Genomic DNA, 121,896 nt, shown 5'->3' with positions numbered 1-121,896 from the left:
TCACATTCCTAATGTGTGACTCAAAATGTAGTCCAGAATCGAAAATAACACCAAGATTATTTTACCTGGTGTTTTTTTCTTTATTGCCTGTGAATTCAAATGTGTGGCTAGATTCTCTCTCTGTGCTTTGGCTCCAACAATAAGTATCTTGGTCTTTAACTGGAGGAAGTTATGAGCCAACCAAATATTTAAATCACTAATACAGTCTAATCATTTATCCATGGAGCTAAAATCCTCTGGTGACACAGAAATGTATCTGTGTGTAAGTTGTGTATCGTCTGCGTAGCAGTGAAAATCAATGCTGTGCTTTCTGATAACGCTGCCAAGGGGTAACATATATAAACTGAACAGTATTGGGCCCAAAATCTAAACTTGTGGAACGCCACGTGATATGTATTTTCTCTGAGTTATGTTCACCAAGGGTCACAAAAAACTCTCGACCGGTTAAATAGGTCTAAAACCAATTTAGAACCGGAGAGGCCAACCCACCTCTCCAGTCTGTCATGGTCAACAGCGTCGAATGCAGCACTTAAATCTAAGAGTACAAGGACAGAGAGCTGTTTGGCATCTGTGTTGGCTCTATAATTATTTACTACCTTAACTAAGGCTGTCTCTGTGCTGGGCACAATAACCACATTGGATTTTTTTTTTTTTTAAATACAGTTGACACTTAAAAAAATAATTTAGCTGTTTGAATACCAATTTATCCAGAATTTTGCTTAAGAATGGAAGGTTGGAGATTGGCCAAAAATGGCTAAAAGTTGAAGAATCTAGATTATATTTCTTCAGAAGGGCTTTCACCATAGCAGTTTTTAGTGCACACCAATATCCCGTTATTATTCTGGATACTTAAGTATTCTGTTTTTGAGTTGAGGCATATAAACATCATATCCCATTTACAATAACCCGAAAAGCTTGTATCCCCGTTATGAGAAACCTGGATAAAATGCCTGGGATATGATCATCTTAGACGGAATACTGTGGCATGTAAACATCTTATCCCGTTTACTGTTATTTTTCACAGTCTGTGCAGGCTCACTTTCACATATCATGGGTGTTGTGTGATGTTTTCATCTGATTGCCAAACAAATCACTTCAAAAAGTAGGTTTGATCCACCATAATCATTTCATAATAATTTATTTTGCTGATAATCATACTGCACCGTATTGCCTACTGGCTATTTTCACCCCTAATTTAGACAAGGTTCAATGACAGTTACATGCAAGAAATAGGAACTCATGTCAAAGAAAGCATTTAGAAATTTGAATCGAAGATGAGAAAATATGCATTCAAAAAGGAGTTTACGATTGATCTTTCACTTCATGTGTGTGAGCTTGCAGGAAGTAAGTTAGCAGATTCCCATAGCAAATTCAGAAGCAACAATGATGCCCTTACTTACCTGGAGCAGAAGAGGCCACACTACAACAAGATTTAAGGGACACTGCAAAGGTTCCTCATCTGCAGCTGTGCTTATTGAGTGAATTTGCAACACACTGAAAGAGTCGATTGTACAGGCGGTTTATGACCAGACGGCCATTGACTTGGCTGGAGAAATGCAATTAAGTCACCCACCATTCATTGGAAACAGGTATAACATGGAGAAACATCCTGACATCACTGACGGAGAAGGAGAACTTTGACAAGTTCATGACCTACATTCACAACCCAAGGAAATTTATGAGAGAGAATGTAGAGAAATATATGCTCACAGAAAGGTCCAAAGTCCTTGCCTTGATTGAAGGGAACATAAAAGTTAAAGAGCAGCGTGTGAGCCATGCAGTGCATACAGCAACAAAGACGGTCAAAAACAGGAATGGAGACACCAACATGTGGCTTATTCCAGTGCTCTAAAAGATGAGCTGAAATTTGCCGAAAATCATTTCAGTGATTTCTGTGACATAACTGACTTTGACTTTCTCGAAGAAGAGGTAAGGGAAGGTCTTGCCAACAGAATCATGAGATCAACAGAAGCCTCAGCAATGTGTCACTCCTGGGCATGAAGCAGTTCAGGGAGAGTCCAGATGAGATTCTGATCAAACATTTTTGTGATTGCTGCTGGGTACCGTGTCCCTTCTGTAAAGCCATCTGCACAAACACCATGGAGGGGCACAAACCGAAGGATCACAATGTCCCTTTTCATCGCCCTAAAGGAATCAATGGATGCCACTTCAAAGACACAGTAGAATTTTGGATAGATTTTTGTACAACTTCAGTAACAAGTAATGGCCGGTTTTACCCATCCCATCAATCAGAGGATAAATATATTTTGAAAGAATACTGAAAAGCTGGCTCAGGATTTGCTGATTGGAGCAACACACCAGACCTCTCTGAACTTCCATACTGGAAGTGGTTTGTTTGCCGATTTCAAGAAGATCTGGAAAGGTATTATGACCTAAAATTCCAGGGCAAATAGTTCCATAACCTCATATTACCCTTGTGTTTAGTGTACGTGCGATTGTGAATATTATTGCAACAAATATACCATACTATGGGAAAAAAAAGATAGACTGTGGTCAACCCAGATACATATTTATTATGTCCAACAGTTCACTAATACATATATTAGAACAATGATTTGATGAATGTCATTGCTCCTGTCCTAACCCATTGCTCTAACTAAATCACCCCTCATATATTGGGGTCTAGTAGATTTTGAACGAAGTAAGCTTGAGGTCTCCTTTGATACGAATGTAGGTAATGATGTCTAGGCCTTCACGATTGGGGAACTGGATCTCCTGTCCATCAGGCATCTCCACTTCAAACATGTCGCCCGTCAGCTTCAGCACAATCTTGAGAGGGAGAAACCCCATTTGTTTACATCATTAGTGTTGTAGCACATTCACCCTTATACCCACATGGCCAATTGCAACGAACAAGCTAGACTAAGCACTGTGCAGTGCATTAGCGCTAGTTTCCTTAAAACGATACAAGCAGGAGATTACATGGACATAGGCCTTATTTGTTTCTGTTATATTGAACACCTGAAACATTATGCCCAAGATTCTCAATTTTTATAGTCAGGACCAAACCCCCCTCCCTCCATATTTTCAACCTCAATTTTCACACCTTGAATGTAGAACCCCTTTGGAGTGGATTGTGGATCTCTCTCTTCTCATCACCCCAGCAGCCGGCAATCTTTGAGTTGCACACGAGCACAGTACCGTCAGTGTCATCATTGAAGCGTGGGTTAAAGTGCAGTGCCAGGTCATCTTCATCACAGCCCAGGTCGATCTGGAACCTGGATATGGGAAAAAGGAAATCACATCCTTCCAGAAACCCTAATACATGTCTGTCTAAGATTAATTGATTTCACACATACAGTATACCAAAACAAAACCATTCTCTGGTCCGTCCTCTCCTCTTTTGAGCAATAATTTGTAAAACTGGCAGTTTATTTATTTTTTTATGCATAAATTAATCTTATGGGTCCCTCTGTGTGATATAAACACAAAAAAACAGTTAAATGCAGCTCCCGAGTGGTGCAGACACTGCATCTCAGAACCCGGTTCGAATCTAGGCTGCATCACATCCGGCTGTGATTGGGAGTCCCATAGGGCGGCGCACAATTGGCCCAGTGTCGTCCAGGTTTGGCCGTCATTGTAAATAAGAATTTGTTCTTAACTGACTTGCCTAGTTAAATTAAAAAATAAAAACATATTTTTTTTTAAATGTACCTCTCAGCCTCATCCATAATCCTCCCCTGTACTTTGAACTGGTCTCCAGCTCTCAGCTCCACATGCTTCAGCTCAAGTTCCTATGAAGAACCATATAATTAAATTGAGTGCTTTTGAACATAAGGTAAAAGGGATTTTGTATTTTAGTATGCCATGTTGGGTTATAAAATATTTAATGACTGACTTTTAATAATCATTGGAATCACAATGTACAGTGCATGCATAGATTACTTTTTCAACAATGACCAAGTTGTCAAAACATAAGAGTCAAGGGCCTGACCGTTTAAATTAATTCACTCAGCAACACATATGAGTGCAGTAAGCATGTAGGCCACTATGGCTGAGTTTACACAGGCAGCCCAATTCTGATCTTTTTCCACAAAAGATAAGATTTGGCTGCCTGTATAAACACAGCCTCTTCAGTAAGTAACTGTGTGGGATAAAAGTATCAGCACATGCATGAAAGTTAATGAGACTTACCATTGGCATTGCCATGTTGTCACTGGTGGTGAAAGCGGCCCTGAATCTGGTTTGAGTTGCAAGACGGACTGGGATCGGACAAGATAACCTTATTTCCTGAGATACAGAGAGTAAAATGTTCGTTGCAAGTTTGAACTATCCTTTTATGTGCACAACCCTCCTCACACAGGTCTCTCACTGATTAGCATGATAATGAGGCGTGCTTAATGATGATTCAATAAATAAATACAAATTACTCTCTCACTCACACCCTGATACTAAGTTATGAGAAGAAGCTTGGTGGCAGACTGGCAGTGAAGATAGTTGCCTACTAAACTGATGCTTTTACTCACATTGAAAAGCCTGATATTTGATCAAAGTCACTCTGATCAGTAATCAACTGTGTAGTGCTGCACTGTATATTATAAACTGGGTGGTTTGAGCCCTGAATGCTGATTGGCTGACAGCTGCTAGTGGTACTGTAATGACAGTGTTTAAAGTAAATGACTGCCCAGTGAAAAATCTCACTTTAAAAGCTCATGTTGTGTTAACTCATACCCAAATAATGTTATCAACTCATCTTTTACTCATATTTTGTGGCAAAAGCATACATTTCAGAAAAAAACTCACTTCAAACACCACCTTAAAGTTGTACCTCAAACAGACCGTTTCAAAAATGCTTGATATTTCCACATATAACGTGATGTCACGTTTTTGGCCGAGACATCTCATTGGTTCATTGGCTGAGCTGGCCATTAAGTCGTTTACTTGTCATTAATATTTTTAACGACTGGTATACGCCCACAGCATTCTGTTGTTTCAAACACAGAAAAGCGGCTTTTTAACATAATATTTTTTTTTGAAGGAAATAACAATTTAAATAATATTGTAATTAATTATAGGTCATATTTAATAGAAATCTGGAAACATTGGACAGTTAAAGTGCATGATCTACCCTTAACAAATACAACAATGAATAGATTTTATGAATCAACAGTATATTCAGATATATGTGCTGGGAAAGTGTGACTACGTCCCTAGCCTATCAACATTTTAGTCTTTGAATGGTCTTCCAAGTGCAAAACACACAAAAACGCAATTGAAAATCTTTTAGAAGGGCATCAGGTAGAATAAGTAGATGAATCCACAAGTACAATTTTATACATATCTTAAATGACAGCGTGTTCATGAATTTGAGGATATAATATTGAAATCCAGTCCAAAACAGTATGGTCCTTGCTATCTGGAATTCTTGGGACCTCCCTACCCCATTGAAGTAGAAACGTTAAATGGTTAAGGTAAGGGTTAAGGATTATGGTTAGGGTAGGGGTTAAGGTACGGGTGGGACGTCCCAAGGGTTCAGGATAGCGCTGTTTTGCATTTTACTTTTTAATTAAAAAAAAATATCTATGGGGAAAGAGGAAAAAGAAATCAGTGACAGTTTCCGCCAAATTCCCGGAAGTTACGAGGACAAGTAAACAGAATCTTCTTTTTGACAGAGGAATAAACTGTGAAGTGGTCCGAAGAAATACATAATAATCTAAAATAAAATGTACATTTAAATAAACATTCCCCAGGGGCATGAGATAAACGTTTGTGTTAAGATAACAACGCGGGTGTCATCAACTGTGTCGGAGGTAAATGGCTGGCCAGTGGCCACCTTTCTTTTTTTATCATGCTCATTTGCAATATACATACTGCTGACAGCTGCCAACATTAGGTAGCTTAGCTAGCAAGTAAGGTAACAATTATTTAGGGAGGTGGCTAGAAACGGTGCAGCGGTCCAAGGCACTGCATCGCTGTGCTAGAGGCGTCACTACAGACCCTGGTTCGACTCCAGGCAGTATCACAACCGGCCGTGATTGGGAGTCCCATAGGGCGTCGCACAATTGGCCCAGCGTCGTTAGGGTTTGTCCGGGGTAGGCCGTCATTGTAAATAAGAACTTGTTCTTAACTGACTTGCCTGGTTAAATAAAAGCCTAACTCGGCTTGAACCAGGACCGACTAGCTGTGCTTGTGGAGACGACGATCTCGTCATATTCATCGTCTACTAAAGCCCAGGTACTGGTTCAAGCTAGGCTCAGCTATCTACCGTTGGCTTCATCATTAACTGACTAACTAATTCCAAAAAATTTTGCCAGCAAATAAAGGAAAGCTTTCTAGTTATATTTGTTGCCCACATATTCTGTTACACTTACTGTGGCAACCTTAACCTGTGATGGAATTTTGTGTGACGTAACTAGTTAATATTTTTTTGAATGTCTTTATAGACTAAGAATAATCAATGTCATTCTTGTTTTCCTCTTAGCCAGATTATACAGTATAAACAGTCCTGGAATGTTCACAGACATGGACTATGAGTTGGAGGAGGACAAACTGTAAGTAAATATGATTTGCATCCTTTTCATGTTCTACATGTAAAAAAAGTGAAATCAGGTTTTTAGAAATGTTTGCATATATATATTCAGACCCTTTGCCATGAGACTCAAAATTGAGCTCAGGTGCATCCTGTTTCCAGTGATCATTCTTGAGATGTTTCTACAACTTGGAGTCCACCTGTGGTAAATTCAATTGATTGGACATCATTTGGAAAGGCACACACTTGTCTATACAAGGTCCCACAGTTGACAGTGCATGGCTGAGCAAAAACCAAGCCATGAGGTTGAAGGAATTGTCTGTAGAGCTTCGAGACAGGATTGTGTCAAGACAGAGATCTGGAGAAGGGTACCAAAAAATGTCTGCAGCATTGAAGGTCCCCAACAACAGTTGCATCCATCATTCTTATATGGAAGAAGTTTGGAACCACCAAGACTCTTCCTAGAGCTGGCCGCCTGGCCAAACTGACCAAGAACCCGACGGTCACGCTGACAGAGCTCCAGAGTTCCTCTGTGAACATGGGAGAACCTTCCAGAAGGACAACCATCTCTGCAGCACTCCACCAATCAGGCTTTTATGCTAGAGTGGCTTGACTGAAGCCATTCCTCCAGTAAAAGGCACATGACAGTCTGCTTGGAGTTTGCCAAAAGGCACCTAAAGAAATCTGACCATGAGAAACAAGATTCTCTAGTCTGATGAAACCAAGATTGAACTCTTTGGCCTGAATGCCAAGCATCACATCTGGGGGGAACCAGGCACTGCTCATCACCTGGCCAATACTATCCCTACGGTGAAGCATGGTGGTGGCAGCATCATGCTTTGGGGATGTTTTTCAGTAGCAGGGACTCGGAGACTAGTCAGGATCAAGGGTAAGATGAACGGAGCAAAGTACAGAGAGATCCTTGATGAAAACCTGCTCCAGAGCACTCAGGACCTCAGACTCGTGCGACGGTTCACCTTGAGAACAATGACCCAAAGCACACAGCCAAGACAACGCAGGAGTGGCTTCGGGACAAGTCTCAATGTCCTTGAGTGGCCCAGCCAGAGCCCAGACTTGAACCTGATCAAACATCTCTTGAGAGACCTGAAAATAATGGGAGAAACTCCCCAAATACAGGTGTGCCAAGCTTGTAGCGTCATACTCAAGAAGACTTGAGGCTGTAATCGCTGCCGAAGGTGCTTCATCAAAGTACTGAGTAAAGGGTCTGAATACTTATGTAAATGTAATATTTCCGGGGGGGGGGGGGTTATTATGCATTTGCCAAAATTTCTAATAACCTGTTTTTGCTTTGCCATTATGGGGGTTTTGTGTGTAGATTGATGAAGGAAACAAATTATTTAATACATAAGGCTGTAATGTGGAAAAAGTGAAGGGGTCTGAATACTTTCCAAATGCACTGTACATCTCATCTAATTGGCTTTGACAGCGCTTGCTTTCCAAAATCATATTGTAGATACTAGACAATGTATTTAAAAGATCTCCAATTATTCTTCAACAGGGGGATCCCTACAGTCCCTGGGACTATATCCCTGAAAAAGGATGCTCAGAACCTGATAGGGATCAGCATCGGGGGTGGGGCGCAGTACTGTCCCTGTCTCTACATTGTACAGGTATTATGTACCTCTATACTGTACCTCAGTCCAATAGAGCGGTTTTTTGGTTCAGTAGCTATGTATCCAGAGTGTTAACTAAATCAGAAACATTAGATTATAGATGCATTGTATAAACCATTTTCTTGAACTTTCTTAAAGCAGTTTGTTTTAAAGCTCTGAGCTCTTATGGCTTGGTTTTTGTAATTATTGGATATATTCTTTACCTGTAACTGGGATCTCTGTCAGGTCTTTGACAACACCCCTGCTGCTCTGGAGGGGACTCTGGCGGCTGGCGATGAGATCACAGGAGTGAACGGCAAACCTGTGAAGGGCAAGACAAAGGTGGAGGTGGCAAAGATGATTCAGGCTGTCCAGGTACAATAAGAGGGCTTGGAATCAGCTTTTCAATCAATTTTGGTTTGATACAGCAAAAGACTACAAACCAGTTAGTGTATTTCCTCTAGTTATTTTTTTGTTAGCCAACACAACCCAAACCATGTACCAACACTGACAAGACTAACACTTACCAGTAGATACAAATAAAGTCCAAAGCCACAGTATTTGATTCTGTGTTTTTTAGCGGTAAGTTACCAGTCAGTCTGAAAAGGGCTGCGGTCACTATTAGACGTTAAATAATAGGGACACCTCAGATCGCTCAGCGGAGTTAGTGAGAACAGGACGATAACCAGGAGTTTGGGCCCTCACGTCACCAGTGTGGAGTGGCAATGTTGTTTTTAAATCCATTGTGATGACACAGGAAGCTATGCGAGTTCAATGACTACCCCACCATGGTCTGTGCTCAGGATTAGAGAGATGAGGAGAGATGCTCCACTGTCTCTATAAAGGATTAGTATGTGCCATTGTTGCCCTTAAGCTTCGCTGACTCTTTCATTTTTTTTGCATGCTATGCCCACTGAGTTGAAATTGTCACAGTGGTATTTATTGATATTACTTGCAAACTTTGTGCAGTTTTATCAGAGGATCTGTAATTCATATGTTTCTACACTTGCAGAATCACCTTTGTTTGGCTTAAATACTGCTATATTGTGCAGTCTTGTCCTTATTTGCAGACACACTTTGTACACATGGATTGTTTTGCAGCACCTGGTTGACTATGACCTGCCTGTAAGCGAGTCCCCAGACTAACCAGGGGAGAAAGCCAATGTTGGGTAGATCTAGCAATACTGTATTGCCTGGGGGAACTCCATAGGCTATATATTTTAGTTTGAGTAATATGACCCCTGGGAGAAGTGTCGATGTGGATTTGATTAATGGTTTTTATTATACTGAGATGGTGTTTTGAGTGACTGTCTTATCTCTTCCATGCATTCCTCTTGTCTTTGCAGGGAGAAGCAACGATCCACTACAACAAGCTGCAGGCTGACCCCAAACAGGGGAAGTCACTGGACATAGGTAACAGACGCAGAATACATCTCTAACATATACAGGTAATTGACAAAATAAAGGAAACACCAACATAGTGTCTTAATAGGACGTTGAGCCATCACAAGCCGCTAGAACAGATTCAATTCCTCCTTGGCATAGATTCTACAAGTGTCTGGAACTCTACTGGAGGGATGCGACACCATTCTTCCACAAGAAATTTGGTGATTTGTTGATGGTGGTAGAAAACGCTGTCTCAGGCGCCACTCCAGAATCTTCCATAAGTGTTCAATGGGGTTGAGATCGGGTGACTGGCACGGCCGTGGCATATCGTGAAACATCAGCAAATTGAGCAGTCTTCGTCACTGAAGCTCTTGTCAAACTTGCCCCAACAATCATCCCTCTTGCAAAGTCACTAAGATCTCTTCTAGCCATGGTAGCCAAAATATTGGGCAACTGGGCCTGCCCAGCATTTTTATACATGACCCTAAGCATGACGGGATATTAATTCCACAACTGTGTGGAAGCACCTGCGTTCAATATGCAGTACAATGTATCGCTCATTTACTCAAGTGTTTCCTTTGTTGGCAGTTTCCCATATATGGATAGAGTACCATTCTTACTCACCAGACCGGCAGATGCTACCATCATAGTATGTTTTTACATTGTGGTGTGTGTTATCTGGTGTGTTTTAGTGCTGAAGAAGGTGAAGCACCGCCTGGTGGAGAACATGAGCTCTGGTACAGCTGACGCTCTGGGGCTCAGCAGAGCCATACTCTGCAATGGTGAGACTGGGACAAAACACACTGTCCATCCATCTGGCCATGTTATAGATTTCTATTATTTCTGACTTTATTTTCCTCATTGCATACACTTGAAGCCAATTACAGTCAATTGAAGCCAATTTAGTTGACATCACCCTTAAGATACTGGCCCTGTCCGAATAACTATACCAGCATACTACATACTTAAACTGCATACTCATTTCGGCATTTGATCTCGTAGAATTCACTTGTCTTTTCTGACTCACGAAGTTTGACAAAAGCTGATAATCAGATAAATTGACGCTCAGTTCCAAAATGAACGAATGGTGGGAGTTAACGCAATCACGCAGTAGATGTCTCGTTTGAGGTACTATTTAAAATATGTCACAACTTTTTTTCAGATACTATCTAGTATGCTAGTATGGGTATTCGGACACGGCCACTGCATAAGCTCTGTGCAATCTCATGATGACTGATATCATCTGAGAGGACCGGAGAGGGGCACTATGCTACTACTGTAAGTGTCCTCATACTAGGCCCATTTCTTTTTCAGATGGTCTGGTGAAGAGACTGGAGGAGTTGGAGAAAACAGCAGAGCTGTACAAAGGTGTTTTTTAAATGATTGTAATGTTATTATGTCTGACATTCTCCAAACGTTCTCCCTTCTTCATGCACTACTGTCCTTGTTTGTCTCTACAGGCCTGATGGAGCACACGAAAAGACTGCTCAGAGCCTTCTTTGAACTCTCTCAGACACACAGAGGTGAGTTACCACACCTTGAAACTACACAAACGTTATGTTAAACTACAGATCTAGACACAAGATAACCATGTACTATGATCATACTCCAGCTCCCTCACACTGAAAGTGAACAGGTTTGTATTTACAGTAATTTGTTGCATGCCATGAGACTGGATGATGTTTGATTGTTCCACTCTCTGCCTGGACGACCCTCAGCGTTTGGAGATGTGTTCTCTGTGATCGGGGTACGGGAGCCTCAGGCTGCAGCCAGTGAGGCCTTTGTGAAGTTTGCTGAGGCCCATCGCAACATGGAGAAGTACGGTATCCAGCTGCTAAAGACCATCAAGCCAGTGAGTAGTAGAAGAAATTAACAAACAGTCATATCAATACACAAACCATTAATAGGATTCATATGCCAACACCCCAACAGCTTGCATTCAATCCTGCATATACCTAGATTAGATAATGTACATCCCACACATCCATATATATATTGGGAATCAATTAATCATGTTCCTCTCTCTGTCTCCTGTTTTGTAGATGCTCCATGACCTGAACACCTACCTTCATAAGGCTATACCAGACACCAAGCTCACCATCCGCAAATACCTGGATGTCAAATTTGAGTACTTGGTAAGAGCAGACCCCTTATTCAAAATGTCAACATTGATCAACTAAAAACAGGGTCTGAACTGTACCGACGCGTTTATTTCTAATGTGTTAGTCATTGGCGTAAAGGTTCACCCATTTTGTGTTCCAGTCTTACTGTCTGAAAGTGAAGGAGATGGACGATGAAGAGTACAGCTGCATTGTGAGTACCTTACTTCCTATGCCTGTAGTCCATACAGAAACACTGATATATCATTGAGTAACAAACTGGATCTCTGTAGCGTGTTTGTAATTTAGTTTTTCTTATATACCTGTGTGTTTCCTTAGGCGATGGGAGAGCCCATGTATCGCGTCGGTACCGGGAACTACGAGTACCGGCTTGTGCTGCGGTGTCGACAGGAGGCCCGTACTCGGTTCGCCAAGATGAGAAAGGATGTGCTGGAGAAGATTGAGCTACTGGACCAGAAACATGGTTTGTTCTCTCTCTGTGTCTGTCTACCTAGGAGAATCATCCTCTCCATTAACGCTCTGTCCTGTAATAAGTGGACAGAGTATCTCTCCAAACAGTCGCTCTTTGTTTGCCCATTACTAATGGATATAAAAGCCTTCCCACTGGGCAAAAACTGGGTATATCAATGTTGTTTCCACATGGAAAACTGATTGGATTTGCAAAATCATCAACGCAATGGAATTTTGTATTTTTTTCACCCAACTTTATAATAATTATTTTAATTTGTTGAATTCAAGTTAGTTGAAACCTCAATCAAATGTAAATGAAAACTAGACGTTGAACTGACATCTGTGCCCAGTGTGGGTCAATTTTATCCAATGAATGATCAGTCCCTCTCTCCCTGCTTCACGATATACTAATGTATCAGGCTGAGCGTTTCTCGGCACAGATGGCCTACTAATTGTAAACAACTCTTTCTTTGACCTCTACACTGCTAGGAAATACCAGATCTGTCTAAAGTATGGTATAAAGGTAGGGTGCGTGTTAACATCCTTTTCCCTTCAGTCCAGGACATCGTGTTCCAGCTGCAGCGTTTTGTGTCAGGCATGTCGCGCTACTACGACGAGTGCTATGCCGTGCTGAAGGATGCTGACGTTTTCCCCATCGAGGTGGACCTCTCCCGCACAATGATCAACTACGGCAGCCAGTCATGCTCCTTCACAGAAGAAGAGGAGGAGGAGGGAGGTGGAAGTGAAGAACAGGATGGGGGTGCTGGCAAGCAGGCTGAGAACGGCGCTGAAAAACTGATTGATGATTTTTGAGAGTTAATATGATTGTTTTCTGAAGCAAAGTTCCGCCTACGTCTACCAACTGCCACTCTGCATTTATTTAGCAATGATTAGTTAAATATGTGGAAATGGTCAGCAAAGTCATCACAATGGAAAATACTACTGTGAATTGCTGCTATTCAACTGTACTGGAACTAACTATTGCAACCTACTGTAACCAATACCATTTCCACAACTGACAGCCATCACTGTAACTAACTTTGTGGCGCTTGAATCGATTCAATGGGTTTTTTCTGGGTCAGTTTATTCTGCAAGTTTATTTCTAGTTCTTACCAAACACGCATATCAGATTGGTGGATGATATTTCCCTAAAAAATGTTATATCGTTGCTAAATGAGTGCAGCATAGTATGTTACAGAATGATTGGGCAAAGTGTATTTATATCTACAGGTTGTAGGAGGTGCTGATGCTTCAGTTTAGGCGTGTATATATGTTTGGGGTGCCTTCAGTCTCATTTGAATCATATGTGAACAGATGAGTCTATTCTCAACAAGTGGCCAGTCCTGTGTCTTGATGAGATGACAGCGGTTAAATGCTGTTCCCAATAAAATGATGTAGTCATTTGGGGCGAGCACATGATTAAGAGAGATCAATAACCAGGGCTGGCCACAGACCAAAATGGGACTCATTTTCCATTGACACAAGCCCTGATGTTACAAGTTTAACAGTCCCACTCAATATTTTGCATTCTATCTGCACTGAACCACATGACATTTTAATGGGGTAGCTGAACATAGTAGTGAGGTACAAATCACTTGTAAAGGATGAGTGTGCAAGGGCAAGGTTCAGCCCGAACAGCATTTTAAACTGTATGAAGGAACCTCGGTCAAATTAAATGTTATAATTCCACTGTGTTTTTTGTTACTTGTCTTTTTCTGTCATTGTAAAGGATTTCTCTGTCTCGCTGCTGCACCCGATGCTAGATTCTCAGCCCCACTACAGTTTAATAATCATAAAACAAGTGCAGTAGAGGGCTGTGTTGTTTCAAATTGGAATGTATTTAATCAAAGGGACCTTTGTTGTCTTATGTTTTGATTTGTCAACTACTGAACTGTATTGATTTTGTGCTGAAGCTTTAATCTGGTTACATTGCTACTCTTGCTCAGTTCCACAAACAAAGTGAACCTTGAACATTATACCAATTTGATATTTTTGTGTAAATTCTTTTTATTTTGCTCTATGCTTCATGTATTATTCAAATACAGTATGTGTCCATTGTGAAAACCATGGGCTCATAAAGGATTTACAATATAAAAATATACCGGAATTTACATTGCTGGAGCTTCCAGAATGTCTTATTTTATGAAGATATTGAATGTTTTTATTTCTTATGGGTGTTTTACTCTTGTGTTGAGCTCTTCTGTCTTTGTTTATGTTACATGTTGTGTGGCAGAAGGATACATGAATTATTCAGATTTAATTAAAGTTTCTGCAAAAAAACATTTGGTAACCATTCTGTGTGTTATTAAGATACAAAATATAACTGGATTGTTTGGATCACATGTGACATTCTTTGCACGCTTTGAGGATAACACAGTGCCCCCGACGCAGCCCGCTACCAAGGACTGTGGGCTCTCCTTCTCCGTGGCCGACGTGAGTAAAACATTTACAGTGGCTTGCGAAAGTATTCACCCTTGGCATTTATCCTATTTTGTTGCCTTACAACCTGGAATTTAAAAAAAAGTGGGAGTTTGTATCATTTGATTTACACAACATGCCTACCACTTTGAAGATGCTAAATATTTTTTCTTGTGAAACAAATAAGAAATAAGACAAAATAAAATAATTAAAAACTTGAGCATGCATAACTATTCACCCTCCCCAAAGTCAATACTTTGTAGAGCCACCTTTTGCAGCAATTACAGCTGCAAGTCTCTTGAGGTATGTCTCTATAAGCTTGGCACATCTAGCCACTGGGATTTTTGCCCATTCTTAAAGACAAAACTGCTCCAGTTCCTTCAAGGTGGATGGGTTCCGCTGGTGTACAGCAATCTAAGTCATACCACAAATTCTCAATTGGATTGAGGTCTGGGCTTTGACTAGGCCATTCCAAGACATTTAAATGTTTCCCCTTAAACCACTCGAGTGTTGCTTTAACAGTAAGCTTAGGGTCATTGTCCTGCTGGAAGGTGAACCTCTGTCCCAGTCTCAAATCTCTGGAAGACTGAAACATGTTTCCCCTCAAGAATTCCCCTGTTTTTAGCGCCATCCATCATTCCTTCAATTCTGACCAGTTTGCCAGTCCCTGCTGATGAAAATCATCAGATGGTGTTCTCAGGGTGATGAGAGGTGTTGGATTTGCACCAGACATATCACCTCAACCTTACCTGCCACCCTAAACCCACTTCAATTTGCTTACCGCCCCAATAGATCCACAGTTGATGCAATCGCCATCACTCTGCACACTGCCCTATCCCATCTGGACAAGAGGAATACCTATGTAAGAATGTTGTTTATTGATTATAGCTCAGCATTCAACACCATAGTACCCTCCAAGCTCATCATTAAGCTCGAGGCCCTGGGTCTGGACTTCCTGAGGGGCCGCCCCAGGTGGTGAAGGTAGGAAACATCACCTCCGCTCCGCTGATCCTCAACACCGGAGCCCCACAATGGTGCGTGCTTAGCCCCTCCTGTACTCCCTGTTCACCCATGACTGTGTGGCCAAGCACCCCTCGAGAACTCAATCATCAAGTCTGCAGACGACACAACATTTGTAGGCTTGAATACCAACGATGACGAGATAGCATACAGGGAGGAGGTGAGGGCTCTGGTAGTGTGATGCCTGGAAAACAACCTCTCACTCAATGTCAACAAAACAAAGGAGATGATCGTGGACTTCAGGAAACAGCAGAGGGTGCACCCCCTATCTACATCGACGGGACCGCAGTGGTGAAGGAGGCACAACAGAGCCTCTTCAACCTCAGGAGGCTAAAGAAATTTGGCTTGTCACCTAAAACCCTCACAAACGTTTACAGATACACAATTGAAAGCATCCTGTCGGGCTGTATCACCGCCTGGTACGGAAACTGCACCGCCTGCAACAGCAAGGGTGGGGCTGTGCTTTGGCAAAGTGGGTGGGGTTATATCCTGCCTGTTTGGCCCTGTCCAGGGGTATTGTCGGATGGGGCCACAGTGTCTCCCAACCCCTCCTGTATCAGCCTCCAGTGTTTATGCTGCAGTAGTTTATGTGTCGGGGGGCTAGGGTCAGTCTGTTATATCTGGAGTATTTCACCTGTCTTATCCGGTGTCCTGTGTGAATTTAAGTATGCTCTCTCTAATTCTCTTCTTCTTTCTTTCTTTCTTTCTTTCTTTCTTTCTTTCTTTCTTTCTTTCTTTCTTTCTTTCTTTCTTTCTTTCTTTCTTTCTTTCTTTCTTTCTTTCTTTCTTTCTTTCTTTCTTTCTTTCTCAGAGGACCTGAGCCCTAGGGCCATGCCTCAGGACTACCTGGCCTGATGACTCCTTGCTGTCCCCAGTCCACCTGGCCGTGCTGCTGCTCCAGTTTCAACTGTTCTGCCTGCGGCTATGGAACCCTGACCTGTTCACCGGATGAGCTACCTGTCCCAGACCTGCTGTTTCAACTCTAGAGACAGCAGGAGCGGTAGAGATGCTCTGAATGATCGACTATGAAAAGCCAACTGACATTTACTCCTGAGGTGCTGACCTGTTGCACCCTCGACAACCACTGTGATTATTATTATTTGACCCTGCTGGTCATCTATGAACATTTGAACATCTTGGCCATGTTCTGTTATAATCTTCACCCGGCACAGCCAGAAGAGGACTGGGTGGAGTTTTTCCTAGCCACCGTGCTTCTACACCTGCATTGCTTGCTGTTTGGGGTTTTAGACTGGGTTTCTATACAGCACTTTTAGATATCAGCTGATGTAAGAAGGGCTTTATAAATAAATTTGATTTGGTGCGGTCTGCCCAACCCATCACCGGGGGCAAACTACCCGCCCTCCAGGACACCTACAGCGCCTGGTGTCACAGGAAGGCTAAAAAGATCATCAAGGACATCAACCACCCGAGCCACTGCCTGTTCACCCCGCTATCATCCAGAAGGCGAGGTCAGTACAGGTGCATCAAAGCTGGGACCGAGAGACTGAAAAACAGCTGTCTCAAGGCCATCCGACTGTTAAACAGCCATCACTAGCACAATAGAGGCTGCTGCCTATAGGCATAGACTAGAAAACACTGGCCACTTTAAGGAATGGAACACTAGTCACTTTAATAATATTTACATGTCTTGCATTACTCATATATGTACTGTATTCTATCCTTCTACGGTATCTTAGTCACTTAATAATGTTTACATATCTTGAATTACTCATCTCATATGTATATTCTGTGTTCTATACTATTCTACTGTATTTTAGTCCGTTCTGCTCTGACATTGCTCGGCCATATATGTATATAGTTTTAATTAATTCCTACTTAGATTTGTGTGTATTGGGTATATGTTGTGTAGTTTGTTAGATATCACTTGTTAGATATTACTGCACTGTTGGAGCTAGAAGCGCAAGCATTTCGTTACACCCGCAATAACATCTACTAATCACGTGTATGTGACCAATACATTTTGATTTGATGCTATGCTGTACGTAAACGAATAAACGACGTAAACGAATTACTCCAAATTTAAAAGGACACGCCCCCGCCTGTTTGCTCGCACGCGCCCCAGTGGCCTAATGGATAAGGCACTGGCCTCCTAAGCCAGGGATTGTGGGTTCGAGTCCCATCTGGGGTGGATTGTTCTTTTGCGTCAATTTCAACTAACTTTTTTAATCAAATTAACGAATAATTGTCTTTTGTTGAATTCATATAACAACATTCCAACCTTGTTTAGCACTATCTAATCCAATTGTGGTATAATTCCACTATTTTTTTCCGTTTGCGTAGTTTCAATAGGGAACTTTTATTTTGAATGCAAATAACTGATTCCACTATTGTTTCTTATGCTAATATTGTTCAAAACACGTTTGTGATAAATTCCCCACCGGCTCCACCAATAATGAAACTATAAATTTGAACCAGACTTTCAGTTCCCCACTGTTTTTATTTTGTGAATAGTGTGATTTATTCAGATAACATTCATATCTGTAAATCACGCATTTAAAATCTGTATTTTCTTCGAACAGAAATGAAGAGGCTGTGTCTTTAGTTTTTTTCTATGTTGCTGCGACTTTCGCCAGTAAGTGGAACATTGTTGCCGAAGTTATTTTGTGAGCTGTATTTGATTACACACAGCGAATGCGTGTATACATGTAGACTAGACGAAATAGGCTGACATCTCAGATAGTGAAACTTACAGTGAAATGTACAGGGTTGTACTGTGGTCGAGACAATTTGTTCCATTAAATGCAGAAATGAATCCATTTAAATCAATGATAAACCCAGGAATTTACAAAGCTCACATCGTGTTTTTATAATGATTAATTTCATGTTTTTTTAAATGTAATTTTACTTTTTGTCTATCCTGCACAAATGGAGCTAGAAACATAAGCATTTCGCTGCACCTGCGATAACATCTGTAAATATGTGTACACGGCCAATACATTTTTATTTGATAATGTCAATAGAAAGAAATACTCTGTAATGTTTCTCTTGAAAGTTGACATGTGTATATTGCCTGCTTTACAGAGTTCAAAGCAGCCACAGTGTACTGGGATGCTACACATAAGGCTGTCCAACTGAAAGAAGGAGTGATAGAAAAAGAGGGGGATGCATATGGATACCTCAATGACAGCCTCTCTCAAACGGGATGGAGTGTACTGGAGATCCGTGCAGGGTATGGGGAGACCCTTGAGCATGACGAGGTAACCTACTTCCTTGCGGGATACCTAGAGGGCTTACTCACTGCACCGTAAGTGGCTTGGGCATTGTTGCATGTCAATTCAATTTCTGATCGACGTTGTCATGTTTAATCTTATTTTGTTTTTCATCAGGCAAATGATTAGTCACTACGCCAACATGTATCCCCAGCTGATCAAGGACCCTGAAGTTTTAGGTCAAGTGGAGCGCTTCATGGTGTGAGTGTTTTTTCTCCTCAGGGATGATGGCCAATAACCATAGTGAAAAGCCAGATCAGATCCGCATCCTGTCCTTTGAGGGTTTTGAAATGTGCTCTGCTCTATCAGGAAGCAGGACTCGTGGACCAGGGAGCAGGTGAAACTGAACAGGAGCACTGATCCTCTGTGGCACCACACCGGCTTCATAGTGGCCCAGATGGACGGACTTCGGGCGGGGGTCGCACACTGGGCCAAGAAACAAGGGAAAGAGGTGCGCTGATATCTAGGAATGGATCAATAGATTCATGGATCATCATTCAGTGGCACAATGTGATCTCTAACCTCTTTCTGACTGGTGTCTCCCCCACTTTAGCCTCTGTCCCTGTTTGCTGTCCAGTTCCTGAATGCGGTGGGAGATCTGCTGGACCTGATTCCAGCCCTCGTCCCTGGCACTGAGCCACCTCTCGGACATTTCAAATTACCCGGAATGGGCCGCTGCTCTGCCCTCATTAAGGTTAGAGGTCATTCTGCTCTTGCTGTTGAGAGATTTATTCTAGACAGATCATTAGTGATATCAAATAGTGTGGATCTGTTCTTGACTTACATCAGTCTTGTGTAGAACTCAATATGGTTTTCCCTCTATCCATTACAATCAATGAAGAGTTGCCTATGGGGTTAGGGTAATGGAGGAGGGAGGTTAATGCAGATATACTATCATCTTTATTTACAGTCCAATATAGTAAATCAGCCTCGGGGGGGAAATGCTGCAATAATGATCAAGCTTCAAGGAATTCTTATTTTATCTGTGTTTTGTCAATAGCCTACCTACTTTTTTCTTCATGCACTCCGTTGACCTATGTCTTGGACATTGACTAAGAGTTGCTGCTGTACCGCTGTCATTTAGACATATTTTGAAACACGCTGAATCAATGTAGAAAATGACTGAAGCCTGGTTTGTTCGGTGCCAAGTACTATCTTTTTAAATTCAGGTCAATGATTCAGTACCCTTTGTATTATAATCAAATCCTGACCTTGAAACTAATTACAATCATGTTGTCATATGTTGAATTCACTATATGATAATATCAATGCAATTCTCAGGGCTCTTAATCTCATGTTTGTTGCATGGCCTGCTGCTACGGTGGGTGTTTCTATTTTTATAGATGGAAGAATATCTTTGAACTTTGTACTTGTTTGATGTCTTGGAAAGCTGCACTTCAGAAATGTATTTTCTATGATCGTTGTTAATACATTTGAACAGTGCCCATAACTTTCATATCTTTATTCACTTTTATGTGCACCCTCAGCTGAACACATCTTATCCAGTCAAATATGACTTTTTCTGGTTTAAGTTTGATCTCTCTCTCTCTCTCTCTCTCTCTCTCTCTCTCTCTCTCTCTCTCTCTCTCTCTCTCTCTCTCTCTCTCTCTCTCGGGACACATTGGTGATTCATCCTTTCCTACAAAAGGAAGAACTGAAACGTCTGTTGAGGGACTCTTCCCCTCCGTTGCCCTTTCTTTCCCCTCATGTCTTTCTCTCTGTCTGGTCCAAATGGTTTCACTGTATGTTATTCTCTGGCTCTCTCTCTCACACACACACACACACACACAGCTCCATGAGGACAGAGTGAGGCAGCAGGTTTCTCTAGTATGGGCATTAATTACATGACCAGGCATCAACATGGCAAAGAAGACCTGTAATCCGGGCACAACGTGGGACAAACTGCTCATCACCTGTGTCAGCTTGACAAGGCCTCAGCCAAAGGCAACCACAGGTGAGTTTCACTGCTCTGGTTTGTCTACGGGCTCTATTCAATCCGTATCGTGGAAATTCAACATTACAGCGTGATTGGAATTTAAAGACAATGTGCTCACTTTAGCAGAGACTGCATTCAATGTAAACGCTGCAGATGTCGGCGCAATAGGAAGTGACCTTTACATTTCTACAGCGATACAGATTGAATAGAGCCCTAATCTTGGTTGTCCTCACTTATTGTCTGCAAGTGCTTCTTTTAGGAAAAATGTTTATTTAACTGGCTTCTCTATAGTATGGCATTGATATGGAGCTATATATCCTCCCCATTGTCTTAGCGATGGATGCAGCATAGTCACTGATAAGCAGCATTGATACAGTATTATGGGGACTTTGTCATACTTTTCCACCAGAATCCCCACCTGTAAAATGGAGTAGCGATGTTCCTCCCCAGTACGACCCGGCAGTGAGTCCAGCTGTCTGGATATCAGTGGTAGTCGTAGTGAACGTCTCCATCCTGGCAATGTTTCTATGGTTCATCATATACAAAATGCAGACAAGGCGCAATCACACTGCAGGTAAGGAATGCCATTGAGGCTAATGGAGAATGTGTATTTTTCAGTGCTTTCATTTGAGTGAAGTGGGCTTGAAGACAAATGAAGCATGAAGCTCCTCTAGTTTCTGTTCCCCTGTGATAGGCTCTCTGGGGACTGCCCTACTGTCTATTTTACTCTTAACATGCATCCGTTGGTTTTTGAGGACCAAAAAAGTATTCTTCACACCCAATGACCTCACACACTCATACTTACACACACACAAATAAACACCCAAATGGCAGCAGTTTCAACTACATGCGAGTACACCACTGAATGGTAATGAGATTACTAGGTTATCTCCATTACATTCAGGGATAAATGCCCTGAATACCAGCCCTCATTTACATCCCTCCTGCTCACAGTTCGCTCTGTGTTGAGCTAGATAGAAGACATAGAACAACCATTTAACTTAACAATGTTTGGAATTGGGTGACAGGTAGAGGGCCGGCATTTAAAAAAAAGTATTATTTAACCTTTATTTAACTAGGCAAGTCAGTTAAGAAGACATTCTTATTTACAATGACGGCCTAGGAACAGTGGGTTAACTGCCTTGTTCAGGGGCAGAACGACATATTTTTACATTGTCAGCTCGGGGATTCGATTTTGCAACTTTTCGGTTACTAGTCCAACGCTCTTACCACTTGGCTACCTGCTGCCCCATTGTTGTATATACATTACCATTCCATTGATTGTGGTCACTTAGAAATGTCCTTGTTTTTGAAAGAAAAGCAACATTTTTGTCCATATAAAATTGATCAGAAATATAGTGTAGACATTGTTAATGTTGTAAATGACTATTGTAGCTGGAAATGGCAGATTTATTTTTATGGAATATCTACATAGGCGTACAGCAGCGCATCATCAGCAACCATCACTCCTGTGTTCAAACGGCACGTTGTGTTAGCTAATCCAAGTTTATAATTTTAAAAGGCTAACTGATCATTTTAAAACCCTTTTGCAATTATTCTAGCACAGCTGGAAACTTAAAGAAGCAATAAAACTGTCCTTCTTTTGACTAGAGCATCAGCATTTGTGGGTTTTATTACAGGCTCAAAATGGCCAGAAACAAAGACCTTTCTTCTGAAACTCGTCAGTCTATTCTTGTTCTGAGAAATGCGAGAAACTGTAGATCTCTTACAACGCTGTGTACTACTCCCTTCACAGAACAGCGCAAACTGGCACTAACCAGAATAGAAAGAGGAGTGCCAGATTGCGCTGTTCTGTGAAGGGAGTAGTGCACAGCGTTGTACGTTTCTTGGCAATTTCTCACATGGAATAGCCTTCATTTCTCAGAACAAGAATAGACTGACGAGTTTCATAAGAAAATTCTTTGTTTCTGGCCATTTTGAGCCTGTAATTGAACCCACAAATGCTGATGCTCCAGATACTCAACTAGTCTAAAGAAGTCCAGTTTTATTGCTGCTTTAGCTGTGCTAACATAATTGCAAAAGGGTTTTCTAATGATCAATTAGCCTTTTAAAATGATAAACTTGGATTAGCTAACACAACGTGCCATTGGAACACGAGTGATGGTTGCTGATAATGGGCCTCTGTTCGCCTATGTTGATATTCCAGAAAACAATATGCCGTTTTCAGCTACAATAGTCATTTACAACATTAACAATATCTACACTGTATATCTGATCAATTTGATGTTATTGTTATGGACAAAAGATTTGCTTTTCTTTCAAAAACAAGGACATTTCTAAGCGACCCCGAACTTTTGAAAGGTAGTGTATATATTAATTTAGCTTTTCCGAGAGAACATTCTTCTTAACTCTATCCAATTGCTGCCAATTATTCTATGATTCAGATTAGAAGTATAGGCCTTCTTTATCATGTTGATGTAGATTTCTCTTTAGGAAGAATAATGCTGGGTGATGCTTGTTTCTACTCCAGGTGAACCAGAGGCAGGACTTAACCCTCCAGCTAAAGCCCTGCCACCTGTGGAGGGAGACTGTACAGCAGCCGTGGTACAGAGAGAGGAGGAGGCCCCTCCAGCCTGTCCTCAGCTGAACGCTGGGCCCCAAACATGCTTCAGGCAGGAGGTGTCCACCTACAGCGGTGCTTCAGGGTGTGGCTCTCTTGGGGAGGTCGGTGGCATGTTCATGTGCAATGGTCTGAGGGAGCATTGGATCCCACTTCCTGCCACTGAGCTGGGGGATGCTGCTTTGGTGACCACCAAGACTGTGCAATGCTCCGACTGAGAGGACATCATTTTGACATATAAAAAACCACATGGCCATTGTCAAGCAAAAGGACTTGTTCTTTACAGTATTGTTGGTACAGTATAATCATTTACATGTAAAAACATACATTTTGAGATGGTGTTGGCATAAAGACAAGCCTGTAAGCCTATACTGTGGGAGACAACTATGTACTTGTGTTTCTATACTTAAATATTGTCAAGACAATAAGACAAATCTGAGTAGATTGGGTTAATTCCAATAATAACACGGCTGTTATAGGATATTTCTATTTTAACTCTTATTATGTGTAGATTTTTCTGGTAGTTTAAGAATGAAGGTATTATCTGGACAATTATATGGCTATATATCGTGCTGTACATTTGTGTATGATGTGGAAAAACAATAACATGGAATTCATAAAATGCAGCGAAATGATTTGATGCAATTTGGCAATATATGTCAATGTAAAACCAGTTGTAAATATTACTTTAAAATGAGGAATAACATTTAGGAATAACATTTACATGAACTTAAATTCACTTTTAGATAATGTAGAAGTAAAGGTGACAACTGCTATTAACTTGGGGATAAATTTGACAAAACAGTCAACAAAACACAAACTTATTATGTAGAAATTTTACCCCGGCTCATTTACAGTACATTTGAATAAGAAAGAGGCAAGGTTTTTGGTTAAACAAAAGTATACTCATCTTTTTACAGAAAGTTATTTTGTTCCAATTCAGTGGACATGCTTTACTAATAAAGGTTGGAAAACCTATAAAAAAAATTGTGGGCCTTTAAAATTATGACATGTATTAGCGTTTCAGATTACTCTATCAAATTTGAGGATAAAAACACATTTCGTACTATGACCCAATAAAATGCGCTGAGATTACGATGATAAACTATGACCCAATAAAATGCGCTGAGATTACGATGATAAACTATGACCCAATAAAATGCGCTGAGATTACGATGATAAACTATGACCCAATAAAATGCGCTGAGATTACGATGATAAACTATGACCCAATAAAATGCACTGAGAAACTATGAACCAATAAAATGTACTGAGATTACAATGAGAAACTATGAACCAACACTGTGTGTATACATCATTTATAAGATGTAATCATCATGTTATTGATGGCAATATTAAGCTTTAGTATTATTATTATGCTTCGGTGATAATCAGTGATATTGTTTTGAACAATTGTTCATTGTTGATCGCTGAGAAAATGCAACAATACTCATATTTGTCTTTTCTTCAGGGGCTTCTTAAAATAGACAGTACCATCCTGTTCCTTGGTTTACTGGTTCAGGTTTTTCCTACAGCATCTCCATTACAGACTATTTATGGAACGTCCCCACACATTTTGCTCATGTGACCCAAAATAACCTTTAGGTCAAACCAGAAAGCCATGTCTTTTACCCAGAAATTCATTGGAAAATAGTCAGGTTTCCTATGTGTAAGGCATTACTGTAGCTATTGTATCAGGTGAATATAAGGCTACTTGACTCCACTGTCACCATTTGACAGCATGTAGTAGCCCTGTATCTCCACAGGAGGCAGTCTGGTCCTGGGTGGCTACAGGTAGGTGCTGGAAATGTCTGTGATGGCCAGGTGCAGGTACTCTGGCAGGCCGTCCTCCTGGCTCCCATTGGTCTCCCTCCTCCTGACTCTGGTGGAGAGGGTCTTCCTCTTCTCCATGCCGTTGGTCCCCGGCCCTCTGTTCTCCAGGCTGGACACGATCATCTCAGACAGATCCTGCTGTAGCCTCTGGAAGTTCTCCCTGAGGAGACAACCAGGGACAAGATGTTTGGATTATTTGACATACATAATGCTCCATATAGATATGGTTGATGGATACAGTATAAGTTCAGGATGGGTGGTTTCTACTCACGCTGTCGGGGGCGTTGGCAGGTTGTATTCTGTCCCTGTCACCCCTGTTAACCAGTATGTCATCTCATTGCCTTTACCCTATAATACATACACAAACATACAAATCGTTGGCATAATCTGAGCTCTATACTCACAAAACCATCTCATAGCTTAATGAACCCAGCTTACCTTCAGAAAGGTCTCTCCTCTCTGCTCATACTCAAACTTGCAGTCTGTCCGTTGGAGGATGTTTATGGTGGGCTGGCTGACATGGATTCTTAGTGCTGGAGAGGAAGCATGAGAGGTGTCATCCTATGGTGAACTATGGTGAATATACGCTGCTAGAATGGAGCTGTGCTTGTGATAGCTGAGGAGAATGTATGTAAGTGTTCATCCCAGTGGTTATGTTTGATGTGTCGGTATCTGTGTGTGCTGTCTCTTACGCAGGCCTGTGGACTCCATGCGTGAAGCAGTGTTGACTGTGTCTCCAAACAGACAGTAACGTGGCATCTTGTTCCCCACCACACCTGCCGCACACGGCCCTGGAAATACACCAGACACAGTGAAAGCTAAACACACAGCAGGCAGTGAAAGTGTTGCTAACAGGACTGTATTGGCCCAATATTATGAACTTAAAATAAAACTAAATTGTGGGAAAATTAAAGCTCCATACAAACTACTGTATGGGCCAGTTATATTGTGCTCAGATGGGGTACCTGAGTGCACCCCGATGCGGATCCACAGGGGTATGCCCGGTAGGTGTTGGAGCTGGAAGGTCCCTACGAAAGCTAGGATGTCCAGGGCCATGTGGGCGATGTCCACTGCGTGCCGGTTGCCATTGCGCCGTGGCAACCCCGATGCCACCATGTATGCATCACCAATCGTCTCCACCTGGCATAGAGAGAGGAAGAGACAATAACCCTCTGAAATGTCATCTGAATACAATAATAACATTCATATGAAAACTGTTTTCCCCACTCAACAATTCCATCTCAAACTGTATGAATGCTTTCAATTCCATAATACTACAGTAAAAACAGTACTGTAGATTCTTGGCATTGTTCCTACTTTGTTGCCTTACAACCTGGAATTAAAATAGATTTTTGGAGGGTTTGTATCATTTGATTTACACAACATGCCTACCACTTTGAAGATGCTAAATATTTTTTACTGTGAAACAAACAGCAAATAAGACAAAAAAAAACGGAAAATTTGAGCATGCATAACTATTCACCCCCCCCCCAAAGTCAATACTCTGTAGAGCCACCTTGTTCAGCAATTACAGCTGCAAGTCTCTTGGGGTATGTGTCTATAAGCTTGACACATCTAGCCACTGAGATTTTTGCCCATTCTTCAAGGCAAAACTGCTCCAGCTCCTTCAAGTTGGATGGGTTCCGCTGGTGTACAGCAATCTTTAAGTCATACCACAGATTCTCAATTGGATTGAGGTCTGGGCTTTGACTAGGCCATTCAAGACATTTAAATGTTTCCCCTTAAACCACTCGAGTGTTGCTTTAACAGTATGCTTAGGGTCATTGTCCTGCTGGAAGGTGAACCTCCATCCCAGTCTCAAATCTCTGGAAGACTGAAACAGGTTTCCCTCAAGAAATTCCCTGTTTTTAGCTCCATCCATCATTCCTTCAATTCTGACCAGTATGCCAGTCCCTGCCGATGAAAAACATCCCCACAGCATAATGCTGCCACCACCATGCTTTACTGTGGGGATGGTGTTCTCGGGGTGATGAGAGGTGTTGGGTTTGCACCAGACATAGCGTTTTGCTTGATGGATAAAAATCTCAATTTTAGTCTCATCTGACCAGAGTACCTTCTTCCATATGTTTGGAGAGTCTCCCACATGCCTTTTGGCAAACACCAAATGGGGTTGATATTTTTTACTTTAAGCAATGGCTTTTTTCTGGCCACTCTTCCATAAAGCCCAGCTCTTTGGAGTGTGTGGCTTAAAGTGGTCCTATGGACAGATACTCCAATCTCCGCTGTGGAGCTTTGCAGCTCCTTCAGGCCTCTCTGATTAATACCCTCCTTGCCTGGTCCATGAGTTTTGGTGGGCGGCCCTCTCTTGGCAGGTTTGTTGTGATGCCATATTCTTTCCATTTTTTAATAACGGATTTAATGGTGCTCCGTGGAATGTTCAAAGTTCCGGATATTTTTTTATAATCCAACCCTGATCTGTAATTCTCTAAAAAAAAATCCCTGACCTGTTTGGAGAGCTCCTTGGTCTTCATGGTGCCGCTTGCTTGGTGGTGTTGCAGACTCTGGGGCCTTTCGGAACTGGTGTATATATACTGAGATCATGTGACACTTAGATTGCACACAGGTGGACTTTATTCAACTAATTCTGTGACTTCTGAAGGTAATTGGTTGTACCAGATCTTATTTAGGGGCTTCATAGCAAAGGCGGTGAATACATCTGCACGCACCACTTATCCGTATTTTCATTCACTTCACCAATTTGGACTATTTTGTGTATGTCCATTACATGAAATCCAAATAAAAATCAATTTAAATTACAGGTTGTAATGCAACAAAACAGGAAAAACGCCAAGGGGGTGAATACTTTTGCAAGGCACTGTATGTGAACATGTCAAGCCTCAGTCCCAACTACCTTGTATACATCGTGGTGGTCCAGGATCCTGTCAAAGTTCTTGTAGATGTCATTGAGCATGTCCACCACCTCCATGGGTGTGCTGTACTGGCACAGAGTGGTGAAGCCCACGATGTCGCTGAAGTAGACCGTCACCTCGTCAAACAGCTCTGGCTCCACACTGCCTGTCTCCTTCAGGGAACGCACCACTGGGCTGAGGAGGGAAGCAGGGGGACGGGAGGTTAGGCTGAGCGACTCCTTATCATTCTGTTGGCTTCCAAAAGCTAAATAGGCTGGCAGGTGTGTTAGGGTTAAGAGTTAAAGTTGAGCTGGGATGAATGACATACGCTGGCAGGAGCAGGAAGTTGAGTCTGTCAGCCCTGTCCCTCTCAGCCTTGTACAGAGAGGTTCTCTCCTCCACCAGGTGCTCCAGGTTCCTGGAGTACATCTGCAGCCGACGGATCAGGTTGTCCATGTAGCTCTCATTAGCCTGGTTGTGCAGGTTGCTGAATGATTGTGGAACATGGAAGAAAATGACAATCTCTGTAATGATAAAAGCGCAATAGCTCAGAAAATCTTTAACAAGAGAAAAATCCAAATTGGAGATTGTCTATCACTCCAACTTTTGCATGAATAACGCATTGATAGAACTCTAAATTTCTAAGACGTCTGTATGTTAAACACTAATCAGCTGTTGACATGCCATGGCCTTTGGTATGTAAAAAGGGTTTTGATTGACTGAATGTACTGAGTGTACAAAACATTAATAACACCTGCCTTTTCCATGACATAGCCTGACCAGGTGATTCCAGGTGAAAGCTATGATCCCTTTTTGATGTCACTTGTTAAATCGACTTCAGTCGGTGTAGATGAAGGGGAAGAGACATGTTAAAAAAGTATTTTAAAGCCTTGAGACAACTGAGACATGGATTGTGTATGTGTTCCATTCAGAGGGTGAAAAGTGCTTTGAATGGGGTATGGTAATAGGTGCATGGCGCACTGGTTTGTGTCAAGAACTGCAACGCTGCTTGGTTTTTCACAGTCAACAGTTTCCTGTGTGTATCAAGAATGGTCCACCACCCAAAGGACATCCAGACAACTTGACACAACTGTGTTAAGCATTGGAGTCAACATGGGCCAGCATCCCTGTGGAACGCTTTCAACACCTTGTAGAGTCCATGTGGGGTGCAACTCAATATTAGGAAGGTGTTTTGTACACTCAGTGTAGATATGGAATATCAGGCATTTTGTACACACACACACAAACTCACACATCATGCACACACACTCACACTCTCACTCTCACTCTCATAAAGCACTGGGCTTACCTGAATATCTTACCCAGAGATCCCTCTATCTTCTTGAAGTCTGGCCTCCTCTCCGGGTCCTCTTCCCAGCAGTTCTTTATCAGCATGTAAAGCTGCAGGAGACAAGTACAATGACAACCATACATACAAACTAACACAGATATGCATGCATACGTGAGGAATGCTATGAGGGGCCTTGTACCTCCGCCTCGTTTTCTGCTGCTGTCTCAAAGTTCAGATCTGGCCTGAAGAAGCCAGTTTGACTTGGGTACTGCACCATGTACAGCTTCTCTGAGGGAGGAAGGAAAGGGGAATTCAGTTGACAGCCATGCCCTCATTTACAGTAAAATAATATCAATTTCACTCTCCTTTTGCAAAATCCCTAGAATAGTAATTGATAACAGTGATCCCTAGTGAGCAGAAGTTGTATTTACATGTAATGGTCAACAGGAGTCGCTGTTAAATTACCAGTGTGAGATGCATAGACATAAAAAAAAACTTGATAACTTTTACTATTGCTGAAAACTGTTCTGCATGACTCTCTGACTCTAGCTGCCAGACCGTTGTTACCTGCGATGTCGGAGCAGGCCTGGGTGAAGAAGGGGTTCTTCCTCAGTATGATCTCCTGAGCGATGATGGCAAAGCTGTAGACGTCCCCCTTCTGGGAGATCCCCTGCTTCCGGAGGTGTTCTGGAGCTGTCCACAAGTCTGACAGAAAGGAGAGGGACCAGAATGGATATCAAATCACTCTCCTGCTTGAGTGTTTTACTAACTTAATTGCATAATACTTTCAGGTTGAATCATTTACTTGTAAGGGAAAAAGTGGGCAGAGGGATTCACCTTTGCAGGGGTTGAGGATGGTGTTGCAGCCAAAGTCTGTGATTTTGACCACCATGCGGTTGTCCACCACACAGTTTGAGGACTTCAGTCGGCCATGGACCTCAATGTTGCTGGAGTGGAGGTAGGACATGCCCTGAAACCGTCACCAGGGTGAGCCCCACACAGCTACAGCATGCAACACCAGTGGTTCCCAACCAGGGGTACTAGGACAACTGGGGGTACTTGGCCTATCCATAGGGGGTACTTGAGAAGACTCATGAGACCATAGGGTTACTGGTAAAATGCACATGAGGGGGTACTGCGGCCAGAGCAAAATTCAGTTGGTGGTACAGTAAGCAAAAAAGGTTGGGAGGCACTGGATTACACGATATTACAATGTCAGTGCATTTACCCACAGTAAACACATAGTACAACCAAACTACATAAGCATACCTTAGCTATGTCATACATGACTGATATCTTGAATTCCAAGTCCATGAAGGTCTTTTCAGGATAGGAGATTGTGTCATTAAGGACATACTGTAAAGACAGTGAATTACAGAGTTTACTGCAGTTCAGTTTATGCTTGAGTGTTTTTGTTTCTTCCTGGTAGGGTATTTGAAAACTGAGTGAATGTAACTGTGATTGTGACCCAGGCGCTGTCAGTAAAGGAGTCCTGTAATCAACATGTGTGTAAATGTCATTTGCTTATCATTGCGCAATGAAGATATATGGGTGGAAAGTAGGCCACTGATTCCCACCATAAAGTCATGTTCTCTGCCAATCCTCTTACCCTCAGGGATCCCCTCTCACAGAATTCAAACACTCCAAACAGGCCATACTCAAACTTCACCGTGCCATAGAACTTGGTCAGGTTGTAGTAGTCAATATGCAGGAGCTGAGAGAGGCAGAAAGAGAGAGAGGAAGCAGGAGAGAGAGAGAGAGTCTGTGTGAAAGACATCCTCTCATGGGTGATCTTGACTTCCTCACACTTATTTACACACTCTACTTTTATCACCTAGTTGCTCACATAAGGTTACATAGTCTATCTCCTCTGATTGACAAGGAGATGAAAGATTCCTCCATAGGGCCACAAAGCCACAAAACATACATACACAAATCCGCAAACCTCTGTTGTTCACATCACATCAAGATAAGCAAATATATGGTTGACCTTGAGCTTGGGCCATATAGACACTCAAAATGGACACTAGATCAGTGGATAGCTGACTGGACTACGATATATCGTAGGAGGAACTAGGATATATCGGGGGAGAGGAAGTGACATCACTAGCAAGAACCTTACAGTGTTGAGCTCAATCCTCTGGATCTCACTGAAGTTGCCGTCTGTGTGTTGCAGCTCCTTCAGGATCACGGGCTGAAAATAATAGATCCATAATAATAGACTAGAATTATGCCCATTTCAGCCTTTGAGAGTAGTTACTGGTGGGTCGTTCCTCCAATTCAGTGCCTTTCAAGAAGTGTAACTGTCACAAAGAGCACATATTCAACTTCATGAAAAACACTTTTTCCCCATCTCAAGGGGTTAAATAAAAATATGACTATAGTAAGTGCCTATTAAGTGTCAAATAAAGTAAAAGGGTTGACGATTTCATCTTAAATAAGCCATAATCCCCTTTTGACAGGGGAAATGGAAGCTTGTTGTGTGCAACAGGGGGTTGCAATTGAATGCAAGCTTCACAATATTTTTTAAATTGTTCAATCATTTCTAGCCTATCTATCTACGGGTAACCTGGTTGACTTGTTATGCTCGACCCGCTCAGTTTTCCACCACAAAACACCAGAAAATTGCCACAGAACCAGCTAACTTGCTTTTTACACTATGATTTCACTATTAAGGGAAAGGGGATATCTAGTCAGTTGCACAACTGAATGCATTCAACTGAAATTTTTATTCCGCATTTAACCCAACCCCTCTGAATGAAAGATGTTTATTCTGAAAAACATATTTAAAAAGGAATAGTTATACCATCTTAACGAGAGTTCAGTTCAAGTAACAGGGTTGACCTTAAAATGAGGAACAAACGTAAATGAATCACTAATCACATGAAATAAATAATAACCTTCAGAAATGACTTTGTCAAAGCAACAAAATAACTAGGGCTTTACAATGATGGTGAAATGTGGGGGTTAAGTCGGTTAAAATCTTCCTAGAAGTCAGAGTGGGTGCACAGAGGGACATGTCAAAATGCTGAATTTTTGCACTTTAGCAAGTCTTTATTCATTTATTGAATTCTCCATGTGGTCTACATTAAAGGGCACTTCATTTAATATAACAGGCTTTTAAAATGTTATATTGGTGCACATATCAAAGGGACGCAAAAAGGCAATCTTTTCGCGGAACAACAACTCACACCACATCTTTAAGTCAGTTTATGGACCAAAGAGTGTAATGGCACCTTTTTGTCATAGCGAGCTCTGTGAATCTGGTAACAGCTGTCCTTCCTGTTGTCTTCATCGATCTGATATATAGAAAGAAAAAGGGATAAATAATGTGGAATAAACCATCAACATTAATAAAATATCACAAGACTATAGGCATCCAATTAGATCCCTGGGTATTAGAGAACACAGGGAGTATCAGCATGTAAATGAAAGAATTTAAACCAACATCAGTGTAACACCAGCTTGTATTGACCATGCATTATGGGAGTTTGAGAGATGATATACTATAAATACAAATAGACAGGCAAAAACATCATGACAAGGAAGAGGTGATGGAGCTCACCTTCAGTGAGACCAGACTTAACTCTTTCCCATCCAGCGGACTAATCAGGTCTTGGCTGATGTGGGACCACCTCTTTTGGTTTTGACGTTCCTTCATGTTCTGCCTATTGGCCATAAATCAAATCAAATCAGAGTTTATTTGTCACGTGCACAGGTTACAGCAAGTGTAAACAGTACAGGGAAATGCTTGCTTGCAAGCTCTTCCTCAACAATGCAGTAATGCTAAGTAATATAAAAGAAAAATACACACGAGAATATATACAAGGTCAATATCAGTACCAATCAATGAATTGGATTCTGATGACAGTTGTGTAATCAGGTTTAAAGTGACTGAACAGAAGGGTAAATATACTGCTCAAAAAAATAAAGGGAACACTTAAACAACACATCCTAGATCTGAATGAAATAAATAATCTTATTAAATACTTTTTTCTTTACATAGTTCAATGTGCTGACAACAAAATCACACAAAAATAATCAATGGAAACCCAATTTATCAACCCATGGAGGTCTGGATTTGGAGTCACACTCAAAATGAAAGTGGAAAACCACACTACAGGCTGATCCAACTTTGATGTAATGTCCTTAAAACAAGTCAAAATGAGGCTCAGTAGTGTGTGTGGCCTCCACGTGCCTGTATGACCTCCCTACAACACCTGGGCATGCTCTTTATGAGGTGGCGGATGGTCTCCTGAGGGATCTCCTCCCAGACCTGGACTAAAGCATCCGCCAACTCCTGGACAGTCTGTGGTGTAACGTGGCGTTGGTGGATGGAGCGAGACATGATGTCCCAGATGTGCTCAATTGGATTCAGGTCTGGGGAACGGGCGGGCCAGTCCATAGCATCAATGCCTTCCTCTTGCAGGAACTGCTGACACACTCCAGCCACATAAGGTCTAGCATTGTCTTGCATTAGGAGGAACCCAGGGCCAACCGCACCAGCATATGGTCTCACAAGGGGTCTGAGGATCTCATCTCGGTACCTAATGGCAGTCAGGCTACCTCTGGCGAGCACATGGAGGGCTGTGCGGCCCCTCAAAGAAATGCCACCCCACACCATGACTGACCCACCGCCAAACCAGTCATGCTGGAGGATGTTGCAGGCAGCAGAACATTCTCCACGCCGTCTCCAGACTCTGTCACGTCTGTCACGTGCTCAGTGTGAACCTGCTTTCATCGGTGAAGAGCACAGGGTGCCAGTGGCGAATTTACCAATCTGGGTGTTCTCTGGCAAATGCCAAACGTCTTGCACGGTGTTGGGCTGTAAGCACAACCCCAACCTGTGGACGTCGGGCCCTCATACCACCCTCATGGAGTCTGTTTCTGACCGTTTGAGCAGACACATGCACATTTGTGGCCTGCTGGAGGTCATTTTGCAGGGCTCTGGCAGTGCTCCTCCTGCTCCTCCTTGCACAAAGGCGGAGGTAGCGGTCCTGCTGCTGGGTTGTTGCCCTCCTACGACCTCCTCCACGTCTCCTGATGTACTGGCCTGTCTCCTGGTAGCGCCTCCATGCTCTGGACACTACGCTGACAGACACAGCAAACCTTCTTGCCACAGCTCGCATTGATGTGCCATCCTGGATGAGCTGCACTACCTGAGCCACTTGTGTGGGTTGTAGACTCCGTCTCATGCTACCACTAGAGTGAAAGCACCGCCAGCATTCAAAAGTGACCAAAACATCAGCCAGGAAGCATAGGAACTGAGAAGTGGTCTGTGGTCCCCACCTGCAGAACCACTCCTTTATTGGGGGTGTCTTGCTAATTGCCTATAATTTCCACCTGTTGTCTATTCCATTTGCACAACAGCATGTGAAATTTATTGTCAATCAGTGTTGCTTCCTAAGTGGACAGTTTGATTTCACAGAAGTGTGATTGACTTGGAGTTACATTGTGTTGTTTAAGTGTTCCCTTTATTTTTTTGAGCAGTGTATAATAATAATAATAAGGTTAATAATAATAATAAATAGACAAACACAGAGGTGAGTGAGACATGTCATCAAGTAACAATGTGATTGGACAGAAGTGAGAACACAGAGGTTGGTGTGGTGCATATTTGACCTGTAGAAGATCAGAGCGATGGCAGTCACCACCACAACACTGACACTCAGGACGATCACAATGATATCCTCTGTCTTCAGATCTGGAATCACAAACATAGAATAAGTATTCCCCCCACCAATACTGTATTTTCGTACCAAGACGTAACAGAAACTTCAAAAGAGCTTGTGTACTAGAATAAACTTTGTACTGTTACTAGAAGCACTAGTGTTTATAAATCAAATCAAATAAAATTGTATTTGTCACATGTGCCGAATACAGCAGATGTAGACCTTGCCATGAAATGCTTACTTACAGCCCTTAACCAACAATGAAGAGTTTTTAAAAAGTAAGACAAATGTGCTAAATAAACTAATGGGAAAATAGTAACACAATAAAAAAAACTATAATGAGGTAATGTACAAGGGGTAAAGGTACCGAATAAATGTGAAGGGGTTCGGCTTAGTCGAGGTAATTGAGATAATATGTAGGTAGGGTTAAAGTGACTATGCATAGATAATTAACAGAGAGTAGCAGCAGCGTATGTGAAGAGTGTGAACAAATGTGCATGTGTGTGTGTGTGTGTGTGTGTGTGTGTGTGTGTCCAGTGAGTGTACATTGAAATGTATGCACTCACTTTGGATAAGAGTGTCTGCTAAATGACAAAAATGAAAATAAAATAAGAGGGTCAATGCTAATAGTCCGGGTAGCCACTGTTCAGCAGTCTTATCGCTTGGGGGTAGAAACTGCTACTGGCCTGTTACAAGAGCTTATACAGTGCATTCGGGAAAGTATTCAGATCCCTTGACTTTTTCCACATTTTGTTACGTTACAGCCCTATTCTAAAATGGAAAAAAATATATATATTTTCCTCATCGATCTACACACAATACCCCATAATGACAAAGCAAAAACAGGTTTTTAGAAATGTTTGGAAATGTATATTTACATAAGTATTCAGACCCTTTACTCAGTACTTGGTTGAAGCACCTTTGGCAAAGATTACAACCTCAAGTCTTCTTGGGTATGAAGCTACAAGCTTCGCACACCTGTATTTGGGGAGTTTCTCCCATTCTTCTCTGCAGATCCTCTCAAGCTCTGTCAGGTTGGATGGGGAGCGTTGCTGCAAAAGCTATTTTCAAGTCTCTCCAGAGATGTTTGATCAGGCTCAAGTCCGGGCTCTGGCTGGGCCACTCAAGGACATTCAGAGACTTCTCCCGAAGCCACTCCTGCATTGTCTTGGCTGTGTTTTTTAGGGTCGTTGTCCTGCTGTAAGGTGAACCTTCGCCCCAGTCTGAGGTCCTGAGCGCTCTGGAGCAGGTTTTCATCAAGGATCTCTCTGTACTTTGCGCCGTTCATCTTTCCCTTGATCCTGACTCGTCTCCCAGTCCCTGACGCTGAAAAACATCCCCACAGCATGATGCTGCTACCACCATGCATCACCGTAGGGATGGTGCCAGGTTTCCTCCAGATGTGACACTTGGCATTCAGGCCAAAGAGTTCAATCTTGATTTCATCAGACTAGAGAATATTTTTCTCATTGTCTGAGAGTCTTTAGGTGCCTTTTGGCAAACTCCAAGCGGGCTGTCATGTGCCTTTTACTGAGGAGTGGCTTCCGTCTGGCCACTCTACCATAAAGGCCTGATTGGTGGAGTTCTGCAGAGATGGTTGTCCTTCTGGAAGGTTCTCCCATCTCCACAAAGGAACTCTGTAGCTCTGTCAGAGTGACCATCAGGTTCCTGGTCACCTCCCTGACCAAGGCCCTTCTCCCCCGATTGCTCTCAGTTTGGCCAGGCGGCCAGCTCTAGGAAGAGTCTTGGTCGTTCCAAACTTCTTCCATTTAAGAATGATGGAGACCACTGTGTTCTTGGGGACCTTCAATGCTGCAGAAATGTTTTGGTACCCTTCCCCCGATCTGTGCATCGACACAATCCTGTCTCTGAGCTTTAAGGACAATTCCTTCGACCTCATGGCTTGGTTTTTTCTCTGACATGCACTGTCAACTGTGGGACCTTATATAGACAGGTGTGTGCCTTTCCAAATCATGTCCAATCAATTGAATTTACCACAGGTGGAAATTCAAGTTGTAGAAACATCTCAAGGATGATCATGGGAAATAGGAAGCACCTGAGCTCAATTTCAAGTGTCATAGCAAAGGGTCTGAATACTTAAGTAAATAAGGTATTTATGTTTTATAAATTTGCAAAAATGTATAAGAACTTGCTTTCGCTTTGTCACTATGGAGTATTGTGTGTAGATTTAATACATTTTAGAATAAGGCTGTAATGTAACAAAATCTGAAAAAATTCAAGTGGTCTGAATACTTTCCAAATGCACTGTATGTCATTACCATTAGGGTTGATTGGCTTGTCATCTGGCAGTTGGGACCCGGGCCAGGGCAGTGAGGGGGTGTTGTCCTCCACTCTGGTCTCATTTATGGACGTATCAAACACAAACAGGGTTTTGTACTTGAGGGGAGGTGCAATGACAGTGTTATTAAGTGATCATTAAATGATGTCCTGCTGCTGTTTAACAGGGGACGGAGATGGTGACCATTCCAACAGTTACATTGGATGAAGCCTACCTGTTTATCGATGGTGGATGTGTAAATCACAGAGAAGTTCACGTCCCTGTCCCCATTCTCATCCAGCACGTAGTGTCCCCCCATACCTGCACACAGATACTATTATGTCTAACCCTTTAAGAGTATCACCATTTATCCTCCTGAGCAGAAAACGGTTGACTGAAACACCTGCCCTTAACAACCATTTTCTCCCTCATTATAGCACCAATAATCACACCACTGTGAGCAACAATTCCAAAGAAATTGAGGCTATGACCTAGTGCTATACTCAAGGTCCAGGTTGGGAAATGTTATCTAATACAAGAGGTTGCAGAAGACATATAACCAGCTGAATTACTATGGTCCTCAGCTATAAATGGACAAAATGTGAAACATTGCTCATAAAAGTCAGCCAAGAGAGAACACTCTAATTAGCCATGTACTGCACTGTAAAATACATCTAAGTGAATGGGTTCCTGGATAACGTGTGGCTTTTCATTCCTTTGTGGAGAATGACGGTGGTGTGACAAAAATGAAACATTTACTGTTCTGGTTTGCGCAAGTTCCCGTTGGACGAGAGTCAAAGATCAGATGCTAAAGATTGCCGCCGAGCAGCTTTGCCAAGTCCAACAAGTATAGGTTCTCACCACTGCCTGACTTAAAATGTTATGGTGTTTAAATGGAGGACTGAAGACAGGATGGACAATGGCTCTGGCCATTAGGCCCTCCTATACCTTGAAAAGAGACATTCCTGAAGGGGTTTACATCAGAGAGCTCCGTGGCAGGGGGTTGTGTTGCTCTGCCTCTCAGCTCACTGGTCAACCTCTGCCTCAGCACATGGCCAAAGAGCAACACACCGTCATGGTACCCCGCCACATAGTCATTTAACTTCTGCAACAGGAGAGGAGAAGCAGTCAGGAAGACAGATAGAGAGATCGAGAGAGAGCGAGAGAGAGAGATGTTATCTCTGTTTAGACATTAGGAAGTCAGAAGAATTGAGGAATGAAGACAGATGAGTGGATCAGGGACTAACCGTGCTGTTGTAAACTACTGTGTTGTTGTATTGTCTCTCAGGCAAGGTGAGCACCAGAACATTGTCCATGCTTGGGTTGGCAGTCATGTTAGTGTGATACCCATGGCTAGGAGATAGAAAGGTTGCATGGTTTCAACTTTCAATCTGGGTCCTCAAAAAACGATGTAATGCAGTGTAACAAACTACCAAAACCAGTCTCACTTATAGATATCGATGAGGATGAAGATAATTTCTGGGGGAATCGTTGTTTCGTTCTTTATAGTGGTGACGTCATCTGGGGTTCCACAGAGAATGAATACTGAAAAACATTGTGCAGGGTTTATAAATCTGTGTGATGAAATAACATCTAAAAGATTGTAGGTGGTTCCAAAAGTTTTGTTTTAAGTATCCATTGATTTATTTCCTATTCGGGGTGGAACAAGTGGCTGGTGTGTAAGGCATGGATAAGACTTGAGAAGGTATTGAAGAAGACAGAGGGAGATACACACCGTTGCTGTGTCTGTTTTCAGAGTGAATAGCTTTCTTTAGCTCTTTCTTGCTGCGTAGCATCTCTCTTGAGATTGACATAGCAAACTGGACCGAGGGTGCCTCCAGAGCATTCATGTACCTATATGACGATGGCAAAAGGGAAGTGATGTAACGGTGCACCATGGAGCACCCAACAATAAACTCTTCTCTCCCTGGCATCAAACTTACTCTAGATATATATGTTACAGTGTTACAGTCTACCATACACATGCAATGAGCATCTCTGTACTGTCTGTACGTGTGTATGTGGCAGAATCCCCCTTTTAAATCCCCAGGTGTTCCATCTCACCAAAAACAGTCTTCAGTTTGGTCTGCCTTCTTGTAGACATAAGCCCTCCCCCAGTGCATCTTCAGACCATGTCTGGTGAAGTTCCAGAAGTGGACAAAGAAGTTGGAGATCTTGCGTGCCGGGGGCAGCAGGCGGGTCAGGTTGGCCTTGTAGTCACAGGACAGACCGAAGCTCCCGGCGGAGATGATGGGGATAGTCAGGGTCAGACCTATCTCCACGCTGAGACACACAGACTGGGGGTCACACAGTTCTCCAAATAGAGGGATCATGACCAGCAGGTCAATCTATCCTTATCTTACAGGACAGCATATTATAAACCAGCATAACAATAAACGCTATTATCATAATCATCTAGTGGGTCATTTACCACATCATCATCAACTACTAATAATCAGGCAAAACAAATACTTGTTCAATGGGGATGACAGAGACAGGGATCATTAACATGCGTGTGTGCGTGCAAGACAGAGAGAGTACTTACTCCACCATAAAGAAAGTGGCAAATGTACAGGAGGGTCCCAGCATGGCACATCCCACCTCACCTTTAGTCTGGAGCACAAACAAATGCGTACATAAACATAGGCACTCATGTTGTTGAGTAATGGGGAAGGGCTTGTTCCTGTCTCAATTCTCTCACTGAAATAATGTCATCTTTATTAATCTTATAGGCCCTCTTCATCACCCCAATTTTAATCTGACTGAAATTACTGTCTAGTTTCAGTATAGTCATTGCAGTATACGTCCGTAAAAATGGGAACTTCTCCACCTGATGTCTTTGAACAGTTTTACAAGCCAAGCGAATCCGCCTACAGGGAATGGTTAAAATGACACTTTAATGGCAATTCATCTTCTCATCTGCACATCTAAATCAGTCTGTCAGTCAACATATACAGTTGAAGTTGGAAGTTTACATACACCTTAGACAAATACATTTAAACTCAGTTTTTCACAATTCCTGACATTTAATCCTAGTAAAAATTCCCTGTCTATGGTCAGTTAGGATCACCACTTTATTTTAAGAATGTGAAATGGCAGAATAATAGCAGAGAGAATGATTTACTTCAGCTTTTATTTCTTTCATCACATTCCCAGTGGGTCAGAAATGTACATACACTCAATTAGTATTTGGTAGCATTGCCTTTAAATTGTTTAACTTGGGTCAAATGTTTAGGGTAGCCTTCCACAACCTTCCCACAATAAGTTGGGTGATTTTTGTCCCATTCCTCCTGAGAGAGCTGGTGTAACTGAGTCAGGTTTGTAGGCCTCCTTGCTCGCGCACACTTTTTCAGTTCTGCCCACACATTTTCTATAGGATTGAGGTCAGGGCTTTGTGATGGCCACTCCAATACCTTGACTTTGTTGTCCTTAAGCCATTTTGCCACAACTTTGGAAGTATGCTTGGGGTCATTGTCCATTTGGAAGACCCATTTAGGACCAAGCTTTAACTATTGTTTGTACAGATGAATGTGATACCTTCAGGCGTTTGGAAATTGCTCCCAAGGATGAACCAGACTTGTGGAGGTCTACAATTTATTTTCTGAGGTCTTGGCTGATTTCTTTTGATTTCCCATGATGTCAAGCAAAGAGGCACTGAGTTTGAAGGTAGGCCTTAAAATACATCCACAGGTACACCTCCAATTGACTCAAATGATGTCAATTAGCCTATCAGAAGCTTCTAATGCCATGACATAATTGTATGGAATTTTCCAAGCTGTTTAAAGACACAGTCAACTTAGTGTATGTAAACTTCTGACCCATTGGAATTGTGATACAGTGATTTATAAGTGAAATAATCTGTCTGTAAACAATTGTTGGGAAAATTACTTGTGTCATGCACAAAGTAGATGTCCTAACTGACTTGCCAAAACTATAGTTTGTTAACAAGAAATTTGTGGAGTGGGTGAAAAACGAGTTTTAATGACTCCAACCTAAGTGTATGTAAACTTCCGACTTCAATTGTAATATATTCAAGTAGCAATGGTCTCCTGGAAGAGATGGTATCAAGATGAGAATGGACATTACAGTCTAAAAAAGACTGGCTCACGTGCAGGGACTTGAGTATCTCCACTCCCTCACAGGTGCTGCTCCCACAGCCCCTTCGTTTGTACAGCGTGGTGTTGAACCCATTGAAATTAGCCGTTAAATTGGTGTTCAAACCTTGGCAAGGGAGAGAGTGTTTTAGGAGGATGAGATAATAACTGTTATCAAGCATAATGAAATGTCCAATAGGTTTGTGTGGTAGGTTACAGCTGAATTTTGTTTATCACTGACACGTTTGTTTTATGTTGAAATTAAAATATGTTGAAATTAAAAATAAATTCATGTTTCTGTACCTGCTGCAATGTTCAGTTGCCTGTCCGCTTCAATTGCTTGCAACACTGCACCCTTTACAAACCCTAGGCTCCAGTCTGAGGTTTTATCCTCCAAAAGTACAACGTTCATGGTGTATTTGGGTTTTGATTTCATGCATTTGTCCAGCATTCGGCTCTCAACAAGTGCCCCAAATAAGACTCCAACGCACAGAAAACAATGTGAATTCAGCATTTTGATGCTGTATAGAACAGGATTTTTTTTAAATACTGTAAAAAAGACTCCACTATCTAAATCCAGATGTAGAAATTCTTAACATCTTTAAAGACACCCCCTTAAGGGCTACAGGCCACTCCAAACCAAAAAGGTAGAAAAGTTAGAAATAGGAAAAATAAAAAATATTGTTTTAAAAAGTGGGACTGTAAAAAAAAAATCTATTTGAGTAAACTACTTCAATTCTTAGATAGGCTAAATATAAAATGGAAAACAATGGTTAGACCTTCAAAAACAAAAAACAAATGAACACTAAGTTAATTGCAATCACAGGAGACACACCTATCAGAGCTAAGGTAGAACAAGAAAAAATGGGATAGAAAGAAGTTATGTCAGCTCAACCAACTCTCTGGATAAAGTAATGGTAAATTAACAAAAAGTAGACAGCCCTTTGATATTAAAAGAAGAAAGGTTTGAAGGAGTAGCGAAGGCAATAGATCCACCAGTGAGCGCTTCAGTGAGATAGTACCTGTCAGCCACTCTGTCCCACACGTTAATGAACAACCACCAGTTGACAAATTGTGCACACAGAAGAGGGAGGGCAGCTATGCCTGACACCTACAGTTCATTTATTTATATATCTCAATATGAAACTGAATGATTTAATCATGTTTATAAACATGCTATTTGTTGACCCTGTTAACTTATGGGAATAATCCTGTAGTATGCAGAACACCCTATAGAAACATTGTAATTGCCCTTATTAAGTTATTGTAGGCCCTACAATAATCTACTTGCCTCTGATAATTTATCTCTTTAAGCATGGCCTTTATTGAGTCTCTATTGTTTCCTTGTATAGGATACAGGTGAGTAGGCCTAAATCCAATGTTCAACTGACTAGTAGATGGAATTGGAGGAAACCATGTGTTTCTCCTAATGAGAATTAGGAGAAATGAAAATACAAGAGAGGAAAACTAAGACAAAGGAATGTTGACCAGTTCACAAGGAGGCATGTGAAAATCAAACAGGTAGATGTGAAATCGTATCGAGGACAAACAGATGTGAAATCAATGGAAATTACAGAATTATTATATAGCAACACAGTCTAGCCTTCCCTGTAGCTCAGTTGGTAGAGCATGGTGTTTGCAACACCAGGATTGTGGGTTCAATTCCCACGGGGGGCCAGCACAGGAAAAAAAAAAGTATGAAATTGTATGAAATGTATGCATTCACTACTGTAAGTCGTTCTGGGTAAGAGCGTCTGCTAAATGACTAAAATGTAAATGTAGAATACCCCAGAAACTCCATGTTCAGTAGAAGGGAGAGCTTTTGCAGGGAGAGGGGCGAAGGTCACAAAAGTCCATAAAATGGATGCCTTGTGTGCTGCAGATAAATGTGTCGGTTATAAAAGCAGGTAGATTGCAAGCCTATAAAACTGTTTGCTAGCCCTTTAAAGGGGCAATCCGCAGTTGAAACAATAACAAAGTGAACTCCCCGCCACTGTTTTGGTAAAAAGCTGAGTAACGGGGCTGGAGAAATGTAACCACTCTCAAATTCATAGATAGAGCTATGGATGCAAGTTCTGACTATCCAGGCTGCATCACATCCGGCCATGATTGGGAGTCCCATAAGGCTGCGCACAATTGGCCCAGCGTCGTCTGGGTTTGGGCGGGGTAGGCCATCACTGTAAATAAGAATTTGTTCTTAAATGACTTGCCTAGTTAAATGCATGTTAAATTAAATTAAATTAAATATCCATGATATCAAAACGATAGCTTTAACCATGTTTTGAAGCTATGCAATTTTTGTTTACATTTACACTGTTTACAAACATTGGAGTAAAACAATCAGATATTTTATGGTTCTGATGGGTTACGACAGTTGAACTAAGCTCATGAGATATTTATTAGTTATATTCTTCAAGAACCAATGGGTACATACCACTAATTTCTAAGTCCAAAAAATGGATGTAACAACACTTTATGAAATATACACATTTTGGAGAGACATATCAACTAAACATTTTTATACATTTTTAGGCTATTACACAATTTTATTTTCAATTATCCAAAACATGTATAGTTAATGTAAAATCAAGAGAACTGGTTGCAGAAACACATATGCCTTCTCTGTGGCAGAACCTGTGTGTACTGTAGTCTAGACTACAATACATTTTCCAGACTGGCATATGCGTTTGAGTTGTTATATTCCTCCCCTCCTTACTGCCCTCCTTCCAAGATTGTGCCCAGTCTCCATGTGTATCATTCATTATTGCGCTCGTTATTATTCATGTTCTCACATTGCTGTTGTTTTGCTCCTCAATGAACAGAATATCATGACTTGCAGTGTGTGTGTATTGTTTGGGTTGCCATGTCAACACCTAGGCGTATTTACTCTGAGTGTGCATCTCTTTCTGGCATAAAAACATCTTTTCCCCAATACCTTGAACTCTGACAGTAACTCCATCTTGTTCTGAGGCAATGGGCTGTTAGTTCTGTTTACTCAAGTCATGTACTCTGCACACACTCTTACACGTAGACCGATGTGTTCAGGAAGGAGAACTGGTCACTGGGGCTATAAAAACGTATATAAATATTACATTGAATGTGTCTAAGTGTAATGACTGGGTTGGTTTTGGAAACACAGTTATTCTGCCACATTAACACAGAGAGAGAGAGAGAGAGAGAGAGAGAGAGAGAGAGAGAGACTGATAATGCTTCCGTCTTCAAACACCCCAGTTGATTAGCAAATGGAGTAATAATGTCACGTTATCCAAGATAGCAGGAAAGGGGTAAGTCAGGCGCAGGAGACTAAGGTCCGTTGAACAGACGTTTAATACAGCCAAGAGCAAACACAGCAACAAGGCAGGGTGCACAATCACCAAAAGGAAGGAGAACAGCTCCAAAATCCAAATAGACGGGGCGCAGCCCGGCAACCGTAATGCCTAACAAAATACGTTGCGCAATCCAACACATACAGTAAACCTGCCCACTACAATAAACGTAACAAGTAACAATCCAACACAAATCCCAAACGAAACAGACAAACTAAATACCCCGCACTAATGACAAAAAAGGAACAGGTGCAGACTAAAACAGACATAACCAACAGACACTGAAACATGGATCGGTGGCAGCTAGTAGGCCGGCGACGACGACCGCCGAGCGCCGCCCGACCGGGGAGAGGCGCCACCTTCTGTGGACGTTGTGACAAATAATGTGTTAAAGGAACAACAGAACAGGAAATACTCTGCTTGGACACGCCAGTTGATTAGCAAATGTAGTAATAATGTATTTTAATTTTTACATTTTTTTTATTAACAGTAACATGCAAAACATAAACATAACAGCCAGAGGGATTCCAAAGAAATGAGAAAAAAAATTAAATAAAACTATTCCACATTATATCAAATCAAATACAGACATATAGCGAATACATTTTTTGGACATTTTGTTTTGTATACGTTTTAAAGACTCTAAATAGTTTTCCACATCAGATTAAAAAAATAAGAAAAGGGGCTTTTTCTTCATAAATTTTGATTTGTGTATGAAACATTTTCCTAATAAAATAAAGAGATTTATGACATACTCACGTTCAATTGTGGAATCAGTGTAGTAAAAAAATATGTCAAACTTAGAAATTTCAATGGTTGTATGCAATTTGAGGCCAAGATATAGTTTTACATCAGTCCAGAACACTTCACTATATTAACAATTACAGAATAAGTGTTCAATAGATTCAGTTTCTAGTTCACAAAAACTGCATTCACTGGTAACATCAAGTATGTATTTAGAAATCAAACTATTACATGGATAGAATCTATGGATTATCTTAAAGGAGATCTCCTTCACTTTATTGGTCACCATAAATTTGTGTGGAGTGAGCCAAGCACGGCGCCAGTTTACATCAAACGATGAAGCCCAACAAAATATCGCAGATGGAATAGACTTCCTGTAGAAAATATCCCTTAATAAACGATTGTTGAATTTCGTATCTAGTAGACCAATGCCATTCACCTGAACATTGCTTACAATCGGAGATATTCCAAAATATGTATTATTCTGAAGCAAAGTTTTTATCCCACTAGGTATAGCTTTAATAACAGTGTCATATTCCTTGCTTGAAACCTCAAAGTTGTATCTTTCCATAAATTCTCTCCGTGTAAATAGATTCCCACTTTTATCAACTAATTGGCTGACAAGAACAATGTTTTTCGAGAACCATTTATGGTTAAATAACATCTTGTTTCTATGTAATATCGACCCATTGTTCCATATAAAACATTTATGAGGTGAAAAGTTGTGTTTATACAACAAAGCCCAGCACATTAAAGCCTGCTTGTGAAAACCCGCCAGTTTCACAGGAAGTTTACACACAATATATGGACACTGTAGTAAAAAATGAAGCCCTCCGAACTTCTGAAAAACAAAATGAGGTATAATATTCCAGAAACTATGAGGATTTTTTATGTACCTTTTAGTCCAGTTAACCTTTGATATCTGATTAAAGAGAGTGAAATCTAAGACATTTAGACCGCCATCACAAACCCTGTTGGTGATAACATCTCTTTTTATCTTATGTGGCTTGTTTTTCCATATGAAGTTGTACAAAAGCCTCTCTAAGGTACAGCAAGTGGATTTGGGAATGTCAATAGATGAAAAAAGATAGGATGCACGAGATAGCCCCTCAGCTTTGGATAAAAGCACCCTTCCTTGAAGACTTAAATCCCTCCCTAACCATGAGGATAATTTTTTTTTTACAGATTCAGTTATGGAGTAATAATGTGTTAAAGGAACAAGAGATTATTTTTATACTGACTGTAAAGCTCCTTGTTTGCCACTGGACAGAGTGGCATGACACATGCCTGTTATGGATGTTTTTGTTTCCCTCAGAAATATGGACTTTGCTGAACACTTCAGTGCATCTATAAAAAGATAAATGTAGAAAGACTGTCTATGTAAATGCTTCCTCACACACACAAACACAGACAAAACCTGTAGGCATACTATAAATAAGAAAGAAGTCATTTTTAATATAAGTACTACTACTTAAAACATGAACACATTTTCAAATATAAATCATAAATTGTGTAAAAAGTTAAATCTTGCCTACTGCATAGAGTGATTTGTTGTGCATCACAAAGTGTTTATGAGCAATAAACGCCCACACGTCCAAGCAGAGTATTTCCTGTTCGCTGAAGGGTCTCTCAGTGTTTTCTTCTCAGTGACTGAGGCTCATGATGGGATCCCTATGGCCTGAGTGATCATCTGTCTCCTTTAGCCAGCCCTATTTATCTCTGTCCGTCCTGTAAATAAAATATTTAGCAAAAACACAGATAATACAAATCTCTGGATACTGCAGAAGCAGGCTGTCACCCCGACTAGGACCCTGACACATGTTTAATGAAGGGGAAAGTGAGAGTTGAGTAATGGTAAACTCACTGAGGCATGCTGTAAGTTGTGTGTTGTGACTTGTGGCTGTAAGTAATCCTGTCTCTGCTTCACAGTATCGGCTCTGTTATCTCCTTCCTCATAGGGCAGCCCCTTATCTATTCATGGCTTTGGCATTAATGGGGCCTTTTAAAATAGACTTAGGGACTAGCCTCAATATTCATCACGTTAATTGATATTATGTTACTAAGGCCAACTGAAGCATGTCTTTAAAGTCAAACATAGATGGCTTTTTCTTTAACATCATTCTTATATTCACTATACATACGCACAGAAATAATATCTTGTGTCATGGTTGTCATAGGAAGGAGCGGACCAAAGTGCAGCGTGTGTGTTGTTCCACATTTTATTTTCACTGTGAAACTATGCAATACATAAACTAAAGAACAAAAAACAACCAACCGTGACGCAGCGTTTACATACACGTACTCAAAAACAATCTCCCACAAACCCAGGTGGAAAAACCACCTACTTAAGTATGATCTCCAATTAGAGACAACGAGGACCAGCTGCCTCTAATTGGAGATCATCCCAAAAAAACAACAACATAGAAATACAAAACTAGAACATAACAACATAGAAAAACTAAACTATTTGGAACCCCCCCGTCACGCCCTGACCTACTCTACCATAGAAAATAACAGCTTTCTAAGGTCAGGACGTGACATCCTGTTACAAATTAAAGGCACAAATAGATTCCAGGCCAAATCAACGATGTGATTTATTGCTGTTGTGAAACTTGAGAGGTATATACAGTGAGGGAAAAAAGTATTTGATCCTCTCCTGATTTTGTATGTTTTTCCACTGACAAAGAAATGATCAGTCTATAATTTTAATGGTAGGTTTATTTGAACAGTGAGAGACAGAATAACAACAACAAAAAATCCAGAAAAACACATGTCAAAAATGTTATAAATTGATTTGCATTTTAATGAGGGAAATAAGTATTTGACCCCTCTACAAAACATGACTTAGTACTTGGTGGCAAAACCCTTGTTGGCAATCACAGAGGTCAGACGTTTCTTGTAGTTGGCCACCAGGTTTGCACACATCTCAGGAGGGATTTTGTCCCACTCCTCTTTGCAGATCTTCTCCAAGTCATTATGGTTTCGAGGCTGACGTTTGGCAACTCGAACCTTCAGCTCCCTCCACAGATTTTCTATGGGATTAAGGTCTGGAGACTGGCTAGGCCACTCCAGGACCTTAATGTGCTTCTTCTTGAGCCACTCCTTTGTTGCCTTGGCCATGTGTTTTGGGTCATTGTCATGCTGGAATACCCATCCACGACCCATTTTCAATGCCCTGGTTGAGGGAAGGAGGTTCTCACCCAAGATTTGATGGTACATGGCCCCGTCCATCGTCCCTTTGATGCGGTGAAGTTGTCCTGTCCCCTTAGCAGAAAAACACCTCCAAAGCATAATGTTTCCACCTCCATGTTTGACGGTGGGGATGGTGTTCTTGGGGTCATAGGCAGCATTCCTCCTCCTCCAAACACGGCGAGTTGAGTTGATGCCAAGAGCTCCCTTTTGGTCTCATCTGACCACAACTCTTTCACCCAGTTGTCCTCTGAATCATTCAGATGTTCATTGGCAAACTTCAGACGGGCATGTATATGTGCTTTCTTGAGCAGGGGGACCTTGCGGGCGCTGCAGGATTTCAGTCCTTCACGGCGTAGTGTGTTACCAATTGTTTTCTTGGTGACTATGGTCCCAGCTGCCTTGAGATCATTGACAAGATCCTCCCGTGTAGTTCTGGCCAAGCTGCTTGGCGATGGTCTTGTAGCCCATTCCAGCCTTGTGTAGGTCTACAATCTTGTCCCTGACATCCTTGAAGAGCTCTTTGGTCTTGGCCATGGTGGAGAGTTTAGAATCTGATTGATTGCTTCTATGGACAGGTGTCTTTTATACAGGTAACAAGATGAGATTAGGAGCACTCCCTTTAAGAGTGTGCTCCTAATCTCAGCTCGTTACCTGTATAAAAGACACCTGGGAGCCAAAAATCGTTCTGATTGAGAGGGGGTCAAATACTTATTTCCCTCATTAAAATGCAAATCAATTTATAACATTTTTGACATGCGTTTTCTGGATTTTTTGTTGTTATTCTTTCTCTCACTGTTCAAATAAACCTACCATTAAAATTATAGACTGATCATTTCTTTGTCAGTGGTCAAATGTACAAAATCAGCAGGGGATCAAATACTTTTTTCCCTCACTGTAGGTAATTAATGGTGGCTATGCAAAGCCATTCATCACCTGCTGCAATTCAGCATTGTATGATCTCCATTTCTGACCTCATTTCATTGTCCATTAATCACATTACAACAATCTTTTTGACTAAAAAAGCCAAAAAAAAATAATCAAAGTCTACCTAACCTTGTCTTAAATGTTGCTCAATGGACAACCCTTTGTGAATTGATCAGATGGCCCTTATACCTAGTATCTCCTTAGAATAGTCTAGTGATAGGCCTATTAATAAAAAAACTATGCCAACCGATGCTGTTAGTCTTATTGTGTTCATGATTATGTAGCCATTCTCCTGCAAGTGGTGAATGAGGTTATACAAAACCCAGCGAATTCTATAAAATGTAGGCCTCTGATATTGATTCCTAGATGAAGGTGCATTGTGCGTATCAGCTAAATATAGAGCAAGGGTATACCAAGATAACTGGTAGATAACTGGTAGATAACTGGTAGATAACTGGTAGAAGGATAAAAGACACACGACAGGAGTTTTAATTAATTTAGTTGCAAGTTGTATTAGTTGTATGTACAGGATACACGTGGTCCAACGAAATGCTTACTTGTGGGATTCCTTCTCGACAATGCAACAATAAGAAATATTTTCGAAATGTATTTGAAATGCATGGTTTTCATGTCCATTCATGATGTTAGAATATCAAAATATGGACTGTTTATTAAGGAGTGACGCAGAACAAATGGCCATCTGTGCTAATAGGGACCAGGACTATAATCATGTCTTTATGTAAACATGATTTTCCATTTGATGCTGACAGACCTTTCATCTTTATTTGAGTTTCTCACCACCCACAAGACATGTTAGGATTGCAGATATCCTTAACAGACAAATCCATCTAACAGCCCTCAGAACCTCCTTCGGGATATAGCTGTTCTGCACTATGCTATTTGGCTTCCATAGGGCACCGGCATGTATATTGTTTTAGCCTGCCGTCTTGTGGACAACTAACTTACTGATAACAAAAGCGACCACACACAAACGTCCTGGTAATCCTGCACAACAACTCTATCCAGACGGAGCCAAGTGTGAGTGTGTATCTTGGAAGTTGGATCTATTTTCCATTTTACAGAGGTAATTAAAGCAACACTTGATGGATCTATCAGCTAAACATTATTCGTCATACATTTCTCACTGCCTTGGCAGGGGCGAAAATCTGATATCAACTTTGGAGGGGACAATTACATTACATTTTCTCAAGAGCAATTCCTGAGGGGGACACCAAAAGTAGTGCTGTAACACATAGCCTACGTTTAATATGGTAAATGTATATTAAGGAACCAAAGAAATAAGGTGTTTGCCGTACTCCTAACTACCGGTACCCAAAACTACACAACTAATCACAACAGCAATACCATTGCCTTTAACAAATCTTAGTTCAGTCACCAGTTTAAGTTGAGAGTGGGGGTATCCATGGCATTTTCCAATTATGTTCCTATTTTACAAGTCAAAAAAATTGAGAACCTTTCATAATGTTGCCAAACAAAGACTCAACAAACTTACCTGAGACTCCCTGTCTCTGCCAGTCTGTCCCTGCATATCTGTCCCCAACTCTGCTGTCTGTGTGCCATCTGTTGCCTGCTCTGCCTAATGACATCATTGTGAAACATTTCCATTAGAATTACATTTCTTTCTTATGAACATTTTATCAACTAGTCTTTGAGATATTAGGCTACTAGGGTTCTTACTTTGCGTTTTGGTGTACTGCAAAATACTCTGATGTCCGTCTTTTTTCTGCCATTTTTCTGCCATTTTTCTACCTGGTTGGCTACACACACACAGTATGTAGGTTATTTACAGTAGGAGATGGGCTTCTATCATCTTATCTTCTATCATTCTATATGGGCTTCGATCTAAAAGGTAGCTAGCAAATGTGAAACGGATTGCAGTGACAAGAGTTGACAGCTGTATGAGTTCACCATTTACATCGTTTGTTTCATATTGGCTGGCTTCTAACAATAGCTGAATTTGCAAAGCTAGCGAGCACCAATTCAGTGGTGTTTGCTATAATCTTTGCTACCCGGGTTAAATAAAGTTGAAATAAAATATATAAATAAAAGTTCCCTTGCGACAATTTAGCTTTTGCAACGAGACCATTAAATATATTTAAAACAATTGTAGAAGAGAGTGTAGTTCTGTTCAGTTTATCGCTAACCTTATCACAGGGACTTTGAAGCACTAACATGCATGCTGATCTTGGAATAAATTGACGATAGCAAAGATTCCATCTTTGACGACGCCACATAAATGGAATAGGTACTAGCTAGCTTAATAGTTAATATTTGCGCGCTAGCTCTGCATATTCAGCTAGTGTGTGTGCGCGATTGACTGGATTAACCTCACGTCAGTTACGTGCATTGAGTGCCTTTCAGACAGTAGATATGACCTCTACGTTACCTCGCAAGCTAAGGAACTGGCAGTGGATCAAACCATTGTTAGGCAAAGGGTGGGGGGGTCGCAATCTTTTGAAACTTAAAAACGAGCTATTAAGTGTCTATAATCAGCACAATTGCTTTCATTGCGTATTATTAATATTATTTAAATTACATAGTTATGTTTCAGTGATATATTGGGGGGGGACAAATCATATTTTTCCCAGGATGGGGGGGTCGTGTCCCCCCCGGGATTTCCGCCCCTGTGCCTTGGCTGCCCTGATTAATGCCCTGGCTGGCCTGAAATGCAGTAAGGAATCATTCCATTGCTTGGGCTGTGAATTTATTATACGGTAGCCTACATTGTACATATATAGGCACAGTCTGAGCACTGTCCTCCCCTCTAGGTGAATGGTCGAATGACTGTTGAGATGGGTCTTAATCAGTCTTGATTTGACATGGGAGGGCAATGGACTTCTATCTTTATATATCTTGCCAACACCCACTTCGCGTCATCAACCATAGAAGCTGCGATTGGCTGTTTGCATGTAGTTTACGAGAGTCGAGACACTTGCAAAATAAACCTGAGACGTGTCGAGCTGCCTGTGATGATTATCTGAATTCGATCGGAAACGGTGTCTTCAGTCTGAGGATAAGCTACAGTTCAACAAACAACTATTGGATATGGTTTGTCGTTATCTACTAGACCGCATATCATATATTAATCCAACTAGTGGTAGGCAATACATTTGACAGTGTACTGTGTTGTAGCCTATACAGTAGTCTTTGTTTTGCATAAGAGGCAAGATCAGAAAATCGTCACTCTTACCCAGAATATTTCTTACACATTAGTAACATTATCATTACTTACACATTAGTAACACTGTCATTGAAAAATAAGAAATGGATGAATCAAACGGTTCTTCAAAAAGGACTATTCTGTGTTTATTTGACGTGGACGGCACTCTTACCCCACCGAGAGAGGTAGGCTAAATAACATTTTTCATTATCCCATTGTATTAATTGTGTTTTGTTTGTCATTTTCTTCTAATGTTGCTGTCGAACTTGTCAAGCCTTTCTATTTTTAAAGAATTATAGGGCGCTTTGCCAATTGCCATGCCATCTTGATAGCGCAAAACTGTAGCAATAATGTCAATGTCTTATCTGTTGCAAGGTCTGGAATGTTACTGCACGTTATGTAATGATTTACTATTTTCTGTCGATGTACTTCCTGATAATGTAGGCAAACAGCATCATTTTCTGTCCTTCTAAATTCTTGCTTTCATATATTATTTAATCCCGTGGTTGTAGCCTACAAATGGAGTCGTCAGCCAACTCTTTTGAATGAAACTGAAATGTCTTCGTTTGCATCTGAAGCTTGTATTTCACTAAAAGTAGCGCGCGCCCCATGGAGCGGAGATATAATTAATTTGGAAGAACGTTATGTCCTCCGTCCGTACGAGAACACGACTGTGGGCTACTGTTGCCTACTTGCACAACACGTATGATGTCAAGTTTCATATAGCATCCTGGTGATGGTCAACCCTCCTAGACTACTGTTACACTGGGACACTGCTTATGCTTATTCAAAATACCCTTTCCTGAAAGTTTCAAGTCCGTCCATATGAAGTATCAATTACCTTGCAGCTGTTCGCTCCAATCCTTAAAAGCCCAGTGTTGTATATATATTGGCACACTATTAGTTTGGAATAATACTGTGAAATTTTGAAAATTATAATAATGCTCTTTTAGTGTAAGAGCTAGTTGAAAAGACAGCTGTTTGAATTTCAGCCTGTTTTGGTGGGATGGAGTTTTGGCATGCCTGGTGAAATCACAAGGCAGGAAATGAGTTAATAGACCAATAAGAAAGAGAGTTCCAAACCTCTCTGCCAATAACAGCACATTTCTTTGTTTTCCCCTCCCCACTCAGACAACTCTCAGACAGTCCTAGCTAAATTCTTGCTTGACAAATTGCTCTTTGCTCTGAAGCTATTTTTTGTTTCTTTTTGACAATTAAGGTACTTCATTTTTACCCAGAAATTATTTGACTTTGAGAGAACAACAGCTGCATTGGAAACTTTAACAGACAGATAACTGATAGTAAACAACTTAAATTGGGTACATGGGAAAAAGAGTCACATGGAGTTCCTACCCTAAAAACTCTGACTACTTCGATCAAGGATGTTGACATTCATAATGGGGGTAGCCTATTAGTCATGTCCTCAGCCTCTTTTGACCCTCAGATTTGAAATGCAAGATAATCAATTAATAATCAGTGAAACGGCTCTCTAGTGCTTTTCATAATTATTTCAGTAGTTTAACAAAAATTACTAATTCATATGTTGATAAATGGTTAACTCAGTTACACAACGCTGCATCAATGAATGCCTTTGCAATTGTCATGTGTGAAAACAGGCAGTTTTCCATGTCTTCAAATAATTAAATTAAACAGGAGGATAAAAATGTTGATTATCCCGCTTGTCTCTGCCCATCATCACAAGATGATGTCTTTGTTGTAACATAGCCTACAATATGATATTTTTTTGTCTATCGGCATTCTTGTCTCAGTGTCTGAACCGGTGATGTAAAGAAACGGTCAGTGACCGTCGTGTAGGCAGTGTCCAGTTCAGCAGCCGTTGGTCGGTCACAGAGACATAAGTGTGCAGAATAAACCCACTGCCCTTATATTATGTAATGCAGTTTCCTCATGTGAGCATGAAGCGGTCCCTGCCTGATCCGTCTGCCCAAGTCTCTCTGGCAAGATGGAAAGCTGGTTTAATAGGATTATTTCTGCAGAGGATGAATAAACCACTATAAAAGTTGCTCCTCCTTCAGAGACAGATGCCACTCTCACTCTGTCTATGCTACCTAACCTCACAAACAAAAGCATTCTCCTGCTTTGTGGTCAGACATCAAAAGCAGTTTTCAGGACTGTAAATGCCTGTCTTGTCACAGTTTATATTATGAGTCCCTAAAACGGTGTTTTCAATGATAGACAACACAAACAGGTACAGACTGTGTGTGTGCCTCTGTGTGTGCATTCGTTGTGTGTACGCGTCATGCGTGTGTGCTTACACCCTGCAGAAAATTGACCCTAAGCTGGATGAGTTTTTCCAGTCTCTGCGCAGGAAAGTGAAGATCGGCATAGTGGGTGGATCAGACTACTCAAAGATCGCAGAGCAGCTGGGTGAGGGAGATGAAGGTGAGCGCTCCTCATTCTCACTTTGGTCTCATTTCAGTCTCACATATTCACCCTCAAACCCACATTATTGCCTTTCTCTCACAGGGCTTTGCAAACCCCAAAAGGCTGTCGCTTTCATGGTCATGAAATTATTTCAGGGAAATTCACCAGAGAGACAGTTTAGGGGCTTTCATGTTGGCAGCACACTCTCATTTGACATCAGTCCATAAATAACAGACATAGACGAAAGCAGCTACATCATAACTGAAGTCTCCACTCCGGGTCGCACATGGACCCAGATGGAGTTACATGTTTGCTCATGTACCTGTGTTACCTTGACACACTGACCCTGTGGTGGAGTTTACACATAGCAGTGGAGACTGGCCACCAACACACTGACAACTGACAGTTATCCCTCAGAGCAGCAACAAAAGTAAAGCAACGAACGATAGCGTAAATATAAGTGGGAGTGCTACTAGTGCATTCAAGGTTTTGTTTTCAGTGCATTTTTTGCATCAACAGTTCTCTATCCTGATCATCCCCAGACTGCATTATGCAAGACTGATTGAGATGCTCAGTACTTTGATACTCTAGCCATGTGAGATATGTGTACAGTGAATGGACAGGACAGAGATTAAACTGGACTGTTCCAGGTAGTGTTACATAGGTGGTAATCTGCAATGACCAATAATCCCGCTGCACCAGGTACAACATGCCTGTGTTCCAGTTGGGGGAGGTTTTTTTAGGCTATGTGCTGGTAGCTTGTGTTGTCTATTTACTATGAATGTTCTCACAGTAACACACTTTTACCTAATTTGCCCTCTTTTTCTCTTATAGTGATACAGAAGTTTGACTATGTGTTTGCTGAGAATGGCACGGTGCAGTACAAAGATGGGAAGCTCCTTTCCAAACAGGTGGGTGTGACTGAGGTGAGGGAAGGAGTAAAATATATTTTGGCTCACTAACAAGCTATTTAAACCTGATTCCATGTAAACAACATGCAGGGACAACCTTTTTTCTTGTAAACTGTACTCAGCTAAGAAGATTGGAAGGGAAAGTTATGATCAGGCCTTTAAGAGAACTGCACTGTGTTAATAAGAAAAGACAGTTCAAATATTTGAACTATGTCCTCTGTCCTACAGGCCATCCAGAACCAGATAGGAGAGGAACTACTACAGGACCTCATTAACTTCTGTCTCAGCTACATGGGGCTGATCAAGCTGCCCAAGAAAAGGTGAGACTCCCTCCCTCTGACCTACTTCCAGCTCCTTTTCCATCCTAGTCATTCAGAGGCCCCATGGCCACTACAACCTGTCTATCACAGCTGTAGGCATTGGAGAAAGGAATGGTGGCTCTGTCAGCATTCCTAAGGGAGAGACTAAGACAGAAGGATTGATCTGTATCTGGGTGGAAATACTTATTTCCTTGAGAAACAAAGCAATGCTGACTCTTAACGCTAGAATCTCTAGAATTTTTGTATGATGGTTGGTAACAAAGCCAGACTAAAGTCTCTTCTTACAGATTAATGCCTTATTCTGCCCTCAGGGGCACCTTTATCGAATTCCGCAACGGAATGCTGAACATCTCCCCCATTGGCCGGAGCTGCACACTTGAGGAGCGAATCGAATTCTCTGAAATTGACAAGGTATTACACAGTGTAAGAGTGCCTAAATAATGATCCAAACAGCAGCCATTATCTTCTAAGGAAAACGCCTAAACATATAAACTTTTAAAAATTAATAGTAAACAAACAAAGCACATGTTATTGATTGAGTCATGTTTTCAACATCTTATAACCTCAAATCACTGCACAGTGCAATAAGGCATTATTTTGTCTTATATTCTGTTATGTTGGCTCCTATTAAAAGAGGAAGAGAGTAAACAAGTCAAAACAATGCTGAGCTTTCAAGATGGCTGAACAGACATCCCATTGATGTTTCACAGCCACATATTATGGAGGGTCTAGTGGTCTGATGGGAGATGTGGAGAGGCTTAACCGTTAGTGGCCTGAAGCCTGACCCCTTTCCTTAACCTCTTCACAGAGAGAGAAAATCCGGGAGAAGTTTGTTGCGGCCCTGCAGGAGGAGTTTGCTGGGAAGGGTCTACGATTTACTAGAGGTAAGCCAACTGGCACAGGACGCGAGCTGGGAATCAATATCAGTGTAACTATTAGCACCTCTAGTCTTGTATTTCAGTATTCTTTTGTATGCCATCTGTGCATGGTGTGATATCTACATTTGAAGACTCATTTATCTTTCAGATAGAATCCTGTTATGACTTGAATGTACTAGCTCCTTTGCTGTTGTTTCCTATCTGCCAGTTCACAAAGACGATCTGCCATGCGTAGTCAATCTCCTGGACACATTGTGCCCAACTTCATTAAACATTACTCTCCCCTGCTCCACTCTCTGAGGTTCAGAGATGTTTTTCTCTGGTTAGTCAGACTAGGTGTTTGCTGACTGTAAAGAGGTGTGGGACTTACTTAATGACCTGTGAAACTGTACACAATTCAGGCAGCTGCACAAACAGCTGGGGATAAGGCTGTTGTCTTCATAAGGCACTCTGTTAAAGCCTTGGGCCAGTAGCAGCAGTATTTACAAACACACACATGCATCCTTACTTCATCCTAACGGCCTTACTTCACCCTAACTGAGTGACTGCCCTGGGAATCCCTCTGATTGCTGATATTAACTGGGAATTAACTGGGAATCCCTCTGATTGCTGATATTAACTGGGAATTAACTGGGAATCCCTCTGATTGCTGATATTAACTGGGAATTAACTGGGAATCCCTCTGATTGCTGATATTAACTGGGAATTAACTGGGAATCCCTCTGATTGCTGACATTAACTGGGAATTAACTGGGAATCCCTCTGATTGCTGATATTAACTGGGAATTAACTGGGAATCCTTCTGGTTGCTGATGTGGAAGCTGATGCTCATACCACTGGCAGCAGAGCCAGTTGGAGGGCTGTTTGAACTGCAGCCGCAGAGCCTGATAAAACAAGCCAATGAGAAGGCTAGTGGATAAGATTTATGTGTTTGCTCATTTCAGTCTGTATCTGCACGTCTACCCTGCCTTGGTTTGTTCACATTTCACATATGCAATGCTGTTTATGTGTATGCAGCACTGTCTGTTCTTACGCCATAGATTTTTGCCCGTGTCACTCAGCTCAAAAGGCGACACTGCAGCGTCACGTCAAATACAGGAACCTTTGTCCTGGCTCTGTTTTCTTTCACCTTTATGGTGCATGGCCAGGGGCAGGGAAGGAACTGTGTGGGGGATGGGCTGAGGATGTGGGTGTTTGTGGCCAATACACCCTCTGATTGGCTGAAACCTCCCTAGCTGTTGCATTTGTGAGCTTTCCCTTAGGGTCAAGCAGCAGTTGCTACATCCATGTTGGGACTAATAAATTAATGATATGTAACCATTGATTCTTGAAGGATATAACTTTTAAATGCCATATCATCTTAGTTCAACTGTCGTACCCAATCAGAACACAAAATATAAGCTAATTTTACTCCAAAGTATGTAAACAAAGTAAATATAAACAAACACTGTATAGCCTAAAAACATGGTTAAAGTTATACTTTTGATAAAATGGATGGTCAGTCCTTGCATTCATAGCTCTGCCTTTGAATTTGAGAGTGCTTACATTTCTACAGTCCCATCGCCACACCTTTTACTGAAACAGTGGTGAGGAGGGTGCTTTGTTATTGCTTCAACTGCTGATTGCCACTTTAAACACTGGGGGGTAATGAAGTAAAATCTGAAGGCAGGGGGGATGGGCGAGAAGCAGAATTTAAACTTACTTTGCTGATGGCTTTTCGTGCACATTCACAGCTCATTGACCTGAATATGTGGCAGAATTTAAAGACTAACTGCTCTGGTTGTAGAATGAAAAGGAAAGAGCGATTTAAAAGAAAGGAGTCAGCCACAGGCTGTGTTTGTGGAACTGAATCCACCTCATGGGGCAGCCTGATGGCTGTCACATACTGTTAGTGACCTCATGGAGGTCAGCCAAGTAATGAATAATCACTAATAATAAGACTGTCTTCCTGAACACAGACTGTATGTCAAAGCCATCACCACACAGTCGATGCACAGGGCATAAATAAGTCTGTTCTGCTGAACTGAGCACAGTGATTGGGGCTTTTAATAACCTTTCATGCTTTTCAAGGGGAGAATGTGTTGGGCTCCAAGTCTGTTGCAGAGAAATGTGCAGCATTAACCGGTAGAAGTTGCAGACTTAAAAATATCTCAAAGCTGCTGTTCCTATAATGGGGGAAATATCACACCTATTTTACATGCATTGGGCATCCTCACTCATCAGTGCATTGACCAACCAAAACAAATATCCCTGACACGGCATGAGAAAGCTGGTTGTAATGCGTTAATAATCATCACTAAAACACGACTGAGGGTTTATTTTATGGGAGGGACTAATATTCTGTTCAGTAACATGATGTTAAATTGTAATGTATAAATTGAAATTGACTGAGTTATCCCCCCTTGTGTGCCTCTCTATTCAGGCGGTGTCATAAGTTTTGACGTGTTCCCTGAAGGCTGGGACAAGAGGCTCTGTCTGGACGTGCTGGAGGGGGAGGGCCTGGACGCTATCTACTTCTTTGGCAACGAGACGTCGTCTGTAAGTGAAGGGGAGGACCTTGTGGACGTGTCAGTGGTGGGGAATGCTCTGAGGCTAAAGATAGCAATGAGAGTAGGATTATGCTGTGGCTTGAATGTAAAAGGTTAAAGTTCAGAGATCATTGTTGTTGTCAATCTAAGTGGAGTTGACCCCTGCCTGAAAGAATGTTGAATGAGCTTTGTGATGGTTGTGTGTTTATTTAACCTTTTTTACTGAGACATTGAGTGAGATAAAGAGTGAGTGAGGAAACAAGGAAAGAGGTCGACAAGGGTGAAAAGGATAGTTGGTGCAAACCTATTTGTGAACAAGCAGATTCTAAAGCTGTATCTACATTCCTCTCTGTTCAGGGGGGAAACGACTATGAGATCTTCAACGACCCGCGCACCATTGGTTTCACAGTATACTCACCAGAGGACACAGCCAGGCACTGTCGAGAGATTTTCTTCAAAGCTCCCGCCAATGAGTCGTGATAAATCGTGCAGCAGGCACTCTCACAGTCAGCCTCCCCTGGGCTCCCCCTGTTGTTCAGGGCAGGTACTAAGAGCACCTGAAGGAGAAGAGGTGGACATGGGAGGTAAACCACTACAGATTTGTTAAGTAATCAATGCATTGTTGTTGTATAATATTATTCTAACTAGCACTGGACACATAAAGGGATCATCAGTAATTCACATTGGCTGGACTCCCATGGAAATTACTATGAGATATGGACAGATCTGCTTTTTAACTCAAACAATGTGAGAAAGTGTACTAATGTTTTCAGTTTTTTATCATGACTAAGTGTTTCTCTAAGGTTTTAATGTAATATCTGACTGTTTAACACCTATCAACCCAATGTTTTTTGTAGTGTGTGTCTGTATTTGTATGTAACATCAAATTAACCAAAATGTCTTATAGGCCCTCCTGTAAGACAATCCTCTTTTGTGTATATCATGTGAAGATTTCTATACATTTTGAGTATATAATGTAAATACCCATTTATGTTTTGCACTAATATTGATACAGTTATCTGACAAACTGGGTTTTGGATCATTTGTTTTCTTTGTGAATGTGGGAAGTGACTACTGTTGTCTTTGAACAAAATGGAGCGAGACAGAACTGAACTGAGCTGCAGGACAGGAAGGAAACTGCTTAGGGATGAGGTCATTGGGGATTTTAAAACAACTACAGAGTTCAGTGGCTTAGATGGGAGAAAACTGAGGATGGATCAATAACATTGTAGTGACTCCACAATAATGACCTAAATGACAGAGTGATAAAAATAATAAAAATACACAGAATAAAAATATTCCAAAACATGCAACAAGGCACTGAAGTAATACTGAAAAATAAACACGGGAAAGGAATATACTTTTTTTGGGCCTAAATGCAAAGCCTTATGTTTGGGGAAAATCCAACGCATCACTGACTAATTGCCTTCATGGTATGGGTATGCTTGACATTGGCAAAGACTGGGGAGTTTTTCAGGATGAAAAGAAAGGGGATGGAGCTAAGCACAGGCAAAATCCTATAGGAAAACCTGCTTCAGTCTGCTTTACACCAGACACTGGGAGAGGAATTCACCTTTCAACAGGATAATAACCTACAACACAAAGCTGAATCTACACTGGAGTAGCTTACCAAGGAGACAGTGAATGTTCTGGAGTGGCCAAGTTACAGTTTTGACTTAAATCTGCTTGAAAATCTATGGCAAGACTTGAAAATTGCTATCTAGCCATGATCTCCAACACCTTGACAGAGCGTGAATAATGGGAAAATGTTGCATAATACAGGTGTGTAAAGCTCTTATGAGACTTACTCAAGATGACTCAAAGCTGTAATCGCTGTCAAATGTGTTTCTAACATGTATTAACTCAGGGGTGAATACTCATCTAATCAAGGTATATAAAAACAAATGTTAGATTTTTTTCTTCCACTTTAAAATTAGAGTATTTTGTGTAGATTGTTGACAAAAAATTCGAATTAAATCAATTTTAATTTCACTTTGTTACACAATAAAATGTGAAGAAATCCAAGGGGGGGGGGGGGGTGTAGACTTTTTACCAAAAGGGTTCTTCAGCTGTCCCCATAGGAGAACCTGTTTCGGTTCCAGGTTGAACCCTTTTTCATTCCAGCTAGAACTCTGTTGGGTTCGATGTAGAACCCTCTGTGGAAAGTGTTCAACCTGGAACCAAAAAGGGTTCTTCAATGGGGACAGCTGAAAAACCCTTTTAGGATCTACAGTGGGGGGGGAAAGTATTTGATCCCCTGCTGATTTTGTACATTTGCCCACTTACAAAGAAATGATCAGTCTATAATTTTAATGGTAGGTTTATTTGAACAGTGAGAGACAGAATAACAACAAAAATATCCAGAAAAACACGTCAAAAATGTTATAAAATGATTTGCATTTTAATGAGGGAAATAAGTATTTGACCCCTCTGCAAAACATGACTTAGTACTTGGTGGCAAAACCCTTGTTGGCAATCACAGAGGTCAGCTGTTTCTTGTAGTTGGCCACCAGGTTTGCACACATCTCAGGAGGGATTTTGTCCCACTCCTCTTTGCAGATCTTCTCCAAGTCATTATGGTTTCGAGGCTGACGTTTGGCAACTCGAACCTTCAGCTCCCTCCACAGATTTTCTATGGGATTAAGGTCTGGAGACTGGCTAGGCCACTCCCGGACCTTAATGTGCTTCTTCTTGAGCCACTCCTTTGTTGCCTTGGCCGTGTGTTTTGGGTCATTGTCATGCTCGAATGCCCATCCACGACCCATTTTTAATGCCCTGGCTGAGGGAAGGAGGTTCTCACACAAGATTTGACGGTACATGGCCCCTTCCATCGTCCCTTTGATGCGGTGAAGTTGTCCTGTCCCCTTAGCAGAAAAACACCCCCAAAGCGAAATGTTTCCACCTCCATGTTTGACGGTGGAGATGGTGATCTTGGGGTCATAGGCAGCATTCCTCCTCCTCCAAACACGGCGAGTTGAGTTGATGCCAAAGAGCTCCATTTTGGTCTCATCTGACCACAACACTTTCACCAGTTGTCCTCTGAGTCATTTAGATGTTTATTGGCAAACTTCAGACGGGCATGTATACGTGCTTTCTTGCCAATTGTTTTCTTGGTGACTATGGTCCCAGCTGCCTTGAGATCATTGAAAAGATCCTCCCGTGTAGTTCTGGGCTGATTCCTCACCGTTCTCATGATCATTGCAACTCCACGAGGTGAGATCTTGCATGGAGCCCCGGGCCGAGGGATATTGACAGTTCTGTTGTGTTTCTTCCATCTGCGAATAATCGCACCAAATGTTGTCACCTTCTCACCAAGCTGCTTGGCGATGGTTTTGTAGCCCATTCCAGCCTTGTGTAGGTCTACAATCCTGTCCCTGACATCCTTGGAGAGCTCTTTGGTCTTGGCCATGGTGGAGAGTTTGGAATCTGATTGATTGCTTCTGTGGACAGGTGTCTTTTATACAGGTAACAAGATGAGATTAGGAGCACTCCCTTTAAGAGTGTGCTCCTAATCTCAGCTCGTTACCTGTATAAAAGACACCTGGGAGCCAGAAATCTTTCTGATTGAGAGGGGGTCAAATACTTATTTCCCTCATTAAAATGCAAATCAATTTATAACATTTTTGACATGCGTTTTTCTGGATTCTTTTGTTATTGTTATTCTGTCTCTCACTGTTCAAATAAACCTATCATTAAAATGATAGACTGATCATTTCTTTGTCAGTGGGCAAACGTACAAAATCAGCAGGGGATCAAATACCCCCCCCACTGTAGATAGTACCTTTTTTTTCTAAGAGTGTTTAGGCACTGTAGGGAGAAGTCTTACCTCATCTATGCAATTACATATAAATGATTCCTGCTACTTCAGTCTGCACCGCTATAAGAAATGGATCTCACAGATGGCTTATACAGCCTTTACATTACCTACCCAGTATATCCACAGGTACGCATCCTTTAGTTGTATCAAATCAAATTTTATTAAAATGTTAATGCTGTCTGCTACAAATATAATAATCTGGATGTCTTCACCCTTCTGCCAAAGGCCATTAGACCTTCCTGAATGACAAAGGTCCAGTGGACTCACTTGTACAGTTTGATCGGCATACACTAATTGTGAAATCATCATGTGATTGTTGAGTACTGTATTCATTTGAACTATGTTCATTGTAATAAATTATTTTATATCATTCTGCCAAGTGTGACTTGTTATTTTTTTGTACAACAGATGGAAATTATAACTAAGGCATAGGCATGTCATTCTAATGTCAGACTATGTATACACCCTTATCTCCAAAGATAAATACTAAAAAAAGATAACAGCCACCATAATTGTGAATCATAAAATGTTATTAGTGCTCTTTCAAGGCTCACATAGAAATGAGGGTAAACTATAGCCACAGTGTCTTGTCTAACAGAAAATGCTCTGAACTGTGACCAATGGAAAACCTAGCATTTTAACTAAAACAACCCAAAACAGTAAGAATGAAGGATATAAAAATGCATAGAAATTGCCTAAATATGGAGAAATGCTAAACATAACAGGCAGACATGAAACAAATACGAATAATGGTTCAGTAACAATCAAATGATCATCAGAACTTAAACAAATACATTAAAATGTATTTCAATTCCATTGACAGTGTGTTACAGTGTCTCTCAGACAATAGAAAAGTTTCAAATAGTTTCAAAAACCTTACAGTAATTTGCTCATACCATCATGGTGAGTTACAATTTGCAAACAGGACTACAAATTGACACATGATAAAGCCTAATATGAGTTGTAGTCGGTTCGGCAGTATTTCGGAATGGAAGTTCAAGTTTTTAAGTGCATTTTTTTGACTACAAAACCCAAAACTTAAATTCAGTAACCTCAAAAATAATGGATACAAAAAAATCTAAACAAAATGATCAAATAAATATATATAAATAAAAGGCAAAAATACAAAGATGGTTGTGTACCTCGAGAAAATATTAATAGTGGCTTTTCCATTCACAGTAAAATATAAATCATTCTTCCAAGCTTTTTTTTGTCTCCCATTACGCCCATCTCTCCCTCCCTTCTTCTCGATTGCTCTCTCAATCAGACGTTTCCGATTCTGTACCTCTAAACCTTCATCAGTTATTTTCTCTCCAACCTCATTTTGATTTCACACCAATAGTAATGCTTCTCCTCAAAATGGTGTCGGATTTCTCATTCTATTTCCTCCACTACTCTGCTCTGTCCCCTAACCCACTTCCAGTACCTTCAGGTTGAACATATTCTCCTCCCTTACTTGCTTTTATGACTTATCAATCCAGTCTGTACCAACCACATCCTAGTTCACGGATGGCCAACTTGTGTCCTGAGGAGCCAGTCAGTGTATCTAGAGTTTTGTTCCAGCCCAGCTCTAGCACACCTGATTTAGACAGACTCTCCAGCACCAGTTGGCCATCCCTGCCTGCCCTAGCCAGACCCCTCAACTTCCCACCCTAGCCCTCCCTGTAGCCAAGTGTAGATAAACAGGCCAGCGCTGAAGCCTAGCTCTCGTCTAGCTGGCTGATGATCTGGCCAGACCAGGTCTCATGCTTCGTCCCTGGGTTCAGATGAACGATCTTCACCTCCACGGCCTGGATCTTCAGGTTTTTGGGTGGGATCCGGGAGACTTTGTATGTGACCTCATCTCCTTCTACTGGGACATACTCGCCCTCGATACTGAAATAGATTGAATTAATGATTTAGATGTTCATTTACTGCACAATATGAATATGCAGTCAGTTCCTGCTCTGAACCTTGCCATATTTTATCTGACACTGAACACTGATGTTACATTGCTGCTCTAAGATAGAAAGCTGTGAACAGAATATTAAAAAACAGGGCATTCTGTTCATTTTAGCAATTTGCCAAGCTAAAGAAGGCTGCTGTAGTGATGAAGGCCACTCACTCCGAGATGTGAACAAAGATGTCATCTCCGCCATTGGTGGGGCGGATGAAGCCATGACCTTGTGACCTGCAGAAGCTCTTGCACACGCCCTTAAAAGCTGGCCCTGTGGTGGCCCGCACCGTGCTGATTCGAGACAGGTGAGAGAGCAACATGTCCACTCTCAACAAAACATTTCATCAACACACCATATCCCTTCTGCTACTGCTTGTGGAAATAAGTTATTCTCTAAGAAGTTAAGGAATGTATATATATGAATGTCATAAAAGTGAAGGATAATAAACATGCACTATCAAACCAATTGTAATACAGAAACGCATTCATGAGCAGCATATCTAGTTGCTTACGCTGAATAGGTGCGGTTGCGTTTGGTGGGCAGTGGGCTGGGCAGTGACCGGGGCTGGGGTGGCACTCCTCTTTCCCACACACGGCTGCCCTCCCTCAAGAAGGGGAAGGAGAGGGAAAGGGGTGCAGCCCGGGGGGAGCGCAGAGGGGCCTCTGAGGGGGACGTCAGGCTGGGGTCTGCCATGGCTGAGGCACGGGCCAGGTCGCTCTTCCTACCACTCTTCTGGTTCTTCACCACCCGGCCTGATGCTGACACTCCAGTTATGTGTTTGTCTGCTCACTGTCGCTGCTTTAATATATCTTGCTATTGAGTACACAGGTCAGTTTGTTTCAGAAAGTTTCTTAAGGGGCCTGCTGTGAAGAAAGACAGAGAAGAAAACAAACAAAAGTAAAAGGTGAAAGTTGAACCAGAAGGAACAACTGAAACAAAGACAGATTTCATTAAGTTTATCCCGACTGCAGAGAACATTATGCATCATTCATAACAGCTTCATATTAAGATGGATGTTTGGATTTACATTACTGGACACTTATGGAGCCATTTAGTCAGACTACCCTGGTTAAGAGTATCAGCCTAGAGGCAATGTTTTACCAAAAATGACACTGGCAGCCTTTCACTTCATTACAGACAATTTTTACTTTCAAATCCCATACATTTCAACTGCAAACCATTCCTAAGTCTGCCCACAAACAATAACAGGCTCAACTTAGATATATGACTGTTGTTTACATTATGTATCAAGTCCTTCAAGCTCAAGAAGAGCACAGCTTTAGGAATAGCTGCAACAAAAGCAGTTAAATAATGGTTAAATAAAAATAAATAAAAAAGCAGCCATTGTGTGCCAAGACATGGTGGCGCATATTGATGGCATGTGCACACAATAAGATAGGACACAGCACACATTCTAAGGCCAAGATGGCTTTGCATGGTTTAAGATTGTTACATTCTTTCTCTCTGCCTGCATCAAGGTTACAGTAAATCAGAGTTCTCTGACAACTCGCATGTTGAAGACGCCGTCGACAGAGCTGCTGGCAAAACGCTAGCCGTGTGTTTCTGACGTCAGCATGCAATACTGGAAAGCGTTGGATAATGACTGCAAACCAAAACATTAGGGCTGCTACATTGTAACACCAACATGGTCAAATTGGAAAAGTAGATGATCCTTTCACGCGAATGCAAATTGACTGTTTAAAGAACGATAGGAATCCGTTTGTATAAAGTAAAAATGAAAAACGAGTAACATTGAAGTCTATCTCTCTGGAAATAGTCAGTTGACTCGGCTCAATGTGTCTAAATATCGCAAGAAAAATCCCTCTACGTGAGACATTCATAACATTGTATGATTCGTCATGTTGCGGAGGCGTGCATTTCGGGCAAAGTGAATGACCAGTTTGCATTGCCAAATTATTCTGTAATAAACACGCATATCATCCGACTTTTTCTAATTTCCAGAACATTCGAAAAATCGGAGCGCGCAAACAGAGACTGTATAGGGATGAGAGGATGAGTAGCCTCGTCAAAGGTATTCTATACCCAACAGTTGTCATTATCATACATTTCCTTTAGCCTATACTTTGGTCAAAAAGGCGGTCACACGTTAATGAATAGGTGACACAGATTTTCTACAATCCAAACAATAGCTGGCATACCCATACTTGAATATTTGTACAATAATAAAAAAAAAAAAAAAACATGGGCCTACTTACTGCATTGCTAGAGTCCGTTTGTCGGTAGAGGACGGGTGTGTGCCTTGTCAGTTACTATTATATAACATTAATTAAATAAATAACCAGTAAATACGCGTAGTCGCGGAATACCCTGATCTGCGGTGTTGTTGAGGCTGCGCAGCTGCCGCTGGCTGAGGTTACACCGTAGTTGAGAAAATGGGCGTGATGTTTGTTGTGATGCGTGTTTGCCGACAAATTTGCAGGCATAACAAGACTGCCATGCTCATACGCGTCAAATCAGTTACTACATTAAACAATTAGGTATTCGTATTGTAAACCATACTGATGTATCCTTCATGTAATGGTGTAAGTAAAAATAACCAAAATCAAGATCATAATATGATACATTCATTTGGCCTGGACGAAACGGGCTTCTATGGTTTATCAAAAATGTTGTTAGGCGCTTCAGAGGACCAACTTCACACCCACTAAAATACTCAAATTACAGTGCGGTGTAGTGCTTGTGGGTTCATGACAGCCCTTCCCAAGGACTGTACTTTTTTAACGATATTTTTGGGATACATGCCCTATACACAATTATAAACTGGGTGGTTCGAGCCCTGAATGCTGATTGGCTGAAAGCAGTGGTTTATCAGACCATATACCACAGGTATGACAAAATATGCATTTGTATTGCTCTAATTACATTGGTAACCAGTTTATAACATCAGTAAGAAACCTCAGGGGTTTGTGATATATGGCCAATATACCATGGCTAAGGGCTGTGTCCAGGCACTCTGCGATGCGTCGTGCCTAAGAACAGCCCTTAGCCTTATTGCTTAAATAACCCAACTCAAAATCATGCAAACAAAAATGATCACTGATGAAACATCATACTGGTCACAAAGACAACACACATTTGTATATTTATGCACACTCACTCCATTATTTGTTCAACTGAACACTCACAGACTTACATGGTGACACTAAATAGGCCAATTGGGGGCCTTTAGTCAGTCTTTCTTACAGTCATGTGCACCAGGTGTAACTGCTGGTACATTAACAGTTATGCTGGTAGTATTTACAATATACAGGGGGAAGTGGATCTACACCTTTGCAAGTGAGACAGTTCTCCATGTCCCCGGCCTATGTGCTCTATTAGAAATCCTTGCTACTGGTCCCTTGTCCTTGGGTCTGCCATTATGAAGGCAGATAGGGCAGTTCCTATTATGGGAATCCTGGCTCCTCTACTTGAGCCCACAGTTCTGTGTCTATTAGCCTTGTGGACACTTCACAGGAGGCATGTTTCTCCAGTGTTAAAGTCACAACCTGGGAGGAGTGACTGAGAAGAGTCCAAAAAGAAGGTGCATGTCCAGCAGCTGGGAAGAATACTTGACATCTGTCTCCCGTTTTCTATACTGTAATGGTCTCTCCTTTCGCTAGCTGTTCCACCAGGACAGGAGGCCCAAGCCTGGCTCGCTAATGGTACCCTGATACACAAGAAAGGCAGGGAGGGAAGGGGTGGAATTAATTACGGCCATTATTAGAAAAAAAACTGACTTATAGTAATGGAAAAAGACCTTGAAATAGTCATTTGTAATGAGGATGTATGATGTAAAACCAAAAGTACACCTATGTGACGGACATCACTGTGCTGCTAACAGTTTTGCCTTCTCGAACGAGTGGTCCTTTGCTTCGCAAGCACAAGTGACTGCCCTGCTTGACAAAGTACTAACCAGTTGCACTACCCAAAAGGTACCAATTCAGCAGCACCATCACCATAGACTTAGATATACAGCTCCAGTGCCCCAAAGCTTGTTTTAGCATGGGCAGCGTCATTGAGGACTTTCAAAATGTTGAAGTAGTTAACTGGGTGGGACTTCCTATGGGTTAAGGAAAGATCACATAATTCCATCCAGGTCATCAGGAGAATTCGGCCAATGAATTATACTCCTGATCAAACATTCCATACTTGCTCACTGGACGTTTTGAGTGAGCTTACCAGTACCATTCAACTCAGTCACATAAACTGTATATGGATACTTTAAATTATTCAATTCTCAACAATAGTAAAAATAAGTCTGTTATATCAGTGAGGGCCTTCTTACTAGCAGTGTGTAAGGGGCCTCTTTCTTCTGGCCACCCTCCTCTGCTCCTGGAGCTGCAGGGGTGTTGGTTGCTGCAGCAGAAGGGCCTGTGGGCGACGTGTCCAAGAAGACTTCATCTGTGACCCGGAAGCGGATGTCCTCACCTTGGTCCATGTAGAGGTCATGGGCCCCTTCGTCCGTCTCATACTCCCACACCCACACCTGCTCTGCTTCGTCGCTGAGGCAGCAGTCAAGGAGCGCTTGCTAGATTGCTTTATTTTCAGTAGCTTTTACAGGTAAACTAAAATGTCTATCAGATAGCTATCAACATGAGGATTTGAATTAACATGTACATAATTGTATTCCAGAGCCATCTACTGCAACTCAGCTTTAAGCAACAAATTGTCAAATATGCACATTGGTAAGAAATACACAAACACACATCACTGGGCAGGATACAATTTTGCAGGCTGCTGTAGGGACTCTGGGGGAATGACGATATCATCAAAGAATCCTAGGCTGACTGTGAAACAAAATATGGCATTGTGAACAAATCTATACAGACAGACTGCCACATCAATTTTATACTTCATACTGAGACATTCTCCCTGTTGATCCACTTTATACATTGAGAGAGAGACAGGGTCGGTAGAAATCACACTGCAGTGTGTACAGACTTCTCTGGGGCTGTGACGGCGGTGTATAAAAAGCATCTGACCCAAATTAGGGTATCAGCAAATCACAGCATGTTCAAGTGTTCTTATTTTCACACGATGATGCCTATTAGTCCAGAATAGACATAGGTACAGTTGAAGTCGGAAGTTTACAAACACTTAGGTTGGAGTCATTAAAACTCATTTTACAACCACTCCGCAAATTTCTTTCGAACAAACTATAGTTTTGGCAAGTGGGTTAGGACATCTACTTTGTGCATGACAAGTAATTTTTCCAACAATTGTTTACAGACAGATTATTTGACTTATAATTCACTGTATCACAATTACAGTGGGTCAGAAGTTTACATACATTAAGTTGACTGTGCCTTTAAACAGCTTGGAAAATTCCAGAAAGTGATGTCATGGCTTTAGAAGCTTCTGATAGGCTAATTGACATCATTTGAGTCAATTGGAGGTGTACCTGTGGATGTATTTTAAGGCCTACCTTCAAACTCAGTGCCTCTTTGCTTGACATCATGGGAAAATCAAAAGAAATCAGCCAAGACCTCAGAAAATAAATTGTAGACCTCCACAAGTCTGGTTCAGCCTTGGGAGCAATTTCCAAACGCCTGAAGGTACCACATTCATCTGTTCAAACAATAGTACTAAAGTATAAACCCCATGGAATCCCGCAGCTGTCATACCGCTCAGGAAGGAGACGCGTTCTGTCTCCTAGAGATTAACGTACTTTGGTGCGAAAAGTGCAAATCAATCCCAGAACAACAGCAAAGGACCTTGTGAAGATGCTGGAGGAAACAGGTACAAAAGTGTCTATAGTAGAGGTCGACCGATTATGATTTTTCAATGCCGATACCGATTATTAGAGGACCCAAAAAAGCCGATACCAATTAAAATCGGCCAATTTTTTTTTCATTCATTTGTAATAATGACAATTACAACAATACTGAATGAACACTTATCTTAACTTAATATAATACATCAATAAAATCCATTTAGCCTCAAATAAATAATGAAACATGTTCAATTTGGTTTAAATAATGCAAAAACAAAGTGTTGGAGAAGTAAAAGTGCAATATGTGCCATGTAAGAACGCTAACGTTTAAGTTCCTTGCTCAGAACATGAGAACATATGAAAGCTGGTGGTTCCTTTTAACATGAGTCTTCAATATTCCCAGGTAAGAAGTTTTAGGTTGTAGTTATTATAGGACTATTTCTCTCTATACAATTTGTATTTCATATACCTTTGACTATTGGATGTTCTTATAGGCACTTTAGTATTGCCAGTGTAACAGTATAGCTTCCGTCCCTCTCCTCGCTCCTACCTGGGCTCGAACCAGGAACACATCGACAACAGCCACCCTCGAAGCAGCGTTACCCATGTAGAGCAAGGGGAACAACTACTCCAAGTCTCAGAGCGAGTGATGTTTGAAACGCTATTAGCGCGCACCCGCTAACTAGCTACCCATTTCACATCGGTTACACCAGCCTAATCTTGGGAGTTCATAGGCTTGAAGTCATAAACAGCGCAATGCTTGAAGCACAGCGAAGAGCTGCTGGCAAAACGCACGAAAGTGCTGGTTGAATGAATGCTTACGAGCCTGCTGGTGCCTACCACCGCTCAGTCAGACTGCTCTATCAAATCATAGACTTAACATAATAACACACAGAAATACGAGCCTTAGGTCATTAATGTGGTCGAATCCGGAAACTATCATCTCGAAAACAAAACGTTTTTCCTTTCAGTGAAATACGGAACCGTTCTGTATTTTATCTAACGGGTGGCATCCCTAAGTCTAAATATTCCTATTCCTGTTACAATGCACAACCTTCAATGTTATGTCATAATTACGTAAAATTCTGGCTAATTAGTTTGCAACGAGCCAGGCGGCCCAAACTGTTGCATATACCCCTGACTCTGCGTGCAAATAACGCAAGAGAAATTACAATTTCACCTGGTTAATATTGCCTGCTAACCTGGATTTATTTTATCTAAATATGCAGGTTTAAAAATATATACTTCTGTGTATTGATTTTAAGAAAGGAATGGATGTTTATGGTTAGGTACAGTCGTGCAACAATTGTGCTTTTTTCCCGCAAATGCCCCTTTTTAAAATCAGCCCCCGTTTGGCGAAGTCGGCTGTCTTTGTTAGGAAGAAATAGTCTTCACAGTTCGCAACGAGCCAGGCGGCCCAAACGGCTGCATATACCCTGACTCTGTTGCAAGAGAAGTGACACATTTTCCCTAGTTAAAAGAAATTCATGTTAGCATGCAATATTAACTAAATATGCAGGTTTCAAAATATATACTTGTGTATTGATTTTAAGAAAGGCATTGATGTTTATTGTTGGAGCAACGTGTACCTAAGCGATTATATGCAACGCAGGACAGGCTAGATAAACTAGTAATATCATCAACCATGTGTAGTTAACTAGTGATTATGATTGATTGATTTTTATAAGATAAGTTTAATGCTTGCTAGCATCTTACCTTGGCTTCTTACTGCATTCCGTAACAGGCAGGCTCCTCGTGGAGTGCAATGTAAAGCAGGTGGTTAGAGCGTTGGACTAGTTAACCCTAAGGTTGCAAGATTGAATCCCCGAGCTAACAAAGTAAAAATCTGTTGTTCTGCCCCTTAACCTGTTGGGGGTAGGGGGCAGTATTTACACGTCCGGATAAAAAAAACGTACCCGATTTTAAACTGGTTACTACTCTTACCCAGAAACGAGAATATGCATATAATTATTGGCTTTGGATAGAAAACACCCTAAAGTTTCTAAAACTGTTTGAATGGTGTCTGTGAGTATAACAGAACTCATATGGCAGGCAAAAACATGAGAAGATTCCTTACAGGAAGTGGCCTGTCTGACCATTCCTTGAGCATCTTGCCTCTGTTTATTGAAGACTGAGGATCTTTGCTGTAACGTGACACTTCCTACGGCTCCCATAGGCTCTCAGAAGGCGGGAAAAAGCTGAATGATAGAGGCAGCCCCAGGCTGAAACACATTTGCGCTTTTGGCAAGTGGCCGATCAGAGGACAATGGGCTTAGGCGCGTGCACGAGTCGACCCCATTCTTTATTTTCTTTCGTCTTTTTACCTAAACGCAGATTCCCGGTCGGAATATTATCGCTTTTTTACGAGAAAAATGGCATAAAAATTGATTTTAAACAGCGGTTGACATGCTTCGAAGTACGGTAATGGAATATTTCAATTTTTTTTGTCACGAAATGCGTCGTGCTCGTCACCCTTCTTTACCCTTTCGGATAGTGTCTTGAACGCACAAACAAAACGCCGCTGTTTGGATATAACTATGGATTATTTGGGACCAAACCAACATTTGTTATTGAAGTAGAAGTCCTGGGAGTGCATTCTGACGAAGAACACCAAAGGTAATAACATTTTTCTTATAGTAAATCTGACGTTGATGAGTGCTAAACTTGCTGGGTGTCGAAATAGCTAGCCCTGTGATGCCGGGCTATCTACTTAGAATATTGCAAAATGTGCTTTCACCGAAAAGCTATTTTAACCTCTTACATCTAGATGTTCCGCTAGCGGAACACCTGCTCCAATATCCAATAATAGGCATGGCGCAAATTACAAATTCCTCAAAAATACAAAAACTTCAATTTTTCAAACATATGACTATTTCACAGCATTTTAAAGACAAGACTCTCCTTTATCTAACCACACTGTCCGATTTCAAAAAGGCTTTACAGCGAAAGCAAAACATTAGATTATGTCAGCAGAGTACCCAGACAGAAATAATCAGACACCCATTTTTCAAGCTAGCATATAATGTCACAAAAAACAAAACCACAGCTAAATGCAGCACTAACCTTTGATGATCTTCATCAGATGACAACCCTAGGACATTATGTTATACAATACATGCATGTTTTGTTCAATCAAGTTCATATTTATATCAAAAAACAGCTTTTTACATTAGCATGTGACGTTCAGAACTAGCATTCCCACCGAACACTTCCGGTGAATTTACTAAATTACTCACGATAAACGTTCACAAAAAACATAATTATTTTAAGAATTATAGATAGAGAACTTCTTTGTGCAATCGAGGTGTCCGATTTTAAAATAGCTTTTCGGTGAAAGCACATTTTGCAATATTCACGGGCTAGCTATTTAGACACCCACCAAGTTTAGCCCTCACCAAAGTCAGATTTACTATAAGAAAAATGTTATTACCTTTGCTGTTCTTCATCAGAATGCACTCCCAGGACTGCTACTTCAATAACAAATGTTGGTTTGGTTCAAAATAATCCATAGTTATATCCAAATAGCGGCGTTTTGTTCGTGCGTTCAAGACACTATCCGAAGTGTAAATAAGGGTCACGCGCTTGACGCATTTCGTGACAAAAAAAATTCTAAATATTCCATTACCGTACTTCGAAGCATGTCAACCGCTGTTTAAAATCAATTTTTATGCCATTTTTCTCGTAAAAAAGCGATAATATTCCGACCGGGAGCGGTGGTTTTCGTTCAAAGATAAAACATGGAGTCCACTCGTGCACGCGCCTGAGTCTCACAGTACTGTAACCCGCCACTATCCAAACGCGCTACTTTTTTTCAGCCAGAGCCTGCAAAGCCACGATTCAGCTTTTTGCCGCCTTCTGAGAGCCCATGGGAGCCGTAGGAAGTGTCACGTAACAGTAGAGATCCCCTGTAATGGATAGAGATAATCAAGAAGGCCAAGAAATTGTCAGACAGGGCACTTCCTGCATGGAATCTTCTCAGGTTTTGGCCAGCCAAATGAGTTCTGTTATACTCACAGACACCATTCAAACAGTTTTAGAAACTTTGGAGTGTTTTCTATCCAAAGCTAATAATTATATGCATATTCTAGTTTCTGGGCAGGAGTAATATACAGATTAAATTGGGTACGTTTTTTATCCGGCCGTGAAAATACTGCCCCCTAGCCATAACAGGTTAAAATCGGACATATCGAGTGCGTAGAGGAGTTCTGTATCTATAATTCTTAAAATAATTATGCTTTTTGTGAACGTTTATCGTGAGTAATTTAATACATTTTTAGTAAATTCACCGGAAGTTTGCGGGGGGTATGCTAGTTCTGAACGTCACATGCTAATGTAAAAAGCTGGTTTTTGATATAAATATGAACTTGATTGAACAAAACATGCATGTATTGTATAACATAAGGTCCTAGGTGTGTCATCTGATGAAGATCATCAGAGGTTAGTGCTGCATTTAGCTGTCTTCTGGGTTTTTGTGACATTATATGCTAGCTTGAAAAATGGGTGTCTGATTATTTATGGCTGGGTACTCTGCTGACATAATCTAATGTTTTGCTTTCGTTGTAAAGCCTTTTTGAAATCGGACAGTGTGGTTAGATTAACGAGAGTCTTGTCTTTAAAATGGTGTAAAATAGTAATATGTTTGAGAAATTGAAGTAATAGCATTTCTAAGGTATTTGAATAACACGCCACTGGATTCCACTGGCTGTTACGTAGGTGGGACGATTTCGTCCTGCCGACCCTAGAGAGGTTAACAAGGCAGTTAACCCACTGTTCCTAGTCCGTCATTGAAAATAAGAATGTGTTCTTAACTGACTTGCCTAGTTAAATAAAGGTGTAAAATATATATATAAAATTCTATTTTTATTATTTTTTTAAATCGGCGTCCAAAAATACCCTCAGCCATTCCGATTAATCGGTCGACCTCTAATCTATAGCCACAGTAAAACGAGTCCTATATCGACACAACTTGAAAGGCCACTCAGCAAGGAAGAAGCCACTGCTCCAAAACCGTCATAAAAATGCCAGGCTATGGTTTGCAACTGCACATGGGGACAAAGACCGTACTTTTTGGAGAAATGTCCTCTGGTCTGATGAAACAAAAATAGAACTGTTTGGCCATAATGACCATCATTATGTTTGGAGGGAAAAGGGGGAAGCTTGCAAGCTGAAGAACACCATCCCAACCGTGAAGCACGGGGGTGGCAGCATCATGTTGTGGGGGTGCTTTGATGCAGGAGGGACTGGTGCACTTCACAAAATAGATGGCATCATGAGGACGGAAAATTATGTGGATATATTGAAGCAACATCTCAAGACATCAGTCAGGAAGTTAAAGCTTGGTCGCAAATGGGTCTTCCAAATGGACAATGACCCCAAGCATACTTCCAAAGTTATTGCAAAATGGCTTAAGGACAACAATGTCAAGGTATTAATTGAGTGTACGTAAACTTCTGACCCACTGGGAATGTGATGAAAGAAATAAAAGCTGAAATAAATCATTCTCTGTACTATTATTCTGACATTTCACATTCTTATAATAAAGTGGTGATCCTAATTGACCTTAGACAGGGAATTTTCACTAGGATTAAATGTCAGGAATTGAGAAAAATCATTTAAATGTATTTCGATAAGGTGTATGTAAACTTCCGACTTCAACTGTATATGCGTTATGGACAATGCTGTTGCACAGAGTCATATAGGCTACTAGGACTTAACATTCAGATGGGTGGGGAGAAAACTGGAAGGTGGGGGGAAAGATGAGGTGTTTCTCTCACCATGTACTCCTTCTTGACTGCAGTATTTGATCTTTCCAACAAGAATCTCATCCAAGAAAGGGTGGAACACAACATACCTGAAGTGGACTAACAGAGTTGGGAAAAGACAAGGTCACATCAAAATGGACAGTCAGTCCTAAGAGAAAGTCCCTGCCCAGAAACATCTCCTATGCCGTGACCTCCAGGCACTTGTTGATCTGATAGTAATATGGTGCAATACGGTGAATGTTACACCAAACCTATCAACGGGCAAGGTGGGGCTACTTCTATAACATACGGAATGCCTTTTGGGTCTTTGCGTGTCAAAAAAGATACGCGTCAAATAAGCTTTTCATTTGACGTGTCAAATAGCAAAATTCTATTCTAGAATGTTGTGTGAACTAAATTTGAATGCGCAAGCTTGAGCGCCACCACTATAGTCAGTAGCACGGTCAACACTGAGGAAAAAAAAAAAGTCTGCAAACAATCACACACGTCGGCCACAATGTGTTTACAATACCGCTTTGGTAATAAGCCATTATTTGTTCGACTGAATTGGAAAACGTCAGTGTGAGCATTTGAAATAAGATCAGGATTAAACGAGCAGGATCAAGAATGTTAGCTAGGTAGTCCAACATTCTCCCAGACTTCAACCATCCCAAAGGCAGGGGAGAAAGGATGGTGAACCTGCTGCTTCTGACACCTAGCTAGTAACCGATTATGTTGCTTGATCGAATCCCCAAGCTGACGAGGTAAAAATCTGTCATTCTGCCCCTGAACAAGGCAGTTAACCCACTGTTCCTAGGCCGTCATTGTAAATAAGAATTCTTAACTGACTTGTCTAGTTAAATAAAAAGGTAAAATAAAAAAATATAAATAAAATAAAAACGGCACTGGTCCAATGAATGTGATTATTTTTGACCGCTCCACATGGAATTATTAAGTTGTCTTAACCTGTATTTTTTATACCTTAGATAAGACAACGTAATAATTCCATACGGAGCGTTCGAAAATAAACACGTTCATTGGACCAGTGCCGTTTTTATTACATTTTTATTATTTTGCTGCGTTTTGACCACGATTATTGCATGAATATTGATTTGCAGGTAACAAGTGAATACATTTGTGGGCTCAATCCTAAAACAATGTATTCACTTGTTACCTGCAAATCAATATTCATATGAAACATGTAGGCCTATCAGCGACATTAAGCAGGTTCCCATCCAACCATTTCATGCAGATGAATTACACAAAAAAAAATTAACTCACAGCAGGCCTGATGGAAACAGCACATTTGAGGGCAAAATGTCAACAACACAAAATACACTAGACATGGGTGGATAATTTTTTTTGCCTGTGAAATATTATGCAATAATCGTGGTCGAAACGCTGCAACTATTGATATAATAACCATCTTGTCAAGGTTAACTTGGAGTCACGCAATGATATGTTACGTTGTAGCCTACTACCACCATGCCATGGAAAAGCATGTAGAGTTTATAGGCAGATTAAATAAATGGTGGTTAAAGGCCCAGTGCAGTCAAAAAACTGCGGTTTCCCTGTGTTTTATATATATTTACACACTAAGGTTGGAATAATGCTGAAATTGAAAATAATGATAATGCCCTTTTATTGTAAGTGCTGTTTGAAAAGACAACCTGAAATTTCAGCCTGTTTTGGAGAGATGGAGTTTTGGCCTGCTTGGTGAAATGATTTGATATTAAGATACAAATGGCTGTACTGGCCCTTTAAGTACACTTTTAAGCTTGCAAATGTCCAATAAATATTGAGGGTATTATTTGATTGCTAGTGACATGATCGGTGTTTGGCTTTATCAAATAAAGTATCTTGCGCTTTATCCACATCTCATCATATAACCTACTCTGTCAACTTTATAAGTGAACTGTTGTCTAGAGAGCATGCGCCAAAACCAGATTGAGCATGTTTGCTATTTATTGTAACAGTTTGTGACAAAACCATTGGTCGAGTTGAAAATGCAATGGAAACATCGAACTTCCATTTTTTTTATTCGGGACAAAGAAATGTAAGCACAAAAGGGCTTTTTATGTGCACTGTCAGCACACAGCGTTTTATCTGCAACAAGTCCGTTTGATGGAAATATAATATTTTTATGCCGATTTTTAAATATTCACATGAAAATCTGTCGCAAATTGTAATTTCCTTACCTTTGGTGTGGGAAGCTCCATCGCCAGGGAATATGTAGGAATCCTCCAGTTTTGTGATGTCATACAAACAGATACAGAGGCCAACCTGGTAAACCACCTGTGGAGATGCAGGTAAAGAACAGCCAAACATACAAAAGCAGATAAGTTAACAAGACTATAAGTTAACAAGACTATAATGTCACAATTGTGTTAGGCTAAACCAAGCAAACATTAAAAGATTAACTCAGTTGACAATATACAGAACCCCTGTACTACCACTGATGAATAGGGGGAGTTGGTCACAGTATCTTCGGTACTGCATCCTCTCACCTTATTGGCTAATTTCTTGTTGAGTTCTTCGGCTATGGCTTCATTGAACTGCCGCTGGAAATTCCATGGGGGGATTCTGACAGTGTCAACCATCTCCACTGCCACGAACATGATTCTGGTCCGAGGAAAAACAAGAAACAATATACAGTAGCTATGAAATCACAGAAAAATACCTTTCAGACAGGGTGGTATGACAGTAAGTCTGCCATATGTTAAAGTGCTATCGCACAGGTACATTTACCAGCTAGCTACCTTATATTCAATTCCATTGTTACAGTGTAATGAAACAATGTAGCTAGTAACGTATAACAATTTCACCAAGAAACATGTCATCTCCCTAGTTAGCTAACACAGCATCACTGTCCTGAAACTGTTAACGTTACCTACCTTTCCCTTCAATCCTTTAAACTACTCAAATTATTTAAATTCTGACAATGTATCTTCAACTGCAAGGATAAACATCGTATTAGTTTGAATAAATACTGGTATCATAGATAAATTGACACCAAAATCCCCATCTTCGTGTCGCTAGCTTCATAAAATCATTTTTTCACACGTGTTATTGATTTACTACATTAGCATGACCGTTTACGGCAGGTCGCAATCTTAAAGGCACAAAACACTTTTTTTTGCCGAAATTTTATTTTAGTATTTTGTTCGTCAAAGGTCTTGGCTTCCTCCTCTGGTCTACTGATCTGAGAACTCATACATTTGTTCTCAACTGCCCAGTTCTTCAACATAGTGTAGAAAAGGACACACAGAAAGGAGGCCACTTAATACTATTGAGATACACATTTGTCCTTACGCTCAGTCATGCAGTTTCCTCTGTAAGTACCTGGGAAATACTTACAATTTCCCTTGAGGATTTACCCTGGTTGTTTAACCAAAAGACTCAGACTTGTCTGTTTTACATAACACTGGCTAACTGTGAACTTCAGCACCTTCTCACAAATCAACCATCTCGAACAACGCAGAGGTTGTTGATTCTGCTCGCCCCGTCTTTAGTGTCACATTCCTGAAGGAAACACAATTACACTGGAGCTTACATTAAACATAAAACACTGGCAACCCACTGGTGTGGGGGTAGAGGTCTTCATGGGTTCAACTGAACCCGAAATTTGGCTCTAGGTCTGGTTGTCATTGGGCCCATTCGGGTTCAATTGTTCTCGGATCCATTCGAGTGCGGGTCACCCTTTAAAAAAATGTGTTTGGGCATTCCGAGTGGTGCAGCGGTCTAAGGCATCGTCCGGCTGTATCACAGCCAGGCACAATTGGCCCAGCATCGTCCAGGGTTAGGAGAGGGTTTGGCCGGCCGGGATTTCCTTGTCCCATCGCACTCTAGCGACTCCTTGTGGCGGGTCGCCAGCTGAACGGTGTTTCTTCCGACACATTGGTGCGGCTGGCTTCCGAGTTAAGCGAGCAGTGTGTCAAGGAGAGGGGTTTGGCAAGGTCGTGTTTTGGAGGATGCATGGCTCTCGACCTTCGCCTCTCCCGAGTCTGTAGTGTAGTTGCAATGATGGGACAAGACTAACTACCAATTGGATTTCGCAAAATTGGGGAGAAAAAGGGGAAATTGGCCTTGGTCCAACTTTTAGGACCCGTGAAGATCTCTAGTGTGGGGGTAAACTTCATTCGAAAAGCACCATAATTGCATATTTCCACTAGGGACTTACCTCAGTGTTTTACCAAAAAGGCTCAGACTTGTGTGTTTCCAATTCCACAGCCCTGCTCAAAAAAATAACCCTAGAGTCTACATTAACATATTCACTGGCAACACACTGGTGCTGTAATGGAAAAACCCAGACACAGGTTAAGCCTAGTCATGGACTGAAAATAGCCATTGGAAGTACTTCTTAGTCCAGGACAAGGCTCATTCTGTGTCTGGGAAACAGCCTCTATTATAGCTAAGGGATACTATATTCACAGTGCTGAATTGTGTAGTATTTTAACTGTATTACTGGTACAGTAACTATAAAAGTGCTGAATTAAATCTAATTAAGACTTTCAAAAAATAAAGAAATTACAACAGATTTTATTCATCTTTATTAAATATTAATTTACCACAGGAAATATCCTAAAATCTCTTTTTAATCTTGCACGCTATGAAACTGCAAGCATTCAAATCACCTAATACAAAACCAACTTTAAAATCAAAACAAATATGGAAATCAGTGAAGCGGAATTCACCACTTGAGATTACATTAAATAACGCCTGTCAATCGGTGTCTACATTTAATTGTTTGCAGTGTCTGAACAAAATTTGCATTCTTATGAAGTCAATCATTGACAGTGTTTCAAAATGGAAATAAATAGCTAGGCCAATAAAACAAAGCAACGGTTCCATTTAGAGACTGCATTAAATACTTGGGAATTTAAGACTATTAATTTATTTTTAAAAGCCACACAACTGACAAACTTAAATGCTGCTGGCATTACACTGGTCATCTTCATACATGGGGTTCATTGACATGAAAAAAATGAAACAGAATGGCAAACCTTTGTAACACTTATGTTTGATTTAGTATGTAATGGAGCATTTTCATGAGGCATCTTTGGCGATTAACTTCAGTAGACAGATCAGAGAGAATTCATCAGCAACATGTTAACTTTGCTAAGGTTGAGCAAATGAGGAATTAGTATAACAAGTTGGTTAATGTGCTCTAAACCGCATACACCATGGGTTAAAGTCGCAATGATCAAGAGCCAATCCGGTTTTAAATCAGGGGTTCCTTCATCTGCATCAAATAATTTTAAAACAAAGCCTAGACATGTCTCACCTGACCAGTCTCTCCCTTTACATTGACAACTCCAACATTCACCTGGGAGCAACATACAAAGACGGACCACTGTACAGCACAGGTCCAAGAGTGACAAAACATTGAGACTTACAGTACAACCCTACTTTAGTGCTTCAACAATAATTTACCTTTCATTTAAAACCTCCAACCACCTGTTAATTGGTATGACTAGTTGTGAAACCCTTAGATTGGGGAGGGGGGAATGGAAAAAATATTTTAGGCTTCAGATTAACAAAAGATAATTGATGGGAGATTAAATGATTAGTTTGATACAGTGGGTTTATCAGAGAACGAAAGGCTCTGCATTCAACCAGGCAGCTACTGCCCACCCTCTCTCCATTTTATAATATAGTGCATATGTACACCTCTATATCACATTATTTACACACAGGCCCAAACCAAGTTCCTTTAAATACATGTGGGTTTGACAGCGCCATTGCCATTCATCTGAATATATTGTCACTGAAGTCAATGAAGACCATATGCTAGAGGACCAAAACAAATTAAAAAAAATAGGCATTGCATTTCTACTTTCATTACACCCTACTGCAACTACAAAAACTGAGACCGTTAGCTCTTCAGTTCATCACTGACATGAAAATAAACATTGATTTGATAGCAACATTAATCATCTTGGCACCATGACCAATGGAAGTAGCCAATCCAATCTCCAAAGTAATCCCATGAATACTTTGATTCTAACTTACTTTAAAGTAAATTAGTACTTAGTGACGAGAAGACAACAAATGCAATGAATAGGTGGTCATGGCCCCCCAAAGCCAATTTAAAAACATTCACACTTAAAGACTTAGCTGCAATATCCTCAAACACACAATGTACCATTTAAGTGGGAAAATGTAGATACAAAATGGCAAGAGTTTTAGCCAAATGTAATAACTTGAATCAGATAATGGTATACATTTCTCAAATTACATTTGTCATTGTATTCTGTCATTTCAAATGAATAATCACACCCTTGCTTTAAGATGCTATGGAGTGCAGCTTTTCGATGTATAAGTGAAAGCGTGGAGTGTCTACAATACTACTACATATAGCGCTAGTGTACAGCCATCTGGACACTATATTGTGCGTTCATTTTGTAAGAGGAGGTCCCTCAAGCTGTGCGTGGAGCCCTGGAATTAGCAAGGACAGAGGGGCAGCACAAAGCCAGACAGGGATATGGACAGGCAAGGGTCTGATTAGCTAGCTAACATATATGGACACACACATGGAAAGTAATGGCAAGACTAGTACAACACAGCAGTATGTAGCATTTTACTCCCACCTACAGAGACACACAGAAAAGGGCTGCTAGGATCTAATATAAATGTCATGCAATAGCCCTCAAGTAGAAACAAATGAAGCATGTGGAGAAAACAGCGGTAGAGAGTTAAAGTGTGGAATGCAAAGGAGTGACAAACGGTACACCAAATTCCGTGGGTTAAAATTGATTTTGGGTCAAGAGAAAACGCCAGAAAAGGAAAACCCTACAACAAAAGTCCATGCATACACTACACTCTGTAGAAGGATTGACCTTATCACTACAACCTGGTCCTGGGGCCACAGAATCTAATGGTTCCATTGATGCCTTTAATCTACTATATGAACAGTTATTAGGCCTGGGTAACCAGGTTAGGCCACTTGCTCTCTAATCAACGACTAAAACAAATCAATTCAGGTAAGTCACAGGAAAAATGTGCAGCTCCTGAGGCCCAATAGAACTATGGTGGACTTAACTAAACAAATATTCACATAAATCTTCACTAGCAATAATATTGAACTAACAAGAGTTGTAAATCCTGGGAATGAGAGGGATACATTCAGTGAACTAAAATGTGCAACTGGGTTAACCAGCTGTCTGTGTTGGAGGAAACAAGTGGAGGTCCAGGTACACAGCTTAACACAACAACTACGACAGGGAAAGTAATGTGAGCAGGATTCAAGCTACAGACCAGATATGGAGAGCTAGCAGTGTGTTTGTGAGGTAAGAGTGAATTGAATACTGCAGCGCTACAGTCAATGGCAAGAAGCGTGACAAATGTGATTTCTACACAAACAGAGTACTGCCAACAAGAGCAGTGCTGCCTAGAATAGGAACACAAATGCTATGCTGAAACAAAGACAAGGGTTCTTGTGTGTGTTATGTCAGAGCTTGTGTGCGTATACGGCTCTACCTGTCTGTGGGGAGAGCATTGACAGTAATCCTGTATGTGTGCGCGAGTATTTCATCTGTACAGCGGCATGGGGTGCATTTACGCTAGGCAGGCTGCTACCACCCATTTCCCACCTCTGTGCAGCCCCTCCCCCTCAGTATCTCCAGGCCCGCTTCTCTCTGTGCTCCTCCGTCCCTGCGGACCCCCCTGGGTCCCTTCAGTTACTGAAGCTCCTTCATCCTGTTGAGGGCGCTGCCGGCGTGGAACCACTCGACCTGGTTCTCGTTGAAGGTGTGGTTCAGGGTGATGATGTCCTGGCTGCCGTCACCGTGCTTCACCACTCCCTTCAGGGGCTAGAGGAGAAAGACAGCTGGCCTGTAAGGCATCCGTGTAAAATACACATACTACCAAGTCCCATCCCCATTATATGGAGGTCGGTAATTTGGGTGGCTGAATGGTCAATGACGCTCACCTTGCCGGGGGCAAAGGTTGCGAGGCCTGTGATGGAGATCTTGTCATCGGGGCGGATTTTGTCATAGTCGGTGGGGTCAGCAAAGGTCAAGGGCAGCATACCCTGCTTCTTCAGGTTGGTCTCTGAGAAGAGGACAGAATGGCAATGAGGAGAAAAGAAAGAAAACAAGACAGAAAAAAAGAAAGTGGGGAACAAGAGGGAGCTTGGGGAATTGGCTAGTATCGAGCTCCATTGTGTAAACAGAGGCCTCCTACCACAGCGGGGCAGATCCATTACATGCCAAGTCAAGGTCATAGAGAACAATGTGCACATTCAAAGTGTGTGGGTGATCTTGTTTCTAACCATGTTTCCCCTCTTGTGCAATGAGTCTCATGATAGCTACATGAGCTCTGTCTCAACACAAATAGTCTCAGATTGAGCAGGTTCCCACCAAAAGCTTTTCCTCTCATGCTACCCACCCACTTGCCCCGCCACACCCCTATACCCTCTACTCTCTCTTGGTGACTCCACATGTAACATCTAAGTGTACCGTGGATCCTGGCGAAGCTCTTGACGAGGATGACCCTGCCTCCCAGGTGTCTGGGCTCCAGGGCTGCGTGCTCTCTGCTCGAGCCCTCCCCATAGTTGTCATCCCCCACAACCACCCACGACAGACCGTTAGCCTGGCGGGAGCAGAGAGGGAATATTTCTTAAAATCAGATTCTAATTTAAATATTGTTATTCTGGGACAGCCCAACAGTACACAGCCTCTATAGGTCCCCCCTCCAGTTACTGTCTGTCACACCTTGTAGTGGCGAGCCACGTCAGGCACGCCCCCGTACTCTCCCGTCAGCCGGTTCTTGATCTTGTTGACCGCATCGTTCTCGATGTTGATTGCTCCAATGAGCATGTTGTTGGAGATGTTGTCGAGGTGACCGCGAAACTTGAGCCAGGGGCCAGCGGCGCTGATGTGGTCTGTGGTGCACTTGCCTTTCACCTGCGGAACAGGAAGGAAGAAAAGAGACCGTGGGGTAAATGGCCATCCAAATGTGGCACCACATGCCTGAACAACCATCTGCCAACTCAGTGGTTTCTAAGTCTTTAATAATTAGAACGTAATGCCACCGTTGAAGGCCTCTCAATTCCAACCATGGTCCTTGGTGGAGGATAGAACTCAGCCAAACAGTGAGAAGAGGCCTTCCTCATCTTATCTGTCTTGACATCCTCTACACCTCTCCCCTTCCCTCACCTTGATCAGCACTTGCAGGTCCTCAAGGTCCTTGCCGTTCCACTTGTCAAAGGGCTCCAGCAGCTGCAGGCGGGTGCTGGTGGGGCTGACGTCCACCATAACGGAGCTGCTCTCGGCAGGGGGGTGTTGGTAGGTGTCCTGGCCGGGGTCAAAGTCACGGGCAGGCAGCTCGTCACCGTTGGGTGGCTCCAACTTGAATTTCTCACCATTGGCCGCGGTGAGGTAGTCAGTCTCAGGATCAAACTTCAGGGTACCAGCGATGGCCAAGGCTGTGACAATCTGTATAGGAAGAGAGGGTTATCAAGGCAGTTACAGGGGGACAGTGTGGACGTCATAATGGTGTGTGTGTTGTAATTATTGGTACCTCAGGGGATGTGACGAAAGCATGAGTGGCAGGGTTAGCATCATTCCTGGAAGTGAAGTTCCTGTTGTAGGAGGTGACGATAGTGTTCTTCTCCCCCTTCTTCACATCCTTCCTGTCCCACTGGCCAATGCAGGGTCCACAAGCATTAGCAAGGACCACTCCACCCACATCCCTCAGGATCTTAGACTGAAGGAGAAAAAAGCAATGTACCTACAAATCAAGTAAAGGGCAACTAGTTTGGAAATTGACTTTTTCCCCCCAAAAGGTTTGAACTCACAAAGCCATCCCTCTCAATGGTGGCGCGGATCTGCTCAGAGCCGGGGGTGACTGTGAACGCAGCCTTGCACTTCAGGCCTTTGTCTAGGGCCTGCTTGGCCAGGGAAGCAGCACGGCCCATGTCCTCATAGCTGGAGTTGGTGCAGCTGCCAATCAGACCTAGTGGGACCACAAGGGACCACCGGAAATCAGGTTAATAAAGACAGGAGAAACGCAGGTGATTTTAACAGTCATGTAAATACGCCTGCAAATATATGATAATGAAATGTTACTGTACTTTCCTATTATAGGGCTTTCCTTGAATATTAACAGAGTGCAAAATGTAGACTTTAAGGCAGTGTTAAAGATACCGTGTGACCACTGGTGCTGATACTGACCCACTTTGACCTCCAGGGGCCAGCCGTTCTTTTCAGCCACAGCACCAATCTCAGACACTGGGTGGGCCAGGTCAGGAGTGAAGGGCCCGTTGATATGGGGCTTCAGCTGCCAGGGACAGACAAACAGTTAGCATTGACAATGTGTGTTATTTCTTGAAAAGATATTCTATAAATACAAGTAATGGATGTCAGCCTAATAACCGAGTGGACTCACCTCACTCAAGTTGATCTCAATGACCTGGTCGTACTTGCAGCCTTTGTCAGGGACCAAGTCATCCTTATGCTTGTCAGCCAGGGCAGCGATGTCTGAAAGTAGATGGAAAAAGTTAGAAAGAGAATACAAAAATGCTAAAGGACTATGCTGTATGTGTATCAGTGGCTGCTAGACTGACACGGAACATATTGTGAAATAACAGGCTTTAAAAATATTCCAGAATGTCTTATTGTGAGTGCTAACCTGCACGTCCAGTCTTATTCAGGTAAGTCTTCATGCGGTGGTTGTAGGGGAAAACAGAGGTGGTGGCCCCAATTTCAGCTCCCATGTTGCAGATAGTTGCCATACCTGCAACCAGGAGGTGGGAACAGTCACATCAAGTTTTTATGCAAACTAGCACCAAATCAAGACCAAACCACTGGACAAACTCAACTGAAACAAGCAGTGTTAAAACAAACAGCATAGAGTAGTTTACTCACTAGTTCAGGTAAACCTTACTATCTTTTGGCCTCACCGGTGCAGGAAATGGAGTCGACGCCTGGGCCATGGTACTCCACAATGGCTCCAGTGCCCCCCTTCACTGTCAGGATCCCAGCCACCTTCAGGATAACATCCTTGGGAGAGGTCCAGCCCGATAGACTACCAGTCAGCTTCACTCCAATCACCTGATGGGGAGGAGGGAGTTATTACTACATTTGTGAAAAGTCTGTTTTTTTTTTTATTTTATACATGTAGGAAGGAGATCGATACATGAGTGGGTGAAGGGAATGCAGTGAGGTGGTTCACTGTCATAGCAGCTCACATTGGGACACTTGAGCTCCCATGGAATACCAGCCATGACGTCCACAGCGTCAGCGCCACCCACTCCGATGCAGATGGAGCCCAGGCCGCCCCCATTAGGTGTGTGGGAGTCTGTGCCAATGAGCAGGACTCCTGGGTAGGCATAGTTCTCTAGAATTATCTGTCAAGGGTAAGTGAAATCTGTTAGCCAATGCACAACAATCCTTTGACGTATTGATCTCAATAACGTCAAGATCTGAATGTATAACAGGTTTGATATCATGAGTGAACAATGTATTCTGCTACTCGTTTCACAGCAGTATTCCTGAGCTCCAATCTAGTTGTTAGTCTAATTTCAGAAGTGGATATTGTTCAAATACAAAATTAGTCTCATGGCAGCTCAATCTAACCAGTTATCCTTTATTGTACCAGTATAGTTCCAGTACCTGGTGAATGATTCCAGAGCCTGGTTTCCAGAAGCCAACTCCATATTTGGCTCCAGCTGTCGCCAGGAAGTTGTAAACCTCCTGATTCACTTCCTGGATTAAAAAGGACCAGGGAGAAGAGGTTGGCGTGTCAGTTGAGGAGAATATATTTTCAGCTGGTAGTCCCCTTTATGTAACCGTCACAGCACATATTTGGCTGCAGACCTTAATTCCCCTTTAATCCCTGTTCCTCAATTTGACCTCTGTACAATTGGATGTAGTAAGTGTCACCCATGCTAAATATTCCTCAGGGCTTCGCTTTGTCTAAAAATATAATGTGATGCTGTGTGTGTGTGTGTGTGTGTGTGTGTGTGTGTGTGTGTGTGTGTGTGTGTGTGTGGAGTTAACCAACATTCCCTCTCATTTGGGTCATCTTGGCCCCAATGCAATACTTATGGTAGGCCGTCATTGTAAGTAAGAACTTGTTCTTAACTGACTTGCCTAGTTAAATAAAGGTTAAATAAACTTTTGGTTACCCCTAGGAACTCGTGATACCATGGAAAGATGATCCCTCTGTAGAACACCCTAAATCTCAGCCAACAGAAATCAGCTGGACAGCCCAAAAACATCTGGACAGGCCCTTGAGTTTCCCCTGCTCCCTACTGACCTTGGCCCTCTTTAGATCCTCGACCCCTCCGATCTGCGCCTCAATCAGGTGGTCACAGTGGATGGTTGAGGGCACGGCCACCTTGGGCAGGCCGCTGCTGATGAACTGTAGCATGGCCATCTGGGCCGTGGCGTCTTGCATGGCCACACGGTCCGGACGCAGACGCAAGTAAGTGCGGCCCCTGGCGATGTCCTGCCCCATAGGGTCATCCAGGTGACCATACACAATCTTCTCCGACAAGGTGAGGGGGCGATTGAGCCTGAGGTGAGAGGAGGGCAGGGATTGGAGGCCAGTGTGGTTAGAATTCAACTTCTAAAATACATTAAAAAAAGGTTAACTCACTAGGAGGAATGCTTTGTAATCTAAAGTTAGCTCAGTGTGGCCAGTGTTGCTGAACATGAGAAGTCAACACGCTAACATGTCAAAGGATTTAGTGAGCAGTTGTAATGGGCATGTCATAGTAGTAGTGGTTATTAACAGAGGAACACTGAGGAGCGCTGGGTGTGAGGTTGGAAAGGCAGCTACTGACCTCTTGCGCACAATGTCAATGTTCTCATGCAGCTTCTCATAGCTGATGCTGGTGCCAGGCTCAAAGCGGCTCATGGCCACCTTGGCTTTGGCGTTGAAGGCTGCTGAAACATGGAGACGCCTTGCCCCTTCTCCAAGGACAAGCTAAAGGAAAGGGGGGGTGGGTACATTTTTAGTAATGATACATCAAACTTGGAAACATGTTCATCATCATGGAAGAGGATAGAGGGGCTTTAAAGTTCCTAATCATTGCAAACAGTCTCCTCAAACTCAACTCTGGACCTCAAAGCCAGTTCCACTGCATTCTCATTACTGTACCAGGTGGGTGCAATTATCAGGTAGATCAGAAAACCAGCAGGTTCCAGACCTTGTAGCGTAAGAGTTGAATTCCCCCGACCTAGTCTATAGCCTAATGACCAGAAAGTTTAAACAGAGACATATAGGATTCATACTCTCAGAGAACAAGATAAAGTTTCACTTGACTCATGTTCAAAGTGTTAGGCTCTGTTATTATGGGGGTCATTTCAAGTAAACATGTTGGCATTATCAGAGAGGCCCAGACAGACAACATTATGGATTTTCATGCTGGTTCAAGAATCCCAAAGCCCAATCAAAAAACAAGGCCACCATAAAATGACTCATCTACAATCTACGTGAGCTCCATGTGACTTATGTTCCATCACCTCCTACACAATGGAGACTGACAGCAAGACTAATAAAGTAAAGACTAGATCATTGCATTACACTAAGTAAATATGTCAGCCAGCTACTTGTCACTAAATTTCCCAAAATACACAGCACCTAAAGTTTACAATGAGTAGCCTAAGTGTTAGGTAAATTAGTGTTTAGCCCTAAAGGAGACACCTAATCCCTACACATTAGCACAGACAATTTTGTGACAGCTCAAGTAGCCTAACCTAGCTATGATTTTCAACATGGCATCATCATCAACACAGCCAATCGTCCTCAATAAGATATTAATCAGCCTGTCTAACATGAGTTATCTAGAGTTAAAAGACGTAAGCAAATGGAATATCACAACCAACTGAGAAAAATCAGTAATGTTAATTTGCCGAATCAAATATATATCTACCTCATATTAGCAGGCCCTTGGTCAAATATCTTTACAGACGTAGCAGAACAGTATTGGACACTGTCCATTCAGATAATTTCATTCGGTTTTTATAAGATCATATTCAATTAAATTTCTAAATGTGGTGCCGCATTGTCCGACACCGTGATTTGACTAAATCTGTTATTAGACGTGGAAATCAGACAAGTGCGCACTTAACTTCAGTAACCTTGAATCACCTTGCAAACAACTGGACATTTGGTGCAATTTGAAGTATCCAATTTATTACATTTCGACAACACATTGCATTATAAACCAGCATTATAGATAAAGCGTTATTATACACTTCCCAGACTAACTTATAGCCGTTGCACGGAGCGCTAGTTAGTAACGTTTACAGTCTACTGGGACACCGCGACCAAACGACATAGCTGCTAAGATGGATTGTTTACAATATTGATGATTTTTAAAAATATCGTTGTGGACAACAATATCTCGTAATTCATTTTTACCTGAACATTTGTACTTGATGCATAGTGTTGAATATATTTATTAATATAAAATAAAGTTGTACTTACCCGAAGCCGAGTGACAGTCATACAGTAGGACGCCATTTTGTTCACTCACAAAGCTGTGTTGCTGTCAGGTGACGTCAGGAACCCCAACTTAAACGCGTCCATTATTTTTGTCCTGACAGGTGTGTTAAAACTGCCTACAAGTGTATATCTCTGTGAATCCTTACGACTATAATAACGCAAGGTCAAAATATAATATTTCCATACAATTATCAAAGTGGTTCCAATAATTATCAAAGTGGTTCCAATAATGTAAGATGTTGATGTTTTTGTTTAGTACTTATCTGTAAGGTTGTTGTCATCAGCTCCCTATAATAAACTATGCCTAGTTATCGTACAGTTGATACACTTTTACAGTTTAAAGGGGGCTATTATTTTACCTAACTAGGCAAGTCAGTTAAGAATAAATTCTTATTTACAATGACGGCCTAGGAACAACAACCGCCTTGTTCAGGAGCAGAACGAGAGATTTTTACCTTGTCAGCACGGGGATTCGAGCCACCAACGCTCTAACCACTAGGCTATCTGCCGCCCCATGAGGCTACCTGCCGGCTATGAGTTTTACTGATGCAAATTAATTGGACATATTTACATAGTAGCCTATATATAGTCTGACAAAACCACTGAAGACAATGACTGTGATGTGGCACAGCAGTAATATAATGACGTTCCTGAAGAAGGTATTTTGACAGAGAACTTGGAATCTATAAAACAATTTATAATAATTACTTTCAAGAATACTCATTACTCAGTATATTTCTTCCAGTACCTGTCCTGGTCCTCGACCAATGATGTGTACAAATATTTTCCTTTTTAATCACTCTCCTTATGTGGCTATAGATTGTTGTTGCATATTGAAAAATATAGCATATAAAATAAAATTAAAATGCATAAAAAATTATATCAACAGTTAGAAAACAATTCTTAATGTTTGAAAAGTAGGGTTCACTCCGGGGGAGAAAGTATAAAAAAGTAGAAACCATGCCAATCTTACATGGTAACTTTACAGCCTTATGTAATTTTATCTGCAGAATGATTTCCCAAAACAAGTCTCAGCGGGAAGTTCAAGCAAATAGGTAAATAACGCTATATGGTTGGAACGACATTACCCACAACCCCTGCAAAATGTCATATCACTTACTTGCTGACTGGACATCCTTGCAGCCCAATAAAATACGGGTCCTCCCCCTTCTCAGCCAATAGGGACTCTGTTGCTATCACCGCTTATATTTTTAGCAATGGCACAGTACTTACTTGGAGTTACAAATATCCGTTCGCCAACTAAACTAGGATTTCGCTTTCTGGTTTTGCAGAGCCATGGATGTAATTGTGTGGCTCATAGGTGGGGAAAAATAAAGAAAATGCATTTTATTGTTTACCATCGTTGTTCTTACCAATATGTTCAATCATAACTACCAGCATTTGCAATCCTCAATTACCCGTAACCTATTTCATATGATTTACTTCTTTTGAAACTATAGGCTTATTACTGAGTGTCGACTATTCTCTCCTAGGTGTGTATGAGTTTATTTGATAGTGTACATTATAAAAGTATTAAGAAAGTAGTCCCTATTCAGACCAACGTCATAGAACAGGGGGTGTGGGCGAAATGGTCCTGTATAAATCCGCAAGGTTGTCAAACACTAAAGTTTTCTCGGGCAGTTTTAGTCAACCTGTCGGTTGTGGAAATGGAGGCCGTATGAAGAGAATACGTTTCAATACCCATTTAACACACCACATTATATCTGCCTCCAAACAACTACCTTGAAAAGCCACATCACCTTCAAATGCAATGTAAAATACGGGAATTAAAACCGCAGGAACTGAACACAAGCTGCATTAGTAAGTATACACAGCGTCCGCATATAAACATGTATGGCATTGACATACATTTTTATGTATCTGCCATAACCGTACATTTGGCTAGATGGTGCATCCTCATAATTTAATCAAATAGGCTTTAGGACTCTCCAAAGATGCCCTGCCTTTTGAGAAACGGACTCTGTAATTGGCTCTGTCATCCATTTTAGATTCTGTTTTTATTTTTAGACAGACCCACTCAAACTCGTATCTGAGATTGGAGTTGTGAATATTCTTCTCATATACAGCTAATAATTTCTTCCTGTTTTCGGGCAGGACCAATTTATTATTGAGCTGTTGTAGTCCTGCTCATCGGTCGATATAATGACATGAGACTGCAACATTCACCACTTTAGTCTCCTTACAAATTGGCACTGTAAATAAATGATTAGGTCTTCCAGTTTGTTAGAAGAATAGTATGTGTCCTTATTGCTGAAAGGTGGAATTGCCATCACGTAGAGAAGTAAGTATTGGACATTTGGCATAGGCTTCACCACGGCACTTCAAAGCCATATAGGCTACTCTGTCATTGCACACCATCACTCTTGCTTTACTGTATGTAGCCTATTGTTTTGCTTGAGTTAACGAAGTTAGCCTACATATTGTAGACATTGTTTTCACACCCCTTATCATCAACATCCTGTTTGCTACTTTTTCTCTTTATTCTATTATTTTCGATTAGGCTACCTGCCCATAAATTATTTAGGGAAATGTGTGCTGTTACTGTATACAGGTATAGTATTCACTTGAATAAGCTTGCTACGTTGTTACAATGAGTGGACAGATGTGTGCTTTATGGTGGTGATGATGCACTGTAAACAATATGTCAACTATCAGATTAGGTCATGTAACCTACTGTTGGCTTGTGCAGTCTACTTAGTAGTAGGACACAACTATGACAAACAAACATGTTCATGGTTGAGTAATGCTGCATTAACTAATATAGTATATGCATTATAGGTCAATTGTCAAAATTAACAACTAAGATCCATTATGATACATGACAGGTTTTACTTTTTACTGTACATAGTCCCAGCTACATATGAAACGATGAAAAACAGCTTTGTAGGGATGACATTGAATGACATTGGATATTGGAAATGACTATGGTGATTAATGCTTTTCGAAGCTGTACTGTAAACTTCATTATCATTGATTTAAATGTAGTCAAAGGTGAAAGTTTGTTTGCTGTCTGCCAAACATCTCCTATTGAATGGTTTCACACCTCTCCAAATGAGTTTCTTCATAGATTTAACACAAGTAAAACACTGTCTTAAATAACAAGCGAAGTCAGGTTGTGTATTGTATCTTGTTCTTGCCCATCTTCTAGCCATTGACGCAATGTTCAGCCTGCAAACAGAGTAGCTATATTTCATAACAATAATTATATATATTTTCTCAACCTAATCTGATTCACAATATAACATTCATCGTCCTTGATGCATACATTATAACCATGTTCTCGTAGATCTCAAGTATACACTTGTTCAATTTAGCTTGCTGGGTAATCCTGGCTGCTGGGCAATGTTTATGGTGCGTAGGTGGACTATGTATTGCACGTGTTGTGATGACGTTAATAGTGCTGCACGGTGGGAAATGGTGTCCTTTATGCACTGTAGCCAGTACCGTGCCATTTACAGTATGCAAAACATGCCTACATGTGAACTGTATGCCCACAGCCTACTCTCGCACCTACACTGTTTGATTTTGAACTTTCTCTAATTGTGTAATCCTGAGTAGTGAAGCATCTGGCAGAAGCAGATTATCATGGCTTTCTGCCTTGATCACTGCATCTGTTACTCCCCTCCATGTTGGCTGGCTAACCCATTCACTCTCTCATTATCCCTTCTGTTGAACCTATTTGGTCTGCCTTTTACCTTCCTAGAAATAACACCATGTTTTTATTTTTCCACCAGTTGGACTCCATCTCGTTACCTGTCAAGTCTTGTTACCTGGCAACTGAAAACAACTGGTTGGACTAGTTTTTGGCCTCCTGGCAACCAAGTCTGTCCATGTTGACCACCCAGGAAGAGGTTTAAAGATTCTGCCGGATTTCAACTTACCTGCAGTACATGTAGTTGAGAAGAAAACATCAGACTTCTACAAGCCAGAGATAACTGTTCCAGTATAGTCTCATTTTGGGCTTGATTTCAATACGTGGCTATCCAGACTGCATTGGCCAGGTACAGTCATGCACCTAGAGGTAAAGGTAGCTCTGAATTTCATTGTGTCCTACCTGTACAACAAACTGCCCCGTCGTCGTGCTGACCTCTTCGGGGAGGAGTTGGAGCGGATACTGTTGTCGCGCTATGAAGGCCACTGGTACCCTGAAGCTCCTCTGCGGGGCTCTGCCTTCCGCTGCCTGCACCTAGGGGCCCCCAGGGACCCAGTGGTGGAGCTAGCTGCCAGGAGAAGTGGACTGGACACAGAGGAAGTGCGTGCCAATGTCCCCCCTGAGCTGAGTGTGTGGATCGACCCCTATGAGGTGTCCTACCAAATCGGGGAGAAGGGAGCCGTTAAGGTTCTGTACTTGGAGGATCCATCCGGTTTAGGTGGGGAAGGCGAAATGGTGGAAGTAGTAAGTGGAGTGAGTAAAGGGGACATGGAGGTAGAGGAGGCCAAGAGCTTAGGGTTCAACCCTGAGGCTCAGGTGTTTGTTCCAATTGGAGCCCAGATATCTCCAGTTCTGCTTCCTTCCCTCTCCAGCTCACCCACACCTCTCTCGGACTCATCCTGTCCAGTGATTTTCAGCTATCCCAGCTCCAGCACAACCACGAACCCAACGGCCCACTCTAACACATCCACACCTTCCCCTCCAAATGGGGCACTCCCTTACCTCCCCTCTCAGCAGCCAACGACCGCACTGCCCAGCACCCGTCTACCGCTGCAGCCCATCACCTTCACCACAGCCAGTTTCGCCGCCACAAAATTTGGCTCCACCAAGATGAAGAAGTGTGGCGGTTCCGGATCGGCTGGTGGCTCGGGTGTAGGCGTGCCCCCGCCACAAAGGATGCTCACCCATTCCCCCATCAACATCTCTCCCCCAGGGCTGCTGAAGCACAAGCCCCTCTCACTCTCCCTGCACTCCCTGGGGGCTCAGATCCCCAGCCAGCTCTCCCCTAATGCCAAAGAGTTTGTTTACCCGGCATCCCCTGGGCCCATATACTTTGACAACGATGCTCCGCCCATACTACCACACTCAAGTCCCTTCCAGCACCCTCACCCTGCCCACTCTCACCCCTCATTTGACCCATTCTCCAGCCCCCCACCTGGTCCAGCTGTTGGCATCATTGGTGGTAGCGGTGGGATTTCTTACATTGAGAAGCCCTCATTTGTGGAGGGTATAGGGGGGTATAACCTGCAATATCCCAGCCAGGCCTTCCAGCCGGTGGTGCTGGCCAACTAAGCCTTTCTTATGAGTATTTCTGTTGCAGCAGTAGGGCAGTAATGCTCAAGTATGTTTTGGGGAAATTGTTCTTACTGATACTACAGTGTAGAATTTGTTTTATTACTACTACAACCTCCAATATATATTTCAATATGATTATTTCCATATCATTAATGTTCAGTTTTGTTGTTGTGGAATTTGATTTCAGTTTCTCTAACCAGAGGAGTAACCAGCCTCCTATTGCACAGACATCATTTTCATTGAATGTTCAGCAGAGTAAAATGCCCTTCAGCTTTGGTCTATTAACAGCAGTATGGTAGTTATGCTGTGAAAAAGGACCAATGTCCTGTAAGATGGCTTTGGAAAGCTTAGTGCTTTGCAATCTGCTCGGCCTTAGTTACCAAAAATGCACAGAGGGGTTTGTGCGGGTTTGGTGATGTCTTCTTCATGCTAACAAATGTTAAATGTGCTCTTCTGTGTCTTGGGTCATTGTGAATATAGTGGGCCTGTTACTAGAGCCTTGAAACATATCACATACCATGTCTGAATCGGTTTGGCGTGAAGTATCAGGATTTGCCATTCATCAGCTCTAAAATCTGGTCATGGACCATTCTAAGAAAGGGAGCCTGTGTGTAGTGTCTTGGGAAAAGGGAGGGTTTAATGAGCAGGGTATGAGGAAATGTATCTGTCATGACAGAAAGAATTACTGCCAGGGAGGTCAGCGAACCTTGGTGAACGTCTTTGTCTTCGGCTATAATGACGTACTAATCTCACACAGACACACACAGACTGAATCTGTCAGCAGTGTGTGAAGGTGAACGGGCGTTGTTGGAGGGGAATAGGATGCTGCTAAGCAATGGGGATTGTGATGAATGGCTTAGTGTGACTTTGACTATGAAGGAGAGGTCTTACTCTGCAGGGAAAGGAGGACGGGGAGGGAGTAAGGAGAGGAAAAAGGGATGGCAAGACAGGGGCATCGATGACGTTTTAACACCTTTTGGCATCTTGGGTGCAATGGCTTTAGACGGACACTTTAAAACCCGGAGCATGTTTCTGTAGAACTTTAGTGGCGTTGCAGCCAAAGGCTCACGCTAGGTCCCCTGCTCTTTAATCCCTTAATTATCTCTGTTCCAGTTGCTGCTCCAGTGGGAGACCAGCATCATTTCCAGGACTATGAATGTTAACTAAACCTGTGTTTTTGTCACTTTATGATGCCATGTCAGATCATTCTCATGTAGGTGGTGATACCCTGGCTCCATATAGGTAATAGAGGGGGCAGTAATTGTCACCAGGGTTCAGGCAGCCCCCACCTTTCCTTTTGAGCCATCCAGCACTTTATATTATTGGGCTATAGATGCCATGTGACCCCCCCCTCCCCCCCCCCCCCCCCCCCCCCAGTCATGTAAGGCGCTAAACATGATTTTTTTCTTCTTATTGGCCCATTATGTTACAGCTGCATCTGCTAGGAAATGTTGGTTCTGTTCCACTGAGATTTGGATAGAAGGGGGAGTGTCCCTAGCCATCATCTGAATGTTTTCTAGATTGTGCCCGTAAACATCTGTTTATAAGCTAACATAAGTACACTGGTAATTGCTGTGATAGTCAGTCATATGCGTGTCATTCAAACTGTTTATTTATCTTTACGTCCAGGGGTTGGGAGGGGTGGATCTCTTTATACATGTAATGGTTGTGAGGGAAGGGGTCATTTTTACATTTGTAATTTATTTTACATTTTCTATATTTTTCCTGTTTTTTTTCAAAAGTAATTAAGTACATTTGTAAAGTTGAGAGATGTTATAACAGTAGGAATATGTATATATTATGTTCAGGTTTCCTTTGTTTAGTTATGTGCTGAAGTTATTTTTACAAAAATAACTAAATATATATGCAAGTTGGGAATAAAAATAAAGATGTATAAAGTATTGAATGTGGATTGTACCTTGTACAGAGTTTGTCCAATAAAAGACGGGTAAATGTAATTTGTTAAATTGGGTTTTTGAAGAGCTTCAGAGATGAATGTTTACAATGGGTAGATAGACTTTGACAGCATCATTCTCAGTCTGTGTTTCTAAGGGCAGTCTGATAACTTGTGTAAGATTTCTGTTCCTTCATAGTTCGTACACTTAAACCAAAATCTCCACATTTAAACCAAATCCCCTTAGTAGTGCTCATATGTTACTAATTTTGTCCCATATTCATTCATATTCCATCTACATATTGTCCAGTGCCATACATCTTTGCTTTATACCACTGACCTTATTTGTGTGCCTGAACAGTCCTACTGTGACTGAATTGGCTGCCAATTTCATTCTCACACAAAGACTGAGGGAAAGCAAAAAACCCATTCCTGCAGTCTAATCCTTGATGAGTATTCACCTCACATCCATTTTGTGGTAACATTCCCCTGCTCCCGCTACTATAGCCATAACTAAGACTGTCTTTACTCACACAGACACTGACCCTGGTCCAGTGCAATGGTGTAACTAACGCCATATTCTAGACCACAATTGTGGGGGGGGTCTTAGCCCTGATAAACCACAAATATTCCAATACATTTCTTCAAGTCAAGTGTTTCAAGCAGGTTTAGGAGGAGGATAGTCATTGAATGTTCTGTGATTATGATCAGTGACTGGTCAATCCTGGTGGTGGACAGCCTAGTGATGGATAGAGCTATTTTTTGTTTGTGCTTGTTTCAGTGAGATTTTTGGTTTCCAAATTCCTACAAGTATCCCAAAGTGCTGCTGCCCCCCATTGCTTAAATAATGGTCAGATTACTCTTGGTAATCGGATGTGTGCTGTATTTAATTCCCTGTGCCTGCATAGCAGGTCTGGAGGTTTGAGTGGTGGCTTGGAGGCCATGTTGCGGTCACTGACGGCCTGCCAATGGGAAGGCCAGAGGACTGTGACGTTTGAGGGATGGGGGCTGCTCTACTAGGAAGTTCTGATGGATTACAGGAAGACTATAGATATTGTTTCACATTGGCTTTTTGGTCACAGGATGGACTGTGTTTTGTTGCGGTATAGTGGTTGGCTGTTGGTATATGGCTTGCATTAAAAGTTTGTAACATTACACTATCCTCTCCAAGTGTTGTAATTAAAAATACTTGGTTTTTAAATCCACACTAAAAGCAGGCCATTCTACCACCAGGATTGAATCAAAGTGAGGAAAAACAGAGTTTTGTATTCTGTCTTTTGCTTATATCTATCTACATGTGTTTTATTTAGCACTTTGGAATATTTTGTTGTAATAAAGAATTTTCTATTTAACATTTAAGAATAAATGGATATAATTGAAAAGATATATTAATATAGTACTTTCTTTTTTGCCTGTATTTTGTTATCATTTTCCTATTTTGTATCTGATCTGTACACCCTGTAGATGTATATGAACCTTTCACTACTGAAATGCAATGACCTGTTTTCTGTGCTCCCCCATGGGAATGGGGACTTACTACTGCACTTTCTTATTGTATCAGATTCTTTTTTAAGTTTGTAATAAAACAATTGCAAAAATAAGCATGGAAAATAATACAGTTCTCTTGTCATTTGTCTTTCAGTTTGTCAAATGTGACAAATCCTGGCAAAATAATTATTACAAAAGGATTTAGAATAGTGTTTGATGGCCTTCTTGTGATCATGAATTCTTCTAGTATTTATGTTCCCCTGCGGTATAAAAAGCTTGTTGTTGACAATAAACATGTATTTCATAGCATTGCAATACATACGTTCTAATATTGATGTAAACAAATTGAAGCCTGATTAATAATTCAACCCAGATATGAAAATCTCAAATAGCTCATCTCACACACTCTTCTACTTAGACCCCAGACAAATATTACCTAATTTCATCACCTCGAAATATGGCCGGTGCATTATTTTGACTGTTAGTATATCTGTCAGATGTTTGCGTGACTCCACTGGGCTGTGCTCTCCTATGGCGTGTCGATGTTTGGCATTAACATGCTTGGTCAGCTTCTCCTTGGCTCCCTTCTTTATCTCCTCACCGCCCACTCACCACATCTCATTCCCCTCCTCCATCACCCTCTCATCTTCCCTTTATCTCCGCTCTGTTCTCTCACCAAATCCCTATTTTTCCACTTAGCCTTTCTGCTCTCTATCCCATCGCATTTCCCCACTCATCCCTCACCACTCCTCTCCTCTATCCCCCCTTGTCTTTGAGGCTGTGTTTATGCAACACTGCTCCCCTGTGTGTGGATGTGATCATTACGCAACATCTCATACTCCGTTGGAATACTAATGAAGATGAGGTAGGGGGATAGGCAGAGGACCTCAAATCTCTGTTTTTGTGTGTCTGTGTGTGTGATAAACAGCGCATGTGTTTGTGTGCATGAGGCAAGAAGAGTGATGTGCTCCCTGTTTGTCTCCCAGCATCACAATGTCCATCCTGTCAGAGTTGGTCAAAATCACTGCTGTTGGCCGATTTTTCAGGCAAGTTCAAGTCAAAGGCTCACCTTTCATTGAATTCCACTTCATTAATATGCATGATACGTATCCCATACATGGGTACATACAGATTAAAAAACACAACAGGAAATGCATCTTCATTTAAAAGAGTTGAAAAAAAATGCACTTGACAGGCAAAGTTTGAAATGTCCTCAAGGTAATGTTTATCCTATCAGGAGTGTTATAGCTGTTAAAAGAGACCGTTATACATTTTTTGGGACTGTTTTCTACATTCAAAGAGGCTATTCTTTAAGGATGACCTTGGTATTGGGAAGGGCTGTTTCACCCTGGAGTTGGTATCTTTTATAAAGGTTTTGTATGCAAATCTGGTAGGAAGTAACTGCAATTGTATTCATGAACAATGTAAAAAGGAATAATTCAGTCCCCACCACCTCATTGAGAAGACTTCATTATCCTGAAACACGTGTAACAAAAGGAACCAAAAACAAACATTTGACATCACAAAAAGCTAACGTCCAGTTAATTTCAAAATAAATATTTTGTATTTTACAAGATGTTTCAAACTAAAATAAAAGGAATCATTTATAACCTTGTGACTGCCCAAGGTCAAACGCTACAACAGTTAAGGTGGTGCTAAAAATAGGAAGTACACTACATGACCAAAAGTATGTGGACACTGGCTCGTCAATCATCTCATTCCAAAGTCATGGGCATTAATATGGAGTTGGTCCCCCCTTTGCTGCAATAACAGCCTCTACTCTTCTGGGAAGGCTTTCCACTAAATGTTGGAACATTGCTGCGGGGAGTGGCTTCCATTCAGCCACAAGAGCATTAGTGAGGTCGGCGCTGATGTTTGGTGATGATGCCTGGCTTGCAGTCTGCGTTCCAATTCATCCCAAAGGTGTTCGATGGGGTTGAGGTCAGGGCTTTGTGCAGGCCAGTCAAGTTCTTCCACACCGATCTCGACAAACCATTTCTGTATGGACTTCGCTTTGTGCGCAGAGACATTGTCATGCTGAAACAGGAAAGGTCCTTCCCCAAACTGTTGCCAAAAAGTTGGAAGCACAGAATCGTCTAGAATGTCATTGTATGCTGTAGTGTTAAGATTTTCCTTCACTGGAACTAAGGGGCCTAGCCCAAACCATGAAAAACAACCCCAGACCATTATTCCTCCTCCACCAAACTTTACAGTTGGCACTATGCATTGGGGCAGGTAGCGTTCTCCTAGCATCCGCCAAATCCAGATTTGTCCGTCGGACTGCCAGATGGTGAAGCATGATTCATCACTCCAGAGAACACGTTTCCCCTGCTCCAGAGGCCAATGGCAGCACTCCAGCAAACGCATGGTTATCTTAGGCTTGTGTGTGGCTGCTCGGCCATGGAAACCTACTTAATGAAGCTCCCGACGAACAGTTATTGTGCTGACGTTGCTTCCAGAGGCAGTTTGGAACTCTGTAGTGAGTGTTGCAACCAAGGACAGACAATTTGTACACGCAACACACTTCAGCACTCTGCGGTCCCGTTCTGTGAGCTTGTGTGGCCTACCACTTCACGGCTGAGCCGTTGTTGCTTCTAGACGTTTCCACTTCACAATAACAGCAGTTACAGTTGACCAGGGCAGCTCTAGCAGAGAAGAAATTTGACGAACTGACTTGTTGAAAAGGTGGCATCCCATGACGGTGCCACGTTGAAAGTCACTGAGCTCTTCAGTAATGCCATTCTACTAACTATGGAGATTACATGGCTGCATGCTCGATTTTATAGACGTCAGCAACGGGTGTGGCTGAAATAGCCGAATCCTCTAATTTGAAGGGGTGTCCACATACTTATGTATATACAGTGCATTCGGAAAGTGTTCAAACCACTTCCCTTTTTCCACATTTTGTTACGTTACAGTCTTATTCTAAAATATATATATTTTTAAAATCCTCATCAGTCTACACACGATACCCCATAATGACAAAGCGAAAAGGTATTTAAAATTAAAAACTGAAATATCATATTTACGTAAGTGTTCAGACCCTTTGCTATGAGTCTCGAAATTGAGCTCAGGTGCATCCTATTTCCATTGATCATCCTTGAGATGTTTCTACAACTTGATTGGAGTCCACCTGTGGTAAATTCAATTGATTGAAAAGTTTGTGGTCATACGCACATCCTTAAAAACATAGGTGCTGGGCTAATAAAGAATACTAGTATAGAACAAGAAGGCCCGCACACTGTTAAAGCTCCCAATTCACCACTTTACTGACAACGTTTCAATCCAAAACGGATATTCGTCAGGTCGAACAAACAAACCGAGTGCTCATATCCCAAAATATACACATTTCACCTCACATGACCATTGCAGACATGATGCGTGCAAAAACAATTTGTCTATCTCTAATAATTTAATAACAAGGAGATGGGTACATGTACTAGTTCCAGAAAATAATATATTTTGCAAAATGACCTAGTAGGTGACCTGGAAGGCAAGACAAATCAAGGTGACATATTCATATAAGAAAGTCTGATATTAAAATCTTGGTTCAGACCTCTAGGAGACATGGTACACAAACGGTGAATCCAAAACAATTCTCTTCTCAATAATAGATTATCAGTATCAATTCAATTGAATTGTACATGATTTGGAAAGGCACACACCTGTCTATATAAGGTCCCACAGTTGACAGTGCATGTCAGAGCAAAAACCAAGCCATGAGGTCAAAGGAGTTGTCCGTAGTGCTCTGAGACTGGATTGTGTCGAGGCACAGATCTTTGGAAGGGTACCAAAAAATGTCTGCAGCATTGAAGGTCCCCAAGAACACAGTGGCCTCCATCATTCTTAAATGGAAGAAGTTTGGACCCACCAAGACTCTGGCCGCCCAGCCAAACTGGGCAATTGGGGAAGAAGGGCCTTGATCAGGAAGGTGACCAAGTACCCGATGGGCACTCTGACAGAGCTCCAGAGTTCCTCTGTGGAGATGGGAGAACCATCTCTGCAGCACTCCACCAATCAGGCCTTTATGATAGAGTGACGAGATGGAAGCCAGTCCTCAGTAAAAGGCACATGACAGCCCGCTTGGAGTTTGCCAAAAGGCACTAAAGGACTCTGACCATGAGAAACCTGATTCTCTAGTGTGATGAAACCAAGATTGAACTCTTTGGCCTGAATGCCAAGCGTCACGTCTGGAGGAAACCTGGCACCATCCCTACGGTGAAGCATGGTGGTGGCAGCATCATGCTGTGGGGATGTTTTTCAGTATCAGAGACTGAGAGACTAGTCAGGATCGAGGGGAAAAATGAACGGAGCAAAGTACAGAGAGATCCTTGAGGAAAACCTGCTCCAGAGCGCGCAGGACCTGACTGGGGCGAAGGTTCACCTTCCAACAGGACAACAACCCTAAGCACACAGCCAAAATGTTCAAAGACCCCAGTCACCCAAGTCATAGACTGTTTTCTCTGCTACCGCACGCCAAGCGGTACCAGAGCACCAAGCCTAGTACCAACAGGGTCCTTAACAGCTTCTACCCCCAAGCCATAAGACTGCTAAACAATTAATCAAATGGCCACCGGACTATTTACATTGGACACCCCCCACCCCTCCATTTGTTTTTTACACTGCTGCTACGCTGTTTATTATAGTCACTTCACCCCTACCTACATGTACAAATTACCTCGACGAACCTGTACCCCCGCACATTGACTTGGTACCGGTACCCTCTGTATGGGGCGGCAGGTAGCCTAGTGGTTAGCGCGTTGGGCCAGTAACCGAAAGGTTGCTGGATCGAATCCCCGAGCTAACAAGGTAAAAATATGTCATACTGCCCCTGAGCAAGTCAGTTAACCCACTGTTCCCCAGGCGCCGAAAACATGGATGTTGATTAAGGCAGCCCCCTGCACCAATCTGATTCAGAGGGGTTGGGTTAAATGCGGAAGACACATTTCAGTTGAAGGCATTCAGTTGTACAACTGGCTCAACGCTCTAACTGACTAGGTTATCCCCCTTTAAGACAACGTGGCAGTGGGACAAGTCTCAATGTCCTTCAGTGGCCCAGCCAGAGCCTGGACTTGAACCTGATCAAACATCTCTGGAGACCTGAAAATAGCTATGCAGTGATGCTCCCCCATCCAACCTGACAGAGGATCTGCAGAGAAAAATTAGAGAAACTCCCCAAATGCAGGCGTGTAGCGTCATACCCAAGAAGACGTGTAATTGCTGCCAAAGATGCTTCAACTCTGCGTCGACTAAGTGAATTCTTTGAATACTTATTACATTTTTTTATACATGTGCAAACATTTCTAAAAACCTGTTTTTGCTTTGTCATGTAGATTGTGAGGAATTTCTACAAAGAAAACAAACATAGTTTGGGACAACTTGAGTTTCATTTCTACATACAAACTGGCTTTTATCCAGCTTTAACTTCATATCATACTAAAATGACTATCATACCTAAATGTTGGTCTATCGATATGACAAGATTCTGCACCAAGCTTAAAAATCACTGTTTAAACAACTATATGCCTAAGCATACAAGATAAGAATGTCAGTGCAATGCCTTCCACTGAAGCAAATTCTGTAAATATTTGTTTTGATCCTTTAATTTACAGACATAAGTACATACACTTAGTGTAAAACATATGCAAACATTACACCATTAACACATTTTCATGCAGCAGGATTACTGGGAAACTTAATTGGAAGCACACATGACTTTGCGCCATTTCAACATTTTGTCTATCATAGTTATTTTACAGAAACAAAGCAGAGTAAAATTAATATTATTGCCACATGTATGATTCTAATATGCATCATAATGAAGATCGGCACAGGAACAGAAATTCATCAGACACGTAAGAGATTGAGTTCCTTTACTTAACAGTCTGCTATGTAGTATTTGCAACAATTGAGGCACAGCCACTTTGACAAACAGAACTCTGCGTCGACTCTGTACCTTGACTTATCATTTTTTATCAAACTTAACCAAAACCACCTTTCTTGTGCTCACAATTCCTGTCAACATTGTCGTAGGCACCCCAACCCTTCAAAATTATTGGTATCCAATAAGATAGGAGCATTAAACAATGGAAGTGTTGGATGAGGTAAATAGGAAATTGTCTTTAGAAAAACAAAAAATCTGTAAAATTCTGGTTGAAAAGCGGTTAAAAAAAAATACAATAAAAAAAAAAAAAAACACAGTTTGTCCATTGAGATCCCTGCTTAATCATTGGTTCATTGTTTTCTTTCCTCTAAAGAAATATAAATCTGACAGATTGTTGCACATCAATCAAGGTGCATTGTTAGAATAAATACAGCATTGATCATAATAGCTATTCAACAAACATAAGGAATAGCAGTAAATGAAGATAAAAAGACACAGGTATTGACAAAATAACTGACTCTTAATCCCAGACAAACTACAGGAGGCGCAAATATACAGTGGCCTCTACTTGCAGTGTGCAATGAAATAAACCAACATACATATTAAATACCCCTCCACCAGTGAGGGCCCTTATAAATGCCTGACCTATGAGCAATAAACATACAGAGAAAAGACAGTCCTTGCCATACTACTTTTTAAAACACCTCTTTCCCCCCCAAAATACTGTTTTTTGGGGAAAGATATTAGAAGCAGAGTTGGTTTTTGTATAAACAATTGCTTAAAATGTGTGGGTCATGTCATAATAGGAAAAAAGTACCCACCCAGCCCTATATCTAATCTTCACCCACAAGGTGTTGCTTTGGAAGGGTTGAGTGCAAAACAGGGGTAACACAATCTATGTGGTGCAGGGAGAAAACTATGTACAAAGAGTTCTCTCCACACACACCTCAGTGTGTGGTACAAACAAAGACCAACATAGAAGAGCTGTGACAGGACAACACCACTATCTCGCCCTTTGTCTGACCAATATCAATTATTTCCTCTGTGTACGATCACGGAGGTGCAACCCTCAATCTGTCCGTTCTGTTATTCATTGTTTTCTCCCCTACCCAATTATGAATAAATCAAGAGTTTGCATATCCTTCTTCAGAGCTTCTGCACAAGTACTTGAAACAGAGGAGAGAGACAGTCAGTTACTGCAAACAGTGGGAAGAGGAGAGCAGGGGGACAACTTTCAATATTCACTGATGATGTTCATGCTTTGGTCCACAAAACAACCTATTAATACGCTGTATAAATGTGTAACTTTTAAGCGCTTCTTTTCACAAGCCTGCTTTTCTCCACCAGCTTTCTCTGACTTCTCTGGCCAGTGATAAGACCTGACTAGCAGTAGACAATATACATGTTTTGTCTGTAATTGAGTCCCTGTATGTGTAGGAGCTAGTCGCTCTCCATTACCCTTCGTGTCCACCTCTCGCCATGTTGCTGCCTGGCTCACTGACAGTGTGTATCCATGCCTCCACTGTCATGTTGGAAAGGATCTAGAACTTGACGCAGTGACCGGTGTTCACCATGAAAGCAGTTCAATTCAGATTCTCTTTGTGTCTGCGTTTTGGAGGGCGTTTTTATTTTTCGGTTCTTTTCTTGAAAGATAAAGTTTGTCCCTTACAATGGTCCATATTTGGCTTCATATCGGGACATGATGTTCTTGCAGCGACCACAGTCCTTTCGCAACTCAGCCACTTGTTGCCGCAACGCAGCATTTTCCCTCTCCAGAAACGAAGCGCGCACTGTGATCTGGTTCTCCTTCAGCCGCCGGGCGTCACGTGAACGTTTGGCTGCAACGTTGTTCTTCTTCCTCCTCGACCAGTATTTATCGTCCTGTGGGAGACAGAGGATTGTAATACAAAATAATAGAATCAGTGTTGTGGAAACATCCCTAATCCCAGACAAACCCCCTTATTTCATGGCTTACTACTTACTCGCTCATTAATTTTGCTGGTGTAACATAGTGATACTACAATCTTCATCAACCAATGATTATTTGGTGCCCAATTGCAGTGGCTACATTCTCATTATCCTACTTCAGAACAACCAGTTCCATCATTCATCACCTCCCTGAAACAAATATTCACCGGTCATCTTACCTTCTGCTCAGTGGGCACAAAGACCTTTTTGGCCTTCTTGATCATGGGCTGTGGTTTGAGGTCCTCGTCAGAGAACTTGTGTTTGCGTGGGTTGAACAGCTCACCCCCAGGCACGCTGGACAGCACCAGGTCTGTGGGGTCCGGCTGGAAGTTGATGTCCACCTCAATGTCCTCCGGGTCGATGGGAGTGGGTGTGAGTCGGTCTGCAGACTTCCCCTCTAGAGGGAGACAAAGTCAGTTCAATGATGAGTATATATTCTTTTATATTGGTGGCTGTTAAGTATGTTTTTATAAATCTTGAAGGCTATAGTTAATAGAAAATTCAAACTGTTTGCTAGATTTTTTCCTTAAGACATACTAAGGGCAGCACTATATGAATACTGCTATTTGTTAATGCTGTAGAGCTCAGGTTTCACATGTACATGTCCATGTGTGTGCTGGAGGCAAGGTGTCGAGTGCGTCAGGTAAGTCTACTTGACATTTGAATACAATATGGGAGTATCTAGGGTCAGCATGTTGCAAGCATCTATTACAGTGTCAGTGTATGTGCATGTTGAGTTCAAAGGTAGAATTTGTTACAGTGTTACCGTGTCTGGGCTTTTAACAATGGGCCCCAACAATGTACCTTTTTTATTTTTTGACACTTCAACCTCCGCTACTTCAAACACAGAATCTTCATCATCCCCATCTTCTTCCTTCTCTTGTTCAGTTGGCTCTAAGGTGAGTGTGACGGTCTCTGTGTCAGAGGTGGTGAAAGGGGGTCTTGTCCCCTTGGTTTCCTCCTGGGCCAGGCTCTTCTGCAGCTCCTCCTCTAGGGTGACTGGGATGCCATTCTCCTGCAGGAACTCATCCAGGTCCATGTACTCCAAGTGGAAGGTCTCCCCGTCATAGGGGATGGTCTTCTCCCAGATGGCAGGGGTAAGGGAGGCAGACACCCCTCCGTTGCCTGTACCTCCAGTCCCACCACTGGCCCCTCCAACACCGGTCTCGCCATTATCGGCGGAACACAACTTCTTCTTATCTATTTCTGTGGAGATAACCGTGAAGAGCATAATGGGTGACGGTTTCATGACCATGTGAACACAGACAGGATGGTAAATAAAGGAAGATAGAAGTCTGATGTCATGGAAAGAAGTAGAAAAAAATAAGTGGTGAAATGACAGAATGAGGGAAAAGAAAGGGGGCTGCATCAACCCATAACAATGATGAAGGGAAATCTGGACTTGTCAACACAGCCCCTAAACACAAAAACGAACGTGAAAAAAATATGAATTGCCCTTCAAATGTAAGAAAATGATGTACTCATATTGTATGTGAAAATGGTTTGACTGCAGTGCTCTAGGACAAGTTGGGAGGTGTGAGAACTTTATGTTCTTTTTTCCTCCCTCACTCAGTTCAGTGCCTCAGGGGAAACTGGCACAGCACTCAGAATGTACAAAGGGTTTTAACCCCAGTACTGCTCTATACTTGTCACATTTGAACAACTATTGAACTAGTCATATATAATGATCAAACATAGCCGATTTAAAAAAAAATTGTCCAGTTGTTTGAGGGTACACAAACGCTCATTAAAAGCACTACTACGTCTCCATACACCAGTCAACAAGTCAACGATCACATCAGATCTATGCAGTTCACATAAAAAATGTGTACATTGCAAAGGATCTCTCAATTCATCCAAAACGACACCAGTAGGCTAGTCTTACCATCGTCGCCTTCGAGAATATTAGGTGGGGGAATGTCCATAATCTTCTTCAAAACAATAGGAAACGATTTCTGTGGATCCGACCGAGGCTGCAGAGGCGTCTTGAGTGTAGTTTCCCTGACACTGTTAGCAATATCCGTGGGTAAATGAAGTCAAAGCAGTGTTTCAGTCTGTTGCTTTGAAACCCGTTTCACAAATTAAAACAAACAACACAGATCCCGTCGGTCGTAGCCTACTGCGAGCGCTGTTTTCTTATTCATGAGCTATACGCCTCTTCAGAAAATACTCGGCGTGGATTGGTCACATATGTATCTTTTAATATTAAGTAGCTGACATAGAAAACTCACTGGTGAGCCAATCAAAACAGAAGCAGTAAAACACACCGGGAACTCATTGGCTGAAGGAACACTCCGTTTCAATCCTTTGTACGGAAATAACTACATTGCGTGCAGAATGTCAATATAGGGTCTCCTGACTCCTATTGTTGCTACATTTAGCTAAACCAGATAGATCTGGAACTGTATGACTATGGCCATTCACTGACCCTGGGAACTGGAGGAGACGAGGACAAGGATGCTTCGCGACATTTAATGTCAACTACTAGGCTACATCAAATCGTAGTAGGCCAGGCTTCCCCAACCGGCGGCGGTTTTATTTGGCCCCCCAAGTTTTCTGAGAAAAAAAGAGACATGTTTTGTTTTCATTGTTGGAGATAAAAACACCAGGAAATCAGCTCCAAGTGATTTTAATTTTGAACATCTGTTCCCAAGTATTCCCACTCATAGAGGCATATGTGGTCGTATAATAATAATGAATAATAATATATTGGATTTATATAGCACTTTTCTACCAACTGAGGTACTCAAAGTGCTTTACATAGTAGGGTGAAACACACCTCACCCAACATCAATGAGTAGCACCCACCTCAGTGATGCACTGGGATTGTGCCAGAACTCTCACCACACAATAGCTATCAGTTGGACAGGTCAGGAGTGATATATGCCAATTAGGAATGAGGGGGTGATTGGGTGGCCATGATGGAATGTGGCCAGGTTGGGAATGTAGCCATTACACCGGGGTGAACGTCCATACTCTTACAATTTTGCAGTCTACTTAAAAAAATAAAAAAGTTTATTATGGTCCGCCCCCGACCACCCACTCAAAAAAATGGCCCGCGGCTGAATCTAGTTGAGGATCCCTGTCGACGTTGGATACTTACTTACGTTTGCATTGCATCCAGTTTCTCAGCACGACATGATGACTGGATGAATTATACATTGATACATTTGTATCCACACTCGTGGCCAAACAAAACACGTGTGTTCTTTTCTTTCCTTCACGTGCCGAGACAAGCTGTTGAGGGGCGTGGTTATGGCACGTGCAAAAGCAGGGCGGCTGTAGCCCGGGAAGCACGGCCTCGCACTATACTGAACAGCTGGCGTGTCCCGATCATGTATTTACACCCAGCGCAACCGTTCTACCATTGGATTGGAAACGTGTTAATAACATATCAGTCATATCCCCTCACCTTACACCACATCAATAAAATGGTTATATTGATAATGGTTTCCGATATGCTAATAGACTAGAATTCTCACATTTCTGCGCGCACATGCGCATCCAAATGGAGCTTCAACATCAGTCTGTTTTTTGTTGCAGGATGTTCAGACAGGAACATGATGTACTGAACACATTCCACCACTGCTCTTTAAAAAAAAAAGTACAAACCAGTCATTCCAAAAAGAGTAACAACAACACTTAATAGCCCATGTTGGTCATACCTGGAACCAATTAGGGGCTTCATTCATTGGGTGAATTAAATCTGATTTGTTGAGTTCTAGTTTAAGTTCACCTATGTATTATCTATTTAGGTCAGTGTCACATTTTGTAAGACAGTTTGTACAGTGGATTTAGGTCTGACCTTCAGACAATATGAACCTTTATGGCAACACAACATATGATGCAATGCAATGTTATTCTAGCAGGCCTCTATATGCAACAGCTCAACTGTTCACTCACTGTACAATTTACATGACAGAGTGGTACAGTAACAGTATATCCAAACTTTTACAGAGTAAACAAAAGTCTAAGTGTGTACATGAGGGAGGAACTAGCCACAAATAGTTATCGAGGTTAAAATACAGGTGATATGAGCCCAGAAAATAGGTCAGTAGGCTACCTTGTATCTAGATTAGCACCTAAATGCACCTAAATGTATAATAAAGTTATATAGACTCTGACAAGCTTCTACAAATGCCAATCTAATAGACCCTACAGGCAGTACTTGAAGATGGCTATTATTTAGTCAGGTCACAACATTTACGATAAATTTATACTGAACTTAAATATACATGCAACATGTAAAGTGTTGGTCCCATGTTTCATGAGATGAAATAAAAGATCCCAGAAATTTTCCATACGCACATAAAGCTTATTTCTAAAAAATGACGTTCAGAAATGTTTTCACATCCATGTTAGTGAGCATTTCTCCTTTGTCAAGAAAATCAATTGACCTGCAGGTGTGGCATATCAAGAAGCTGATTAAACAGCATGATCCTTACACAGGTGCACCTTGTGCTGGGGACAATAAAAAGGCCACTAAAATGTGCAGTTTTGTCACACAACACCAGGGATGTCTCAAGTTTTGAGGGAGCAAGCAATTGGCATTTTGTCTGCAGGAATATCCACCAGAGCAGTTCCCAGAGAATATAATGTTCATTTCTCTGCCATAAGCTGACTCCAACGTCATTTTAAAGAATTTGGCAGTACCTCAAACCGGCAAAACAACAGCACACCACGTGTAACCCAGGACCTTCACATCCGGCTTCTTCACCTGAGGGATTGTCTGAGACCAGCCATCCGGACAGCTGAGGAAACTGTAAGTTTGTACAACCGAAGAATTTCTGCACAAACTGTCAGAAACCGTCTCTGGAAAACTCATCTGCGTGCTCGTCGTCCTCACCAGGGTGTTGACCTGACTGCAGTTTGGTATCGTAAAAGTGGGCAAATGCTCACCTTCCATGGCCACTGGCACGCTGGAGATGTGTGCTCTTCACGGATGAATCCCAGTTTCAACTGTACTGGGCAGATGGCAGACAGCATGTATGGCGTCGTGTGGGCGACAAGTTTTTTGATGTCAACATTGTGAACAAAGTGCCCAATGGTGGCGGTGGGGTTATGGTATGGGCAGACATAAGCTATCAGACAACGAACACAATTGAATTTTATCGATGGTAATTTCAATGCAGAGATACCGTGTCGAGATCCTTAGGCCCATTGTCGTGCCATTCTTTTGCCGCCATCACCTCATGTTTCAGCATGATAATGCATGGCCCCATGTCGCAAGGATCTGGTGGTCACACCAGATACTGACTGGTTTTCTGATCCACGCCCCTACCTTTTTTTTAAGGTATATGTGGCCCATAGATGCGTATCTGTTTTCCCAGTCATGTGAAATCCATAGATTAGGGCCTAATTTGCTGATTTCCTTATATGAACTGTAACTCAGTATAATCTTTGAAATTGTTGCATGATGCGTTTATATTTTTGGGATGATTTTGGCCATATGGTTAATTAGGGGTGTTTCAAAATGCAAATAGCCAAGGTCGTGCACAAGCACTGGTTCTCTTACTGGTGTGAGTATGACACTGGTAGGATTGTTTGTTAAATCACACTTTTTCTATATGTACAAACATTCTAAATTCCGCTCGTAAGTAGTATTTTAGAATAGTTTCTACGTAATATTGATAAATGAGGCCCCAGATGTGCAAAGCTCTTAGACTTAGCCAGAAAGACTCACAGCTGTAAATGCTGCCAGAGAGAGTTCTGTATTTCATTATCAATACATTTGCAAACATTTCTAAAAACATGTTTTCACTTTGTCATCATGTGGTATTGTGTGTAGATGGGTGAGACATGTATTTCTTTAATCCATTTTGAATTCTGGCTGTAACACTAAATGTGGAATAAGTCAAGGGGTATGAATACTTTCTGAAGGCACTGTTTTCCAGTCTGTGCTAGCAAAACAGTCCTGTAGCTTAGAATTTTCTTCATCAGACCACTTCTGAATTGAGCATGTCACTGGTACTTGCTGTTTCCCCCACTAGATTTATGGAAAGAACAAGCTATTTGTAAACACAGACAGCAAAATGATTACGAGAGGGTCACTGTGAATCACCAATGCATGCCAAATTCATGTGGCATAAAACACTGATGTCTGGGGTGAGAGTTCTGATGTGTAGACTGTCTGTGGGTATGTAAGCAAGTCTGATATGAACTCTATCATGGGAGCATGCAAATTAATTTCATTGTGAACACCATACACTGAGAAAGAATGAACTATTTTATTATGGATTTTCTATTTTCTTTGATATTGAATACTGCATTGTTGAGGAAGAGCTTGCAAGTGAACATGTGCACGTGTCAAACTTATTTGATTTGAATGGCTATGGCCTGTGTCCATCACAATTCAGTAAAACATGTCAGACAGAAAAGCAAAGGCACTGTATTTGGGATCTAAATTAAAAACAAGGGTATGATGAAGAGTGTGTGAACATACACTAGGACTACATCAAGTTGTGAGGATACCTCTCCGCATAATGAGGGCACGCTGTGTGCATAAGTGCCCTACGACCTACGCAATATTTGGAATATACAAGGCCTGTTAGCAGAGGGGTTAGTTATGTACTATTAAGAGTAGGCCTATGTAATGGGAATCTCTCATGTGATTTACACTGACTAACTTGTCATCGGATCATCACTGCTAGCTAGCTGCTACCGAGTGGCTAACTCCCCTGTCCCGAAGCTAGCACCAGTTAGCCGCGAGACAGGCGCATCTCCCGGCTAGCAAACACAATTACTACAGCTACAATACCTCTTTCGCTAACTGGCCTAGAACCTTTGTCGACACGGAGCCCCGCCGTTCCACCACAACTGGTCTGCCGACGTAACTCCATCCGTTGTGCCCTTAAACTGGCCTTTTCCGGATGTCGGAGCAGACGCTTCTACTAGCCCCTGCCTGCTAACTTTGAACGCAGTGTTTCCCGCTTGCTAGCGTAGTAACGACTACCCAGTGGCTTCCCTGTTTCATCTATTGCTGTTCACTGGACCCTATGATCACTTGGCTACATAGCTGATGCCTGCTGGACTGTTCATTAATCACGGTACTCCATTTTGTTTATTTTTTGTTTATGTCGGCCCCAGCCTTGAACTCAGGCCCTGGGTGTAGTTAACCTGTTTGGGCTAGGGGGCAGTATTGAGAATTTTGGAAAAAATATGTGCCCATTTTTAACTGCCTCCTACACCAACTCAGAAACTAGAATATGCATATTATTGTTCAGGTTTGGATAGAAAACACCCTAAAGTTTCTAAAACTGTTTGAATGGTGTCTGTGAGTATAACAGAACTCCTATGGCAGGCAAAAACCTGACAAGGTTTCATGCAGGAAGTGGCCTGTCTGACAAGGAGTCGTGCGTCTTGCATCTGTTTATTGAAAAGTAAGGATCTTAGCTGTAACGTGACAATTCCCAGGGCTCCAATAGGCTCTCAGGACGCGGGAAAATCATGAAGGTTGACGAGGCAGCCTCAGGCTGAAACAGATTATCGATTTATTCAAGTGTCCCATTAGGTGACAATGGAGTGAGGCGCGTGCGCGATTAGCCCCCGTGGAGTATTTTAATTCGGCTGTATAGTTTATTGCAGATTCCCGGTCGGAATATTATCGCTTTTCTACGAGATAAATGGCATACAAATTGGTTTTAAACAGCGGTTGACATGCTTCGAAGTACGGTAATGGAATATTTAGACATTTTTTGTCACGCCATGTGCTATGCTCGTGACCGTGGATTACCATTCTGATAGTGTCTAGAACTCACGAACAAAACGTCGCTGTTTGGATATAATGATGGATTATTTGGGACCAAACCTACATTTGTTATTGAAGAAGAAGTCCTGGGACTACATTCTGACGAAGAACAAGAAAGGTAAGAACATTTTTCTTATAGGAAATGTGATTTTGGTGAAGGCTGAACTGCGTGGGTGTCTAAATAGCTAGCCCTGTGATGCCGGGCTATGTACTTAGAATATTGCAAAATGTGCTTCATCCGAAAAGCTATTTTAAAATCGGACATATCGAGTGCATAGAGGAGGTCTGTATCTATAATTCTTAAAATAATTGTTATGCTTTTTGTGAACGTTTATCGTGAGTAATTTAGCAAACTGTTAGTAAATTCCCCGGAAGTTTGCGGGGGTATGCTTTTTCTGAACGTCACATGCTAATGTAAAAAGTTGGTTTTTGATATAAATATGAACTTGATTGAACAGACATGCATGTATTGTATAACATAATGTCCTAGGTGTGTCATCTGATGAAGATCATAAAAGGTTAGTGCTGCATTTAGCTGTGGTTTGGGTTTTTGGTGACATTATATGCTAGCTTGAAAAATGGGTGTCTGATTATTTCTGGCTGGGCACTCTCCTGACATAATCTAATGTTTTGCTTTCGTTGTAAAGCCTTTTTGAAATCGGACAGTGTGGTTAGATAAACGAGAGTCTTGTCTTTAAATAGCTGTAAAATAGTCATATGTTTGAGAAATTGAAGTAATAGTATTTCAAACGATTCAAAAATCGCGCCACTGAATTAGACTGGCTGTTACGTAGGTGGGACGAAATCGTCCCGCCTTGCCCATAGAGGTTAACTGACCCTCTCTGCCCATTCATCACTATTTTACCTGTTGTTGTTGTCTTAGCTGACTAGCCCAAACAGTTCGAGCTTCTAAATTTAAAAATTAATCTCTCCAGAAACAAATCTCTCACTGTTGCTGCCTGTTATTGACCCCCCTCAGCTCCCAGCTGTGCCCTGGACACCATATGCGAATTGATTGCCCCTCATCTATCTTCAGAGTTCGTTCTGTTAGGTGACCTAAACTGGGATATGCTTAACACCCCGGCAGAACCACAATCTAAGCTAGATGCCCTCAATCTCACACAAATTATCAAGGAACCCACCAGATACAACCCTAAATCCATAAACATGGGCACCCTCATAGATATTATCCTGACCAACTTGCTCTCCAAATACAACACTGCTGTTTTCAATTAGGATCTCAGCGATCACTGCCTCATTGCCTGCATCCGCTATGGGTCCGTGGTCAAACGACCACCCCTCATCACTGTCAAACGCTCCCTAAAACACTTCTGCGAGCAGGCCTTTCTAATCGACCTGGCCCGGGTATCCTGGAAGGATATTGACCTCCTCCCGTCAGTAGAGGATGCCTGGTCGTTCTTTAAAAGTAATTTCCTCACCACCTTAAATAAGCATACCCCATTCAAAAAATGTAGAACTAAGAACAGATATAGTCCTTGGTTCACTCCAGACCCGACTGCCCTCGACCAGCACAAAAACATCCTGTGGCGGACTGCACTAGTATCGAATAGTCCCCGCGATATGAAACTTTTCAGGGAAGTCAGAAACCAATACATGCAGTCAGTCAGGAAAGCAAAGACTAGCTTTTTCAAACAGAAATTTGCATCCTGTAGCTTTAGTGTTTTGGGACACTAAAGTCCATGGAGAATAAGAGCAACTCCTCCCAGCTGCCCACTGCACTGAGACTAACTAGGTAACACTGTCACCACTGATAAATCCACAATAATTGAGAATTTCAATAAGCATTTCTCTACGGCTGGCCATGCTTTCCTGGCTACCCCTACCCCGGCCAACAGCTCCACACCCCCCGCAGCTACTTGCCCAAACCTCCCCAGCTTCTCCTTCACCCAAATCCAGATAGCAGATGTTATGAAAGAGCTGCAAAACCTGGACCCTGACAAATCAGCTGGGCTAGACAATCTGGACCCTCTCTTTCTAAAATTATTCGCCGCCATTGTTGCAACCCCTATTACCAGTCTGTTCAACCTCTCTTTCGTATCGTCCGAGATCCCTAAAGATTGGAAAGCTGCCGCAGTCATCCTCCTCTTCAAAGGGGGTGACACTCTAGACCCAAACTGTTACAGACCTATATCTATCCTGCCCTGCCGTTCTAAAGTCATCGAAAGCCAAGTTAAAACAGATCACTGACCATTTCGAATCCCACAGTACCTTCTCCGCTGTGCAATCCGGTTTCCGAGTTGGTCACAGGTGCACCTCAGCCACGCTCAAGGTACTAAACGATATCATAACCACCATCGATAAAAGACAGTACTGTGCAGCCGTCTTCATCGACCTGGCCAAGGCTTTCTACTCTGTCAATCACCGTATTCTTATCGGCAGACTCAATAGCCTTGGTTTCTCAAATGACTGCCTCGCCTGGTTCACCAACTACTTCCCAGACAGAGTTCAGTGTGTCAAATCGGAGGGCCTGTTGTCCGGACCTATGGCAGTCTCTATGGGGGTACCACAGGGTTCAATTCTTGGGCCGACTCTTTTCTCTGTATATATCAACGATGTCGCTCTTGCTGCGGGTGATTCCCTGATCCACCTCTACGCAGACGACACCATTCTGTATACATCTGGCCCTTCTTTGGACACTGTGTTAACCTGTTAGGGCTAGGGGGCAGTATTGACACGGCTGGATAAAAAACATACCCGATTTAATCTGGTTACCACTCCTACCCAGTAACTAGAATATGCATATACTTATTACATATGGATAGAAAACACCCTACATTTTCTAAAACTGTTTGAATGGTGTCTGTGAGTATAACAGAACTCAAATGGCAGGTCAAAACCTGAGAGATTCCTTTACAGGAAGTGGCCTGTCTGACCATTTCTTGAACTTCTTTTCCATCTCTATCTTTTACTAAGGATCTCTGCTCTAACGTGACACTTCCTACGTCTTCCATAGGCGCTCAGAGCCCGGGAAAAAACAGAATGTCGTCATTCCAGCCCCAGGCTGAAACACATTATCGCCTTTCTCAAGTGGGACTCTGGGCTTCTCAAGGGACTCTGGGCTTATGCGCGTGACCCGACCGCCTACGCCTTTGTGATTTTTTTCCTCTGTTTGCCGAAAAGGAGATTCCCTGTCGGAATATTATCGCTTTTCTACGAGAAAAATGGCGTAAAAATTGATTTTAAACAGCGGTTGACATGCTTCGAAGTACGGTAATGGAATATTTAGAATTTTATTGTCACGAATTGCGCTATGCGCGCGACACTTCTTTACCATTTCGGATAGTGTCTGGAACGCACGAACAAAACGCCGCTATTCGGATATAACGATGGATTATTTTGGACCAAACCAACATTTGTTATTGAAGTAGCAGTCCTGGGTGTGCATTCTGACGAAGACAACAAAAGGTAATCAAACTTTTATAATAGTAAATATGATTATGGTGAGTGCTAAACTTGCCGGGTGTCTAAATAGCGAGCCCGTGATGCCTGGGCTATGTACTTAGAATATTGCAAAATGTGCTTTCACCAAAAAGCTATTTTAAAATCGGACATATCGAGTGCATAGAGGAGGTCTGTATCTATAATTCTTAAAATAATTGTTATGCTTTTTGTGAACGTTTATCGTGAGTAATTTAGTAAAATGTTAGCGAATTCCCCGGAAGTTTGCGGGGGGTATGCTAGTTCTGAACGTCACATGCTAATGTAAAAAGCTGGTTTTTGATATAAATATGAACTTGATTGAACAAAACAGGCATGTATTGTATAACATAATGTCCTAGGGTTGTCATCTGATGAAGATCATCAAAGGTGAGTGCTGCATTTAGCTGTCTTCTGGGTTTTGGTGACATTATATGCTGGCTTGAAAAATGGGTGTCTGATTATTTCTGGCTTGGTACTCTGCTGACATAATCTAATGTTTTGCTTTCGTTGTAAAGCCTTTTTGAAATCGGACAGTGTGGTTAGATTAACAAGAGTCTTGTCTTTAAATAGCTGTAAAATAGTCATATGTTTGAGAAATTGAAGTAATAGGATTTTTAAGGTTTTGAAAATCGCGCCACAGGCTGCAAGTGGCTGTTACGTAGGTGGGACGCAAGCGTCCCACCTAGCCCATAGAGGTTATCAAACCTCCAAACGAGCTTCAATGCCATACAACAGTCCTTCCGTGGCCTCCAACTGCTCTTAAATGCCTGCTTTTCAACCGTTCATTTCCCGCACCCATCCGCCCGACTAGCATCACTACTCTGGACGGTTCTGACTTAGAATATGTGGACAACTACAAATACCTAGGTGTCTGGCTAGACTGTAAACTCTCCTTCCAGACTCATATTAAGCATCTCCAATCCAAAATGAAATCTCGAATCGGCTTTCTATTTCGCAACAAAGCCTCCTTCACTCACGCCGCCAAACATACCCTCGAAAAATGTACCATCCTACCGATCCTCGACGATGTCATTTACATAATAGCCTCCAACACTCTAGCAAACTGGATGCAGTCTATCACAGTGCAATCCGTTTTGTCATCAAAGCCCCATATACCACCCACCACTGTGACCTGTATGCTCTCGTCGGCTGGCTCTCGCTACTTATTCGTCGCCAGACCCACTGGCTCCAGGTCATCTATAAGTCTGCTTCCGGGTTTGGAGCGAGTAGTCGTGCTGCACTTCGCTCCGCAGGTAATATTACATTTCATTACAATGGTTTGATTTGTTTGATCTGAGCAATTTTTTAGCTATCTACATAGCTGTCTTTGTATCAAAGATAATTGTGTAGTTTAGAGTAATTATCGAGGTTAGCTAGCCAGCTATTTTCGTCCTCCGTGACGCCGTTCTCCAGAACTTAGTCAACACTGCTAGCTAGCCAACTTCTACCGACTAGCAGCACTGTAGAAACTAATACATTACAACGGAACGATTTGATTAGCGTAGTGTTAGCTAGCTACATAGTTGTCTTTGTCATAGTTTGATAATTGTGTAGTTTAGAGTAATTATCGAGGTTAGCTAGCCAGCTATTTTCATCCCCCGCGACGCCACTTTCCAAACCTAGCCAACTATTACCGACGAGCAGCATTGTAGAAACTAAATACATTACAAAGGAACGTCTTGATTAGTGTTATGTTAGCTAGCTACATAGTTGCCTTTGTACCATGATAAAGGTGTAGTACTGAAACTATCGAGGTTACGTAGCCAGCTACACTTTCAAACAAAGTCAACAACGCAGCCACTGCTAGCTAGCCTACTTCACCAGCCAGCAGTACTGTATCATTTTAGTCATTTTAGTCTAAGGTTTTTGCAACGTAAGCTTAACTTTCTGAACAATCGAGATGTGTAGTCCACTTGTCATTCCAATCTCCTTTGCATTAGCGTTGCCTCTTCTGTAGCCTGTCAACTATGTGTCTGTCTATCCCTGTTCTCTCCCCTCTGCACAGGCCATACAAACGCTTCACACCGCGTGGCCGCTGCCACTCTAACCTGGTGGTCCCAGCGCGCACGACCCATGTGGAGTTCCAGGTCTCCGGCAGCCTCTGGAACTGCCGGTCTGCGGCCAACAAGGCAGAGTTCATCTCAGCCTATGCTACCCTCCAGTCCCTCGACTTCTTGGCGCTGACGGAAACATGGATTACCACAGATAACACTGCTACTCCTACTGCTCTCTCCTCGTCTGCCCACGTGTTCTCGCATACCCCGAGAGCATCTGGCCAGCGGGGTGGTGGCACTGGAATCCTCATCTCTCCCAAGTGGACTTTCTCTCTTTCTCCCCTGACCCATCTGTCTATCGCCTCCTTTGAATTCCATGCTGTCACAGTTACCAGCCCTTTCAAGCTTAACATCCTTATCATTTATCGCCCTCCAGGTTCCCTTGGAGAGTTCATCAATGAGCTTGACGCCTTGATAAGTTCCTTTCCTGAGGATGGCTCACCTCTCACAGTTCTGGGTGACTTTAACCTCCCCACGTCTACCTTTGACTCATTCCTCTCTGCCTCCTTCTTTCCACCTCACCCTCTCACCTTCCCCCCCCTACTCACAAGACAGGCAATACGCTTGACCTCATCTTTACTCGATGCTGTTCTTCCACTAATCTCATTGCAACTCCCCTCCAAGTCTCCGACCACTACCTTGTATCCTTTTCCCTCTCGCTCTCCTCCAACACTACTCACTCTGCCCCTACTCGGATGGTATTGCGCCGTCGCAACCTTCGCTCTCTCTCTCCCGCTACTCTTCTCTTCCATCCTATCATCTCTTCCCTCTGCTCCAACCTATCTCCTGATTCTGCCTCCTCAACCCTCCTCTCCTCCCTTTCTGCATCCTTTGAC

At 41.9% G+C, this 121,896-nt stretch overlaps 10 protein-coding genes, 1 long non-coding RNA gene and 1 other non-coding gene across 20 annotated transcripts; 5 read left to right on the top strand and 7 right to left on the bottom strand.

The window, feature by feature from the left end:
• Nucleotides 1–2,514: 2,514 nt before the first annotated feature.
• LOC106601232 (galectin-2-like) lies at nucleotides 2,515–8,764 on the bottom strand. Of its 2 annotated transcripts, XM_014193274.3 has the most exons (6): nucleotides 8,631–8,764; nucleotides 8,328–8,425; nucleotides 4,156–4,251; nucleotides 3,676–3,755; nucleotides 3,068–3,239; nucleotides 2,515–2,790 (listed from the first exon to the last, which is right to left on the bottom strand). In XM_014193274.3, exons 3-6 carry the CDS (start codon nucleotides 4,168–4,170, stop codon nucleotides 2,644–2,646), a joined length of 414 nt encoding a protein of 137 aa, XP_014048749.1. In that variant the 5' UTR covers nucleotides 4,171–4,251; nucleotides 8,328–8,425; nucleotides 8,631–8,764; the 3' UTR covers nucleotides 2,515–2,643. The 2 variants fall into 2 exon arrangements, with proteins under 2 accessions (XP_014048749.1, XP_045571102.1); XM_045715146.2 differs by lacking the exons at nucleotides 8,328–8,425; nucleotides 8,631–8,764 and adding an exon at nucleotides 4,765–4,913.
• On the top strand, nucleotides 5,598–14,339 carry pick1 (PRKCA-binding protein). Of its 3 annotated transcripts, none has more exon segments than NM_001140423.1 (13): nucleotides 5,598–5,771; nucleotides 6,443–6,512; nucleotides 8,010–8,121; nucleotides 8,350–8,478; nucleotides 9,450–9,516; nucleotides 10,182–10,271; nucleotides 10,804–10,857; nucleotides 10,950–11,012; nucleotides 11,208–11,341; nucleotides 11,532–11,624; nucleotides 11,752–11,802; nucleotides 11,928–12,072; nucleotides 12,616–14,339. In NM_001140423.1, coding segments are annotated over 12 exon segments (1,236 nt in total). In that variant the 5' UTR covers nucleotides 5,598–5,771; nucleotides 6,443–6,471; the 3' UTR covers nucleotides 12,873–14,339.
• Nucleotides 14,340–17,573: 3,234 nt separating this feature from the next.
• Nucleotides 17,574–17,646, top strand: trnar-ccu (transfer RNA arginine (anticodon CCU)). The gene has a single exon. It is a non-coding gene; the product is annotated as a tRNA-Arg (tRNA).
• Nucleotides 17,647–19,048: 1,402 nt separating this feature from the next.
• Nucleotides 19,049–23,462, top strand: LOC106601234 (uncharacterized). The gene is made up of 5 exons (XM_045715145.2): nucleotides 19,049–19,178; nucleotides 19,281–19,421; nucleotides 20,519–20,681; nucleotides 21,073–21,237; nucleotides 23,155–23,462. The coding sequence occupies exons 3-5, from the start codon at nucleotides 20,588–20,590 to the stop codon at nucleotides 23,460–23,462; spliced, it is 567 nt and encodes a 188-aa protein (XP_045571101.1). The 5' UTR covers nucleotides 19,049–19,178; nucleotides 19,281–19,421; nucleotides 20,519–20,587.
• Nucleotides 23,463–23,879: 417 nt separating this feature from the next.
• On the bottom strand, nucleotides 23,880–42,326 carry LOC106601233 (guanylyl cyclase C). The gene is made up of 27 exons (XM_014193275.3): nucleotides 41,586–42,326; nucleotides 41,297–41,409; nucleotides 39,734–39,801; nucleotides 39,253–39,471; nucleotides 38,924–39,042; nucleotides 38,637–38,733; nucleotides 38,436–38,541; nucleotides 38,137–38,293; nucleotides 37,424–37,509; nucleotides 37,190–37,307; nucleotides 34,861–34,942; nucleotides 32,804–32,906; nucleotides 32,475–32,537; nucleotides 31,361–31,432; nucleotides 30,848–30,952; nucleotides 30,508–30,594; nucleotides 30,076–30,208; nucleotides 29,806–29,943; nucleotides 29,438–29,526; nucleotides 29,257–29,348; nucleotides 28,276–28,434; nucleotides 27,950–28,142; nucleotides 26,043–26,217; nucleotides 25,770–25,868; nucleotides 25,516–25,610; nucleotides 25,349–25,425; nucleotides 23,880–25,237 (listed from the first exon to the last, which is right to left on the bottom strand). The coding sequence occupies exons 1-27, from the start codon at nucleotides 41,794–41,796 to the stop codon at nucleotides 25,033–25,035; spliced, it is 3,261 nt and encodes a 1,086-aa protein (XP_014048750.1). The 5' UTR covers nucleotides 41,797–42,326; the 3' UTR covers nucleotides 23,880–25,032.
• Nucleotides 42,327–44,591: 2,265 nt separating this feature from the next.
• On the bottom strand, nucleotides 44,592–53,762 carry LOC106601237 (uncharacterized). Its single transcript, XR_001327986.3, has 4 exons — nucleotides 53,491–53,762; nucleotides 51,167–51,246; nucleotides 50,982–51,065; nucleotides 44,592–47,080 (listed from the first exon to the last, which is right to left on the bottom strand). It is a non-coding gene; the product is annotated as an uncharacterized LOC106601237 (long non-coding RNA).
• On the top strand, nucleotides 52,425–63,863 carry LOC106601236 (phosphomannomutase 1). 3 transcript variants are annotated; one of them, XM_082971404.1, is made up of 8 exons: nucleotides 52,425–52,834; nucleotides 54,968–55,052; nucleotides 55,869–55,945; nucleotides 56,174–56,265; nucleotides 56,577–56,688; nucleotides 57,074–57,149; nucleotides 59,566–59,681; nucleotides 60,029–63,863. In XM_082971404.1, exons 1-8 carry the CDS (start codon nucleotides 52,754–52,756, stop codon nucleotides 60,149–60,151), a joined length of 762 nt encoding a protein of 253 aa, XP_082827530.1. In that variant the 5' UTR covers nucleotides 52,425–52,753; the 3' UTR covers nucleotides 60,152–63,863. The 3 variants fall into 3 exon arrangements, with proteins under 3 accessions (XP_082827530.1, XP_014048754.1, XP_082827529.1); XM_014193279.3 differs by having other exon boundaries at nucleotides 54,935–55,052; nucleotides 56,577–56,676; XM_082971403.1 differs by having other exon boundaries at nucleotides 54,935–55,052.
• A 137-nt stretch (nucleotides 63,864–64,000) lies between these two features.
• On the bottom strand, nucleotides 64,001–68,266 carry csdc2 (cold shock domain containing C2, RNA binding). Of its 2 annotated transcripts, none has more exons than XM_014193142.3 (4): nucleotides 67,642–68,266; nucleotides 65,937–66,285; nucleotides 65,593–65,715; nucleotides 64,001–65,363 (listed from the first exon to the last, which is right to left on the bottom strand). In XM_014193142.3, the coding sequence occupies exons 2-4, from the start codon at nucleotides 66,116–66,118 to the stop codon at nucleotides 65,189–65,191; spliced, it is 480 nt and encodes a 159-aa protein (XP_014048617.1). In that variant the 5' UTR covers nucleotides 66,119–66,285; nucleotides 67,642–68,266; the 3' UTR covers nucleotides 64,001–65,188.
• Nucleotides 68,267–68,502: 236 nt separating this feature from the next.
• LOC106601238 (DNA-directed RNA polymerase III subunit RPC8) lies at nucleotides 68,503–80,712 on the bottom strand. 3 transcript variants are annotated; one of them, XM_014193283.3, is made up of 7 exons: nucleotides 80,433–80,712; nucleotides 79,387–79,501; nucleotides 79,078–79,174; nucleotides 76,913–76,999; nucleotides 70,149–70,212; nucleotides 69,711–69,927; nucleotides 68,503–69,092 (listed from the first exon to the last, which is right to left on the bottom strand). In XM_014193283.3, the coding sequence occupies exons 2-7, from the start codon at nucleotides 79,495–79,497 to the stop codon at nucleotides 69,042–69,044; spliced, it is 627 nt and encodes a 208-aa protein (XP_014048758.1). In that variant the 5' UTR covers nucleotides 79,498–79,501; nucleotides 80,433–80,712; the 3' UTR covers nucleotides 68,503–69,041. The 3 variants fall into 3 exon arrangements, with proteins under 3 accessions (XP_014048758.1, XP_014048757.1, XP_014048759.1); XM_014193282.3 differs by lacking the exon at nucleotides 80,433–80,712 and adding an exon at nucleotides 79,774–79,988; XM_014193284.3 differs by lacking the exons at nucleotides 76,913–76,999; nucleotides 80,433–80,712 and adding an exon at nucleotides 79,774–79,989.
• Nucleotides 80,713–81,412: 700 nt separating this feature from the next.
• On the bottom strand, nucleotides 81,413–91,790 carry LOC106601239 (aconitate hydratase, mitochondrial). Its single transcript, XM_014193285.3, has 16 exons — nucleotides 91,319–91,790; nucleotides 89,670–89,812; nucleotides 89,141–89,399; nucleotides 88,495–88,587; nucleotides 88,071–88,229; nucleotides 87,783–87,933; nucleotides 87,512–87,616; nucleotides 87,269–87,360; nucleotides 87,055–87,160; nucleotides 86,679–86,836; nucleotides 86,402–86,587; nucleotides 86,038–86,316; nucleotides 85,594–85,785; nucleotides 85,339–85,471; nucleotides 84,810–84,931; nucleotides 81,413–84,690 (listed from the first exon to the last, which is right to left on the bottom strand). Exons 1-16 carry the CDS (start codon nucleotides 91,352–91,354, stop codon nucleotides 84,559–84,561), a joined length of 2,346 nt encoding a protein of 781 aa, XP_014048760.1. The 5' UTR covers nucleotides 91,355–91,790; the 3' UTR covers nucleotides 81,413–84,558.
• Nucleotides 91,791–92,941: 1,151 nt separating this feature from the next.
• On the top strand, nucleotides 92,942–100,092 carry LOC106601240 (protein Tob2). The gene is made up of 2 exons (XM_014193286.3): nucleotides 92,942–93,157; nucleotides 95,092–100,092. The coding sequence occupies exon 2, from the start codon at nucleotides 95,367–95,369 to the stop codon at nucleotides 96,579–96,581; it is 1,215 nt and encodes a 404-aa protein (XP_014048761.1). The 5' UTR covers nucleotides 92,942–93,157; nucleotides 95,092–95,366; the 3' UTR covers nucleotides 96,582–100,092.
• A 6,917-nt stretch (nucleotides 100,093–107,009) lies between these two features.
• Nucleotides 107,010–109,933, bottom strand: LOC106601241 (thyrotroph embryonic factor). The gene is made up of 4 exons (XM_014193287.3): nucleotides 109,704–109,933; nucleotides 108,623–109,024; nucleotides 107,998–108,215; nucleotides 107,010–107,731 (listed from the first exon to the last, which is right to left on the bottom strand). Exons 1-4 carry the CDS (start codon nucleotides 109,741–109,743, stop codon nucleotides 107,516–107,518), a joined length of 876 nt encoding a protein of 291 aa, XP_014048762.1. The 5' UTR covers nucleotides 109,744–109,933; the 3' UTR covers nucleotides 107,010–107,515.
• Nucleotides 109,934–121,896: the final 11,963 nt, after the last annotated feature.

This window comes from Salmo salar, chromosome 03 (genome assembly GCF_965601325.2).
Source record: "Salmo salar chromosome 03, fSalSal1, whole genome shotgun sequence".
Lineage (NCBI taxonomy): Eukaryota > Metazoa > Chordata > Actinopteri > Salmoniformes > Salmonidae > Salmo > Salmo salar.
Note: the sequence above shows the minus strand (reverse complement) of the source record. Positions and strands in the feature narration are given on the sequence as shown.

What these genes read in the sequence shown, in the direction of transcription:
- LOC106601232 (XM_045715146.2), bottom strand. Translation starts at nt 4,890, where the DNA reads ATGGCCAGCTCAGCCAATGAACCAATGAGATGTCTCGGCCAAAAACGT. An exon ending in ATTATGGATGAGGCTGAGAG is followed by an intron (nt 3,240 to 3,675) that starts GTACATTTAAAA and finishes TCCCATATCCAG; the next exon opens with GTTCCAGATCGACCTGGGCT. An exon ending in AAAGGGGTTCTACATTCAAG is followed by an intron (nt 2,791 to 3,067) that starts GTGTGAAAATTG and finishes CTCCCTCTCAAG; the next exon opens with ATTGTGCTGAAGCTGACGGG.
- pick1 (XM_014193144.3), top strand. Translation starts at nt 6,472, where the DNA reads ATGTTCACAGACATGGACTATGAGTTGGAGGAGGACAAACT. An exon ending in TGCTAAAGACCATCAAGCCA is followed by an intron (nt 11,342 to 11,531) that starts GTGAGTAGTAGA and finishes CCTGTTTTGTAG; the next exon opens with ATGCTCCATGACCTGAACAC. An exon ending in GCTACTGGACCAGAAACATG is followed by an intron (nt 12,073 to 12,615) that starts GTTTGTTCTCTC and finishes TTTTCCCTTCAG; the next exon opens with TCCAGGACATCGTGTTCCAG.
- LOC106601240 (XM_014193286.3), top strand. Translation starts at nt 95,367, where the DNA reads ATGCACCTAGAGGTAAAGGTAGCTCTGAATTTCATTGTGTCCTACCTG.
- LOC106601239 (XM_014193285.3), bottom strand. Translation starts at nt 91,354, where the DNA reads ATGGCGTCCTACTGTATGACTGTCACTCGGCTTCGG. An exon ending in AGGATCTAAAGAGGGCCAAG is followed by an intron (nt 88,588 to 89,140) that starts GTCAGTAGGGAG and finishes TTTTTAATCCAG; the next exon opens with GAAGTGAATCAGGAGGTTTA. An exon ending in CAACCTTTGCCCCCGGCAAG is followed by an intron (nt 84,691 to 84,809) that starts GTGAGCGTCATT and finishes TTTCTCCTCTAG; the next exon opens with CCCCTGAAGGGAGTGGTGAA.
- csdc2 (XM_014193142.3), bottom strand. Translation starts at nt 66,118, where the DNA reads ATGGCAGACCCCAGCCTGACGTCCCCCTCAGAGGCCCCTCTGCGCTCC. An exon ending in CGCAACCGCACCTATTCAGC is followed by an intron (nt 65,716 to 65,936) that starts GTAAGCAACTAG and finishes GTCTCGAATCAG; the next exon opens with CACGGTGCGGGCCACCACAG. An exon ending in ATCTTTGTTCACATCTCGGA is followed by an intron (nt 65,364 to 65,592) that starts GTGAGTGGCCTT and finishes AATCTATTTCAG; the next exon opens with TATCGAGGGCGAGTATGTCC.
- LOC106601241 (XM_014193287.3), bottom strand. Translation starts at nt 109,743, where the DNA reads ATGGACATTCCCCCACCTAATATTCTCGAAGGCGACGATG. An exon ending in TATTCTCGAAGGCGACGATG is followed by an intron (nt 109,025 to 109,703) that starts GTAAGACTAGCC and finishes TTATCTCCACAG; the next exon opens with AAATAGATAAGAAGAAGTTG. An exon ending in TTGTGCCCACTGAGCAGAAG is followed by an intron (nt 107,732 to 107,997) that starts GTAAGATGACCG and finishes TGTCTCCCACAG; the next exon opens with GACGATAAATACTGGTCGAG.
- LOC106601234 (XM_045715145.2), top strand. Translation starts at nt 20,588, where the DNA reads ATGGCAAAGAAGACCTGTAATCCGGGCACAACGTGGGACAAACTGCTC. An exon ending in TCAGCCAAAGGCAACCACAG is followed by an intron (nt 20,682 to 21,072) that starts GTGAGTTTCACT and finishes CTTTTCCACCAG; the next exon opens with AATCCCCACCTGTAAAATGG. An exon ending in AAGGCGCAATCACACTGCAG is followed by an intron (nt 21,238 to 23,154) that starts GTAAGGAATGCC and finishes TTTCTACTCCAG; the next exon opens with GTGAACCAGAGGCAGGACTT.
- LOC106601238 (XM_014193283.3), bottom strand. Translation starts at nt 79,497, where the DNA reads ATGTTCGTGGCAGTGGAGATGGTTGACACTGTCAGAATCCCCCCATGG. An exon ending in CTACAGCAGCCTGCAAAATT is followed by an intron (nt 69,928 to 70,148) that starts GTATCCTGCCCA and finishes CTGCTGCCTCAG; the next exon opens with CGACGAAGCAGAGCAGGTGT. An exon ending in AGGCCCCTTACACACTGCTA is followed by an intron (nt 69,093 to 69,710) that starts GTAAGAAGGCCC and finishes CTTGTGTATCAG; the next exon opens with GGTACCATTAGCGAGCCAGG.
- LOC106601236 (XM_082971403.1), top strand. Translation starts at nt 52,754, where the DNA reads ATGGATGAATCAAACGGTTCTTCAAAAAGGACTATTCTGTGTTTATTT. An exon ending in GGAAGCTCCTTTCCAAACAG is followed by an intron (nt 55,946 to 56,173) that starts GTGGGTGTGACT and finishes TCTGTCCTACAG; the next exon opens with GCCATCCAGAACCAGATAGG. An exon ending in TTGGCAACGAGACGTCGTCT is followed by an intron (nt 59,682 to 60,028) that starts GTAAGTGAAGGG and finishes CTCTCTGTTCAG; the next exon opens with GGGGGAAACGACTATGAGAT.
- LOC106601233 (XM_014193275.3), bottom strand. Translation starts at nt 41,796, where the DNA reads ATGCTGAATTCACATTGTTTTCTGTGCGTTGGAGTCTTATTTGGGGCA. An exon ending in GCCACTTTCTTTATGGTGGA is followed by an intron (nt 39,472 to 39,733) that starts GTAAGTACTCTC and finishes TGTGTGTCTCAG; the next exon opens with CGTGGAGATAGGTCTGACCC. An exon ending in GTGAGAGGGGATCCCTGAGG is followed by an intron (nt 30,595 to 30,847) that starts GTAAGAGGATTG and finishes CTGTCTTTACAG; the next exon opens with TATGTCCTTAATGACACAAT.